Source organism: Trichosurus vulpecula, chromosome 3 (assembly GCF_011100635.1).
Source record: "Trichosurus vulpecula isolate mTriVul1 chromosome 3, mTriVul1.pri, whole genome shotgun sequence".
Taxonomy (NCBI): Eukaryota; Metazoa; Chordata; class Mammalia; order Diprotodontia; family Phalangeridae; genus Trichosurus; species Trichosurus vulpecula.
Genome location: NC_050575.1, coordinates 280,188,811 through 280,332,989, shown reverse-complemented (window position 1 = coordinate 280,332,989; position 144,179 = coordinate 280,188,811). Strand labels below are relative to the sequence as shown.

The window sequence follows — 144,179 nt, the reverse complement described above, 5'->3', positions numbered from 1 at the left end:
AAGAACATGTCCAATTCAGTAATGCCTAGCATTGAGCAGGAGACCTGCAAAACACCACCCAGTGGATATTTTTACTCTGTTCAATTAATGTTTAAAAAACAGATATACAGCTTGTTATGATGTCACCATGATTCCAAACAGAAATTTCCTTCTGAATAAATTGATAACACCATGTCAGGTCAAAAAGAAGCAAAGAGATGTTAACTCTAGAAGAAATCAGCAGTCTTCCAGTGCAAGATGTGAATAGCCCCTCCTTACACGTGTTCTTATCATACATGTTCTTTAATACGTGCCTTCCTCACGTGTCATCCTTAAACATGTCCACTCTTACTGATAGTATACACACTATGGGAAAGTTACAGAGGAAAAGTCCTATGACTACTTTTTAAAAGAAAAAAACTAAGCTAATTTATTAAATGTCTTTGCTTTGAATTAATTTTTTCTTTTGGCTGACTAGTAAAAGCAAAGACATTCTAGAAGTTTGTTAGCTATGTTGTTGTTGGAGTTTTTTTCCTAACTTCAGACACACAGAATGTATTGAACCTAGGGTTTTCTGAGACAATAACATCCTACATGCCACAGCAAAAAAGAAACACTGAAGTATGACCCCAAAGCTTCTAACCTTGATTGTCACATAGCTAGGAAGTGTCAATACTGGGATTTGAATCCAGGTCTCTGACTCTCAGTGCAGTGCTCTTTCAACAATACCATGCTGTCTCTGAATTATACAGCTCAGCACCACTGAATACAATTGTTTTAAAGGTGACATTACTTAGTGCTCTTGGCAATGACTTAAAAAAGAAAACCCAACCACTGTTTTATATTTTGGGGTTTCATGTTTTCATAGATTCAAAAAATAAACCAATGCCCAAGATCTTCTCCTTATTCTGTTATCATCAACAATAAAACTTTCACTGCAAAAAGCAATGTAACCTGGGGAGAACAAATTTGAGCACAGTAAGTTTATGCAGAAGATGGTAAGTGACTTCATGCTCAACACATAAAATAATAGAGTCAGAGCTAGAAAAGACCCTAAGAGGTCTTAGTTGAGGAAAATGAGGTTTCCTCAAAGGTTAAGTGACTGACCCAAGGTAAAACAAGTGGTAAACATAAGAGTCAAGATCGAAATCAAGCACTTGTTCATGGTGCCACCCTGCTTCTCCTTTGATGTACAATACCATTACACACAGACAGTAATGCACAACTGCGTGAGAATGGTGGCAGGGCCCCTCAGAATTGTCTGTGTACGTATCATAAAGCTTAGATCTGAAAGGCATCTTAGAGATGATGTAACCATCTCCCTCATCTCACAGATGAGGAGACTGAGGCCCAGAGTAGATTAGGGGCCATATAATTAGTAAGTAATAAAACAAAGATTTGAATCCTGGGCTTATGACTCCAAATGCAGTGTTCATTGAAGCACATCAAAAAAAATTTACTAGTTCATACTGGGATGGAACCCATTATCTGAGCGTTGTCAGCATCACACTCTAACTGAGCTATCCAGCCCTGTGCGTCTTGTTTCTGTGCCTGTATAAAAGAAGGGTTGGTAGTGAATATATATTTTCAAAACTGTTCTCCCCCCCACCAAGACTTGAAATTCTTTAATTTCACTGCAAAGAAAAGAAATTGCAGGTCTACAGCCTGCAGAGGCTACTTGTTTCAGATAAATATTTCTTGATTTGACCAAAGATTGGCTCCATATAAAAAGAAAATCAAGGAGAAAGGTGAAAGAAAAGTTTTCTTGCTTTGATAATAATGAGAACATATGGTTTTCCCTTTCAGAATAAGAAGAGAGTTCTAGAATGAAATATATACATATATATACACGATGGGAAAGAGATGTATATATGCATACATACATCCATATATGATGTGATATATCAATTTACAGGTATTTATTGATAACCTATGGATTAAGCACTGATAGATCTTACAGGGCAAATATAAGTGATAGTCCCTGCCTTCAAGGAGTTTGTGTTATAATTGGAGAGATAAGACTAATGCATGAAACAAAAATACTGTCTAATTTGTTGAAATCTTAGAGGTCATCTAGTTAAATCATCTCATTTTACAAATGGAGAAAGTGAGGGACAAGGTAGTTAAATGACTTACCCAAGGTCACTCAAATAGTTAGTGGCAGAGCCAGAGCTAAAATCCAAGTCTCCTGACTTGGCCTGGTGCTCTTTTTACTACATGGCACTGAATTCTCCCAAACAGTATACAATCTAAAATATGATTAAATGATAAATTGCATATGTATGCTTAGTAGGAGCTCAGCATAGAGGGAAAGGGTTGAATTTGGTTTGGAAAGGCTTCATAAAGAGGGTAGGACTTGAACTGGGCCATGAATGTTGGGTAACACTTAGTATTGGAGAGAATAGGAGAACAAAACACTGAGAAGAACATTTTCACCATAGGCATAGAGGTGGAAATGGATAGGTTGTGTTCCTGGAACAGTAAAGTGGTAAAATACTGGCTTGATTACAGAAGAGGTTATATGCTGGAAGTAGGTCAGACTTGTAAATGAAAATTTGCCAGTCATCTGTACGGAGATGATAGTTGAAGTCAATCAAATGAGTTCACGCTGTGAGAAAACTTAAAGCAGGAATTCACAACTTTTTGTGAGGAGAGCAGAGTGGAGTGTGGGAGGGAGCTCCACTAATAGTTGAACCCTTTTCCCCACCAAGATTTTTGACAGACTTAATAGAGGTAGGTAAACTTGGAGATCTATCCAGCAAGGGATTAGTCTACCAATTGCAAAGAAAAGCTGAATACTAAGCCTTGGGGAATCTCCATATTTAAGACACAAGTGAAGGAAGAGAAAGCAGAAAAGTAGAGGGAAAATGAGGATAGTGCACAGGTTATAAAAGGAAGGCAAGGTGACAAAAAGGTTGGGCTTATTCTCTTATAGTGTGTGTGTGTGTGTGTGTGTGTGTGTGTGTGTTTGCACATGCACACACGTGCATTATAAGACCACTAATCTAGAAATCTACAGCTGGAAGGGACCATTGAAGCCATCTAATCTACCCTCTTCATTTAACAGATAAGGAAATTGAGGCCCTGGAGATTAAGTGACTTGACCATGGTCATATAGGTAGTAAGTGTCAGGGGCAGAATATGCATTTATGTCAGAGATTATCTTTCTTAAGCCTGAATTCAAACAAATCAAGCAAAATAATAAAGATATAACTATCATCTTAGACACCACTCTTGTCAAATGGAACGGGGAAGATATCGGCAATTTAGAAAAATGGTTTTGCCTTTTAAAGTCATGACTATCATAGTTACTATCACTATTAGTTTAAAAATAATAGCATAAAATGTTATATTAGAATCAAAATAATACTTTGCAGCATTATTTCTAGACTGTCTGATCTCCATTGCATTAACCATATAGAACTGTTCTTTTTAGTCACATTTAACTTACTCATTTCAGTTTCAATTATGATTACACAAGATGAAAATAGATTATATTTTCCTGTGTTTATCTAAGACTATGGCAAAGCAATGACAATATTAAGCCAATTAACAAAATTATGGGGAGAAATTACTAATAATTATTATTTGAATAAGTTTATATGTTTGAATATTATCAGTAGTATTCAATAATATTCAGTGTCCTTAAGGATTTTTTCAAGAAATCTAGTTCCATTATTTTATCCCTCTAATCTGGCATCAATTAAATCCATTAAATCCAACAACCATTTATTAAACACCTATTATTTTGTGTAGGGCACTATGGATTTGCTAAAATTAACAAGACCTAATTCTTGCCCTCCAGAGTTTACCAACTAGTAGAAAATATGCACACTAAAAAATTATTATTAAAAAAAATAAGATGGAGGGTGGAGCCAAGACAGCAACTGGAAAGCAGGGACTTGTGTGAGCTCCCCCCAAGTCCCTCCAAAAACCTATAAAATACAGCTGTGAACAAATTCTAGAACTGCAGAACCCACAAAATAGCGGAGGGAAGCAGGGCTCCAGCCCGGGACAGCCTGGATGGAAGCTGGGTAAGGTCTATCGCACACGGAGCTGGGAGCGGAGCGGAGGCCAGCGTGGGCAGCAGCAGGATGAACCAGACTGTGAGCTGGGGAGAATAGGCCCTAGCACCCTGAATCAGTGAGCTGTGGCAGTTACCAGACTTCTCAACCTACAAACACCAAAGATAACAGAGAAGGTTTGTGGAAAAAGCTTCAGGGAGTGAAAGAAGTTCACAGTTTGGCCACTGCCCCAGTGGCAGCCGGGGTGGTGAAGCTACAGAACTACAGCTGCAGTTGCTTCTGGCCCCAGGCCCCCCAGAGTGAGAGTGCAGAGCCTGCTTAAGATATGAGTCAGGTCCAGGTTGGCAGTTCTTGGGGGAGGAGAAGTGCTGGTGTGGCAGAGCTGGCTGTGTAGAAATACCTCTGAAAACAACAGTGCATCCCCTTGACTTTGGAACAAAGTACTCTCTACTCTACAAGCAGTATGACCCCAACAAAAAACTCAAGGGTCAAGTAGTTGGCTAGGAACATAGCCAGGCAGCAAAAACAGACTCAGACTCAGACTTTGGAATCTTTCTTTGGTGACAAGGAAGACAAAAACACACAGCCAGAAGAAGTCAACAAACTCAAAGAGCCTACAACAAAAGCCTCCAAGAAAAACATGAACTGGTCTCAGGCCATGGAAGAGCTCAAAAAGGATCTGGAAAAGCAAGCTAGAGAAGTAGAGGAAAAATTGGGAAGGGAAATGAGAATGATGTGAGAAAACCATGAAAAACAAGTCAATGACTTGCTAAAGGAGACCCAAAAAAATACTGAAGAACAACACCTTGAAAAATAGACTAACTCAAATGGCAAAAGAGCTCCAAAAAGCTAATTAGGAGAAGAATGCCTTGAAAGGCAGAATTAGCCAAATGGAAAAGGAGCTCCAAAAGACCACTGAAGAAAATACTACCTTAAAAATTAGATTGGAGCAAGTGGAAGCTAGTGACTTGATGAGAAATCAAGATATTATAGAACAGAACCAAAGGAATGAAAAAGTGGAAGACAATGTGAAATATCTCATTGGAAAAACCACTGACCTGGAAAATAGATCCAGGAGAGAGAATTTAAAAATTATTGGACTACCTGAAAACCTGATCAAAAAAAGAGCCTAGATATCATCTTTCAAGACATTATCAAGGAGAACTGCCCTGATATTCTAGAGCCACAGGGCAAAATAGAAATTGAAAGAGTCCACAGATTGCCTCCTCAAATAGATGCCAAAAAGAAAACTCCTAGGAATATTGTCACCAAATTCCAGATCTCCCAGATCAAGCTGAAAATACTGCAAGCAGCCAGAAAGAAACAATTTGAGTATTGTGGAAACACAATCAGAATAATCCAAGATATGGCAGCTTCTACATTAAGGGATCAAAGGGCTTGGAATATGATATCCTGGAGGTCAATGGAGCTAGGATTAAAACCAAGAATCACCTACCCAGCAAAACAGAGTATCATGCTCCAAGGCAAAATATGGATTTTCAATAAAATAGAGGACTTTCAAGCTTTCTCAGTGAAAAGACCAGAGCTGAATAGAAAATTTGATTTTCAAAAACACAAGAATCAAGAGAAGCATGAAAAGGTAAAACAAGAAAGAGAAGTCACAAGGGACTTACTAAAGTTCAACTGTTTTGTTTACATTCCTACATGGAAAGATGATGTGTATGATTCATGAGGCCTCAGTATTAGGGTAGCTGAAGGGAATATGTGTGTGTGTGTGTGTGTGTGTATGTATATATATATAGACAGAGGGCACAGGGTGAGTTAAATATGAAGGGATGATATCTAAAAAAATAAAATCAAACTAAGGGATGAGGGAGGAATATATTGAGAGAGGGAGAAAGGGAGAGATAGAATGGGGTAAATTATCTCACATAAAAGTGGCAAGAAAAAGTGGTTCTGTAGGAAGGGAAGTGGGGGCAGGTGAGGGGGAATGAGTGAATCTTGCTCTCATCAGATTTGACCTGAGGAGGGGATAACATACACACTCAATTGGGTTTCTTACCCCACAGAATAAAAGGAGGAAGAAGCTAAAAAAGGGGGGACAATAGAAGGGAGGGCAGATAGGGGGAGGAGGTAAACAGAAACAAACACTTTCGAAAAGGGACAGGGTCAAGGGAGAAAATTCAATAAAGGGGGATCGGTTAGGAAGGAGCAAAATATAGTTAGTCTTTCACAACATGAATATTGTGGAAGGGTTTTACATAATGATACACATGTGGCCTATGTTGAATTGCTTGCCTTCCTAAGGAGGATGGGTGGGGAGGGAAGAGGGGAGAGAATTTGGAACTCAAAGTTTTAAAAACAGATGTTCAAAAAAAAAGGTTTTTGCATGCAACTAGGAAATAAGATACACAGGCAATGGGGCATAGAAAGTTATCTTGCCCTACAAGAAAGTAAGGGAAAAAGGATGGGCAGGGAGTGGGGTGACAGAAGGGAGGACTGACTGGGGAATGGGGCAACCAGAATATATGCCATCTTGGAGTGGGGGGGAGGGTAGAAATGGGGAGATAATTTGTGATTCAAACTCTTTTGAGAATCAATGCTGAAAACTAAATATATCAAATAAATTAAATTTAAAATGGGAAAAAATAAGATAAATGCTACAGGAGAAATACCAGTGAAGTATTACGGGAGCACAGAGAGAAAGAATACTTTCAACTCTAAGAATCAAGAAAGGTTTCATGGAGGTGGCATCAGCCATGGATGAATGAGTAGAACATCAACAGGCAAAGATAAAGGGGAGAGATATACTAGGTAGAAGAGATAAAAGTACATTCTAACCACAGCCTCCTAACCTCGTACCCCTCCCACCCTTTCACTCACACTAAACATAGCCTTCATGAGTAGGTATTGCATAAGGATCATAACATATCTTGACCAATCCCTATGTAACCATAGGTACATTTATGTAAGATTCTTCTCGTTGATGAAGAAAGTGAATTACTAGAGACACTTTAGAAAGGCTGACATGTAGAGGAAAGCTGGTCCCCCAACATGTCCCTGATTTTGAACTTGCTTCTCTGAAGTTCAGAGAATTTCATCTTGGATGAGATCTGTCTGTTGAGCTGCTATATCTCATTCACTGTAGGACAATTCAGTCACTTTGTGCATTGGCTGGCATATTCTGATCTGTATAACTTTTCTGACTTATGTTTGTTATTTACTTGGACAAATGAGTTTACTTCCAGCTCTTAGTACAGTCCCTGGAACATAGCAGGTGCTTAATAAAAGTTTATTTATTGATCACTATTCGATATTTGTAATGGTCTTTTTTGGGAACTAGAATTTGGTAGGAAAGTTTGGATAAAAAGTGGACTTCTTCCTTTTTAAAGGATGGTGACTAGGGAAACAGCTTTTGCCTAAATATCATTTCCCCTAGACTAAGAGTATTTGAAGGGAAGACAAATATAATTCTTGTCCAGTACCTCTTCTCTGAGCAGAGTAGAATGGTCAACTTAGTGGCTCCAATTCCGACCAGGCAGGAATGAAAATCTCCCCCAGAGAGGTAAGCAATATTCTAGAAATATCTATTCATACCTCCTCACAAGCCACATTTAGACAACTCATATGAATATATGTAACACACATGGGCAAACACACACACCCTACACTTATTTGTTCAGTCCATATTCCTTTCTATTACTTCATTCGCTTCTATTCTCAGGCTTTTAAACCCACAGTTTGTCACTTTTATGATTCACTGCCAATTACTCTACCAGAGAACCATCTGCCCCTCACTCTTCCAACACCCCTAACCTATGTATCTTTAGCTCTAAATAACTCCCACCATTTATCCAATCTTGATCCATGGTTATTTACTGTCAATGGCAAAAAAAAAATCAGAGTTAATTTCACACTACAAGTTGATTATATATCATAGCCAGTACCTCGATGTCGTTGACAATTCTATCCTACCCTTATCAATTCAATAATCCATAGCAACTTTTAGAAATATTTTCTTCTTTATTCTTGTCACCAGTCATATGACCACACTCAAATTTATAGCAAATGACCTAGCCTTCCAAGATTAAGGCCATCCAACATGAACTCCTTCAAGATTTAAAGATTCCTTTAAATCTTTCAACATAATTATTACCTCTCTTCTCCTTCTCCTCTCCTTCCCTCTGGTCATAGAAAACTATAAAAGAATATATGTACTATTCACTGAGAATAATCCCTCTCCCTGTGCCCTTGATCCTTCGCTCTGACCAGCTCCAGGAGTTGTCCCCTTCTTTCTTGTGCAGATTAAATCTTTTCATCACCACTGGCTTCTTTCCATTTGCCTACAAACATAAACAAGTCTCCCCAATCCTAAAATAACTTCTCCTTGACTTTTCTCTCCTATTCAGCTACTGTATGAGCTCATTTCCACTCCATTATTAATCTTTTTTTAAAATTGCTGTCTATACCTGATTATTCCACATTCCACATTTTTTTTTTGAAATTGATTTTTTAACCTAAATGTGAGAGTTTAGGTTTATCCCTATTAAAATTAATTAGATTTGGCCTATTGAGATATTTTTGGATCCTGTTTCTACCATCCAATGTGTTAGTTAATCCACCTAGTTTTGTGTTATCTGAAAATTTGACAAATGTGCTGCCTATTACTCCTTCCTTTCACCAGTTCAGATGATAGTGAGGTTGAAGTATTAGCTGATCCCCCTCCATCCTTCCTCATTAATTATATAGATGCCTACTTGCATATCTTGATTATCTGTGATAAATTTCCCTAACCTCCCTTTCCCTTCTCTCCTCTCCCATGTATTCCTCTTTCTCTCTCTTCATATTCTTCTCTTAAAATCATCAAGACATAATAAAATAACTTCCAGGCCTTGTCAATTAAACTCCCTCTATGACCCCTGATGATGATATATCATCTCCTTATATTGGAATGGAAGCAGTTTATCCTTGTTTAATCCCTTGTCATTGTTCACCCATTTTGCTTTATTGCTTCCAGGAATTCTAGTTGAGTTTATTTCCAAGCAGTGTTTTTATTTTTTATTTTTCCCTGAGGCTTTGATTGTAGATGTTTTGGAGTCATTCTCTTCTTCTGGGTTTGTGTCAAGCTTCATGGATCTTTATGGGTGAGATTTTTTTGTTCACTCGTTCTTCCAACTTCTTTCCTGCCTTCAGACTTGATGTTAAGGTTGAGTGAGGTAATGTTTCTAGAAGGAAGGTCTGGGCTTGTCCTGTTGCTGCTCTAATGGGGTGCTGCTATTTCAGGATCTCAGGGACAGGCTGGGGACCTGCAAACTTTCAGTGCTCTTAAAGAGGACTGATCCAAGGCAAAATCTGGATTGTCCTGGTCTGAGCTCTGCAAATTCCTTACGTGGGTTTCAATCTGAGCCATAGTAGAATGCTGCTAGACTCAGATGGACAGATCTGTTAGTTCAGAGTGAAAGAATTGTAGGCTCCCTTTTGCTCTGGGATTCTTGCCCTGGTTATTCTTTTGCAGGTTAGATGCTGGAACTGAGACTCTGTTCTGCTCCTGGGGTCTGAACCAAACCAGTGCTTCTTTCTTCTGAACTTCCTTTCTCTGTACACCACCCAGGGCCTTCCTACCCAGGAACACTTTCCCCAAAGGACAGATCCCCTTCTCAGTTTGCTCTGGGTCTATATGACTCAGATTTGGATAGTGGGCAACAAAACTGCCAGTTGTACCTGTCCCCAACATAGTGCCCTGCCATATGTCTGGGGGTATTCTGGCATGGGTCAGGTACCTCCTCTTGTCCTGGTGCACAACCTCATCTTGATGACTAAAGTGCTTCCTGGCATATTCCTGGCTCCACCTTGTCCCAACAGTCTGCAGATCTTGGTCTCTCTCCCTATGCCAACCTGGACTAGACAAATGACTCACTGTCACTTTTCCTGGATATTTCCATCAAGATTAAGTCAGGTGCATTGTCTAGGTCTGTTTGGAGTTTTGTGGAGAGGAGCTCTGCTGAACTGTTTCCTGCTACTCTGCCTTCTTAGTGCTGCCTCTCATTGCTAAAAATATTACACAACAAAGGTCCCAGGGCAGATTCCCAGGACACTGCCTTAAATAGACTTCCAAATTTGACATTGAGTACTAATGACATTTCTTTGGGTCAACCAAATATTCACCCAGTTCCAGATCCATCTAACCTGTCATCTAACTCGTATCTTTCCATGTTGTTCACAGAAATTTATTACAAAACTTTGTCAAATGCTTTTGCTGCAATCTAGGTATACTATGTATACAGCATTCCACTATTCCACCAATCTAGTTGATCTTTAGTTTGTGATGGTCTATTCTTGGTAAAACCATGCTGAACTAAATGACTTCATAGTCATCACTTCCCTTTCTAAATGCACACAAACCATCCTATCAAGAATATGTTCTAGATTTTTTCCCAGGTGACAGAATTAAGGTCCTCTGTCTTCTTTGCTAAATTCTCTTCCAGATCACACCCTCCAACCAGAGGTGTCCCTCGGGGTTCTGACCGGGGTTTTCTCTTTTCTCTAAATACTACAGCATTTGGTGATCTCATAAGTATTTATGGATTGAATTACCATTTTTATGCTGATGATTCTCAAATCTGTCTTTACTGCTCCAATCTCTCTGCCAGTCTCCAATCTTACTTCTCCAACTGCTTTTCAGACATCTTGAACTCAATACAAACAATTCTGCTTTTAGTAAATTTGCATTATGCAAATTCGACTTTACCTAAAGAATTCTGAAAGAAATCTGCATTCCAAAAAAACACCTATGTTAACTTCACTGTAAAAATATGGTGCTCTCTCTCTCTCTGCTTCTGTCCCTCAGCTCCTATATCAGTGGCCTCCCAAACCTCTCTGCCCCCCCCAGACACACACACACACACACACACACACACACACACCCCAAAACCCTCCAAGTGAAAGAAGAATGGGATGGCTGAGAGACTGCTGCAGCTGGTGGGGGCTTGGTTTGAAACCTCTGGAGTCCAGAGAGGAGACCTTTGCAATTCTCTGCCCACCTCTGGTGTGTCCAACCCCTACATGTCTTTCATCTTTCTTCCTTTGGGTCCCCACCCCTGAGTGTCACCCATCCTTTCCTGTGTCCATGTCCAGCCCCCACATGTCTTCTTCCTCTCAGTTCTGGCCAGGCCTCTATGTAACTGATCCTGACTCCTCTTCCTCTTCCTGCTCTTCTTTTTCTGTTACACCCCCCCTCACTCCCCATTCTCCCCACCTTGAACCAATTGCCAGTCCACTGGCAAATTACCATTATGTAAAAATCACTTTACCAGAGGTAAATGGAAGGGTCCATTATGTAAAGCAAGAACTGTCTGTGTGTCCAAAGCAGAATTCATTATTTCTCCCTACCTTTCCCTATTTCTGTAAAGGGCAACTTTATCCTCCCAATACCCTAGGCTCATAACCTAGGAGTCATTCTGCATTCCTCACTACCTCTCACCTCTTCGCCCTCCCCTCCAGCCATCCAAGCTGTTGCCAAGACCTGTCGATTTCACCTTTGCAACATTTCTGAAATATGCCCGTTTCTCTTTTATGACACTGTCACTTCTCTGGTACAAGCCCTCATCACCTCACATCTTGATTATTACAATAGCCTGCTGGTGGGTCTGCCTGCCTCCAGTCTTTCCTTACTCCAGTCCAGTCTCCATTCAGCCACTAAAGTAATTTTCCTAAAATGCCAGTCTGAACATGAAACACGCGCACATACACACATACCCCACAACTCACCAGTCAATAAACTCCAGTGGCTTCCCATTGCCTACAGGAGCAAATATAAAATGCTATGTTAGGCATTCAAAGTCCTTTATAACCTAGCCCTCTCCTACCTTTCCAGTCTTTTTAACCAGCTTACTCCCTGAGAAGTATTCTTTGATCCAATGATGCTGGCCTCCTGATTGTTCCATGTACAGGACATTTCATCTCTGAGCTCTGGGTATTTTCTCTGGCTGTCCCTCATGCCTAGAATACACTCTCTCTTCTGCCCGACTGCTGACCTCCTTAGCTTCTTTTAAATCTCAACTAAAATGCCACCTTCTACAGAAAGCCTTCCCAATTCTGCCCCCCCCCTTAATTCCACTGCTTTCCCTCTTTCAATTATTTCCTGTTATGCTGTATATAGATTGCTTTGCATGTATTTCTGCCAGTTGTCTCCTCCAGTGGATTGTAAACTCTTTGAGGGTAGGGACTGTCTTTTGCCTCTTTGCTTGGCAAATAATAGTTATTGGTGTGTATTGAATTGAATGAATGAATAATTTGCAGGCTTGACTCTTTCCTTTTTTAAAATTGGGGACATTATTCCTTCAATCTGGCAGGGCCTCTCTCATTTTCCATAATCTTTCAAAGACCATCCAGGAATCAGACTTCAAGAAAGCATGTAGTGCATGTTTGCTTCATTCTTTTCCAATCTAGTGACTATACCTCTATAGCCAATCAAAGAAAACAGAAGCAAAATAATAGTTGAGTACTGTTGCCTTTTCTATAGTGCCCTGTATGGGATTGGTCTGGAAAATTCCCTGGTCAACTGGTTAAGTTTATATGGTAGTAAATTTTTGTCTGAAACTTTCTCATCATCTGGGGATGAATCGGTTGACTAAGACTGTTGTGGCACTGAGTCATCCCTTTGTGTGGTCCTGTGAAAAGATATTCAGTTGAATATTCAACCTTTCTCTCTCTTTGGAGAACAGATTTGTGAGCAGTAAAACTAAATAAGGCCCAGGGGAGAAGGAATTACTCCTCTTATTTGTGAGCCTTGCCCCCACCTCCACTCCCACCACTGATAATAGATGCCTGGAGTCAGAAACAGGAAGGAATTGCCAGTGAGTGCTCCGATCCACATAGTCTGAGAGAAGAGATTATCTAGACTCCTAGTTCTAGAATATAACCTTATGGAAAGAGAATACCTGGGCATTTCCAGCCTTGAGGTTGCCTCTCTAACAACTCCTAATTCAAGAGTTCCCAGACTCAGCCTTGTAGAAAGAGATGGGGAGCTTGTGGGCAGTACCAGCCTCTTGGGACAGAGAAAATTATGCAGGTGCCCCCTGGTACTGAAAGGGCAGCAAGGAACAGCGTTGGAAAACAAAAACCTAAACTTTGCTTTCTGTTACTACCTGTAATAGTTATTTAGATAACTCAGGTGCAATAGAAAAGGATTTGTTGCTTCTTGCAGGCCCCATCTCTCTTCTGAAGTCTATAACCTCAGAATAGGACTATAAAGCTATCTCTAGGGTAAAAGTGGTACTCATTAGAACTTGGAGGATACACGTCTAGCAACCCCAAGTTTGTTTTTCTTCTGAAAGGAATCCAAGACCTCAGGATCTAACACAAGTTTAGATGCCTGGATACCTATATTTTGGGGTTGTCCCTCTAGCAAAGCGAATTAATTTCCCTTGTAAGATGAATTCAAACTGCATGGAATCTTGGAGGAAGGGTGAGACTCACCAGAGAGGAAGGATGACAGGTGAACAGCCTGAGTGCTCAGATTACCATGCTAGAGATGTTGGGATAAAGTAAGGAAGGCCACTAGAACATCAGGAGGACTCTGTAAAGCAAGCTCATACTAGAGCATGGATAAGAGTTACATGAAAAAGGCAGGTATGAATGGATTGCAATCTGAAATATCGGAGAAAACTCAAATTTGTGCTCAATGGATCACACATCCATTTGAGTAAAGTTTGAGATCTGATACCAATAAGCCCCCTTGTTTTATTTATTATTATTATTTATTGTTTTATAATTTCCCTTGAGATCTTTGATCATTTGTTCTTTCAGTTGAATTTTGTTATTATTTCTTCTAGCTCTAAGAAGTAAGTGTTCTGGACCTGGCCTAACTCAAGACAGTCCGGTAATACAGTCTTAAAATTAAAATTAAATTAGGTACTTTTGGACCATGAAATGCAATGAAAACAACTTTCCTTGTGACAAGATAAAAAGGATACAATTCAAATAAACCACTCTGCTCTCAGTATGCAAACAACTGTGTATAAATAATATATATTTAGGATAACTTGGAGATATTCATAGAGGGAAGGCACTAACATTAAGAAGAAAAAGGAAAGGCTTCTTGTAGAAGGTAGGATTTTAGCTGAGACTTGAAGGCAGGAAGTAGAGATGAGGAGAGAGAGAAAGAGGGATAGTAGAAAGAAAAGGTGAGAGGCGGGAGAGAGACAGAGACAGAGACAGAGAGAGACAGAGAAGGGGAAAAGGGAGAGATATAGAATTCCAGTCATAGGGGATGTCCAGAGAAAATGCAGATTCTGGAGATGAGTCTTATTTGAAGATGCTTCTTCAAAGTGGAGGAGAGTAAGGTGTAAGAAGAGGCCAGGTTATGAAGGTCTTTCAAAGCCAGAGGATTTGATATTTGATCCTAGAAGTAATCAAACAAGTCCCAAGGATGGGCTTCTTTTTCCTTAAAGGGAAACCATTCTCAACTATTAGGAAAAAAGTGGTGCTCTATCATAGCAATGCTTTGATAATTTGATTAGTATGGCCCTTGATATATAAATTAATTTAGGTAATGCTGTCATTTTTTTTAAAAGGCTGCTCAAAGTTTATTAGTTTCTGTTGAGTACAAAGTGAACAAGTTATTGAGGTTGCTGAAAAGCACATAGGTGATTCAGATAGTAAAAAAAAAACATAATAACAGTGTGGCTTCTTTTGCTTGTTTTTTGGTGTTTTGCTTTTGTTTTCCTTTAAAAAAAAAAAACCACACACACAACACAACTACTTCTACACTTAAGCAGCCTATCTATTCTAAGGGAATAGGTGGGAGAGGGAAGGGGGGGAGGGGAGGGGGAAATGGGCTCTGATGCCTAGCACACTTCAGAAGCGAGGGAGCAGCAAGGAGGGTGCTGCTGCTCATGCAGAAGGCCCAGTGTTGGTCTTGCTGGGCTCGCTGACATGCCGCTTCCTCATGGCCTCCTGAGCCAGGTCACAGGTGATCGTGCCATGAGCAACCTGGAAAGTTCCTGAGTGCTCTGGGGATTCCAATACAGTTGTCATGAACGGATGACTCGACTTCCCGAAGAAGAAGCTTGCCCACCAGTGGCCTGGGTCTGATTTGGGAAGACCAGGATGGTGGGGGATCACTTCCCCAGAGTACTCAGCACTTCCACAGGAGCTGTTGCTGGAAGTGGAACCCAGACGCCTTCGGTAGTAGTCATGGGTTGCTACAAGTGAACCGCTGGACGGGATTGCTGCCATGTTGCTTGTTCTTCTTATGATGATGTAAACCTTAGTGGCGGCTCCCGAGCAGCCCCTGTCAGGCAGTGGGCTGCGGCGGACGATCACGGGTGACCTGGCTCGGGGGAAGGGGGCGCTAGGCCACAGAGCCCATTTGTAAAAGGAGATTACGGGAGGATACTCCACGGCAACGAAAATGCGAGGGTTCTTTGGGTTTTCAATGCTGTCATTTTTATTACATTGGCATAGCTCAAACATGAGCAATTAATGTCTTTGCAGTTGTTCAAATGTCTATTTTGTAAAAGAGTGTTTTGTAGTTGTAGTTATAGAATTCTTATGTGTGTTGGTAGCTAGATTCTATGATATTTTCTACATTTTGCGGTAATTTTTCTAACTCTTCCTGTTTTTAATACATAGACTGCAATTTTATGTGAGTTCACTATATATCTTGCTAATTTATTAAGTTATTGTTTCAATCAATCTTAGTTCACCCTCTTGTCTTCTCTAAATAAACCATCATATAATTTGCAAAAGTGGTCATTTGATGTTCTTCTTTACCTATGCTTATTCTCTCAATTTCTCTTTCGTCTTAATGCTATAGCTAGAATTTGCAGAAACATATCAAATAACAGCTGTGATAATGGGCCTGATAGCCTTGATCTTATTCAAAAGGCTTCTACCATTTCTCCATTATAGATAATTTTTGCTCCTGGCTTCATAGAGATACTATTTACCATATTAAGGAAAGGTCCGTTTATTCAACATTTTGAATTTTTAAAAAAATTTAATGGATATATTTTTTTCAAAAGTATTTTCTGCACTTACATAGTAGTGTTATTTTTATTTTTCCTATTAATATAGTCTCTTATGTTTATAGTTTTCCTAATATTGAAACAATCATGCACTCCTATAATAAATCCAAAATGATCACATTGTATAATCTTTTAATATACTAATGTAGCCTCTTTGCTAACATTTATATGTGTGTGTATAATACACATGTATGTGTATATATATTTATATATAATATATAAATACAAATATACTCATATAAAAATGCCAGTTGACACTTTTATGCACTAACACATGACCGATTTTTGTAAAAGTGTCACGCACCTCTAGGAAATATGTGCTTTTTGAAAGATGCAATACCTGTACTCTATACAAGTTTAGGCCTCTCTGTGCTGGATCTTGGATCCCTGCTTGCCCTGATCACAACTTCTCCCTGCATTGGTTTCCTAGGCATTTGCTTCAGAAGAACATCAAAACACCTAGAAATTTTCTCTAAGTTCATTCTGGTGGAATCATTGCCCCCCATGAAGCACCAGGAGAGGGTAAGGGTAATAGGAGTTGAAAAGTCTAAGAAGGCTTTCCTTTCCTTGCGACATATGTCCACAGAAGACAGACAATCCTTTCCATTGTCAGGTTGACAGATCAGCAGGGAATCTCTAACAATCACAACTCATCTCTTCTGTAATACCTAACTCACAGGGTTATTGTGAAGTTCAAATGAGATAATGTGCATAAAGCATTTTATGAACCATAACAAGCACTCCATAAACATCAGCTATCATTATTGAAGGACTTTATGTCTTTAATTTTATGTCACTAGCTTACTCCGCTGCCTTTTATTGGCAATTAGCAGATTCCTGCTAAGCCCTAATGCAAAGAAAAGCTGCCTTCAGCTGTCTTCTGTGCTAGGATCTTAATTAGAAGAACAATTAATATTAAAGTTTAATCTAACAAAATCTAATTTTCCACCTTTTTTTCTCTTCTTCTCACTGGTGGTGTTTAGGTATTCTCTCATACTTGCTTGGCTAAAATGTTCTTTGCCTCCCAAGCCCTCTGCACTATTATCTCCCCAAGCCTTTTGTTTCCTACTCCTGGAATGACTGACCTCTCTTCACCTGTTTAAGTCTTAGCCATTCTTTAAAGTCTGTCAAATACTGTTTCCTCCATGAAACATTCCCTGATCCCCTGATTAGTAATGACCTTCCTCCTTAGAACATTTTCATGTAACATTGCACATTATAATGTTCTCTGTTGGTGTCTTATTATCTACAACGCTGCAACCTTCTTGAGGGCAGGAACTTTTTTATTTAAAATTCACCTAGCACAGTGGTTTGTATCCAACAGATACTAATAAATGCTATTGTATCACATTACATTGTATTATGCCAGGGAAGAGGTAGAGATAGCCTCTCACCTCTCCCCCTCCTCTCCACACACATACACACATATATACATACATCTACCCATATCCCCAGAGTCTATAAGTTTATTATTTTTTTTAAATTTCAGAATGCCACTGACTAAATATATAGCTGCCAGCCAATTCAACCAAAAAGGTAGAATCAATTATTCAATTTCTCTTTCAAATTATCCAAGGTAAATATACTTCTGATATGTTGTATTCTCTAAGCATCTTGCTAAGATGTCTGATTTTAATATTTGAAACATAATTTTTTCTTGAAAATGATGGAAAAATGAAACAGAATGGTTTGTGTGTTGTTTAAAATGAAGAATCTTGAAGTAGGATGGTTAATCCATATAGAATTTTGCAAAAGTCTAATGAAAGGTTTTATGATATTTTAGGCCCTCCTAAAAAACTTACTTTTAGCACTACAGGTAAGGGAATAATAGAACCTTTGATATGAAAGGAACCTTAGCCATTATCTTACTTCAATCTCTGTTGGGTAAGTGAGTTGGACAAGGTCACACATCTAATTAGTGGTAAAATTAGTACTGGAACCCATGATTTTTGATATCTCATTTAGTATTCTTTCAGTTGTATCATACTTTGTATCTTGTTTTTTCTTTCTTCTGAGTGAATTTCATTTTGAGAAGAAAAGGGAGAGTTTTTTGAAAAGTTCAATGGAACTTACCAACCAATTTATATTTTTAAGATATTCACAGATATGTAAGAAAAGCTTCAGTAATGCTAAAGTCCAGAACAAAGTGAAGCTGGTAAAGAAAGCTAAGGACATGAAAAAGGGATTTTTTAAAAACTATACTGGAATAAAGAGCAGGATCAAAGACGAGTTAGGACAACTGCTCAGGACAGAAGGGAAGAAGAAAACTAAACACAGAGAGAAAGAAGGTAAAGCTGCTCAATTTTCGTTTTATTTCTGTTTTCTCTGTCAGGGAGAATGATATTTGATCTAGAAAGGAAAGAATCAAAATGGTAAAGAGGAATTAATACCAAAGATAAATAAGGAAATACCAAGAGGAGAGGACCTAGCAAGCCTTGATGAATCTAAGTCACATGGCCCACATGAATCATCTTTGTGTACTAGAAGATATAATTCTTAAGCCAATAACACAAATTTTTGAAAAATCATAGAGCTAGGCATAGAGGCACACACCTACAATCACTATTATCGGGGAAAATAAGGCTGAAAGAAGTTCAGCTCTTGAGATCGAGAGTTCTGAGTTTCAGGGGGCCAGGACAATCAGTTATTTACTCCAGCTTACTTAAAGTCCAGATCAGCTAAAGGCTGCACAGTGTAGTGGATAGAATGCTGGCCTTCAGCCAAGAAGCAGGGGCTTCAAATCTTCCCTCCAATACTTACTATTTTTGTGATCACGGACAAATTCTGTTATTCTTAAGGCTCTGCATGATGGAATTAATAGTACTAGAAAACTAAACTTTTATAAGGTTTTTACTATACGAAAATGCATGACAAATTGTAATTCTGGAACAAGGAACCTATCTTCTACCATAGCAGTAGGAATAGGGGTTCTTCCTCCCTTTCCCATAAAATAGCACTGGCTGTAAGAGTAGAAATGATACTGGTTTCTACAGCCAAGGCTCACTAGCAAGCAGTAGACTGAAGATTTGGCTAAAGGATACAAAGGAGTATAGTGGGAAGGTGGCTTTACCCAGCAATAATGTTACAGTAGAGAAAGGAACTCAAGGGAAGGGGAAGTTCCAGTTGTGGAATTAGTAATTTGCATATAGGTTAACCATATGTCAGGAGCTCCTAAGTCTGTCTACAGTTGTTTTTCATTTAAAACCATCTAAAGTTATTCAATTTTGTAGATAGTAGAGTATAAGAGTATACTACAAATTCTACTAGACTAACAATGAAATTTAGGGTCCCTTCTATCTCTTAAAATTCTATGATATGATTGCCTGTGAATCTTTTATTCAGTGTGAGTTATTCTCATCTAACCAATAAAACCAATAAAGCTCCCATTTTTGCTTGCCAACTTCACTCCCTAGTATCAGCTTCCCAGGTCACTTGATCTGGATCTCCCATCTCTCTCCATCTCCTCCCCTGGCTCAGGGAAGGACAGGGGTTACTCCTGGCTAGGCTCTAGCCTCAAAGAGCAGATTTCCCCAATACCTTCCGAGCTAGGGAGCTGGAGACTAGGGGAATCAAAGTGAAGCAGTGAAAGGGAGAGGAGCCCACTTAGCCCTCTCTGCCTATCCCCAGTGAATCAATCAAGTAGGCTAACTGGGTCCAGACTTAGCTCCTACTGCAAGGATTTCTTGAAGTCAGTGGGTAGACCAGTAGGCTCTCATGGAAAAATAGATTTAAATTTCTTTCTTGTCATGACATAATTAAATAAATCTTTTTATCTGAACCATCTACTCCTGTGCCCTTATGTCTACAGTCTTAACATTAACTGCCTATATTCCTGTCACTACTGATACAGTCTCCACATTACCAAACAAATTAACTTCTACAGAGAAGTGGTTGTCTCTGTAACAATCAAGACATTTCTGGACTTTCTGTTAACCTAAGCTATGGTTTATTATTTTTAGGAAAATCAGGATCAGGCCCAAAGAAAAGTTCACTATTAGCTCAAGCACAATCTGGCCAATAGAAGGTCCCTGGGAGAGGGAGGGAGGAAGAAGGGAAGCAAAGAGGACATTTCATGATGAAGGAATTATTGTATCATTATTGCAGATTTTTAGTTTTAATTCTTAGATTTGGATTTGTACTGACACACAATGTATGCTATTCTCACTTTGTACTCTAGGAAAGCAAGTTGTTTTTTTTTTCATATTCGATTCCTAATTGTGTAACACATTCTGTTTCCCTGGGTATTATTTTTACTTAGTTTTATTTTTGGTATCTCTTTGGAAGACTGAGAAAGCCACAAGTACTACAGCTTCCAACATGAAAATGCAAAACTAAGAGAGATACATAAGAAAGAAATTACATAAGAAATTTGTGGATAATTTGTGAATGTGTAATTTGACTTTGGTAGGCATGAGGAAGTGTTGAATTTTCATATTTATATATTGTATAGAGAAATGCAACTACATGTAGCAGTATGTTCTCTAATTTGTACATTATTTATTCCTCCTTTACAAAGGGAGATACAGTAGATAACCTGATACATACTTCAAAGATCCATGACTAGATCTCTTTATACCACATTTTTTCCCCTTCTGAATGGGGCCCTTAAACAACACTTGTAAGTACTATACCTGCATTTTATGTGAAAATGATTACAGAGAACCTTGGAAACCCCAGGTTTCTTTTCAACTCGCTGATATCTTTAAAAAGCATTTCCTAAATCACCATTTCCAATACCCTTTTAATCTCTGTAAATTGTTGGTAAGAGTTGACTCAAGGCAGAATGTCATCAATTGCAATCACAACTGTAATTCAAATAGTCATATTTTCACCATCATCGATTACTTGAACAAAAAAAGAGCTGTTGCTTTTAGGACCACATATTGTGAAAGAAATTATCAAATATTCTGGAATGGGTTAGGTAAAAAGAAAATTTTATACCTATTATAGTTATATTTGCATGATTTATCTCTTTAAAGGCTTCAACTTCTTTACAGTAATCAGAACACAGACATATAAAAATATATGGATATACATTACCTTATAAGCTTTTCCATTACACAGAGATTGGAACTATTGTGGCAGCTTTTAAACCTAATATACATAAGCATTTCATAAATATGTGCTGACTAACTTCACTTCAAGACTATTTTTCTATGAAGAATAAGACAAATACTAAAAACAAGATTTGTAAATGAATTTAACTTCCCACTTATTCCTGTCTTTTCAGAGATTGTATAATTTGTACCTATAACTTTTTTTCCAGAAAGTAATATGCAATTAATTTATCAATTTATTAAATACATTTAAACCTTATTTTAGTAGAGGTATACTTATCAGATATTCTTTATTTCTTACAAGTTAGACAAAACATGAAATATTTCTATTATTAGACATAATTAGAATCCTATAAGGCACACCATAAAGGAAGTAATATTTTAAAATAACTGATTCTTATTTCACTTCTTTGTTTCTATAGTACACAGTATATATTTGTGAAGAATGAATTTTGGAGATTCACAAATTTTCAAACTAATGGTTCAGAAATTTGAATTTTAAATGTTGATATTTTAAATTCAAGTTTTTAAAAAGTTCATCGAATTTACATATGCAGAATTTTTTAGCAAAAAAAAATGCCTTTGAATTCCTTTGTTACAGTTTCAAGTGCTGGTATCAATCACACTCTCACCAATATCCTCACATAATTTGCTGCATCATGACAAAGTTAATTGCCTTCTATATTCAGCACTTCTTTCTCATGCCTTCAAATGTCACCAACTAGAGATTCCAAAGGTATGTATTTATTCAATTTGCTTCACAAGATTTATTTTTGCCAGGAATTAAACGTTTTCTACCTGATTGACAGATTGTCATGGTTCAAAGCTATTTTCCTATGTTATTGTTGCTTGGGAGGGGGGGAGGGAAATCACCTGTTATTTAATTACTAAATCAAGTTTGATTTGATAGGTATTTTTGATCATTGAGGTATTTTTTTTAAAAAAAGGTTTGAAATCTTTGTAGAGAAAATTATATGAATTACTAAATTGTTAAGGTGCAAGCACTATTGATGATTTGTAAAATGAATTGGAGCATATTGCTATAAGATATAAAATTAGACTTTCTTGTTCACACCTGTTTCAACTACTAACATAGTTGATAATATGGACCAATGAATTTAGACATTTACACACTTCTAAAATCTAATTTATATTACCATTAAACATTATGGAATATCTGTCTTCAGTATCAAATTAATTTTGTGTCACTGGAGGACAAAAATAACCTTGGTTGATAAATAATTGATTATGCCATTAATTACTTTGATTATAATAACAATATATAATTATAATAATTTTTAGAATTTATTATTTTGCTGGACCAATCTAAAAGTTAGCTCAGAATAATTTATGAAAGCCTAAAAATTAAAATTTCTCTTTCAGATAAGCAGATGAAACCAGTATTTATAACCCACATAGTTAGCAGAGGTATGATTATTAACCAGAACCTGGATAGTAATAATAAATCACTTAAGAAATCTTAATTATATAATCAAATGTTACAGAGCAGGTGCTGGAACATTTGTAATATCTGTCACTGGGAATTTAAAGGAATATTTTAATTTGAAATAGACTCCTTTCAGAATTTTAGGGAAATATGGGGGGGGGGGGGGTCTGGGTAATATTTTACTTAAAAAGAAGTTGGAGACTATGCATTTTCTAACCAGGAATGTGTAGGGCTAGGATAGAACTTTGGGAAATTATTCTGTTGCTCATTATGCTTGTTATCCTTTTTTCCTTAGTTTTCTAGACTTTTTGGTATTTTATTTTTACTTAAAATAATTTTTTTCTTAGAAAATGCCAATGTGAAAGTATTTTTTAAAAATCTCCATGAAAAATATCAAGTTTTATATTGTTCAAAGGAGTTTAAATGCATTCCAAAAAACTTTACTTTCCAAGTAGACAAACTGAATGAATAGACTTATTTTTCAGAAATAAAAATTATTGTTCAGCATTTCCTCCAAATCATCTTTCTTTATGGTGAAAGAGATTCTATTTTTTAGGTATGTAATTTTTGCTTTCTTGACCATGTTCAACATTCTGGAAGACTTAGGCAAGTTTCATATTTTCATTCCACTGGTAAAACTGATTGTTCTACCAGTTCTAGAAAAGCAGCGGGGGAGGGGTGGGGCAGAGGGGGACACAGAAATCTCAATGAATTTTGATATTCTGATAACTTCAAGGAGCAAGAAATTCTTTATTAAACTGCTTTCACAGTTTTGTATGAACATAATTATAATTTTAAAAGGCATCTCTGAGTTGACTTTAGAATTATTGTTGATTATTATATGATTTTGATCCAAGATAAGTGAGTTGCAGAAAGATATGGATAATAGATGTAAATAAGAGTATTTTAAAGATGTTTTTCTTGTTGTTTAGTTTTGATATGTTACAAGCTTGCAAAGAAAATATTTTTGCGAATAGGAAAAGTTTATCATATAAGTAGAAGTGATTAAACAAATATATATTAAGCACTTACTATATGCATAGGCCTGCACTGAACACTGGAGAAAATAGAAATAATATTTGGATAAAATAAGGTCTCCAAACTTATTGTAATTGTGGGAATAAGTCAACCAATAATAAGTTAGCTAGAGCAAATTCCCTAAAACATTTTTTAAAATTTCAACAAGACCACAAAGAAAGCAAAAAAAAAAATTCTTTTTGGAAATTAGTGGAGTAAGCAAAAATGTAAATCACTTCATCCAGTGCCTAAAACATAGTAGGCACTTAATGCTCATTTCTTTCTTTTTCTTTCTTTCTTCCTACCTATTGTATTTATGAAGCTTACTGCAAAATACTGGTTCACTAATTCTCTTTATTTCTCCCCTACTCCAAAAATGTTTCAGAAAGTATTCCTTTTTTATAGTTTCACAAAGTGAGAACTTGACAAGTTTCATCTTCATGAAAAATATCAAGTTTTTTATATATAGTCCAAAGGAGTTGAAATGCATTCGATTCTTGAATAGTTTGTGTCAGGGCAACTATACTTTAACAGACATTTCTGTTCTATTTGACAAATTTTGTTTGCAAAGATTACAAAGACACACTTTATGGAGGCACAAAGATCCACTTCCCACCAAAGGAAAAAATTGCAAGCTTTCCTAACCTCCAAAATGGTTATCAGATAACTACAAACCCTTTTAGCTTCCCTCAGGTCCCCTTCTCTAGGGATCTGTTTGACAACTGTTTAAACTGTTAAACAGCTGAATTTCCAATGCTATGAAAGGAAGTAAAAGTGGGCACCTGACCCAGGATTCTCATAGACAGTAAATTTCTTTCTAAAGATCTCTGTGTAATTCAGCCCTTAGTTTAGCTATCACAATGTGAATAGTCAATAAATATCACAATCTTGAGAAAAGCTTTAAATTTCAGAAGGACAAAGGAGCAGCCTAGAAAAGCATGGGAATACATGAAGCCTGCGAACCATTCTTTTTATGAAAATTTACAAAGGAAACCTGTCATAACCTGTTTATTATATTTTCAATCTTTATAATGCTTGAAGTTTGCAAATTGATAAAACCTAAATTAATGGATTCAAAGATGTTACTTAGGAAGTGCAATTGCTTCAATAAACATTTATTGGGCACCTAGTGAATGCATGGTCTATAATGTATGTAGACATAGTTCTTACAAGGCAAGTTTAATTAGAAGCCAAAAAGTTATAATTATCAACATAGTATCTATGTATATGTCCATATACAAATCCACCAGTTAAAATACCTCTATGTTTATGCCCTGTGCAATTACTTGTTTTTGGTACAATATTTTAGTTTTGATAAGTTAGTATTGATGAGTCCTACGGCATATCAAAGTCTAGCTCCAAGATTTATATAGCGTAAATCCTGAAATACTTTATTAAGCCCACAGTGAGCATGAAATACATAGGATATGGTTAGAAAACTCCTAAGAGTATTTGAATTCCTCGATCAACTAACATGCCCGCCTTCTTCCCACCCCTCAACTGTTCACCTCAAGGTAATTACGAAAGTATTTATCACTGTGAATGGGAGAAGTATTAGAGCACCAAGTTCATAGGCAGTTAGAGAGTGGACTGCTGCAAAGAGCTGGCGGGAAGATAAAGTGCAGTTCTGTTTAAAGATGGAAGCCTACTGCGTCTCAATCGACTTTCAGAGTATGGCAAGTATCGATCACCTAATTGATTACACTGCTGTAATTTCATTGTTATTGGTACATGGGTTAACAGTCATGTAGTCTTTGTTGCCGTTTCTTGATTCAGAAATGTGCTATGGCCCCTAAAGAAGGCAGTTCTCACAAGCCAGCAACTCCGTGTTAATTTCTGCTGAAAAACAAAATGCTGTAGATCTGGAATCAACTTTAAGGTAATAATGAGATTTTTATTACAAATCACTAATTCTGTGAGTAAAATTAAGGAGATACATGTTGCAGTTCTTCAAATTGCTAGAAGGTAAGATTTCCGAATCACTATATTTAACGTTTCCAACATGAAGATAAACATAAAGTTATATTTAGGGTTTTCGTCTCTGCCACATACATGATATGTGACTTTGGTCTGGAGAAAGGAAGATCATTTGCCCACAAGTGATTTTTAATACATAGCATTTTGTACAACAGCTTTAACTTTGTGTTCAAGGAAAGTCTGGAATGCAAGACTTTTCAAACTACTTTTTATTCAAACTGATATAATAGTTGGAATGAAAAACTTGAATCAGAGCAAAGACCTAAGGGAAACTGTAGTTCAGGAGAATCCCAGCAGAAGCTTAACAACTTCTTTGTGCTGTGATAATAAAGTAGACAAGGAGAGCGCAGCTAAAGGCGAAGACATATGCAGGTTTTCGAGTTCAGGAAGGACCTGTGAAATTAACAAAATGTTTAAACTGCAGTAATGTTTTTCTTACTGTGGAAATAACATCAAATCTTAGACATTTTTTTATTTTATCTTTTAATGGTTTTGTACACAAATTCCCAAACCTGCACTATTGTCAAGTTCCTCACATATCTGCTGGAGGGCGGGATTGTGCAAAAAAAAAAAAAAAAAAAACCTACGTTGGGCAAAAATCAAAGTAAAATCTTGTCAAGATGTGTCTTAAAGATAATCCAAGCGACTTCAAACTATAATTGCTAAAGGAAGAGGAAGCATTACATCATCCGGGTTTTCCCTATTAAGCTTAAACCATCAGTTTTCCCTTTTCACCTGTTCAAGGCAAAGTCATTTCTTGAAATAGAATTCATTTCTTCTCTCACCAACTCCCTCTCATTTCTTAAATTATTACTCTTTAAATCCATGCCTCCCCCCAACCTTTAGCATAACATTTTCAAGAACTATTTAGCCTTACTACCATTCTCCCAAATAAGGTATACACACATATCCAGTATTATTTTATGACACTTTTATCTTGTATCTTTTAGTCTTTCTTGTAGTGCCCACAACTCAGGAGTTGTTATTTACTATACAGTGCATAAAAATATAGATACTAAAATAAAATGAATTTATTTTTTGTTTGAATATAGTTTTGTATTTTCCAAAGAAGCAAAACATTTTTCCACTTTCTCTTGAGTACTGAAGGCTTTTTAAATTCCTGAATTTGTTGAACTTTTTGTAACCAAAAGTGTATGAATCTTCTCCTTATACTTTAGACTATGGGTCTGATGGTGTTTTAGGTAGTGAGAATGACTGATAATGAGGATTGTTTTACTTAAAATTTTGAAAAATATAAAAACCTTAAAGCACAGAATTCCAGACCTAATAAAGCAAACTGGAAACAGTTTAGTGAAAAAAAAATACGTTTGCTTGGCCTATGCCAATCACCATTCCCACAAGGTAAAAACAGAATGCTCACAAGGTCTGTTTTGTGAGTGTGTGTGCGTGTGTGTGTTTTCTCTCTCCTTTGGATTTTGGTACTTTGAGCTAATTTGGAAGTGCCCGTCTGGTTGCCCACAAAATGAGCTTAAGGATCTAAAGATGCATAAATTAGGTAGCCCTACAATGGCAGGGTACGGTCATTGTACCTATTCTTTTTCTGTGCTCTTGTGTGGGGGACCCAAGAGCCTCTTTTTTTTTAACACTTTAGATGATGGAAGAAGTGTGAGACTGGGGAGCAAGAGAGGATGGCATAAGCCCCCAAACCATCCAAACTTAACTACACAATTCCCCTCAATTAGCTCCGACTTTGCCACTGGCCAGTTCATTCAAGTCACTTCATGAAACCAAGAGGGTAAAGGGTGACTCGACGGAGATTTCTGGTGCTCTCGTAATGGGATAGATGGATGGGACCGACCCGGGCGGCGGCCTCAGCTGGGGGTGTGGGAGGGGTGGAAGAAAAGACTAGAGATGCCCGGGGATCTTTTAATGAGAAACGAAAACTGCCCCCCCTTTTTCTTTTTTTGCCTCCATTACGGGGAAAAAGGGGGGGGGGGATGTCAATGACCATTGTTTGCTCGTTTTGGATGTTGCTCCGCCCCCCATGTCTGTCGTAAACCTGGCGCCGGACTAAAATAAACCCGAGATAAGAGAGCTTTAGGGGGCTAGCCGCGCCGCCGCCTCTGGCTCCTCCTGCCAAGGCGATCCCTTCAGCGCAGGCAGAGGCAGAAAGGACCCGAGCGGGAGCAGGATCAGCATCCTCAGCCCCCGCGCCCGGGCAGCCGCGCACCGGCGGGCCGCCGCTCAGCCCGCCGCCTCTGCTGTGCGCCCGCAGCTCAGCCCTCTACAGCCCGCTCTGCCCTGTGGCCCGCCGGGGCGCCCGACAGCCGGCCCGCGGGGCGGGGAGCACCTTGCCAACAGCCTCTCACCGCCTTCCCCGACCCTCCCCCCATCCCCATCCCCATCCCCATCCCCATCCTCATCCCTATCCTTATCCCTTCCCCACCCCCGCCCACCCCCTCGGCTCGCACGAATACCCCCCACCCCCGCCAGCCCCGCGGCCGTCCCTCCTTCCTCCTCCTCTCTCCCCCTCCCTCCCTCCCTTCCTCTCCCCTCCCCCTCCCCCCCGCCCCCCGGGCCCCCTTTACCTGCCCGCCCGCTGAGCCATGTCGTTGAGCCCCAAGCACACGACGCCCTTCTCCGTGTCCGACATCCTAAGCCCCATCGAGGAGAGCTACAAGAAGTTCGGCGGCGCCATGGACGGCGCGCCGCCCAACCTGGGCTCCCCCCTGGGGGCGGCGGCCGCGGCTGCAGCGGCTTACCGGCAGCAGCCCGCTGGCTCCTCGTCGCAGGCGGCCGCGGCCGCGGCCGCCGCCGCCGCCGCCGCGGCCGGGATGCAGCCGCCTCCTCCCCACGCCATGGCGGGCCACAACGCTGCAGCGGCAGCGGCGGCGGCGGCGGCCGCGGCCGCGGCGGCCGCCACCTACCACATGCCTCCCAGCGTCTCCCAGTTCCCCCACGGTGCCATGGGCGGCTACTGCAACGGGGGGATCGGCAATATGGGAGACATCCCCGCCTACCCGGACGGCATGAGGGGCAGTGCGGCGGCCGCTGCCGCCACCGGCTGGTACGGGGCCAATCCGGACCCCCGCTACTCCACAAGTGAGATGGGCGCAAGTTCGGGCGGGGGCGGGGGAGGGGGGAAAGACCGCTACTGTTGGAGAGTTTGGGGTTGAGGAGGTGAAGGGAGGGGGTTGGAATGGAGTGGGCAGCGTTTTCCCGCCAGATTCCTGGCCAGCCGATGGAAGTGAGGCTGGTGGCTCGAGGGCGCCTCGCGGGGTGCTTGGACCGCCAGAACGTGCCACCCCTTTCCCTCCCCGTCCCACCCCCGGCAGTATCAAGGCCAGTGCCCGGGTTCCCACCTCCTGGGAGCCACCGAGGGGTTGAGCCGTCTTTCTGGTCGCGCTTCCTGCTGGGGCGGATCCCCGCTGGGTCAGAACACTTCACGAGGTGTGAAGAGAGAGGCCTGGCCTTGGAGCTGAGCATAGATCCCTCCCTGCCCTCTCCAGGCCAGTGTCCCCGGGGTACTGTTAGGTTTCCCGGGGGGGGGAGGGAGAGGCGGGGAGGCGGGGTGGGCGCACGCCGCAGCCGGCGGACAGGAGGGCGCTCGGCCGTCGCCCCTCGACGTGAGCTCACAGCTCGCCTCCCTCACGCTCCCAGTCTCCAGGTTCATGGGGCCGTCCACCGGCATGAACATGACGGGCATGGGGACGCTGACGGGGATCGCTGAGGCCGCCAAGTCCATGGCCCCGCTCCACGCGGCTCCAAGAAGGAAAAGGCGAGTGCTCTTCTCGCAGGCGCAAGTCTACGAGCTGGAGAGAAGGTTCAAACAGCAGAAGTACCTGTCAGCCCCGGAACGAGAGCACCTGGCCAGCATGATTCACCTCACGCCGACACAAGTGAAGATCTGGTTCCAAAATCACCGGTACAAAATGAAAAGACAGGCGAAGGACAAAGTCACGCAGCAGCTGCAGCAAGAGAACAGCTTGTGCCAGCAGCAGTCACCGCGGCGAGTGGCGGTGCCCGTGCTGGTGAAGGACGGGAAGCCGTGCCAGAACACTTCCAACACCCCGACGCCCAGCCAGCCCGGGCAGCAGCCGCCGCCGCCCAGCGGGGCTAATGGCGTGCTCCCCACGTCCAACAGCGCTGTCCATCAGCACCAGAACCCACAAGTTAACTCCTTAACCCAGGCGCCCGACCTGGAAGAGATGTCCCCCAGCCCGCCTTCTCTTCACAACCAAGTCACCAACCTAGCCCAGATGGACGCGACCACTGTCGATTATAACAGTGGCATGGTCAACCCGAACCTGCTCTATGGCAGGACATGGTAATAGGGTGGATTTGCCTTGGGTTGTGTTTCTACATGGTTCATCAACAGGATTCACCTGTTGATCTGCTTGCCTGCCCACCTTTTCTTGGAGTGTGTTCCTACTTATCTCCCTTCTCAACCACCTCCTTTTTTTTTTCTCCTAAGATTGAAGTGAACAAACTCGTGAAACAGTTGAAAACAAAGCAGCTACAATCTTTTTGAACTTCCTTGGACAAATAAATGTATATGCTGAAAAACGATCAAACAAAAAATCCTGTCAGACCTTGCTTCTGAAAACAAAAACAAAAACAAATAAAACCCCTCAAAAACAAAGGTATAAAAGGGACCAAATAATCAGTGTAATATCATACCATAATGATCTCTGAGTTAGTTTATTTCTTCTTATCGTGAATTACCGTTACAAAATTGAGGTGATTAATCACATTTGATTGACTGGATTGTCTGCTGCAATGCTAACAAGACATCAGAATTTTAGTTTAGTTTGAAATCGTGTTGGTTGGTGTATATATCTATAAAATCAATTGAGCTTTAACAATAAACCTTTTGAAGTGCAACTTATCAGAAAAATTAATTTTATAAGGGTCCCCCTTAAGTGCAACTTCATTATTATTTGATTTAAAATAAATTGAATTGTAACTCAGGGTGGACAAAGCATGTAGCAATGATATCTGAGAGGACTCATCGTCAACTGGGTAGTAGGAGGAAAAATTCAACAATTAGGTCATCAAAACAGTTTCTACCAGTTAAAGATCTTTTGCCAAATAACTTTTAGATTTTAATGTTTTGCTATTTATTCATTGCTATTATTTAGTGAGTTCCCATATATGTATTTCCCATATGTTCCTATTTTATTATGGGGTAAAATCCTATTAAATAAATTCTCGAAACTACCTTTATTATATGATATCTAATCAGTTAAAAATCAGACAAGGTTTTTTAAAAAAGAAAAGAACCTACATTTCAGTTAATATACTGTTCCTTGAAGTATCTGGTATTGTAGATTTCAATACCTTGATATCATCTATTATTTCTAAATTTTGCTAGTCATGTAAAAATGATATAAAATTGATAAGAGCTAAGTCAAGACTAAAGAGAAAAAGTGAGGATAAACAAGATATGTTATCAAAGTTATTCTAGTAGCATTTTTACAACCACATTAATTGGAAGAAGTTGCTCAAAAATTTTGCTCCTTTTGTAATGTACAATCACTGTATTTACCCTTTAACATACCAGTTCCTATTTCTTTTTTTCCCTTAAATATCTTGGAAACAACAACAACAACAAAACCTTGAGTACTTTTCTCCAAAAAGTCAAGTAGTTACTTCTGTTTGACTAAGTTTTGTAGGGTGATGTATTTTGTTTTTGTTTTTGTTTTTTTTCCACACTATTTGCATGATGTTTGCTACAAAGCTCAATTTACACAATGATTTAAAGTCATTTCTGGAGTAAACATATTCAAAGAAAGTCGAAGAAAGTGTGTTATTTAATACTGAAAAATAAAATGAGTATCACTAACAAGGTGTGATCTATAAATTACACAAACTACTAAGGATGTCCTTGAGGTTTTTTTTTTAATTGGAGATTTCAAGATGATATTTTGGGGCTCAGAGTTTGGTTGACAGTTCTTTTGTTGATGTGCTCTTGATCCCAGAAAACAGAATTTCTTTGGAAATCGGGTTAAGAAGATAAATTCTTCCTTTCTCAAAGTTGCAAAACCATGTTCTTTATAAGAAAAGTTTCAAAAAAAATTTTAGTCCATTTGAGAGGAAAGACTTCTCACAGAATAGTTGAGATCAACCACAGAAGACAGCAGGACTAAACAATATTTCCTAGTACATTAGCCGATGAGCTTCAAATTTTTTTAATGAAATTTTATGCATTACAAGGAAGGATTTGGGGACAAAAAAAATGTGAATCAAGGCCCTTGTAGAACACTTACAATTTTGTTTAGTGAGTGTAAATAGGATTAGCTAAGGAAATGTGTTCCAAAAGATCATAACTACTTCTAATTACTCTGTATTCTGTATTCAGATGTGCTTTTGTGTGTGTAACACAGTTTCTTGCAATTGTGTCAGAATTTTGAATATGTATCTCTAGATTTGACCACACTATAAAAATTATGTTGTGAAGATAACTTTTTGGGTGGTTCAGTATTTTAAAAACCCATTGATTTGTGTACCAACGTAGTCTAACTGTCTAACTAACCTATTTAAAGAAAAAATGTATCCACTTGGGCATTTTTTCTTCTCAATTTATTTGGTAGTTTCTTGGAAATGCAACTCATGCAGAAATAATGAAAAAAAAAAGAAATCCATCTAAGAGGTAATCTTTAAGCTTTTACTTAAAATTGAAAGAAATTTCTAGGGACCTTTCTCAAAATGTATTTAGGAAAATTGTTTTTTCTCCCTTTTATATAAGGCAAGTAATAAAACACTCAAAAATTGCTACCCCTTAAAATTCTACACAGAGTTGAGCAGTTGGTATCTCAGAATATTTTGGGGGATTGAGACATTAAAACAGATTTTTTTTTTTACTATAGAGCATTACTTTCTGATTTAATCAAACCTAGAACTTTTTGGTTCAATTTGCACTTTGCAGATCTTTATATAAGAATACAAATGTGCAAAGTAGGTGAAACCCATTAACTGAAGAGGAGGATAAGTATCTTCACATCCAACAAGCAGGAATAACCAAAGAGTCCAAGTGAAACAAAGCCACCTCAAAGTTTAGCAGTGGTAGAAGCTAAAAATTGCATCAGAATCCCTAAGTCTGCAGACAGGCCAAGTCCCATCTTTTCTAGATATTTCTTAAAATCTAATTTATTTTTCCAATTAAGGAATGGAAACCCAAACGAGGAATCAGTGTCACAAAGAAGAAACTGCTGGGATTGCAGGTACACTTCTGAAATCAGATCTGCAATGTAAATTAAAATAGTGTGTGTGTGTGTGTGTGTGTGTGTGTGTGTGTGTTTTAAATGAAGTGTGGTCCATTTCGTGTATGGGATCTTGGGGATAAGCTGGCTCTCCTTTTTTTCCTTCCACTTTTGATCTAAAAGATTATGGTCAGAAAATAAATAAATCAAATGTCTATTTACACAGATGCCTCAATCAATTAACCACCCATTTTCACTGGCAAGTTTTGATTGAATAAAAAGAACTAAGTTCAGAGAATAATTTTTATATGTACCATCAATTGCCCAATTCATGATGACATTTTCAGAGAATATTTGTGAAGTAAATTATTCCTAGATAAGATGCATGCAATTTGATTTACAGTATGAATTCCCAAATAGAAGACAGAAATGGTGGTGGCTATTTTGTTGATTCAATGTATGGCATAGTAGTCTTATGCTTGTTTTTTTTCCTATTTCTTACAAAGAACAGTAAAGCATGCTGATGCAGTTTTAACTTTTTGAGTGTGGTTACTGGAATGCCTCATACTTTTCACTTCAAAACTGAGTGGGAAGGGAAGGAAGGGCAAAGAGAGAGGGACAAAAAAAGAGAATGTAAATGAACCCCCTGCTTTGGCTGAATTGGTGAGATTCGGAGAGACTGAAGATAGGCAGATTGAGAAATTCATGTCAGGCAGGTATTCAGTAAAAGATGGAATGTAGGAAGTACTGAGACACATTCATTTCTAGATCAGTTCCTGGTGTGTTACTGTTTATTAAAGTCTAGAGAGAGTAGATGAGTCAGAAAGGGTTATTAAATCTAAGTTCTACCCTGCCCCCATCAGTAAAATGTTGCATTTGTTTTTCAACCTTTTTAGATCCTAAGAAATCTACTTAAAATTTTTTTAATTGACTTCTAATAAACTGCCTTTTGTCCACTAGAATGGTCTGGATTTGAATTATGTCTCTGTATGCATATATTTTACCGGTACATGTGTATATCTTCATATCGATAGATTAATAAGTAACAATCTTAAAAGACAAAGTATCTAGTATCTAGTAATTATTCCTGGCTGCATAATTGTCTGACAGGGTACAAGAATACAAAGTAAATTGTAATAGGAATTGGATTCCTAGTGGACTGTAACCTACAAAGAATAAACTATTCTTTTAATGTACTAACCTCTCGGTTCAGCCAATAAAAAGAAATTAAATCGATGACCTCAGCCATCATTTTTGCATGGACACAGGAAGAAGTTGCGATATTTAGCTAATGGCTGAGATAGTGAAAATAGAACCCAATAGGCATCTTCTGCCATTAAGGCTCTACAAAAATCAGAGGAAGAGACAACCTAATTTGAATCGTTGAAGATGCCCAGATCTCCAATTTACAAAGCCTAAATAGCCTAACAAGGAAATCTAAAAGTGGGGGAGGGGGTCACCGTATTTTAAGAGTGCCACGTGCCTGCATTCATACTAGTAAGATGGAATCAAGTAGGGCTGAGTAGTTACTTGTAAATAAAGATCAAATTATAATGTTTAAAATTATAACGTTTGCGTGCTTCAAGCAGCAGTTTCCACGGAAAGACTGTTTGCGAAGGTCGGAATCTTCAAACGGGTTATCATCCGCCTTTAACAAAACCTATGGGACAGAAGAGCGGTTTGGGGTTAAAGAACCGCCAAGTATTCTACTGAGGGGAAAAGGGTGCCCAGCCCTGGATGACTCTAGTTCACGTTTTAGACAACCACATCTGCTTTTGTGGAGGTTTCTTTCCTGTCTTAGAACCTTGATCCTTTCCTCCGGGGAGGACGGCAGTGTTTGTGACGTCACGACTGGGAGAAGCAAGGACTCTACTCACCTATGCCGCTCCAGACCTTGAAGTGAAAGAGGGACGACAGCTAAGCCAGCAATTGAGCCTGGTGCAAGAAACCATTTTCGCAGGCAAACATTTTCTAAGCGTGCTTAAGGTAAAATAGGTGAATGTGGGACCAGTTCTGCTGGAAAATGTCATTGATAATGAGCATTTTTTTTCCTATGAAGATATGTACCTTTTCAATGGAAGTAGGGGACAGGACATTTTAAAGTGATTTTCTATCGTCTGACTCGAACTGGTGCTATATAACTACATCAGACAATGCACCCAGTCAGAAGTGTCTAGCCTTCTCCTAACAACCGGGGCACTTCACGTAGAGTCCGCTTTACATAAGATAGCAGAACAAGGGACATACATTGATCGTGTCGTAAACAAACCAGGGGCTTAAACTGAAGAACGTGTAACAATGATTTCATGTTACATTTCCTCTCCTAGGTTTCCCACAGAGGCCCTAACGCTGCGGGTGCCACGATAAGCAAGAAAGAAGAACGCGAAGGAGCTGCGCCCTAGAATGCAGCTCTTGGGCTGGGACGAGAAGAGATGGACCTAGGAAACAGTTAGCAAAACGCAAGTCTCTAAGACTCCCCTTTCCTGCTTTATCTCACACGGTCTAGACTCTAGACAAGGTGGGAAGCGATCAGTTATCCCTAGCCCTTCTAACACAGACACGAATAATTCTACACCATTGCTTTCCTTATACTTGAAGGCTTTCAAACCAAGTAGTCACTTGCTCCTTCTATCCCCTATCCGGCAAAGGAAGACCCTTTATTCTCAGTTCTTCGTAGCACTTCAAGAAAACTGTGTTTTGATGTCAAATCTCTACTTGACTTTTGCCTCCCCGGGGAACGCTTCCCAGCCCCCACTCCCAACTTGTGTTCTTCACAAAGCCAAGAAGCTGTGGGTGGGCCATTTTAAAGGCCACACCCACAAAGAATATGAAGCTTTCAGGCAAGAGCAGGGTAGGAAGCTACGGACCACTGTGCAATGAAGGAACCAAGTCCTTAAGCGTGGAATTGAGCACAACACAACACAATAGACGAAAAAAAAAGGTGGGGGTGGGGAGAGGTCTGAAATTCAATATTGCAAGCAACCGAAAAGCTTCTTTATTTGCAAAGCAGAGCACACATCTCCCTATCTTCATTCAAAATTAGGTTCTCTCACAGGCATTAAGAACACATTTTATTTAATGGAAATAAAAGAATGCACGTTGAATATTAGGCTTCCTTAACAACTGCTGCAACTACAACCTTAAGAATTGGAAACCAAGACATTTGTGTATGCCCGTTCTCCTCTTCCTCTCCACACCTCAATTAAACCAAGGCCACTCTCTTGAGAAGTTGGGGAAACCTTGAGAAGTTAGTTTGTAACAGCCTTTACCACACACCTTGTAATCAGATTATACAATAATTTCTCTTAACCAAAGGCCAAAGCAGCCTGCTCTGCTACTAAGCTATTAGAAAAAGCTTATTTTTCATGAGTAACAGCCCCCAAAGCCCTGGCCTAATGTACTCCCCCTACCACCTTCTGAAATTACAGCTAAAATATTTCAAGAACTAAGTGCTATCTACATGCATGCATATAAGTCCTCAAAGCTGAAAAGTGCATGTTTCCAGGAGTATTATTTACATTAAAATTTATAAACAAAATTGCCAGGTTTTCAAGAGATTTTCTATACAAATGACATTGATATGAACTATTAACATCTTGCTTTAATTTTACACCACTTTATTTGCAATATTTATTACACATTATATTTAAAACTACAAAACTCTTGTTTTCTATATAGAAATGGCAGGGAACAACTTCCCTGAAGGATTTATAAGACATATATTGAACCTCCATGAATGACTATTAGAAGGCTAAGAAAAAGAGGAAGAAAAAGCATCAAGGAAGAACATAAACATCTCCTTGAAGCAACAATAGTTTAGCTAAACATTTAATTTTTACAATTACTCAGAAACAATGCTGAGGGCTAGAGGACCTTAGAGATCATCTAGCCCAACCCCTACCCCACGCTCATTTTATAGATGAAGTAACCGAGGCTCACAGAAACTGACTTGCTCATAATCATCTAGGCAAACGGCAGAATCAATATTTTAATCCAGGTCCTCTCATTCCACATCCAAAACTATTTTCACCACACCACTCATTGAACAGGAACATGGTCCTTGTTGACTTTTTTATGGTATGGATTTTGAAGACTACATTTCCTCCTGAAAACCATTTGTTTTCAGGAAATGGTCTCCAAAACAATGATCAGGAATTTAAAACTGATTTAAAAATTCAATGCAGTTTCAGCTTCTATATAAGACATGCTATTACTTGGTTGGGCGGGTGAAATGAGATGAACCTTCCTAAATTGTTGTATTTTTGAGAGAAGAAAACGCTATGAAATCTCACACACAAAATTTAACATCTGAAAACGCTTAAGTAAAAAAGTGCACCGATAGAGCTATGTGCTTTCCTTCAGACACATGCTATTGCTTTTGCAGAATTTTAGATGGCAAGGGACTTTTGATGAAATACAACAAGAACACAAAAAAATTTAATGTTCAGCTTATCCGTGGCAGGACAATTCATATCCACTTTAATACGTACTATTATCTATCTCATTAGTGCATTAAGATACAAAGATGGTTACAATGTCAATAACTTGGGATGCAAAATTTCATCATGAAACATTCTGTTCTGCTCAGTTATCACTTGGAAGTAAAAAAAAAGACTAATTTCAAAATAAGCTTCCTTTCGAGGCTAAAGTGGTGTTTCTTTCCTTATTCACTAGGATTAACATCTGTGCCCTTGAAGATGGCTGAAGCAAAAATGCCCATACCAGAGGGTCCAGGAGAAATTATTTCTTGATATCTAAGACAAAGACTGGAGAAATGAGAAAAAGCTTCAAAAAGCTATAATTTATAATTTTTTTTAAATGTCTAGGATGAAATGTCCTATAGCAATGAAACAAATGAATCAAAGTGAAATATGCAACCTAAAAATGTAACCCACATTGCGCATAAAAAAGTGGCTATGTTTAAAGAACAAAGAATACCTAACTTTTATTGAAATTCCCATTATTTTCTTAAGGACTTGGAAAAAAACTATTACAAATTAAGAACAGGTAAGAGTTTCCCCCTCCCCTAAATTCTGACAATGTAGAAACTTTTACAGAAATATGAATTTCAAAAAGTACATAAAAAAGTTACTTATCACAATTTCAAAAATATAGGCAGTCTTAGGCTAATATTGTTGACATGTTAATGCACTATGGAATATGTATTTTTAAAAACCATTTCCTGGACTGATCCAAATTGAAAATAATTATGAAGTGCCAACCATATTAGCCTGAACCTTTAATAATGATTTTTTTTTATCTAATGATAGAACTGAACTGATCTCTGCAAGAGCTTCCTAAAAAGAAACATTTTGGCTTTGACTCTGCTATACACCTAAAAAGTAAAATGTTAAAATGGTGGGGGAAAGTAGAAAAGAACACAAGAGACCAGAGTTTTAAAAGTTGATTTTTTTTTTTTTTTTACTAAAGTGGTCCAGAAATTTTCAGACAGATACAATAATGAAGTGTCTTCAAAGGCATATTGAACAGTAGCTTGTCTTAAACATGTGTTTTCTAGCTGGTTGAAGATTCTACCTGAAGTGTTCAGACCTAATTTTTGTGCATTAATTAAAAATCAGTATGTATTTTGGATGAGCTAGTGTACACTGTTTTGAAATTCACAGTAATACAGTTTGATTCTTAACTACGATTAAAAAAAAACCAGTACTTTCCTATTCATCAAATGTCTCTCACAAGTAAAGTAGTAAATTCAAATCCACTGTATTATGCATTACACAATTGGAAAGCAACATAAAACACTGAAAATCAGATCTGTAAGAAATATACACGGTTAAAACAAATACATCAAGTATCGTAGTTCTTAAACTACTGTTTGATAAAGATGCGTCCTTTCCACAAACAGCATAAAATCGTAGAATGATGAAAGGATTTAAGAAAGCTTTACAAAAGCTTAATTCCAGTTGTATCTTCCTGAGGGAGGTGGCAAAGGGTAATTCCTTCCAGGGCCATATCCCTGTAAAAAAAAAACAAAAGGAAGAGTTTATTTTCTGGATTAACATCCTTAGAAATAAATTAACTTCTCTGATCTATTTTAAAAATTATGAGGCAGTATATTTGAAGATAAAGGGAGCAAAGAAAGAGCTAAGTAAGTCTTAACAGTATATACAGATGGTTTCTTAAAGGTAAATATTTTTATCCAAAAAGTTCTGTAGACTACTTGATAAAGACTGGAGCTGACAAAAATGAAATGATTGAAAACTGACTTTAAAATTTTAATTTAGTGTTGACTTATATAACAGCTGCTCTTCAGGGTCTTTAGGCTTCATTATCACTATAGACTAAAACAAATTAACAAAAAGCACTAAGTACAATCACCTATAGAGTTTACAAAGTCATACACACACACACACACACACACACACACTCACTCACTCACTCACTCACTCACTCACTCACTCACTCACTCTAACTCACTCACTCTTCAGTGATGTGCTTAAAGCACCTTTTGGTGGTTAACCAGGTCAACTATGAGGTTTAATAAATAAGCAACTGAAAACTATCTGAACTAAAGGGTCAGTTAATTCTAGAGGCTGTTTCTCCTAACATAACATGATTCAGTGGGATGTTCAAGAATCTTTTTCAGGTCACAAAGACCAATGCTACAGACTAATAAATTACTAGTGAAACAATTAAATTTAGACTTTTGGTGTGCCTGCAAATAATCATCCTTTCAAATTTCAGCACAACACAAAAGTGTCACTACTTCTATTAATACTCTAAAATAGAGATCTCAAAACCAGTTTCTGATGCTTTTTACTTCCACTCAAATCACTGAAGTGGTTTAATTTTAATAATATGAATATGACCCTTAAGTTCACAATGTAAGCTAAGGTCTTTGTTAGTTGGGTTCTGCAAGGAAGTAATAATACTGTATTTGTGAGCAATTTTCTGCCATGTAACTGATGACACAAATTCTCTAGAGTTCACAATGGAGGACTATACTAAGAAAATAGAAATTTATAAAATAAACCTATATTTTAAACTGACACTATAACTTGACCTGTGGTTTCAAATCACTTGTATGAAAAAAGAATTTTGTGAACACTATCAAAAATAGACTTACGGGTGGCAGGCAGTAGGTTTAGGATCTAGCAGAAAGACCACCATTGAACTATGAACTAAGACACCTGGGTTCTAGTTCCAGACTTGGCAATGTTAAGCCTCTGGCTGGGTCATTTAAGTTTTCTAAGCCTTTTGGTTTCTCCTCTAGAAAATATGGGAGTTAGACTAAAAGATCCTTAAAGTTTCTTCTGGTTGTAAGAATGTCATGATTCTAGAATACACAGGTCTCGTCTTTACGTATAATAGTATCCATTAGTATATCATTAATAGGACCCTAGGATGATAGTATTCAATGACAAAGTCTATAAACTGATTTTTAATAGGTCAAGGTAATAAATCCTTTAAATTGGTACAACTATTTAACCAGGATCATTCTACTAATTAATCATTCTAATTATGAGGAATTATGACACATGTTCTATGAGCTTAACAAAGGGAAATATTTATTAATGTTTTAACACCGAGGAAAAAACAAGAACATTTAGTTACTTGGAGACAAAAAAAAATGGTAGGCAATAAAAGGATATGTGGCAGCAAACTTAGGCTTGAAAAATGTCGGTTTAACATTTAAAAGTATTTAAAATAGGCCTGTGGGCTATACCAGGTAAGCTACTTAAATATTTCATATCATTATATATCCCAAACTCTTATCATGCCACATGAATTGAAACATTCTGATTCTCGTCCCTGGCAATCATTTCAACGTAAAGAATATATAAATGTTAGCCAGGATGTCAATTTGATTCGTGAAAAAGAACGTCTAATGTTTCAGAAACAGAATTATTTTAGTTAAAAAAGTATATAGCACATTAAAAAACTCCCATTTTCTTTTTGAATTGAAAAAAGTGTCACTTCAATGGACTGACAGATTTCAGTGTTTGATTCTCAGTGTTGCCACTAATTTCTAAAAATTAATTTAATGGACCCTCATTTGGAGTTTATATAGTTTCTCAAGTGTGCTGGTAACTGGACAACCCTTTAATTATACAGATACTAATATTATACTGTCAATAATAGTATATAATCTTCACCCAAGTTCAGTTGAGTGGTATTGAGTTAACATTTATAATCTCCATCTCTAAAGTACGTTTAAAGCATAAAGTAAGCATTACAGATTTTACCATGTAACCTAGTTTCAAGCTTCGTAAGAAGTCTAGCAGAGAATATTCCATTGTAAGTTACCTGTCTCCCTCCACGATCATCACGTCTTGGTGGATAACCGCCTGGGCCTCCTAGTAGTTGATATTGATTTTGCTGAAATGCTGCATTTTGGGATTGTAGCATACGGTTCCAAGGCAGTAGAGGTTCAGCTGCAGCTCTTTTGGGGTGGGGGTGGGAGAAGAGAAAATAATCCTAAGTGCAAAATCTTATATAAACTCCAGATTTTTTTCAGGTAACTCAATTTATTTCATATTTATGGCACAAAAATGTCAGGAACAACTTTCCATTATCATAAACAGGAACATTTATTCATTACATCCACTTCAGCCTGACATTTCAGTAAGTAGTATTAAAATAAAACAAAATCTCAGTTAAACTCAATTGAGTAAATTAAAAAGTCTGACTTTTCTAAAAGGTTTTTCAATGAATTTTTTTGTAAATCAGTTTTCAGAAACCTGAAATATAGATTTAGATCGAAAGATCAAATTAGCTATGTCTAAGACACTATGCAAAGAATAAACATGTGAAATACAGGAGAATGAGGCTTTATTTTCTAAAATGTCCAGACTCTTTCTTGGAGTCCATTCTTTCTAGTTAATTGCAGGTTGCAAATGAATTCTTACTGCTGAGTATTTTGAATCTAGGGTAGGGGCCTTGGCTGTTTTTTCCCATCCATTATTCTGCTCAATATGTCAGAAGGTCTGATCGGGAAGAAACCTTTTCAAGTTCTATTGATGCAGCTTTCAATTGACCATGGTGACCTAGCAACATAAGCACTAATTGGCATGGACTGACTGACATTTGGTGTACAGTTTATATGGGAACACAAATTCAACATCTATTATAACCCAGTTTGTCACCCTAGATTACTAGCAAAAAGAAATGTTTTAATTGCCTTCAAGTGTCTATTTTAACTTTATGGATATAAAGCAACAGGTATAATGTACCAAATCATGGCTTAATTAAAAATTTTCATGAAAAATGATATAGCAATGATATAGCCTCTAAAGGCAAGCAACATTTAATGTATAACTTCCTCCCTGATCCTTTGGATATTTTTCTCTCACTTAAAATTTCATTTTTTATAGAACATTTACTCCGAGGGATCAAAGTAAAAAGCAGGTATTTTTAAGAAAGCATACCTTATTAATATAAAGCACTGCCTGTATTGTACCTGCTACACAGGAATTGGGGTCAAAGCTACAATTCAATTCTTAATGGAGCATTTTCAGGGTCCAAGTATTAAGTATAATGCAATACACACAGATAGCTTCTGGCCAGATAAATATATCTCATTTTAACTATAAACAGATGAATGCTTCAATTTCACTTTCCATGTTTTGAAGAAGCTAGAGTTTGAGTCTGCTGGGTTAAAATACTCTTTTGACAACTACGTACTCAAGTCTGAATTCAGCTTCCCTCTCCTGTCCAAACCCTTCACTTTTTTACTTCGAGGAGTTTTGTTTTTTTAAATACCAAGGATAATGATTCTTATATGATGCCTGCAAAACAAGGACTGCTTTCTGGAGAACTTTGTGGAATAGCTAAGGTTATTTTTAGCTAGTAGTTTTAACCATAACTTAATTAACGAATGTATTGTTATAATTGTTCTAAAAATAAAGCAATTAAAAACAAGAAGCTCTGGATCCCAAGATGCAGAAAAAACACTCAAAGCTGCTTTCTAGTTTAGATATTTTCTAGTTCAATTTTTTTTCAAATAAACACAATGCAACAATTAGTTATTATCTGTTCTTATTTTAATAAACATATAAATAGCGCTGCATAAAAAAAAGCACAAGATCACTACTGTGTAACAAGATGAAGGATGTGTAAGATGTATTTCCTGGGAAAGGCTCACCTAATAAGACAATTCAGTTTTGAAAAATGTGTCAGCTATAGATTTTTTTATTATTAATTTCATTATGACAGCATTCATTTAAGTTCCAAGAAAACTTGATGGCTGAATTCTGGTTTTTATTTTGAACTCAAAATTTTAGTTTTTTTTTTTTTTTTTTAAAAACTCATTTTATCTTTGATTAACATGATTTTGTGGGATTTTTACATATGGAGATGACAAATCCTTAACCTAATAGTATGGCTAGGAATGCTATATGGTGATCTTTCACTGTCACTCAGGGATTTACTTTGTATAAATGATTATTGATATCGTACTATTCATTTGTAAACATTACTCCAGAAGGAGTCTTGATACTTATGAAGAATGTTTTCTTGTAAAGTAAATGAGCTTAAGGATTTCAGATAAGGCAGATTTTGAAATTAGTCTAAGTTAATATTTTTAAATCTAATATTCTGGCTACTTACATAAGAATTTAACAACAAAAATCTATCTTATTCCCAGCATCTAAATTATTCATCACCAATAGCTAGCAATGTAAAGTATATACTTCTGATATGGATAGTTTTAGTATTTATATTTCTTAAGTCAGGGGTCTTTAGAAAGCATTTTGTCACAAATTAAGTCTTCTTTTTCGAAACTACTTTAACACACAGGAAAGCAAAACAGAAACTGTAGTTCAGAGTTCATGTTTTCATTTTGCTTTTTCTACTTAGATTCTCAGGAAGTTTAGGTTTATGGAAAACTTAATGATCTCTTTATGTGTATTAATCAGAAGTGAACCTTTTGTCATATCAGAAATGAAACCTACAAACGGAAGTAGAAAAAAACAATGAAGGAGAATTTATAGTAAAGGCTCAATTCTACTGTAATATTTGCCCAGTTGCATGCAATTGAGTAATGAAAGCCTCCATTTGCAAGTAAACACAGAATAGGGCAGAGTTCAAGTTGCCATGGGAATCTTAGCATTAGATTTTCAGATTCTTAAAGCAATTAAAATCTTTGGCTTAGGATTAACACTGGATTTTAGAAAAATCACATTTTAAAAATGTGGAATAAAATGCAATATCAAAACAAGGAACTAAATTAGGAACAGGTACAAAGAAAGTACAGTTTGATGTGCACGTATTTCTTTTCTAGAGGCTTCCCAACCTAATACATTTACTTGCAAACCACAGTAATTCAATGATGCCTACATCAAACCACACACATACATACACATACACTCTCTAACTTTTGTTTGTCCAACAACTTTAAAATTTTTTTAAAAATAAAATTGAGATAATTCTAGGTTACTCAAGGATACAGCTTAAACTATTTAAGAGTAGCAAATTTCAACTTCTACTTTCAAAAATGTCACCATTTTTTGCTAATTCTGCAGTCAATTTTCATAGGAAGAGGGAGTTTCTAGAGTAACAGAATTCTATTACCCTCACAAATTATTTTTTTAGGTTAGAAAACCAAGTTCACTTTTAAAAAGCATATTACTGTTTACTAGATCTAAAGAAAAGATAAGAATAAAAGAGAAAAAAGGTGGAGAATTAAAATGGCAAAACTGGGAATCTGCAAAAGCTTTCCAGGAAGAAATTAAATTCTGATGAGATTATTTGAGTAAGGGAAAGAATATAGTTTATCCAATGAATAGAATAGTTACTCAAAGCCAGGAACTGCCTATTTACTTCCTTTGTAACTGCAACTAAAGTATAATAGTCATAGATAAAGTAGGTGCTTAATAAACGTGAGCTAAAAGAACAGTTTCATGGTAAAGACAGAACCGTAAGGAGAAAAGAGGAGAAAAAAGTATTTTTGAGGGGTAGATCATCTAGAAAGGCAACAGTGGAAAGGAAACATCAGGTCCAAATCAACCTTAATGGGTTCACAAAACTTTTACACAATATTTTAGTGCTACGCATGTCATTCACCATACTTAAAATGTAAATTATTTGGTGGTTCTAAATGGGGATATTGATAGAACAAATGAGATGGCAAGAAAATGTGGAACTGGTACATTTAGAAACAAAAGTGCTATTACACAAAAGAGGCAGAACAAATACTCAATTTTAAACATGGAGTGAATTGTGTAACTGACGTTGGCACTTGTAAGATTATCAATCATGGACATTAATAAAAATAATTTTTTAGAAATCCTGTCACTTTTCTAAAGTTGGTCATGGAAATTACAAAATCATGGTACTTCTGAGGAAATTCCTGGTCAAGTTTTGATCAAATGAGACAATAGTTTATATTTCTAAATCAAATGTTGAAATGTAAGTTATTTAATGAAATAAAATACTAGAATTCAGAATTATAAAGACCGTATCATGTGGTCAGAAAAAAAGATCTTTCCACAAGCCTGTACAGGACATTTCTTAGCCTTTATCGGTGCTGCCAAGCAAAACATAAACTATTCATTTTCAAGCAGTACTTTTCAAGGTATTCTGTAGATATTAATATAATTATTCATAACATTCATAGCTTGTCATTTGTAGTCTGACTTAAGGGCATACAACTTATCAATGAAGGAACACATGTAAAACATCCCTTATTACTAAACCATGTCACATTCTTTCTATTCCATGGTACTTATTAGACTGCAGATTCCATAATCCTCTTCTGAGTCCCTTCTGCATTTAATTCAGTTCAGTCTTAAGTAGTTAAAGAAACTGTTTTCAGTAGCAACTAATAACTACTGACCTACAGTGACACTGCCCTACAATAGGCTTGTCAGCCCTGAAAAAGTTGTACCAAAGAAGCTGATTAGGACTTCAAGAGGTTTGTAGCAAGAATCAATGGTTGGTCTGTGCTAATGCTGTGCTACCAGCACAGAAATGATAAAAGTGGAACACCATTAGTTATGCCTCATTAAGTTCCACAACCCTCCAAAAAAGAAATTTGTTTAGCCTGTCCAAAATCTAATGCAGTTTTAAGCTCTCTGTGTTGAATTTCATGGTACCTCAACAGCTTCAATAAAATAAAAAGAAAGTAAGAAAGCATTAACAGTTACATAAAATTTGAATTTCTGAAGCAAAGTGTTTTCTTTTCAAAAGACTTGAACCACACTTTCCTAAATTATAAATCCAAAGAAGTAGATCCTACATATTTTAAAATACATTTCAAACCACAAGAATCTTAAGTTTCTAGCTTCTCCCCCAAATTGGACATAAAATCTTTTTATATTAATATTACCTGTCAAATCTTGGTTGATGGAAAAGGGGAGTAGGGCCTCTCCATGAATCATGTGGTCTCATATCTATAAAATGGATGGAAAATTTAAAATGAAGATTTAAAAAGGGAACACAAACACAAGTCATTGCTAAAATGTATACTTTCAAATGATAGGGAAAAAACCCTAGGATATAGCAGGCACTGATAAAATCCAAATAAATACTTCAAGAATTGTAAAAAGTTACTCTTTACATTTGCATTTAATGTAACGGGCAAAATAAAATTATTTAAGCCTCCTGTTTTGGTCAAGGCTAGTTATTTCTGTTAATATGCAAAATAAGTGGAGAAAAAAAAGTTTAGTAATCTGAAATCCTCCCTTAGGCATGTGAAAGTGAAAAGAAAGCTGATTTACCTAGATATCATTGCATTAAGACCATAAAATCTCTCTTAAACACATGGCAGTAAAAAGCGAAGAAATTATAAAGACCACCCACTTTTCTATTGTTCTCTTGTAGTCAAACCCCAATGCTAATACAGAGATGTAGTAGCAACAACATTGCTTGAACAAGACACAATTAAATGACTGCTGTTCTTCTAAACAAATTGACCAGTAAACAGGATGAAAGAAACAACTAATCAATAGCTCCCTGGTCAGTTCACAGCACTCAGCAAATTGTGTATCAATCAAAAGCTTCAGTTTCAGTGACATCTTTGATGATCTTCAATGGCATTTAAGTGTGACCTAATTAAAACAGCTGGTTCCAGAAGTTGTCTAATGAGAGCATTGTGTTGATAGTTAACACCCTGCTAAAACTGGCAATATGCAACTGACAACAAGGCTTAACATAATGTATTCAGGCTCACATTTTAAGGAAAACAGAAGCTACAACTTAATATTTTCTCTTTCTCAAACCACATATGCAATATAGATATTAAGAAAACTAGAAATCTTTATCCCTTAAAAAAAAAGCCAAGGGATATCTCATCCTTTTTTGATATAGTGTTCTAGAAAGTAATGGAAAATGAAAAAAGACAACATGAGACAAAGGAGAGTGACAGCACAAGGCAGGTGCTTTTGCTTTCAAAGTATTCTCCCAGCTCACATTAATTTTCATCTTCAGCAGTTCTGCTACTTCTACCTTGGGCTTCTTTCCAATCAAAACACAACCTAAGCATGCCAGATTGTAAAGGGCTTTCTAAATGTGGACAAAATATACATCGTGGACCAGACTTGAGCAAAGCCAAATCTGAAGTTTTCATGTGTTAGATTTGGAACAGAAAGACAATGACTTTTTCTCCTTTCCTGTACCAAGTGAAGTAGAGCAAAATTTAATGCAATCACTAGATGTTTCTATTACTGAAACAAATCAGATTTTGGATTCCTGTCCTTTGTCATTTGTATTATTTAAAAATTAAATCCAAATTGGAACTTGAATAGTTAATAGGAGAGATTACCCCCTCTAACCTGAATTAAATATGGCATTCATTTAGTGACCAAAAGTAGAACATTAGTTCTCAAATAAAGGGAATTTCTTACCAGAAGAGAATAATGAAGAATAGTCAGTGTATTGTATGTATTAGAACACTTTTATTTGTGATGTTTTCCAATCTGCACAAATAAGCAGTGATACCCAAAATTTGAGTAGAAATCTAGAAAGTTAGTCACCACATATATGACAGGAAATAAGAATGAATGTGTGTGTGTGTGTGTGTGTGTATATCTCCACAATCTCTAAGCTTACATTTTTGAATCTCTAAAATTTCACAGGCAGCATCAGTAGAAAATGGTGATTAAATGATGCACAATTTTTAAAGCTTTTTAAAAAATAGCCACCATTTGACCAACATGGTTTCTCCCTATTGAAAACCTAAATAGGCATATTTATCTCAAGAAAATATATTATATTTAATGTTCTACCAATGGATCTGCAATGCATGTTCTAGTCTGGCCAAAAGTCTTCACTGAATAAACACCTGGGCCAATCTGTCAAGTCATAACTCTGTTCATAATAACATCTCTGGTATTAAGTATAAAGCTAAAGCTGTGATAGGTACCTAGACCAGGTGAATGGACTTTAGTGATGGAATATGTTACCATGAGAATTTTCCTTAAAAAGCTGAGATTGAAAAGGGAGGTCATTACACTTTTTTTGTACTCTAAAGTACCTAACTTAAGAAAAGAGTCTTATTAAAAATCTGTCAGTAAATTCATTAAATTGATACAGAACAAATTAAAATATTTTAAATTTATGCAGTACCCTTCTGCAAGATGCTAAGGAAATGAAAACTTTCCAACATATATTCATCTCATGACAGAAATGTTTATTAGTTTTGCTTCTTCTATGTCAGGATTTCTTAATGGTTTTTGTGTCATGGACCCCACCCCTCTGGCAGTCTTTTGAAGTCTATGGCAGACCCCTTCTCCTAATATTTTGAAATGCATAGTATTGGAAAAAAAAATTATATTGAAATTCTATTAAAGAATAATAACAAATTCAGGGACCTTAGGTTAAGAATCCCTGCTCTATGTAAATATTGTAAATACCAAAAGATTATTTACACAGAAATGCATTTTATTAAGTATTCTTATAAACAAAGATGATAGTAAGGAACGATTCACTGTTCCTAGAAGAACTGCTTATTTTGGAGTGCAAATATACATAATACAAATATTGACAAAAGACAAAAAGAAACATAGCTTGATGCCATTTTGACCCACATTATTAGTGTCTCTTCTACAGAAGTCACTGAACTCCTGTTGTCACCCTGGCAACATTCCCATTTACATTTAAGAATTCTGTGATTCTGGGGCAGCTAGGTGGCGCAGTGAGTAGAGCACCAGCCCTGGAGTCTGGAGGACCTGAGTTCAAATCCGGCCTCAGACACTTGACACATGTACTAGCTGTGTGACCTTGGGCAAGTCACTTAACCCCAACTGCCCTGCCAAAAAAAAAAAAAAAAGAATTCTGTGATTCATGTAGTCTTTTTGTATGTGTATGACAAAAAAAATAAATAAATAAAATGTTTATTTCTGGGGTATTTGTAAAAGCTTCCAGTGAGAGGCATAGTGGCCCAGGGAACTGAATGTTAGACTTGGAGATAATTTATGTTCAAATCTCACCTGAGATAATCACTAACCGTATGACTTGGGGAAGTTATGTAACCTTTCTTTCAGTCTCAATTTTGTCATTTGTAAAGATGAGAAGGGGGATGGAGGAGTTTGGACTAATATTACTTGTGTGCCAAGCACTGTTCTAAACACTGGGGACAAAAAGAGAGGAGAAGGGAGGGGAGCAGGAGGTCCTTGCTCTCAGGGATCTCACAATCTAATGGGAGACAACATGCAAATGACTATATACAGGTAAGATATATATGGGAGAAAACAGAGATAATCATGGAGGGATGGCAATGGCATTAAGATGGACGGGGCAAAGCTTCTTGTGCATAGGTGAATTTTAGCTAAGACTTGAAGAAAGCCAGAAGGCAGGAAGTGAAGATGAAGAAGGCATTCCAGGTATGGAGGAAAGCCAGTGAAAATGCTCAAAATCAGGAGACAAGAGTGTTGTATATGAGAACAGCAAGGAGGCTAGTAGCAAACTGGATTTCAGAGTAGATGAGAGTAGTAAGGTATAAGAAGATTAGAAAGGTAGGAAGGGGTTTGACTATGAAGGGCTTTGAATACCAGAGGATATTATATTTGATTATAGAGGTGATAGGGAAGCACTGAACAGGGAGGGGACATGGTCACACCTGTGCTTTACGAATATCAACTGGACAGCTGAGTAGAGAAAAGACTGGAGTGGGAAGAAACTTGAGGCAAAGAAATCAACCAGCAAATCATTTCTATATTTCTAGCAGGAGATGACGAGAACTGTACTACGGTAGTGGAAATGTCAGGAGAGAAACGGATATATACAAGAGAAGTTATGAAACCAAAATCAACAGGACTTGGCAACTGACTGAATATAGGGGATGGATGAGAAGATGAGCATGAGACATAGGTTGTGAGCTAGGGTGACTGGGAAGATGATGGGAGGATAATAGAGGAACTTAGGAAGAAAGGAAGCCTAAGAGGGAAAGACGAGTTCAGTTTTGGACATGTTACTTTTAAGATATCTACGGAACAGCTAGTTTGAGATGTCCAAAAGACAACTGGGGAAATGAGACTAAAAAGTCTTCAAAGAGATCAAGAAATAAGATATGACTAGTTAAGTGTATCTTGGAGTCATCAATATAGAGATAAATGATAACTGAATTCATGGTAGCCAATGAGATCACCAAGCAAAATAGTAGAGAGACAGAGGAGGACCAAAGAGAGAACCTTGGGAAAATCCAAGGTTAGTGGGTACAACCTGAATGAAGATCCAGAAAAGGAGACTGAAGTGTGGTCACACAAGTAGATGAGAACTCAGAGAAATCAGTGTCCCTTCTTGTTCAAAATTTGCAATCATAAGATATAGAATTTGGAATCTAGTCAATTTTTAAAGGCACATTTTAATGTAAAGAAAACCTTTCCACAATATACTGTATGAAATTAAAGTAAAAATTTTTAAAGGATACAAAAGGCAGGAGAAAATGCCATCTCCTACAAATATAATAAAATTGCAGAATAACACCAAACATTGTATATTTATTCAAACGTCTAATTGAAGGTTTTTAAATGTAAAGTTTTATTAAGTATAGCCTTCTCCACCCAATGGAGCAAGGGTTCTTAACATTTTTGATGTCACGGACCCTTCACCATCTGTAAAATCTATGAACTTCTCAGAATTTTTTTAAATGCATAAGAAAATAAAATACATAGGGTTAAAAAGAAAAATAATTATACTGAAATGCAATTATGAAAACTTTTTTTAATGTTCAGATTAATAACCCTTGCTCTAGACTACCTAAACAATTTGCCTTGATAAGGTTTTGATCAGTTAGAAAAGTTGTGTTACTTTCTGTCCTCCATCCCCCAACCTAAACGTGCCCTTTTCTTTGGGCTAAAACCAAATATAAATATTTTCAAACACAAAAACTTTTTCAAATTCACCAGAAAACATATAAAGGTTGTACTTAAAACATTCTGCCTCAGAATTATTAAGCATCTTTTTCTAATCCAAAAGAAAAAAAAAGGATAAAAGAAAATGACATGGCTACCTTTAATCAAATCTCTTTATGCAGCTCTGAGGAACATATACAGTCCTTAAGTATTCATAAGCAGAAATATCCAGTCTTATGAGTAATGAAGTAGAATTTAAAACAAACTTATTACCATTCATTTGTATGGCTTTGACAGAAGATCAATTTGAGAGGGAGAAAAAAACATGGTGAGACAGTGAATTGCACTTCAGAAAGGTTCAGACCGGAGAGGAAAAACGACAGTTAATATTTTCCTTTGGTTTTTTAAAAGTTAGGCATTTCCTAGCGCTATAAGGCTATATTCACCAAGGCCTCTTCAATAGCTTCTCAAGTGACAATTTACCTAATCAGTGTAGCAATCAAAGAAAAGATTTCATGTTTACTGATTGCATTAATCAAAAATCACTTTTCAAATGCAGTTAATTGACAAGTTTACTGACTTAAAATTAAAGTCACAAATCAGATACTGGAGATTGCAAAAACCAAATATGCCATTCACAATGAATACTAGAGACTGTACTTGACTCCAACAAGTTATCAGCACAGGGACAATTATTCATCAGCTGAAAATTGGCACATCAAAGTCAAAACAGAGAACAAAAGTAAGAAACACCCAGAGCAGCACTTGAAAAAGAGGTGGCAGCTTGATTGACCGAACTGGCCTCCTTGAGCACAATTTTATATGATCATATTAAAAAAAACCCTACAGCTATGATATTAAAGGTATTTTAAAAAGACTAATAAATCAGTATACATTTGAAATTTCTTAAGAATTATCTATAGTGCTGACAGAAGTTCTTATTACAGTTTAAACTATATAACTAGAAGAACTGGAGTAAACAGTAAAACACTATCTTTTTTGCATAAAGCACATCACTAATTTCCACATTTAAAATATGTAATTACTTTCAAACTAACTGTATTTATAAAGGAAGCTGCTTTTTCTATATGATGTCAAAAGCTAGGATGCCATTAAAATTGCATGGCTATTGGATCACAACAAACATGAACACAACTTACCCCAAAGAGTAAATTACAAATTGGGGAGTGGTGGGGAATGGGAAGAAATGAAGATGGGGTGTTAAAAGAATAAAGTAGACTTAAAAAGAATTTGTCAATGTTAGGAGTTACTGTGCTTTTAAAAATAGAAGTGTCATATACACTAACTAATCTAACACTAGCAAAATTAAGTTAGGATAAGTGGAAAATAAATCACATAGGAACAAAAAACCAATTTTACCAGTAAGTCCTGCCTCTGCCCTTGATAGCAATCTTGAGCCTTTGAATTATAGAGAAGATGCATACCTTTACTGGTAGAGGGAATTTACTCATTAAGGAGTTTCGTTACATAAATGAAATCACCAGCCCAGGTCCAGTCCCTATCACCATGGTTAAGGTAAGAATTAACCATATGAATGTACAAAAAAGATTCAGATAGTAACATTTATTTTGAGGTCCTTGTAATTAAGGAAAGTTATCTAATACTGAGAAATCACAAATCATTGAAGTTCCTTTCCTTATAATTAAGCACGTCTGGCTTTATTTAACTGCAAACAATGCAATGTTACACAGTAAAATACATAAGCAACAAAGTGTTAGACTTAAATGTCCACTGTGTCCCAGTATTTTATCTTCGGCTGGGGAACAACAGAATGATTTGTGGGATGATACGGCTACTTTTCATAAAAAGACGTAATGTGGCACAGGAGAGAGGGTGTTAGACTTGAAGTCAGGAGACTCCTGAGTTCACATCCCAGTTCTTACACTTACTAGTTGCATCACCATGGACAACCTCTGAGTCTCTCTGCTCATCTGTAAAATAGGGATAATAATACCTATAGTACCTACCTCATGGGATTGTAGGGAGGCTCCAATGAGATAACAGTAAAGGAGTTAATATTTTATATAGTGCTTTATGCATTGTAAAGCATTTTACATATCTCATTCAAATTAATTTATGTAAAGTACTTTGTAACCCTTAAAGAGCCAAATAAATGTCAATTACTACTTTGCTAATCTCTAAAAATTAGAGGTCTCCCTAAATACCTCTAGTTTTCTTTATAACTATTACCAAATAAACAGCAATTAATGTATCTAAACAGTTCTTGAACCTACAGTATTTTCAATTTATACATAATCAGTATAGCAAAGAAAAGATTTTGCTTAATAATTGCATTAATTAAAAATCACTTTTCAAATGCAGTTAATTGACAAGTTTACTGACTTAAAATTAAAGTCACAAATCAGATACTGAAGATGGCAAAAACCAAATATGCCATTCACAATGAATATTGGAGACTGTACTTAATTCCAACAAGTTATCTGCACAGGGACAACTTTGGATTCTAACTTTAAAATGATATTTCTAAAACACTAGAGTTCTCTTGCTCTGGCATCTGTTGAGTAAGTCGATAGTTAACTTGTTCCACAGTTTAAATAACATACCTTCTCTGCCTTTGTCTACAGATTGAAGTACCAATGTTTAAATTGTATTCGGACAGTGCAGGTACCCAGGTTGTTCCTGAGATTTGGTGACCAGATGTACCAAAACCACAGGTTTGAATCAGAAGTAGGGTAATGCTTTCTGTTTATCACTGCATCAATAGTACAAACATAATGGGCTGCCTTGCAGGAAAAGCATACATTGATGACTCCTATAATTCCTTCCCTAAATCAGGGCTCAACATCCCCTAGTTGGAATCATTTCCCCCTAAATGCATGACTTTGCATTTGTTCATATTGGCTTACTTGCTATTTTTCAGCACCCCTACATAACCTGTTGAGAAGGAGAAGTCATAAAAAAGCTAGGTTAGTGAAATGTGAGGAAAAACTTCCTAAATCTTAAAACTATCCCAAAATTAACAAGGTACAGGAAAAGCTTGGACTACTGGCCTCTAAAGGTACTTTCAAACTCTGAAGTTATGATTATTAAAAGTTTTAAGCTAGCTAAAGGGAAATATGTAGTAGTTTTATATATGTATAGGTGCACATGTATGTATGTACAATATCCTTATACATGGCTCACTGAATGACCAATGGTAACCCCCAAGCCTCTGTGACTCATTGTTTAGCTTTCAATGGCTTAGAATGAGTAAATAGCCATTGTTTTCTGTTCTGGCTAGAAACCCTAAAGGTCTTCCCCTCCCAAACTGATAGCTTATGATGCTAAATTCGGCCATCCTTTTCTCAATTCTTACCTAGCCCTCCATCACTCAGACAAACTAAGACCTGGGAAAGACCTAATTTTAAAAGACCAAGGTCACCCACTGCACCCTGGGTCATGGACAATCTTCTAAACTTTTGTCTTGCCACTGCACTTTGATGACTCTGGAGGAGGCAGAGAGGCTGACAACTTTGCACAGCTCTGTCTCACTTAAATCCAATTCAAACACAAGTCAAAATATCACCCTCATGATGTCATTGGTCTTCTCTGAGAATGAAGGACTAAAACAACAACATTCTCAAAATGTATATCTATATGACAGTAAGAGAAAATTAGAAAAGACATTAGGAAAACCTTATAAACAAAAGCATAATTATTTTGAAACACTGCAAGGGAGGTAGACAGTTCTTGTTTTACCTTACCTTACTTTACCTCTACATAAGGTGATTTTTATGTAATGAGAATTTGCCTGCAGATATGGGGAAAAGTAGAGAGGGAGGGAGGGAAAGAGTGATAAGCCTGTGGAGGGAGGGGGCTGGCACAAGATTCAAGGACCCATGGGGGGGCCAGGGACAGAGAAGCAAAAGCAGGAGGGGGAACACACAGGGTCCTGAGCCAGTCATATGGGCACCTGCCTAGAACTGAGAGGAAAAATACTCTGGGGACAGACATGTGAGAGCTGGATATGGACACAAACAGGAAAGGATGGACAACACTCAGGGGCTGAAGACCGAGATGCAAGACCTGAGAGTAGATACACACACAGTTTGGCAGAGCAGGGCAAGTATTTCCTCTCTTGGCAACAGAGGTCTCAAGCCGAGCCCTGATCCAGGGTGGTGGCCTCTGGCCTCTCTGTGTGTCCATTCCTCTGCTTTCACTTGGTTGTTTTTAAACATTTTTTTTTATTTTTTTTGGAGGGAAGGGTGAGGGAGGGGAAGACCACAGAGTGTGAAGGTGAGGGGCAGGAGTAGAAAGAGAGCATAGTACTGTAAAGTTAACAGGTGTTTTGGGAATGCAGATTTCTTACATAATTCTTTACGTAAAGTCAAATTTGCTTAATGTGAATTTATGTAAAAGTGAGAACTGTCTGTATTAGATATCCCTTATAGTATGAAAAAGTAGAAAATACTTTTGAGATGCTATGCATGAAAAAAAATCTTTTTGGTGTCCTCAGTACCTTGGTGTCCTCAGTACCTCAGGCATATAATTTAGATGAATCAATTTTTAAAATAAAGAAAATGACAAAATGACCTCTAAGGTCTTGCCTAACTCTAAAATCCTTTGATTCCAATAATAAAAATTTTCAGTACAATTTAAGACACAACTATTCATGTTGCTACTAGTCAGGTGCAATCATCACACAACTTTAATTAGTTTTTTAATTCTCCTGTTGCACAATGTACTTCTCTATCCCCACATTTTAATTTATATTCCCATTGTTTTCCACACTTCATATAATTTTTTATCCTGTTACATGCCATCATCCCAAATTTCTTTTTAAAAAGAAAAAAACCCACCTTTCACTATCTTTGTTACAATAATATGATTCCAAGTCACTCTCTTAGCTTATTTAATGACCTTATTATCATCTGTTTCTAAATCTCCTTCTCTACCCTTCTTGTCCAATTTTGAGACTTCAAAATTCAGGCTGCCAATACACCCCTGACCACATTAATTCATTTATGTTCTCAACTATAACAAAGTCCATCTCCACCCCCACTTTAGCCACATGTTAGTCATCTAACAGAATCGAATTAATTTCTAAAAGACTCAACTTAAAAATTCTACCTCCTCAGACCTTCAATCTGTCTCAAAGTATTCCTCTCTCTCACATAAACACCAGCTCTTGATCTTCATTAGGATCTTTACCTTTACATTTTCCCAGTAAGTCTATTCTGACTTTGCTTCCCTACCCACTTTTGATCCCATCATCTGTCACTTTAATGGTTCATTAGCCACATTTACCTCCTATTATACCTTATTTGGTTAATCTTTAATTCTGAGTACATCTGACTATCCATTTGAAAAAATTCTGTTCCATGACTAAGAAGCAAAAATAAATTGTTCATGTCACCTCTCAATTTTTTCTACACAACCCTAATTTGGCAATGACTACTTATCAATGTTCACAATATTCTAAACCTATCCCTCAAAATCTCAGCAGCACCCCAAATACCACACAACTACGCACACTTACAGCCAGAAGACCTAGATTAATCCACTTAAAAGACTGAAACCATTAGATGGGAACTCCCTCAACTTTCCTTTTCTACTCCTCAAAACTTCATTTTAAGTGACTTTGCAAGGTGACATTGAACTACGTAAGGCTATCACTAAGGAAGGCCGGAATAGTGATATGCAAGTCAGTAGATTATAGAAAAAAAAAGGTGGGATAATAATCTTTTTCTTTTCCATAATTGTGGTGATACTACGTGTCTGCTGCTCATTCTTCACATGGCTACTGCTTTAGTTTCGGAGCTCACTATAGAACAATAATAGCTTTTTAATTGATCTTCTTACATTCAGTCACTTCCTTCTTTAATCTATACTCAACACAACTGCAAAGGTAATCATCTGAAACTACGGGTACGTTATTCCTCTGCTCAAGAAGTTCCAGCAGCTCCCTCTCATTTCTAGGATTAAAACATAAACTCATGTTTGACTTTTAAAGCCTTTTATCGTCTGGCTCTAGCCTCCCTCTCCAATCCTCCTACATAGGCTCATCTCTTACTGGACATTCTAGGTAAACAAACCTCCTTGCTGATCTCCCTACTGACATTCCATATTCTGCCTCTGTCCAGGGTAGGCCTGAAATACACTCACTCTGTTTCCCACCACCAGAGCGTCTTTCAAAGCTTAGCTCAAGTGCCATCCTTTACAGGAATCCTTTTCTGATTCTATTCTCCTCGCTAGTTCCCTGCCTCAGAAATTACTTTGTATGTTTTGTATTTAATTTCCTGCATATTTGTTTTTTCTCCCCAAAGGAACATAAGCACCTTGAAGGAAGGGACTGTTTTGTTCTTGTTTGTACTTGTACTTGTATTGTATTGTATTCTATTTATACTTCCTGGCACAGCTGGTACTCAAAAAATGTAGGTTAAATTGAAGTGAATTTTCACTATCATCCCCTAAAGTCTACTCTTTCTTTCTAGCATGAAGGGCCTTTCTTTCTTCCTTTCTTCTTCTAGAGATCTTCAATCTTTTCTTCTCCATTACCCTCTTCTCATCTGCCTAGAAGAAGGCTATGGGTCACATCTGTTCTTAAAAAACAAACAAAAAAATCTCCCTTCAAACATTCTACACTTTATACCATTTCCTTCTTCCTCTTCATAATGAAAAGGTAGTTTAACTTAAGTAGTTATGTTTAAGTAGTTAAGTGGCATTTATATAGTGCTTTATAGTCTGCAAAGAATTTTACTTATCTCACTTGATCCTCACAACTCTGTGAGATAGGTGCTATTATTACCCCCATTTTATAGATGAGGAAACTATTAGCAACTATATTAATGATTGCTCCAAATCACTAATACTTTAATAAGAGAAATGCCTCACCCCTCAGAAAATTGGCAAAGAGTTCAAAAGATTGAAATAACTAATGTTAAAGGAGTCCTGGGAAGACAAGCATGCTAATACTCTGTTGGTGGAGCTATAAAATGAGCACGCATTCTGGAAAACAAGTTAGAAATAGCTAAAAAAAAAAAATTAACAAATCAACCATACGTTTTGACCTACCACTTTTATAATCCACAGAATTATGCTGGGTCCTCTCTGTGGTAAGATAGGTTCCTGAGTGATTTCGTATTATCTCTCTCAAAGAATCATAGGTTTCTTTATTTCTATCCTGCTATATGTCATTAGGTGAAAAAGCAGAAATACTCGGAGTTGTTATTTTCTAAGGTTTTGAAAAATAACTGTCACTAGACCTAGTCCAGGTCCTAAAATCCAAACTCATAATATTGCCCTAAATAAAAGCCCTTACACTTTCCTTCCTGCTGTGCCATGTGCTACTAAGTCAAATTAAATTTAAAATTATTTCCTGAAAAAGGAATATACATGGTATAGTTCTTCAAAATGAAAGGTATTTTCTAAATACTTTTCTCCATTCATCATGGTAGTCTCACCATTATTTTCATCTGCCTAAAATATTCTTAAACAAGTTTTATAAATACGCTGTTACCTTTTGAAGTTTGAGGATTCTTCCATGTTGAGATCCACCACACCATTTTTAGAGAAACATTTTTACAAGAAAAAAAATTTCAGTATGTGATTGAGCCCTTACTACTAGACCACAAGATATTCGAAGAATCCAATAGCAAGCTTCAGATTTGTAAAAGGTTGATAAGAGGGCCAAGAGGACCCCCTTTTAATGGGATTCCTTTCCCATCACATATTTTTGCTGTTGCAAAACAAGCGTAAAATATTTAAAATTCATCACACACACAGCCTCTTGGGAGTGCTTTTCTGAAGTACTGGTGAACCAGCATAAGGATTTTTAGAAACAGTGAAAAACCAGGGAACCCATGAAAGTGAACACAAGAATATTAAGAGGCCTAGGAAAAACACATGGGATCAAAGTTCAGTAAGGCTGTCAGGAATGGGGAAAAACAGAAATTTCTATTGTAGTGTATATGACATTTCTTAAAATGGCATTTTGATGAATATATCACAATGTGAAATCCAAAGAATAGTACAAATGAACTTCTTAATTCTTTATAGTAGCACCAACAATTTCTGCATATGAAAGCAATATAGTGCATTAAAAAGCTACAAGTGATTGAAAAACAGAACCAAAAAAAATTTAGTAGGACTATGGTTACCAATAGATGTCATGTACCAACTATATTATTTTCTATTGATAACAGGGAGAAAATTAAAACAACATCCTTGTGCTACCTCTAAAAATGCAAAAGCAGATTTTTATATTAAAAGCAAGAAGAAAAGCAAATTGAGTATAAACTTAATTAACAGTAACTATTATATATATAATAGTAAGTGCTAAAATTATTAAGACTACAAATACCAAGAATGGTAGCTGCAGAATAGGCCCTTAAAAATTTATGTCTAATATTAATAAATTTTGTTGGTACCAATTTGTCACCACTAAAGTAAAATTATCTTTGTAAAGAAAATTTGAAAAATCTTCCATTTAAAAATAAAATTGTAGAAGAAAAGTAATAACTTACTTGACATAAGCTTTGGAATCTGTGCTTGTCCTCTTACCACTGGCCTGTATAAATTTCCCTGGTAATTTCCAGGTGGTGCAGCATTGCTGTAAGGTCCACCTCCTGGACCTCTTGGCATGACGTGACTATAACGAGCAAAAAAATAATTTGAAATTAGCAAAATTTTCTTTTAAACATAAACGGTGACTGTGTCCAAATCACTTAACCTCTACAGACTTTAGTTTCCTCATCCATAAGAAGAGAGGAATGAGGCCAAGATGATCCCCAAGGTCATTTCTATTCTAAGTCTATGATCCTATGTTCTGATTATGAGTCTTATTGATTATTCTTCTACAATGTCTCTCACATCCATCCCCTTTTCTCCAACTCACACAACCAACAATAGCCCTCATCACCTTTCTCCTTGTCTATCAAAATAGCTTCCTAATTGGTCTCCCTGCCTCAAGTACCTCCCCCTCTCCAATCCATTTTCCACACAGTTGCCAGAGTGATCACACTAAAGTATAGATCTAATTATGTCACTCCCCTACTCAATAAACTCCAGTAGCTCCCTATCTATCTCAAGGGTCAAATACAAGCTCTTAAGAAATTACTCCAACCTAGCTTTCTAGCCTTATACAATATACCACTCCCCTTCATGTATTTTATCATCCAGCCAAAACGGCCTTTTTGAGGGTTGGTTGTTGTCCTTCATGCTGAAAAGAAGACTAAAATGATATCAACTATGTTGGGGTCAAAGGACAGAGTGTCCAACTGCGGCTGATCAGACCAAGGTCAGGCATAAATACTCCATATGAACATTTGGGGTGGAGATGTCTCTAAATTTGTGCATCTCATGTTTCTTTTGAGCTAATGCAACTCTGCTTTGCTTACACAGCACAATGCCATTTTTTTATTGTAGGCACACCATGCTGGGCAGTCCTGTGCCAGTGACTCCCATGTCTCACAACTGATTCCAAAGTTCTTCAGAGAGACCTTGAGAGTGACCCTGCATACTTCTTCTGATCTCTGAGTGAGCATTTGCCCTGTGTGAGCTCTCCGTAAACTAGTCTTTTAGGCAAACTTACATTTGGCATTTGAATGACTTGGCCAGCCCATTGAAGTTCAGTCCTCTGCAGTAGAGTTTGAATGCTTAGCAGTTAAGCTCAAAAAAGGACCTCGGTGTCTTGTACCTTACCTTGCCAGGTAATCTTCAGAATCTTCCTACCTATTAGTTTCCTAGCATGGTACTAATATACTGTCCAGATTTTACAGGTATGCAAAAATGAGGTCAGCACAATGGCTCTGCAGACTAGGGCTTCTTAAACATTTTTCACACATAACTCCTTTTCGTGTTTCAGCAGCATTCGTTGGCATTGTATGGCATGATGGCATGTGCAGAGCAAAATATGAATGCTGTGTGTTAAGAACCAAGGCAGCAGTGAAACTACACAATGCATCATGGGCAAGTGTTGCCAGAAAAACCTGATTCATTACACATTAGATTTTTAATTAATTTCTGGTCATTGCACATTTAGAAAACTTTTACTGTTGCCGAATTTTTTGCAAACCCATATGTAGCAGAGACCCAAAGTTTAAGAAGTGCTGCTATAGACCTTTAGTTTGGTAGGCAGCTTAATACCTCTTTGCTCCCACACCTTCCTTCAGAGCCTCCGAAACAGAGCTAGCTCTGTTAATGTGTGAGTCAATCTCATCATCTATGTGTATTTTCCTGGAAAGTATACTACCCAAGGTAAAAGAACACATCCCCAGCATTCAAAACTTCTCCATTTGCTGTAACTGAGAGTTCCATGTATGGTACAGTGCTGGGTGGCAAAGAACTTCTAGTTTCTTGGTGTTAATTGTCAGGCCAATTCAAAATTAGCACAAGTGGCAAAGAACTGACCCATACTCTGTTGCATCACATCCTCAAAGGCTGCACTGAGTGCACACTCATCTGTGAACAAAGTTATGCACCAATTCTTCCTTCACTTTAGTCTTGGCTTGTAGACTTTTCAAGGTGAATAATTTACCATCCGTTCAGCAGCTGACCTGGCTGCTATGTTTGTCCTCATTGAAGGCGTCTGACAACACTGCTGAAAACATCATGCTAAAAAGCAAGGGAGCAAGCACCCAGCCCTGCTTCACTCCATTGATGATGCTGGAGAAAGTGCAAGAGGACCATCCATGATTCAGAACCCATGCAAACATGCCATCATGGAACTAGTATATAATACCAATGAACTTCTCTGGGCAACCAAATTTTTACATGATCTTCCACAAGTCCTCATGACTGACAATATTATTGTTTGCAGACCTCTGTTAGGCACCTGGCATTTCTCCTGAAGTTGTTGGGCAGGAAATGCCATATTGACTATTCCTTGGCCCTTTCTGAAGTCACACTGGCTTTCAGATAGATGACCATCTTCCAGGTGAAGAATGAGCTTATTAGGGAGGACTCTGGCAAGAATTCTGCCGGCAATAACTAAGAGAGACATCCCCCCACCCCACCCCTACCCATTGTTAACTGTCACAGGACACTCATTTCCTTTTCTAAAGCTTTCTTGCTAATTCTTACATGACATTCCATCTCTTTTCCCTTTGTAAAGGCTGCCCCTTAACCCCATCCCCATGGCTGGAATGCTCTCTCTCCTTACCTCTGCCTACTGGAAAATTAGTTTCTTTCAAATCTCTGCTGAAGTGCCACCTTGTACATGAGGCCTTTCTTGGGATTACCCAACTGCTTCCTCTGGGCTCCCAACTTATCCTGTGTATTTAATTTGTACATATTTACATATATATGTTACCAAGCCCAATGTAAGCTCCTTGAAGACAGGAACTGTTATCTTTTGTCTTTGTATCCCGAGGGCCCAGCAGAGTGCCTAGCACATAATCTGTACTTAATCATTACTTTTTTAAAAACACTTTTATTTTTTGGAGGGAGGAAGGCAGGGCAATTGGGGTTAAGTGACTTGCCCAAGGTCACACAGCTAGTAAGTTTGTCAAGTGTCTAAGGCCGCATTTGAACTCAGGTCCTCCTGACTCCAGGACCAGTGCTCTACTCACTTCGCCACCTAGCTGCCCCACTTAATCATTACTTAATGGTTGATGAATTAAACACCTCTTAGTCACTTTCCTCTGTTCCCTTCCACTGGACTAATGAAGTCCATGAAGAATCCTCCTGGGACTGGGACTTCTCAGCTATTTATCTCCTGCATATAATGTATCGTTTTACACATAGAAGAGAGATGAAATGAATTAAAGTTACAAAATACTGCTGGAGTCTTTCAAAAGAATTTGCTTCTCTTTTATTCTAATCATAAAAAAACACAGCAAGATATTATAGTTTAACTCATTTTTTCAAAAGGTTAAGAAAAACCAGGCCAGATAAGCAAATTTTAAAATGTTTCACAGAAAAAACAATCAAAGAAACTGAAGAAATGAACATATTAATTTATAGTCTATTAAAGACTTAGATTGCATTCTGTCAATTTTCAAGGTTATTCTTAAAATGATTTGACTGCTGAGTACATTTAAGAATGACTGCTAAGATTATTTATGACTTTATGGTAAAAAAAACACTTTGGGGGAGAAAAGTATATAAGGAAATGAGTAGTGTATCACTTACCCTAGTGTTCTAAATGCTGACTGGTCCAAGTGAACTGGCCTTCGGTCTCTGTTAAAGCCAAGTTGTGGTCTCCATTGCCGTCCATTGCTGGATTTTTCCCAATCACCAGGTTTGAGTACAGTTGCAGGCTTTCTGAATATTTGAAAATTCAACATCTTAGTTATATACAAATGCACTACCATTATGAAATAACGTAGTTAGTTTTGAAAAAAAAGTAAACTTAGTTACCTGGCTCCTGGTAACACTGTAGCTTTAAAAATGTAATCTTCAGCAAACTGTGGGTCTTTAAAATTAATACTGAAAAAGAGCAAACAAATCCTTTAATAGAAAAGCTGAATTAAGTACAACTTGAATTACTCAAACTCTCAAATGGCTATTTAAATGTGAATAACTGAATTCCACAGATATCTAAATTTTCAGCTAATTATTTCTCCCTTTGGTTGACTGTTTTAGATACTCTCCTTTTCAAACTGATACCAGTCAACAGCATCTATTTAGTGTCTCCTGTGTCAAAAGCACTGTACAGGAAAACTACAGAGCAATACAAGAAGCTTTAAAGATGTTTATAATCTAAAATTTAAATTTTAAAACATTAAAAATCTTTAAATCTGCTCATATATACTAAGGATCTCCCCTTAGCATGTAATAAGGGTCAAATCCCATTACAACAAAATTCTACAAATTACTGGAATTCCCAAAGAAAAAGTTGCTTCTAAAAAGTCATTCCCAGGATGTGATCTTAGAGACTTATTTTATAGTCCATTTTACTGTAATGAGATTTGATCTGTACGTCTATTTTAAGAGAACAAAATTCAGCCTGTGTGATAATGGGCAGGTGTCACATACAAAGTGGGCATTTATTTATAACCTCTTGATTATTAGAGAATTTACTATTTAGAACCATTCAGGTTAAAAACGATCAAAAGTTGTTAGATATAAAAACAAGTAGTTTATGTACAATAATGAAGAGAGAAGTTGCCTACTTTGAAGAAGTATATTCTCATTTTAATATCTAAGTAACACTACTGGTAGCTTTTGTGGAATAAAGGATGAAAACTAATTGCAGAATATGACAAAAGTGAATGTTCATTCAGAAAAAAATCTAGTCTAAGCTCATTTAGTTTCCTTTATTCTCCTCCTTTTCTCTAGCTCTGTTGGGCACTGTACTTTATCTACATCAAAAAGGAAACCAGAAGCTGAATTAGTCAGTTTTAAAAATTCTATTCTTATTTGCTGTAATGACAGAAGGAGCAGAAATGTGAGTAATCCCAAATGGATAAGTATGTGTATGTCTTCTGAATGTATTTTTGCATTTTTTGCATTAACTATGCATATATCTGATGTTTTAAGAAACAACTATTTTAAAATTTGTATTGATACTTTTTGTTTTTATATCACCTTTCTTTCCCTCTCTCCTCTACCAAGTAAGCCATCTCTTATAACAAAGAATAAAAAAGAAGAAAAAGGCCAATTCACCAAACTCAATCAATCAGAGTCTGACAACATATGCAGTATTCCATACCTATAGTCCCCATCTCTGCAAAGAAAGGAGGATGGTATATTTTCTCTGGGGTCAAACTTTCATTATGGTCATAATGACACAGCATTTTACTTTAAAATGGACTTTAAATCAAATTTAGTAAATACCATGAAACTCAGGTTCAAGAAGTGTCATACAGTTTTGAAATTCTGTTTCTCCTCTGGATTTACCACTTTAAAACTTTCTCTATCACACCCATTTATGGTGGGAAAGGAGGTATGGTTTTAAAAAGGTGTTTTTAAATAGAAGTAATTGAAAACCAAGTTAGGAGCCAACAAAATGCAAAAAAAGTTCCAAAGACAATTATAAATGAGGGTTGATGGAAGAGTATGTTTAACCTTTATAACAGATAATTGAAATAATATTTAATTTATTCATGCAATACTCCCAAAATCTGAGACAATGGGAAAATGTATCACAGACTCTCTACTTCTTCCTCTTAGATTTGTTTTCTCCCATTATAAGTTAGGTAAAAGAATAAAATACATCTAAATAGTTGTATTTAAATAATTCTATTATTTAACAAATGTCTTGCTATTCTCCACTGATTAAATAAATATTCTACTCTTCCAGAAAAACTAAAGAATTTATTTACCCTTAAAGTCATAGCACCATGGGATCATAGATATAGAGCTGGAAGGGAGTTCAGAGGCCATGTCCAAAACCTTCATATTACAGATGAAGACACTGAGGCTCAAGGAGCAAGTCATTGTAGATCAGTTTCTGAAACAATGATGCAATAATGGGGGAGGGGGAAAAGGAGGGGAACGGGATGGGACACAGGCTTCCCTATTAAATTCCACTGTTTCTTAGAGGATTCCTGATGTTAATATAGCAATTTCTAAAATTTTATATCGAGATGATAAATTATTTTTCTAAATTAAAAAAAGACATAAAACACAAACTAATTTTGCTATTCAAAGCTTTAAGTTGTTGGTACATGACAAAAGTTCATTACTGTTGATTTTCTTTTAAACCAACTTGTTTTATATTACCTCAACTTTTTCATCATATCATGACTTAAGAATTTTTCTATGTATGATATCTGAAGGAATAAAATTTGCAGAAATCCAAACCTAAACATCCTCTTCATAATTTTCCATTTTGCAAGGTAAAAATGACTCGGTTTTTAAATTAACAGCAGACATTTTTTGCCCCAAAGTCTTTTTTATTCCTAACAGCAATATTCCTTTTTCCTAGATCCTGAGGAAGAGCATTTTGGAGCTGTATGCAATATGGGGCAGTGCAAAGAGCACTGGATCTGATGTCACAGGGCCTGAATTTCAAGGCCACATTACTATGCTCTACCACTTCTTGCTCTACCACCACTGGCAGCCTCTGTGATTGTGGACAAGCCACTTCACTTTGCTGAGCTATTAAAAAATTAAAAAGATGAAGGGACTGGACTAGTTTCCCCACGAGGTCCCTTTTGGTTCTAAATCTAATTTGGCTATGAAATTTGAGGTTTACACACACACCCTTCAATAAAACAGTATCACATTGCCTGAAATAATATTGTACTTAACATTTAACTCTTAATATAGTCTCATCCAAATTACAATTTGAATAAAATTCTCCTAGTAGAAGATAAGGTGCTCCTGAAATTAAAAATACAATGATTTTATACAAATAAATACAAGTTTCACCACCATTAACATAAAATACACTTTCTGCTTCTAATGGCCAAGATTTCCCACTCAGATTTTATTTAAGTGCTTTTAGATGAGTAACTGGCATTTCCATTTGCAGGAAGGCACAACATGAACTTAGACACTATAAAATATCTAATACCAACAGATCTGCAGCATTTACAACGTTGTATAATGAATTCTTGACATGTAACCTACTACTCCAATTACAAGATTACGTCACTAGTACTGTAAAGTCTACTATGTTATGAAGATGCTGAAGATAAGGATGCCAAATTGATTTTTCATTTGTACTACAAGTAGTACTTTATATAGTATCCCTAAGAATGAAATGCTCTGACACATTTTTTTGAAGCCTCAAAAGAAAATAAAAATAGAGTGAACAATTTTCTAACTCAATTCACTTTAAGAATTATCCTTTGAAATGTCTTTTAAAGTACGGTTCTGGGGCTGCTAGTATACATCAGAGAGAAAAGAGAAAACTCCAGTTAGCAAGTTATATCTTTACTATGCCTTTATGCCTACACCATTCATAAAAATTTTAAAAATATGAATTCTATCCTCTCATATTGAAAAGTTTATGATGAATATATTTTTCATTTTAAGGCAGTTTCTAGGACTTATGGGCTTCTCCTCCCATTCTGTCAAAAGCAGGCGTTCAGTTTAATATTCCCTAAAGCATTATAGCACCTAAAAAACCTTTCTAAATGTTTTGAACCATCAAGTCTTTATCTATCATATGTACTTGGATTTAAGTGTTTACCATATACTTCCTACAAGTTTTTTTTTTATTTTAAACTCCCCACTTACCAACAAATAGTATTATAGCTATGATTATCAAGCTTATCTATAAACTTCCATTTAAAAGCATCTTTATTCGCATACTCTCTAAAAATAAAAAGGTTGACACTTCTAATCCTCTAGACTGAACCAAATAGTTAAATATATAAAGTATAAGAAACACTTTCCAAGAAACTAACTTATAGTTGCTGAAACATTTTTTAATTTGTAACACTAGGTGTTAAACAAGGTTCTTGTTTAACGTTCTATCTATGTAAGGGTTTGGGGAAGGGGGAAAATTTAGAAAATTCAGAAGAACTGGTTTCTTTCTCTACTAAAGGATCTCACAACCTCAATGAGTAGTCAAAATTGATATACATTAAGTATGTGGGTCACAGGTAAATGCCTTCTCTAAGAGTTCTTTTGTGAATACATGTGACATCTTCAGCAATATCCTCTGAACACTATAAATACAGATTATATGTTACAAGTTGTGAAAAATCTCTTCAAACAAAATCACAGGGAGAATAAAAAATAAAAAGACCATGATTATATGATTATATGACTATATGATTACATGACTATATGATTACAACTACTTTAGAGAAACAGATACCTAAATAGTCAGGGAAATTAATAGTTTATGGGTGCTAATATAATTAAACTAGCAATACTCCCTAAATTAATTTACCTAGTCAGCACCATACCAAGGGACTAGTTTAGAGAACTACACAAAATATTTTTGAAAATTTATCCAGAGATTAAAGAATGTCAAGGGAAATAATGAAAAAAGTAAAAAATAAAGTGGGGAAGGGACACGTATAACAGTATGAGATACCAAACAATACTTAAAGAGTCATCATTAAAACTATTTGGAACTGGTTATAAAACAGAAAGATCTATCATATTACATACACTACATTCAGAAATAAACAAACACAGCAGTATAGTGTTTGATGACCCTAAAGATTCCAACAACTAGGATTAGGGTTTTCTATTTCACAAAAAAATTGATGAGAAAACTGAAAATCAGACACAAATCTGGTATAAACTAACATCACACCAAATACCAAGATGAGCTCCAAACAGATATCTGAGTTAGATATAAAGAGTGACATTGTAACAAACAAGAGGAGCAAAGTGATAGGTAAGATATATAAAACTAAATTTTAAAGTTTTTTTTTAAACAAATAAAACCAATGTAGTTAAAATAAAAAGGGAAATAGTGAAATAGGTAAACGTGAAAAAAAAATCTTTGCTGTAAGTTTCTCTGATAAAAGTCATATCCAAAATAAATAAGGAACTGATTCAAATTTATAAGAATAACAACCATTCCCTAACAGATAAGTGGTCAAAGGATATGAACAGGCAATCAATCCTCAAAGGAAGAAATCCAAGCCACAACTTCCATGAGAAAAATATTCCAAATAACTAAAAATTAGATAAATGAAAATTAAAGCAATTCTGTGGTTCTACTATCACACTCATCTTCTTTTTGACTAAGATGATGAAAAAAGCAAATGACCAATTTTGGAGGGGCTGTGAGAAAAGAGTCACACTAAAGAACCTTTGGTAGAGCTGTGAAGTGAACCTGCTGTCCTGGAAATCAACCAAAGTTACTCAACAATTCATAACTTTTATGCACTGATATTAAAACTAGGCCTGTCCCACGTGCAGATCAAGAAAGAGGAAAAGGATCCTTATGTACAAAAACACTTAAAGCAGGTTGGGTTTATTTGTTTTTTTGTAGTGGCAAGTAACTGGAAACTAAAAGTATGTCCACCAATTGAGGAATGGTTAAACAAATTGTAGTATGTAAAAATAATGGAACAACAATTTGTTGTAAGAAATAACAAAAGCGCTAATTTCAGAGAAACCTGGGAAGACTTATATGAACTAAGGCAAAGCAAACTAAGCAGAACAAGGAGAACAATTTCTCTTTAACAGCATTAAAGAAAATAACCTTGAAACATTTAGGAATACTGCATTTCTTTTTTTTTTTTAAATTTAGTTTTTTCCCAATTACATGTAAAAACAATTTTTAACTTTGTTTTTTTTTTTTTAAATTTCTTTCCCTCCCTCCCTTTCCTTCTTCCTGAGATGGCAATTTTATATAGGTTATATATGTGCAGTCATGCAAAACATATTTCCATAACAGTCATGTTGTGAAAGAAAACACAGACCACAAGGGAAAAAAAAGCACAAAAAATGTAAAAAGTAAAAAAAAAGTACGTTTTGATGTGCATTCAGTCTCTATCAGTTCTTTCTCTAGAGGTGGATACTATTTTTCATTGTAAGTCCTTAGAAATTGTCTCGGATCTTTGGAAATACTGAATTTCTTAAAATGAAGTGACCAACCCTGATTCCATAGGATTAATGAAATATGCTACCCACTTCGTTAGAGAGGTATGAGGGATTCAAGATGAAGAATAAAACATATGGGAATTTGTTTTGCGTAATTATTAAGCATCCTCTGTGAAGGACTTATGGGAAGCCATGGACAAAAATAAAATGACGCAGTATGAGGCAGGGATATATTCTAGTGATCAGTGAATACTCGTAACATGATCACAGATTCAAGTATTGAAAGATAGCCCTTGCTGATGTCTGGCTTATTAAGCATAGAATTATGAACACATTTTAAATACTTCTTAAAATCATAGACTCAGTTATGGAAGAGATTTCTTAAGTCATCTATTCTAACTCAAACCTGAGTGTAAAATCCCTCCTACAATAACTCCAAGAAGATGATAATTAAATTTCCACAGAAGATGAGATACAGTTATGGCAAATCACTAATTCTCCAGGCAACCAACTCTACTGCCATTCAACTTTTAATGACTTTAAATTGCTTTAAAACTGTTGTTAAAAAAATGGTAATTCTGCTGTGTCTTTCCCTTCCTGTAAACTTTCACATGGAAGAGAAAACATGGAAAGAAAATTGCAGCAAATTTCAAATATTTGAAGAGCTACCATACAGAAGGATTAGGCTTATTCTACTTGGCTTCAGAAGGCATAATTAAGAGCAATCAATGCTACTGCAGTGATAACAGATTTAGGATTGAAGTAAGCAATGACTTCCTAAGAATCAGAGCTATCACAAAGAATGGGCTGCCTCAGAATGTATTTAATTTCTTTTCACTAGAGGTCTTCAAGCAAAGAAGGCAATAAAGGTCAGTTACATTGTAGAAGATCTTGTTCAGGTATAGAGTTGGGCCAGTTGTCCTCAAGTCCCTTCAAACTCTGAGTCTCTAATAATTTAGTTTCTCTAACTCTAGAAAAACAATTCTATAACATACAGTCACAGTCCTCTCCTGCCCTTTCTAACATAAGGAGACTGAAAGCTTCCAAAGAAATCAAGAAAGTCAAATTAGGAAAAAAAAAACTCTAGCTTTAATTTTTAGAATAGTTGTAAGTCAACAACTCTTTGAGGGTAGTTACTTGATTTTTTTCTTTCCCAAAAGCAAAGGCTTTATGAGAGTTGTTTTCTTTACTAGAATCCTGGTAAAGGTTCACAGTTATATTAGAGATGAACTGAAATTTGTAGAAGAAACTTTGGCAAAATTCCCTTCAGATAATGTAGGAGTCAGAAAGCCTGAGTTTGAATCTCAGCTCTACTACTTATGCTTAGAGTTACTTAATTGCATGGTACTTCAATCTTCTCATCCAAATGTAAAAATGATAATCTATAAAGTCACTTCCCAGCTTCATTTCTCACAAAAGGTTCTAAGAATGGCTGATATCTTCACAAGGCAAATCCAAAGATGAGAAGGAAATTCTACTTTGCTTTTACCCATAATACCAAAGTTAACTACCAAAGTTTGGATCACTTACCTGATTGCAGAGTTCTGTGTCAAATCTCGCAACACTGGAACAGGAGAATATACAATTCTAAAGGAGAAAAAAAGATTTAAAATATTATGACCTGTTCCACATGAGTAAACTGAAGCTGTTGAGGCGTGAAGAAGACCATGATAAGCAATGGTTGACAAAGAGAAGATAGAGTGACTTAAATCTCATGTTGCTTCTGTTTTCTAATGTTACAGAATATTATTATGCTGTAAGATATAAATATGACAAATACAGAAAAGCATGGCAAGTTATAAACTGATGTGAAAATGAAGTACGCAGAGTCAAGAAAACTATATTACACAATGTCAACAGCATAAATAGAAAGATGAGCTCAAAACAAGTGAAAATGAATGTTGCAAACTTAGAAATCAGCTTGGCCCCAAAGAAGAGAGATATGAAGACACTTACACCGGGAGGGTGAGGGTAGGGGGGAGTCTACTGATATGGATTATAAACGTCTTTTTTTTTAATGTATTGACCAGTTTTTGCTGACTTCTTGTTCTTTTGCTCTTATAAAATTCTTTGTTATAAGGGGATGATTCTCTGGGACAAGCAGGAGTAAAAGCAAATGGAGAAATTTAAATGATATAAAAAAAATATACATACACACACATATATAAAAATGTATTTTACAAAAATTCAGCATGGCTTCATTGAAAACAGGACATACCAAACTAAACACTTCTATTTTTACCTGGTTACTAGGCTGGAATGAAGTATAAACTTAAGAAAGATTTCAGCAAAACACTGATAGTCTTTCATGCTATTCTTACAGAAAAGGAAAGGTTAAAGGCTAGACAACAATACAATTAGATGGATTCAGAATTGGTTAAAAGGCTAGATCCAGGGAGAAGTCATTAATGGTTCTGCGTCAATTTGGGAAGTGTATATGTGATGTGCCCCAAGAATATGAACTTGGGCTAGTACTATGCAATATTTTTATCACTGACTTAATAAAGGCATACTTATGATATCTGAAGCCATAACAAAGCTGTGTGGGACAGCTAACATACTGAGTAACAGTAACAGTTAACAAACCGAATAACAGGATCCAAATGGATCCTGACGGACTAGAACAGAACCTGCGGCCTTTTGATTGAGTCCAAGTTTCACCGAACAAAACCTTTTATTAATGGGATTTGTTCTGTGGAGTTTGGATTCAGCAAGAGGGCCACATTTGTGGACCTACAGGGCCACATGTAGCCTGGAGGCTGTGGGTTCCCCATCCCTGGGCTGGAACATTGGGTGGAATCTAATAAGATGAACTTTAAGAATGATGAATGTGAAGTGCCATATTTGAATTGCAAAAATCAGCTTCATTAGTACAAGAAGTTGAGACATGGCCAGAGGAGTTCAAGATAAGCCTGAAGATCTGGAGATTTAATAGGAAGTTCAGTGAATCAACAATCTTAGGTTTCATGAAAAGCAACAGCTTCCAGAATAAGTAAGCAACAGGTCCAATGTAATACCAAGAAACCAAATCTGGAGTAAAATGCTCAGTTCTGGGTGACAAATTTTAGCAAGTTGGTCAGTAAGCATTTATTAAGTGCTTACTATATGCCAGGCCCTGTGCTAAGCAGCGGGGATACAAAGAAGAGTGTTCCCTTTCTTCAAGGAGGTCATAGTCTAATGAGGGAGACAACATGCAAACCCCTCTATCCATATAAGACGTGTGAGCATAACAGGGTGGTACCTCAGAGGGAAGGCAACAGCACTGCTAGAGACTGCAGAGGGTGAAGTTTGCACTGATTCTTAAAAAGGGCAGGGAAGCTTGGAGACAAAGGCAGAGGTGAGGGAGAGAGCCCTGCAGGCACACAGGGGGAGTCATGGACAACATGTGAAGGTAAGAGATTGAAAGGCAAGAGACTGACAGTTGTGCTCAAGGAACAGTAAGAATGCCAATGATTCTGTGTTGAGATTGGGCCAGGTGGTAAAGAACTAATAAAGCCAAAAAGAGGGTCTTCTACTTGACAACGGTTGCAATAAAGACCTTGATTAATTGGTGAGTGTCTACTGGAGGGCAACCAGGACAGTGAAAACTTTTGAGTTCACACCCTATTAGGATCAGTTTAAGGAATTGAGGATACTGACTCAGGAAAAGAAAAGACTTAAGAGAGGAGAGAATAGATATCTTTGAAGATCTGAAGAGCTGTCATATAGGAGCCTAGCTCCTGCTTAGTCCCAAAGGGCAGAAATAGGACCAATAGGAAGTAGTTCCAAGGAAGGTTGACGGTTGATAAGGAAAATTTTCCTAATAGTCATCACAAAGCAAAATGGGATGCAGAAGGAGATGGTTTCCGAGTAAAGGCTGAATAACTATTTCTTTAATATGACATAGAGAATATTTTTGTTCAGGCGTAAGCTAGATTAAATAGCCACTTTTTATCATTTCTACACCTAAAAGCTATGCTGCAAATGAGAGAGGTTTACAGAAAATAACTTATGAGATGAAATATTAACTAGACAGACTCAACTAAAACATCATTCTTGAACTAAAGAAAATGTTTATGATTATGATTATTATTACAGTATGCCTTCTGAATTTGATACTTTAAGACCTTGTCACCAAAACATGAATCTCATTTAAAGGAAGAACTAGAATTACTGTGTCCAAAGGGGAAAGGAGCATGGGAAATGAATTTATAAAAACTTGGTATCTTGACCAATAGCCTGTAACCTGATTTTTGGATATAAACTGAATACACTATTTTTAAATATAACAAATCTGTAATTATTTTTAAAATTATCTTTCGTAACTTTAAGAAAAATGTGGAAATAGATACCACAAAACTCCAAAGTATAGAATTAAGTTATGCTTAAATATGTCATTTGACCTCTTTGGACCTGAGTTTGCATATCTATAAAATGATGAAGGTGGCACTATATGATCACTAAGGTTTGTTCCAGTCTTAAACCTATGATGCAAATATCTAAATCCAAATACTCACTGATCTGGAAGAATGGCTTCTTCATGTAAAGTAAGTTTTCCTTGGATCCCATGACAAAGTTCAGGTGGCAAATCTACTGCCTGTGAAGAAATGTATGATCAATTTAACAGGAAAAAAAATTAATTCTAATGTTAGAACAAATAAGATACCGGCATTAATTACCTCTGTGGAGCCTGTTTTGTACAGTTCTGAAAGGAAGTCACTAAGTGGATGGTGTTTTCCCACAAACATTACATCACCACCAAGACTATTTCTTCTAGCTGGGAAAAAGAGAGGAAAAAGGATAGAGAAAACAGAAAGAAGGAAAGAACAGCTAAGTCAAACCATTTTTAAAAACAAAAAATAAAAGCAGCTGCATTTTCAGAAATCAGGAATTTCAACAATCAAAATTAATCCTTTGTTTATATGGAAAATTTTATATGGTCGGTATCAAAGATCTCTGAATGTTAAGAAAGAATTTAGTGGTTTTCTAGAAGTTATTTAAATAAAGGTGAGCAGTGGCTTTTTTTTAGTTTAAAAAACTATGAAGTTAAAGAACTACAGAAGAAATTTCATAACACATAATAGACAAAGATTTTTTAAAGATTTTTTTTCTTACTGCATTTTTAAAAATTCACATAAAATTCATCTTCTGAGAAAACCTAGACTTTTGCAGTTTCTAATTTGTATGGCTTAACAAACATCAGTGCTGTCAAAATATTTGTGACAATGTATTAAGTTTCATCTTAGTACTGTTCTCTGTTGCCACATCTTGTTGATTTTACTTTCATGACATCTCTACTATGTGCCCCCTTCTCTCCTTTGACACAACCATTGTTTTGGTACGGGCCCTCTGTAGTTATCTCCCTACCTCAATTCTCTTCCCACTCCATTCCTTCCTTCACTCAGCTACTAAACTGATCTTCCTAAAGCACAATCTGGCATCTCATACTTCTGGTCAATAAACCCCCAGTGCTCCTATCACCTCCAGAATCAAATATAAAATCTCACTCACTCATTCACCCTATAACACTGGTCTCCTGGTTGTTCATTTTCACTGGCCGTCCCCCATGCCTGGAATACTCTTTCTCCTCATCTCCAGCTGCTGGGTTCCCTGACTTCCTTCAAATTCCAGCTAAAATCTTACCCTTTATTGGAAGGTAATTCCAATTCCCCTTAACAATAGTGTATTTTTTGCAGTTGTGTCCAACTCTTCATGTGTTTTGGGGTTTTCTTAGCAAAAGACATTGGAGTGATTTGCCATTTCCCTTTCCAGCTCATTTTACAGATGAAGAAACTGAGGGGAACAGGGTTAAGTGACTTGCCCTGAGGTATACAGCTAGTAAGTACCTGAAGCCAGATTTGAATTCAGGAAGATGAGTATTCCTGACTCCATACCTGACACTCTTTATCTACTGAGCTGCCTAGCTTCCCTATTCATGCACTACCACTGTTACTATCTCTCGTTTATCCCATCTATAACTTGTTTACACCTAGTTGTTTGCATGCTGTCTCCTCCATTAGACCATAAGCTCCTTGAAGGCAAGCACTGTCTTTTGCCTTTCTTTGTACTCCCAGTATTTAGCACAGTGCCTATAGGGCTTAGGGGGCAATAAATGCTTACTGACTGAGCGTCTTCCTTTTAAGAAAGACTATTTTTCAACCATTTTTTCTTTTGTCAGATAGGGTGGGACAGTGGAGAAATCAATATTCATACAAATAATTTGATTATGTCCATTTCTCATAAGAATTTAATTCTGAGATTTTCTTCTGGACATTATATGTGAGTTCACGTAAAGTACAAAAATGCTGACTACTGTTAGTTCATTAATTTAGCAACATCAAAGTTGATATTTTTAAAAAAGAGAATTGAGTCAGTCTTTTTTATTACTAGCATAACTAACATTAATAGAAATACAATCTTACAAAAAAATACAAGACTGAAATGTTAAGTACATGATTGTATATTAAGCACTTAATATTTTAAAATATAATTCTCACTTTCATCAGGTGTAAGATCAGGATAAACTTCTTCCAGAGCAGCTCTGAGACGACGTTCATCAACAAATGGCAATAGGGCAACACCTAGTTTTTAAAAATGAGAATCAGCTAAATGTTGTCACCACTGACTTAAATCAGCATTTCTAATAAAAGTGTCCTGCTAGTACAGAAAAACAAATGTGTGAAGTAAAGACCAAGAAAGAGTTGAGATTCAAAAATGACTGACCATTGTTAACGTAAATTTTTCAAACTAGAAGGTTAAGTATTCATGGCTAGAATGCTGAAAAAATCAAAATGGCAGAAAAGTCATAGTTTAAGACGTCTATAAATTATAACTTCAAATGATTTAATTACTCACTTTTTCTACATCACCTGTCACAATTTCCCCTTCAAAAAATAATGAGGACATCAATAGCATTTAAATTGCATTTAAAGTTTCTGCTGCTATGGAATAATGGAACAGTTGATGATCACACATTTGAGAATGCCATCTATTAAAAAAGACACGTTAGTTCTTTAAAAATGATGGCCAGAAATTCTTATTGAAAACATATCAACCTAAGTTTGACATGTACAGACAAATAGATATGTATATATGTGATATATACAATTAGCTGACAATACAGTAGATTTTTAGAAATTAATAGCACTTGGGACACTCTGTACTCTAAACCTATATGACTTATGGGTGGGAATCTTTTATCAGTTAATATAAATATAAAAACAATAACATCCTTGAGATTGTTGTTAATGAAATAAACAAGTTTTTCCTTTAAAGTTAAAAAAAATCCATCAGGAAATCAAGTCAAACTCCATATTGTCTCATGTAGGAAGAACATTAAAGTATCAAATAAAAACATTCTCCATTAACTAATGAAGTGTAAAATTAGATACCTACTTCCTTCAAATAAGAAAATATAATATGTTTGCTGAGTCTGGCTATGGTGCTTACATTTAAGTAATGTAGACTGAGGTTCTGGTCACAATCTCAATGTTGGACCTCATTTGTAAAATGGATGGTGTCTAAAAGTGGTTTGTCTGAAAAAGATATGGGAGTCTTAGAAGACTGCAAGCTTAATGATCCAAGAAGTGTGATCTTTAGCTACATTAAAACAGGCATAGCTTCTAGGAATAACAAGATAACTGTCCCTCTGTAGTCTCAAACTACATACATCTAGAGTACTGCATTTAGTGCTGGGAAGTTTAGGGAGCACACTGAGAAGTCGGGGAGTATCCAGGACAACTAGGTTCGTGAAAGACCTGGAGTCTATGACATATAAGCCTCAGTTTAAGGAACTGGAAAAGAGTTAAGTTTCCAATTAACCTGGAAAAGAGAAGGCTTAAGAGGAAAATGATAACTGCTTTCAAGTGTCAGAAGCGCTCTCTTGTGGAAGAGTAATTACACCTGGTTCTGTCTAGCACCAGAAGGCTGATCCAAAAACAATGGGTACAAGCTGCAAAGAAACAAATTTAGGCTTAGACATCATGAAAAAATTTCCTAACAATCAGAGCTATCCTTTCTTGTGAGTGAGACACTTCCAAATTAAAATTAAATGAATAATTCAAGAAAATAAAAATGTAATATTAAATGCTAAGTTTCAAGGAATGGCAATTTTGAAACCTTTACTATCTTCACCTACTTTTTTGCTCTTCTTCTATGTAGCTGATTTCACTTTTTGACTTCTGTCTCAATGACTACATTTTTCAGCGTTGCCCCTCCCCCTCAAAGTTTTCAAATAGTTACTCAAAGGATGCTGAGAATAGGCCTTAACAAAATTTACTCTGAAGATGCGAATTTGTTTCTTGAGAAGATAGTATTTCTTAATAGCAAGTCAAAGAGCAAAAGAATAAATTCCTACATAATGTCTAGAATTATTTGAAAATGTATTTCAAGGATAGTAATATTAAAAGAGAAATGTAGGGAACAATGAGACCAAGTTTATTTAACCATATAGTTTGAATATATAAATCAAAAAAAAAATTTTAAGCCAGCACTGAGTAGTAACACTGGGAATACAGAATTATTTTCTTTTACATATTAACTTCTGATACAATGTGTTACCAATAGCTAAAAATCTCCACTAAAGAAAATCTTCCTCACAACATAAAGAAATTCAACAGTTAAGTCCTATTAAGCAAGAAACTTGAAGAATTAGCAGCATTAAAGTCACAAAACACGCAATGCAAAGGACATGCCACACAAAATACGTAATGCTGGGGAAGTATAAAATATCATGGAAATGCTAAGAAACTACGTATTTGTCATCTTCCACCATTCAGAATGGTGATTCTTTCAAAGAACACTGAACTTTATCTCAAGTATACCTTATAGACATTATCTCACTAAAAAATATTTAACAAACTCACATACTTTGAAGATAATAATGGCTACAACCTAACAGTGGAGTACTTAACTCAAGTAAATATAGCAAATTTACCTCATGTAAGAAACTTTATAAAAATCATAGCTTGAAATAACTCAAGAGATCAATCCTCAAACAAAATCACAATGCCACCAAAAATAATTGCTGATATTAGTAATTTCCTCTTAGGATTTTTAACAATGTCATCAAAACTAAGGAATAAGTGCTTCCATTTCAGCATTTAAATACGACACTGTCAATCGCTATTACAATAACTCAATGATAACTAAAAGAACAGAGTGTTTTAAAGTTCTATAAGCTTTATGTCTTTAACTTTAACTACAGGGCTTCAACTTGAGTCAAGAGTAGTAACAAAGATACGATTTTATCCGTTCAACATTTGTCTACTTAACATGCTTTTGATAACCCAAGGATCCAATTTAATTTGTTGTCGAAATTAAGCATCAAAAAAAAGTACTCTCATATCCTTACTAACTCCTCCTTGCCAAGTTCTTTGGCTAATGCATGAACTAATTTAGTTAGAAATCAGAATACCACATAACTTCTGATATCCGCTTATCTCTCAAAGCATGAAACAGATAAAATTGTGTGCATGTATAAAATTTTACTTTCCTTCTCACTACTGGTTTTTATACCTTATTTTCATCACCGATTCAAACTTAATTTCACATAATCATAAGGGATTCCAAAAACCCACCCTAAATAAAACAAGAAAGTTATAAAGTAAACTTTACATTTTTCCCACCTCATGTTTTTTTCATCCATGCCTTTTAATTTTCCTACTTCTCTTTCTGATGTTTTACTTGCTCATTAGCACCAAGAATGATGGTGGGAGGAAAGAAAATGTACTAGATGTCAATCAATTTTTACTACTTCCTTGCTTTACCAATAAAATGAATGACTGAGAAAAATGTTAAAATTATTCATTAAATTCAAGTTTTATGAATAACATGAGATAGTTGTCCAAGTACAAATACATATTTGGTTATCTCATTTAATTGTTAATTAAATTTGAAAAAATGAGTGTGTCCTCAAATTGATCCTGATTATGTAGTGACATTTTTGCTAGATACTAAGGCAAGTCAAAAGGAAAAAAGGAAAAGATAGAAAGAAAAGACATTAAAGAATAAATAAAACTGGCATTCAAAATTATATAAAAGTATCCAAAATAAGCAAATCCCCAAAAGAACCCGTGTGTTTGTGTTCTTTTTTTTTTTAAAGCACTGCTCACTGACTGAACAGAGTAAGATCTGTTAACTGAATGCAAAGAAGATAAAAGACATAATTACATAATTACATATGAAGGCTGATAAGTAAAAATAATAGAAGAAAAAATTAGTATTAACCATTGTCAATCTAGATTAAGTGCAAAATCCCAGTTCATTCTTCAATATGAATTTTTATTTTTTAAACATTCACTTGAAGATATTTTCCTTAAGTATAACACACAAAGCAAATATGTCTAATTAAAATGTCATTATGGTTTTGTTCATTTATATAAGGGTATGTGCATATATACACACAAATATATACATACATACCCAAATATAAGCATTTAGGTTCTCTAAAGCTGAGATCAGTAAGAAACTTATTACCTTGCCAAGCATATTTCTTCCCATTCAAATCAATAGCAAAATCTTCAGGATAGAAGTCAATTATACTAGATTCCTGCATTAGAAGATGAAAATAAAATGTTAAAAGCAATTATGAAAGTCTGTTATGTCTTCGTCTTAAAAATATTTATCTTTCATTCAGATTATGGTTTTTATAGCTTTTTAAAATGAACACTCTTTATAGAGATAACCTAATTCTACTACTAATGAATTTGATTTTTTGTAATTGTATTTTAAAGATTGAGGAACTGACACAGATGCCAGAATTTTAAAATTTAAAATTATGGACTTAGTTCATTAAATACTAGTCTGCTCCTACATCACATTTTATCACACCAATGAACACATTAAGGAAATGAACAGTTCGGCGGGTTATTTCATGATTATTCTTCTTAGACCTTGAAGCCTTCATGGACAGAGAAAGCAGATTTTAAAAAAAGTTTAGAGTGTCAATAGACAGGACAAATTTTTTTAAAATTTCTGAATAACAATGAAATTAGGTATGCTAAAGTTAAATTTCAAAAGTAGTTCTATTTCTCTAATAGTATTTAAACTAGAAAATAAAAGCTGTAGTGACTCAAGATTAATAAAAATTTTTAAATAGTAGTCCTCCATACATATACACATTTTCTTAAGAAAAAAATGTCTTACAGGGTCACTCATAAGCTTCCGCCATGAGGGAGGTAGAAAGTTACCACTTGCAGCTGGAAACACCCCCATAAGTTGCTCCAGTGGTTTAAACTGAAAAAAAGACAAATGATTAAGAAAATGTAAAATTTTTTTTCAAGTTGGCAAGAAAGTTCCCACAAAGCTACAATTCTAAACAATCAATCTTACCGGTCTTGTGCCCTTTTCAAAATCAGAGGGCATATCTGCAATACCTTCGAAGTCTGAAGCAAATGGCGCATAATGAAAAGGATAATACCACTTCCAGGAAGCACAGCCCTAAAGGTATTAAATATTGTGTTAATTATGGACACAATGAATATAATGAAAATTATGATTGCTTTAAGAAGTAATATTTTTAGCATACAACTACCAAAATAGATATAATTCATATACACAGGTCAGCCATACACTTTTAGGAAGTTGGTCTTTATTACAATTGTATTACTGAACTCCTTGATTCCTAAACAGATGCAAAATTTGGGTTTAGAAAAAAACTATAAAAGCATTTTTAAAAACAATAGAGCCTATTATCGAATACATATCTGGGATCTAGGCTGCTTTAGGAAACAAAACTAATACACTTAAAAGGTTGCCTCCAAGCCATGATGCTTTTAAAATACAGGTCTTTACAGATGACAATTCAACATACCATCCACTTAAGACAAATCTACATATTTGAGAGCACAGTGGGTAAAGAATCTACCTTCCACCCTCAAATACATTATCTTGAATGATAACTTTGCGGAAGGAAAACTGATTTTTCCTTATGTGACAAAATAAAGAGGCCATTCCTTAACACATTAACTTTCAACTTTCCGTAACTGATGGCCCCGGTAAACAAATTTCAAACAAAATAAAGGAGGTGTCAAGTATACAATACTCTCCCAATAGAGACAAAATGATTCCTACTACCACTATAAAATAATAATCACATCTCCTAAACTAATGAAAAACTAAACAGTATTTATAAAAATGAGGAAGCTTTAAAATGTTTAAGTGCTTTGATACTAAAAAGAAGTAACAATATTATCAATAGGAATAAATCCTACAAACATTAATACTAATTGCACCACACAATTCTATTGCTTAGTAGTTAAATTTCATCCACTCCCAGGTCACACAAAACTCCCTCTGCTCTCAGAGCACGAAATTAGTTATTAACGACCAGTGCTACCACCTCCAATATGTCTAACTAATCTCTTACCAATCTGACATCTCAATTATCAAAAGATTTAAACCAGACACAGATTACTTTAATTATAATGCACTTCATGTAACATCACTGCATTACATAGAGAAGATTGACATAATTCAATTCCTTTCTAATTCTTACTAGTATATTGCATGCTTTGTTCTTTGTAAAGTCATTTAGTCACTTTCAATTAATTAATTTAGTTATTGCATCATTCTAATTTTTATTCCAAGTTAAAGAACACTGACCTTTAATAATCTCTTAAGTCAATCATCCTGTGTGATAAAGTGAAATCCTTTAACCCAACAGAGAATGTATGTGTGTGTGTGTGTGTGTGTGTGTGCGCGCGCGCGTGTAGTTTATATACTGTTCTCGCAGGAATTCAGAAAGCTTTACAAAAATATTATTCAGGGCAGTGGATTCAATTCAGGAATAGGAAGCTTAAAGAAAAGCCCACAGGTTTTGCTTTAAGATACATTTCAGTAAATAGAATATATAAAAATTATCTTCTTAAAATCAGTAGTTAAGAGATTTGGAAAAAAAAAATCTCAGTACCTGGTAATAATATCGAAGAACCCAACATAGCCCTTCAACATAAGACTGCACAACTTTACGACGGAATTTCTCATCAGCCGCATCAACATCAAATTTGTTCTTATAATACCGTTGCTTCCAACCAGATTCCCATAACCTAAAACCCAAGCAGTTAATTTATGCTCAATTATGATGCTAATTATGAAAACTGTCTAAATATCCTAAAACAAAGAAATTTAACATAAGAGTAGATACACTTAGTATATAAGCTGCAATGCCAAAATAGATAACTGCATATTTCTTTAAAAATCCCAATTGTCCACAGTATTTGACCATCCTACAAGTGACTACAAAAATAATAATGCAACCTTTTATTTCATTCAAACCATTATAATACTGGTTTTAAGACCCATAAAAAGCACCGTGTAAGCCAAGTTCCTTGGCTTTTTAATCAAAATTTGCTTTTGGCATAAAAAACTAGTACACAAAGCTCAATCTGTTACAAAAGAATGCCAAGACAATCTTGATTAATAATATAGTAGACTGGAAAAAGGAACAGATAACCCAACATAATTAATCATATGAAAATAATTTATGATTGGTTTTGGAATATACTAAAAAGTAAATTCACTCTATCATAGGCCCCACCCCAATACCAGCTGAGTGCTATTGTAGGTATGAAAAGGAGGATGAGGAGGCCTCAGGTTATTGCAGTTAATTCCTCAAAGCTGATAATGCACTGAAGTACAATCGACAATTCATTGTATACTTATTTAAATCACTGCACCAAATCAGGAAGCCAGTGTGTCTTCCAAGGTACCCATAGGGCTAATTCTTGAGGTATTTTTCTTAACTCAATTTTCCTAATCAATTTTGGAAATTAATATAAAAATTAGATTCTCATAAATACCACTTTTATCTTACACTTAGAAAGTGTACCCTCCCCCCCCCAAAAATCCAACTATTACAAAAATCAACAACTTGCATGTTGTTCTAATATCTACATTTAAAAATATTTGTGTGAATGTGTACTAACTACACATTTTTACATATTTAAGGACAAATGGCCAATATTTATCTTCTCTGAGTGAAAACAGACTATCAACGTTACCACTGCTGCTAAGGATCAAAAAAAAAAATCTTAAAACACTGGCAGAAATTTAGGAATATTTTCTACCCAGTACTAAAAATAATCTTAATTTTAAAGCTAAAAACATATAATAAGCTATTATTGATGCTTACTGGTTGACCTGCTATAAATGAGAGAATCCGTAAGAAACTGCTATACTTATGAAGAGAAGTGGTAACATCCTGATACGTCAGGTAGGGTGATAAACAAATGCTCAATGATGGTTCTAATTATAGAATACTGAGTCTGCTACTATCAAATGACAGAATTTTCAAACAAGTTTCTAATCACCAAAAAACTCAACTTTCATGGTTGATTAAAAACCAAAGGCAATCTGTTGGACTTTACTCTTTGTTAGGTTTTACATATTTTCTTTCTGAAAAATATAAATTTTTAGCCTTTTATCTTTGAATTTTCAAAGTTTTGTTTTATTTTTGAAAGCAATGCTGACTATCAAAACCTCAAATTCAAGACACTGTTGATCAAAATACACTCTTAAAAATTAAGTACATACCAAGGAAATAACTTCACATTAAAGCAAAGTTCATGCTTATAAATCAATTTATGAATTAAAATTCAAAAGTTATTTTAATTTATGCAATTGTACACTTCTGAGTATTCATGATTTTGTACCTTTTTTGAAAGGAGTTATTCTACTGAGATAATCAAAATCAGCTATATTATGTATCTAAGGATAACTGAACTTTATGGGTTAAACAGCTTAAAAAATTCAATCTCAAAACAGTGACATTCAGATCACATAATCAAATCTAAACACTGAACGTCTAGCCAATCTAGTGCCTGGTCTCAAAGGGAGAAGTGGCTTGGAGGACGAAAACCTGCACGCATACTAATCTAGATACTTAGGTTTAACAGCTATAGCTTACACATCTCACTGGAATTTACGGAATATTCTAACCCTCCACATTAATTACTGGTGGATAAAAAGATCACAGAAAAGCATCGGAAGGCACTGCTGCTCTAAGCTAAATGGCATTAATTAGACTGCATCTATTTCAGCAATTTGCTAACAAAGTGCTACAAAAAAAATGGCTTCACCTGACGTTATCCTCTGGCTCAGGTTCACTGTCACTATCTTCTGCTTTTCGCTTAATTCCTCCTCCTGGAGATGGGGAGCCATCAGAAGTGAAACTAGTATTGGGAGATGTTAAAGGACTCTGGGGACAAAAGTTATTATAGTACAAATAAAAGGTTTGAATACTCACTTTAAATACAAGCCTTACAAACATGCAGGGTATTGCTACTTTTATTATATAATTAACTTCATAAAAGTCTTCTAAACACCTAGTAGACAGTTTGGGCCAATAAAGTAGAGGATACAACATCCCATCTCACACACAAAAAATCCAAAGTTGCAATTATAACAGTCCCTAAATTCATTATTATTTAAAGTATCCCAAATTGAGGTCAATCAGGACAAAAACACAATTGAGAAGGAAACAAGTCTTGGAATATTACTTTCCTTTAACACAAAGCTAACTAAACGAAAAATACCTTGACGTAATTGCAAGAATTTGAGTAAGAGGATATAGATTACAAAAAAGAAAATTTTAAATTTATTTCTCCACAGAAAAAACCAATTAAGAACAGAATTCAATAAAACTCAATCTTTGAAAGAAGAAAATAATAGCAATGCACTACAATAAAATCAGAGTACAAACATAATACAAGGGGTAAAAATTTCAATTTCATGAAAATATTAGTTATAACTAACACAATTTACATGTTAATAATTTTTAATCCAAAATGTCCTAGGTACTTAGAATATACACTGGGCATTTGTGTACCTTTGTTAAATAAAAATTTCCAAAGTACAAAATACAGGAAGAAAATAACAAATACAAGTATCAACATTTTTCTTGTTTCATATTTTATAATACCCAGAAAATTTTAGGGCTACAAAGAACTTTTGAAATCTAATCCAAACCTCTCCTTCTACAAAGTAGTCCCACAGAGGCGAAGTGATTTGCTTAATATCACAAAGGTAATAAGTAGCAGAGGGACAATCTGAACCCAGGGGCTCTGATTCCAATTTAGTGTGCTTTCTGTTATGACACTGCTGCCTCTAGGTTATTTGATATGATCTAATTTATTGAAAATATTCTTAGTACCTATCCAGTCACTTAATAAATTGCATTCAAGATCCTAGCCTTAAGATCCCCCCCTAAGGAACATGGTTTCATTAAGCAAATAATTCTATTAAACAAGACCAAGGGTGGGGGAGTGGCTCGCCTTTCCAGATTTATTGCTGTTACTTTGTTTAAGTTCCAACTAAACTGCTCTACAAGTCATTACCAGAATTCAGCAGTACATCTCTTTGTGTGAGATTGCCTCTTATTCCTGCAACGTATTCCCTTATAATCTCTAGTTCTCTTCAAGACTCAAATTGGGTGGTAGTCACCTTCTATATAAAAGCTTTGCTGATCCACCTCAAGTTATTAGTGCTTTCTCCCTCTTTAAATGACCTTCCATTTATTTGTGTGTCAAAGACCCAGGAAAAGCATGGAAACATCCCTTCTCTGATGCTGCTTTACTAGCAGTTGTCTTTCTCATCCTCATTTTTTTTCAATCTTTTTGAGCAAGGGTTGGCAGAATGGCAAACTATGGGCAGAGGGCCAAATTTGTTTTTGTTTTATACAGTCCATGAGCTAACAATGATTTTTACTTTTTCAGAAAAAAATGTGAAATTTACATTTTTCAATAAAAAAAAAAATTAGGAATCCTATTTTAAAGGAAAGAATGCTCTGTCTGAATCACCTCCAGATGTCTCAAAGTAGTATTTTTTTTTAACCTCTCTGTTACACTCTTCACAAGAATCAAAAGTTTATTCAAAGATTAAGTTCTAAAGCTCTAGAGGATAAGCCAGAAGAAGCAGATACAATACCAGAACAACAACTATAGGTACCTCAAGATAACACTATTCTGAATTTCATTTAACACAGATTGAATAATATCCCTTTATATCAAAAGTTCTCCATACTGGAGCTAGCCTTTGAAGAAATATTACAAGTACTAGTGAATAAACAACTAGAACAAGAAAGCTTGATATGCTAGGTTTTATTTTTTTAAAGCATTTGCCTTAAACATAATATGGCAAGCGTTAAGGAACTAGGCTCAAACCTTACATAACAAAAACTGGAAGTGTGGGAGAACCACTGTTCAAACATGTCTCCTCCTCATTCCCTTATCCAAGCAGTATTCTTGGATCTAGATCACAAATCACTAACTTACTGAAAGCTAATACAAAAAATGTTTGGTTTTTTTCACATTATGATATACCTTTTCCTAACTCTCACCCCCCTCACCACATTAATAAACTTTTTCCCAAAGAATACTTAAGAATTTTTCCCCACAAAAGTAAACTTTCAGAGGAAATTATTTCAAGTTATCCTATTATGTCTGTAGTGATGAATTTTTAAGAGACTTCTAGAAATAAGAAAAGACCCAGGAAAAGCATGGAAACCTCCCTTCTCTGATACTGTTGGAAGCTGACAACCTTACTTACTCCACTTCCCACATTCTTTTAAGAGGTGACAACCAGTAGCATACACTCCATTGTGGCTTGCTCAAATTCATTAGTACCACTTTGTAATATTTTTTGTAATACTCTTTAAAATGTGGGTATCTGAATCAGGATAGAATGAGACCAGACCTACAAATTCATCTTTATAGGGTGCTGGCTAAGAACTTCCTCTACACATCAGCAACTGTTCTGCAACTTAGAGCTTTAGAGAGTGGCCTAACACAAAGGTCAAATGATTTTCCCAGGCCCTAAACAGTCAGTGCATACAAGAGGTAGAACTTGAACTTCCTAACCTGAAGCGCTGACTCTTTATTCACTCTGTCCCACTACCTCTCACATATATAAGGTTAATACGAACGAAATATATATTAAAACTGGACAATTAACAGGAAAAAACTTGATTTTAAGTGGGAAAATTAAGAAAAATTTCTCCAATAATTAATAAGATCTGTATTATACCAACAATTTCAAGCAATTACTACTACATAGATTGATTATTTACTACACGCCTATGGGGCAAAGGAAGAATAGTTACTTACAGAGTTATTGTGCATTCTCATTTCATAGGCTGCTTGTCTTGGATTACTGGCTACTTGAGATCCGTGTGAATTTCTTGCACCCAAGGCTTGAGGGGTTAAAATTCCACTAGGAACAAAAGCTAGCTGATCCCTCTATCAAGAATAGAAATACACATATATGTTAAAATAAAAATCAAGATCAGTAAACTCATAGTAGAGGGAAACCGCACTCTAAGGCAAGGTATTAGCTTGCTTTAAAATATTTTGGTATCTAAATTTTAATATATTTGGCTTGTTTTGTAATCCTTTGTTTTAAAAACATTTTGCAGAGTCCATGTTTCAATAGATTGCCAAAGGACGTATAGCATAAAAATGGGTAATATCTCCGGCCTTCGAATTTGTTCTATGGCACTGATCTCTCTTGGTTTCTTCCTGGTTTTTTTGTTAGGGTACCTTTCAAATCTTACTCTCTAGATAAGAGTGTCCCACAAGGCTCTATCCTGAGCCCTCTTCTCTTCTTTTTCTATGGGACTCTTGGTGGTTTCCTTGGAACTGAGTAAGTTCAATTTTCCTTTCTATGCATATGAATCTAACATTACATATGTAGCTTTCATTTCTCCCCTAAACTTCAATACTGTAGAAGTTACAAACTGCTGTCTCCATGTGGATGTTGTATAAAGGTCTTAAATTCAGTGGTCTCAAAATGGTATTCTTTATATGTTTTGCTATAAAATAGCCCATTCTCCAAGTTTCCTTATTTTTATTCTGAGTTTCTTCATCTGTAAAATGAAATAATACCAGCAATACAACTCACAAGGCTCTTGTGATACTGAAATGAAATAATATACATAAAGAGCTTTGTAAACCTTGAAGATCTCTATGGTAGCACTACCATTATCGACACATCATAGCTATCTCTGAAGTCTTTCTATTTCCTCACATAAAACTTATCAGCAGCAAGTCTCATCTAATCTGCTTCTCTTAACTCCACTTTATTAGACCACACTACTTATTCAAGTCCTCATCACCTCTCAATTGGGCACAATCTATCTGTTCAGTCCTAACTTCTCTCCTGACCTTTGGTCTCCTATCTCCAACTGCCTATTGGATATATTGAATTGAAATTGCTGTAGACATCTTAAACTCATTAAGTTCAAAACTGAACCCCATCGTCCCCAAATCCTCCCCTTTTACTTCCCTATTACTTTCAAGGGTACCACCATCCATCCAAATACCTAGGATTGCAATATAAGTGTCATCCTTGACTCTTTACACTGTCATCCCCCCACATCCATCAAGTGGCCAAGTTCTGTCATTTCCACATTTGTAAAAATCTCTTATACCAGCTATTCTCTCCTCTGACAACGCAACCATCCTGCTGCAGTTCCTCATCCCTTCATACCTGGACTACTGCAATACTGTGCTGGTTAGCCTCCCTCCCTCAAGTCTCTCTCCCACTCCAATCCACCCTCTGCTCAATTTATCTGACCATGATACTCTCTCATTCAATAATTCCAATGGTTCCCTGTCACCTAGAAGATCAATAATAAAATCCTCCATTTGGCTTTTAAAGGCCTCCTTAAGTTGGCCTCTTCCTATTTTTCCAGATTTCTTATACCTTACTCATATATGCCTCCTGGATTCCTTCAAGTCTCAACTTAAATTCCACCTTCCTTAAGAAGCCTTTCTAGTCTTCCTTAATCTTTGTGCCTTATCTCTGGGATTATCTCCAGTTTATTCTGTATAGATCTCATTTGTATATAGCAGTTTACATATAATCTCCTTCATTCAACTATAATATTCTTGAGGTCAGGGACTATTTTTTGTCTTTCTTCATATCCCCAGCACTTAGTACATAGCAAGCAATTAATAATGCTTGTATATTATGACTGTTATAATGGTCTCTCAGATGCCTTTTTTTGGTATTCCTGAGATTTGAGATGTTTTCCATTCCTTTGTTATCTTCCTCTCCTTTATAGTGTTTTGCATATAGAAGGAGCTTAATAAACCAATGCCTCACAATCATGTTGCCTCAAGCATACATCTTCTATTGGTTCATACATTGGTTCAATTTGGCTGTTTTCCATTCTTTACTCTCTTTAATACTATTTCTACCTCCCTTATAAAACTGTGACGTTATAGTCCAAGTGCAGTAGGTATCTCCACTGTGCTTGATGGTAAAGAGTTCATTATAAAATCTCTGCAGATATTTCCTATTTTTCTTGAGCTTATGGTTCTCCTTCCATTTTCATACTTAAATGTTCTTGGGATAAATTTTTTTCATCAGTGTAGGGAATTTCCTCTATTAATGCAGAGTACAACTGCTCTACAACTTACAATCTTGCTCCAGGGCCTTGAAAGGTTAAAAGAGTTGTCCATGGTCATATAGATAACATGTGTCAAACACAAGACATGAACCTAGGTCTTTCTGATTCCAAGACTTGACCTCTATCCACTATATTATGGTGCCTCTCAAGACATCCATACATGGAAAACAGGTACCATATTTCCCCATTTATAAGACGCACCCTTTCTGGAAAAATTTGGGGTCTAAAAACTGGGTGCGTCTTATACAGTTGTTGTAGATTTTTTTACTTGCCTTTCCCACTTTTTCCCGCTTGTTTTTACGCTCATTGTTGTAGATTTTTTTACTTGCATTTCCCGATTTTTCGCTCTTGTTGTCTTTGCGCTCATTGTTTCACATTTGTTACCGGTATATTAGGTTATGTTTTGCCACGTTCTGCCCAGAAATGGCTCAGAAAAGATTTTCATGCAGTGCTGAATTCAAGCTAAAAGTGATCCAGTTCACAAAAGTAAATGGAAATCGTGCTGCTGAATGTAAGTTTGATCCTCCTCTAACTGAGATAACAAACCAAGACTGACTACGGGAAGAAGAAACCCTACTGAAAACGCCATGACAGAAGAAGGCCATGAGAGGCAAGTCAGCAAAATGGCCTGATTTAGAGAGGGAATTGAAGATATGGATTGAAGAGCAAAGGGCAATCGAAATTCCTGTGTCCACAAAGATGGTTCAGCATGAGGCAAGAAGAATTGCTGAAGAAAAATAAGTTACTGATTGGTGCTTCAGGTTCATGAAATGGAATGGACTAAGCATGCATCACGCACCAGACTTGCCCAAAAGATGCCTGAAAGCTATGAGCAAATGAATAAAACTTGAGTTCAATAACTTTATGTAATACATTTTTTTTCAAATTTCGGGCCCCAAATTTAAGGTGCATCTTATACATGGGGAAATAAGGTAATAACGCAAGGAGTGTATAATTAAGATATAAAATGAGCTATTCAGACAACAATACAGTGTTCACCAGAAAAGTATAAGATCAATAAACACAGGAATAGTCTAAGTCACAGGGGCGGGGAACCCCCAGCCTCAAAATTGCAGGTTCCCCCCACCACTGAAAAAGAGAAGAGAGATAAGGATCTTGAAGGTCAAGTAGGATTTAGATAGAAGAGAAGGACATTCCAATAATGAACAGGATCCATTTAATAGTCAGGAAAGAGTCTTGACTAAAAATAAAGGATTCATGTTGGGGAATAGGAGAAAATGAGGGTAGATAAGTAAAGTGGGGAAATATCATAGAGGTTCTGAACAGTCAGAGATTAGACTTTACTCTGCACCCAAGGAGGCCCAATGGAGATTTTTAAGCAGAGAATTAATAGAGGATAAAGAGACATGGATGATATGAAGACCAGTAGGGTGTAAGCAATCTGCAAAAGAATAAAAGGCAACTCAGCTTATCACTATTTATTTCTTTAAGGGGGACCTGGTGTAGGCACACTCTTGGCCAAACACTGCTGCTGAGGCCTAGTGGAAAAAATACGAAAGTGATTCTAATTTTCTGCCAATACTATGCTTAAGGAATATTATAAGACTTACCTTCATTCTTTTTCTTTTTTCTTTTTGCCTTCTTTTAAAACTTTCCTAAAACAAAGCATAACATTTAAATTATTCTATTATTACCTAGTATAATTTAGGAATTTTAGAGAGAAATCTTAAATATTGAGACCTTGATAATGCCACCTAGCTATCACTGCTCTGGATGGTTTCTATAATTCTAAATTTAAGCTCAGGCATAACTTTTGTCCTACACCAACCTGAAGCAGATACAGAAAAATATGGCATAAATGATTATGAAGTTTATGGCTTCTGAGACAAGACATAAATCTTAAAAACTAAGATGATTATATGATTGTACATGTATAGCCTATATCAGATTGCATGCTGTCTTGGGAAGCAGGAAAGGAGGGAATTTAGAACTCAAAATCTTATAAAAGTGAATGTTGAAAATTAAAAACAAATAATAACTTTCGGAAAAATAAAAAATGTAAGATGATTAGCAACAGAAAATTAAAAAGGCATTTAGGACTTTCCTAATATTTCACAATACATCTGAGATAGCAGGCAATGAAAAGTAGGGAAATAAATGAAGCATTCATGACCAAATATTTTCCCTTCTATACCAAAAATGTAGTAGAACTAAAAGGAAAAAGAGAGGATCTCGCTACCCTGATCTGCCTAACCAATTTTACAAATCATGACTATAGCTCTTCTTTGTTTTATTGAAATATATATAACTCTAAAAAGTAAGATGTTAAGCTCTTTGTTAAGTTCAAAATATAACTAGTGCCCAATGCCACTTTGCCCCTCAAAGTGAAAATGCTCAAATACCTCAAATATTTAACGTTACTGATGCAATTAGCTACATTACATACAATATAAATAGGAGTATTTAAAAAGCTTATACATGTTAATTACTCTCATTTTACATGCATTGCAATGTACATAATGCTATTAAACACAATATTTGGTTAGGCACACATAGCAGCACCAAAAGGCAGACTAGCGGTTAACAATTTATAACAGTGTACATTTTTAAAATGATTGTTCCATAAGACATACAGTCCCCAGATGATGTTTGTCCTCTCATTTAATTTTTAAACATGAAAAATATTTCTTGATAGTACTAAAACTTATCTTCTGGCTATTTGGAAAGGAGATATTATAATGCAACCCTTCACTACCCTCCCCAGTTAGTTGCCAAACAGTAAATCTTAGAAAATGGAAAGGCAGTCTGTTATGAGTAACAAAGCAGTAGTTTGTGTTGTTATCAGGGCACCACTTTTTCTGTCCAAATTCAACCCAATCTAGAGGCAGCTGAGTGACGTGGCAAAGGCACATTCAACCTGGAGACAGGAAGACCTGAGTTCAAATTCAGTCTCAGAAACTTACTAGCTGTGTGACCTTTGGCAAGTCACTTAACCTGTATGCTTCAATTTCCTTTTAATAATCATTTGCCTTTTGGAGAAACCAGGTATTTTAAATTATCTTAAAAAAACTTTCTTTTTAAACAACACATCATCTACACAAACTGAAATCAAGTCTAACAAATTAGAGATGTGTTTAAACCAGGTTATCTAGGTCCTATTAGTGCTGCCATCTTTTATAGGTACTCTGTTCTTTCCCAATCGTTTTAAAGTAAGCTGCTACTTTAACACTTTAAGGACCATGAAGGATATCCTTTGTAAATACAGATGATACAGGTAACTCTCTATCCCCAAATCTCTTGCTAGGTGATTCTGCTTTGACTCTACTACACCATCATCACTGTAATGATAACTAGCATTTATGTATCACTTTAGAGTTTGCAAAGCACTTCACAAATATCATCTCATTTGATTCTTATAACAGCTCCAAGATCTAGGTGCTCTTATAAACATCTCCATTTTACAGATGAGGAAAGTGAAGCAGAGAGAGGTTATGTTTGAGATTTCAACTCAGGTTTTCCTGCCTCCAGGTTCAATAAAGGACATTCTCTATTCTCTACATCTAGGTGCTAGAACAATTCTCCACATAGCTCTGGTCTTGAATGCTGATTCTGCATACTATATTCATGTAATTATACAACTTTCCTTTATGAGGAAAAGTAACGAGAAAAAAAGAAAACCAAAAATAAGGGCGAGCTTCTGAAGCAGTCATGTGTCATGAATGTTAAGATAAACTCCATCACAACATCACATTCTAAAAATTTAGTCACTAATAATTTTTGATCCAATGTTACAGTACAGAAATGGATTCCAAAGTGTTATTATCATGACAAAATATATTCTATTGAGGACATAAGGCAATTTAGCTACTGCAAAAAACTATTTTACCTCATCATCCTTTCTCTTTTTAAAAATGCTATCTTCAACTTCACCAACAGCTAACATGATCATTTGTACTCTCTGTAGATTGACATAACCACTCTCTGTAAGGTACCCCTGAAAGTGACCAAAAAAAAAATGTAAAATTATCTACTTCAAAGAACAAATATGTATTTTTAGAAATTTTTCAATCTGGAACTTACCCCTGTTTTATGTACCACATTTTTGTATATATTAACTAAACGGTCAATTGCTCCTTCCCTATAATCAAGAAACATGCATTAAGACTATTTTACTCAATACATACAGAAAAATGTAAAATGTCATTCATGCAATGCCACTGAAATTTACATACCTAATCTCCAAAGATGGCAAATGTGGAAGGAAGTCATTTCCCACAAAGAAACACATGAAAACCCAGTCATCAATGCTCCTCTCAATATCAAAAGTAAATGGCAGGCTGGCCATAGTTAATTCTCTTTCTAAATACTACACGAAAAACACAACAGAAGGATAACAATTAAAGATAGTAAAAAACAAATCATTCAAATTACAATTCCAATGATTATTTCTGTATACCTCACGAAGAACATTTAGCCGGATGTAGATAAACTCTCCTTCTGAAGCAGGAAGACTTTCTTCAAACTGATCATGCTGTAAGAAATGAGTTGTTATTAATTCCAAACGTTTGCTTTTTTAGCAAACAGTACTTTATTTTTTGCATTTACATGTAAAGATAATTTTCAACATTCATTTTTTATAAAATTTCGAGTTCCAAATTTTTCTCCCTCCCTCCCCAACATGACAAGCAATCTGATACAGGTTATACATGTGCAATTCCAAACATGTTTACTTTAAACCTTGGCCATTGCCAAAAGAATATATTCTCAAAGTATATTCTCTAAAAATGATATTTTCTAAGTTAAAAGCTTTAAGTGAAAGAAAGTACTGATGTTTTAAAAACTTGTTCTTCTTTACAGCTGGTATTTTCCTAATTATGGCAGAATTCCCTTTCAATGAGTTTGGGCATCAAAACTCATTTTAGTTCAATAAACTAAAACTATTGTTTAGTGGTTCACTGTAGTTCGTTTAAAGCAGGATTCCTAAGCTTACTTAGCAAGACCTACATAGTTAACACATTCTTCTTTCCATATTTAGCTAGCATCCCTATCATAGGAATATTGCAGTCAGGCGAATCCTGCCAAAGCTCAGGGACTTGACTGTCAGCACAAATACCCCTGCCCCACAATTTCAAACCTTTAGTAAAAATAAAAGCCCTAAAAGCAGTTCCTTCAAACAGTCATTTTTAATTTGGGGATGGGGAGGGAGGAGAGAAGAAATATCAAGTAACTGCTATAGGACCATTTAGTAAAGTATTAGTAATCCTCATGTTTGTGCTCTTATATTTTACACCTTAGCCTCACCAGAATTGTAAAGTTATTAAGATACTAACACAGAAGTTTATCATTCAAAGACACTTCAGTAAGTGATCACAGAAAAAGTGCTCAAACAACTGTTTTCTAATTCAAAAAGAAAGAATTCTGAAGCCCTTACCTCTCCCTGTTTTTCCCTTGGCAAACCCTGGCAGTCTTTGACCTCATGCCCGAGCTGATTACAAAGACCACATGGTTTTGGCTTGTTGGGTTTGAATTCTTCCCTAATAATTGTAAAGTTTGGCTCATGTGTGGCAAGTCCAAGCATAATGAGATCAGCTATCAAATAAAAACACACAAAAAAACCAACAAAAATTAGAAACGATTAGGACTTTTGCATTATTTACAAATGACAATAAATCCCTGTCCCCCTAAGATAACAAGAAAATTAGGTTTTCAACAATAATTAACATTATTACACAATTTTACAGTAAGAAATGACATCAATAGTCACCTAGCCTAATCCATACCCAAAGTAATCACTACAAAAACTTAACCAATAAGTGGTCTTCTAGCCTCTGCTTGAAGAACTCCAATGAGGGGAAATTCACTGTCTCCTATGGTAGGTCATTCTACTTTGGACAGTACTAATTGTTAGGAAGTTTTTTTCCTGATACAAACTTAGATTTGCCATTCTTCAACTTCTATCCATTTTCAGTTCTGCCCTCTGGGTCAAACAGGACAAATCAAATCCTTCTTCCACATGAGAGTCCTACTAATATTAAAACTTAAGACCATCAAGACCTTCTTTAATCTCCTTTTACTTAGGTTCCACATCCCCAGTACCTTCAGCCAAGTTTGATACAACACTCAAAGCCCTTCACCATCTAGTTAACCTCCTGTGGATGGTCTAAAGTTTACCAATACCCCATTCTAAACTGTGAACAGAATGGAACAAAATCCCCCATTCTGGCCTGAACTCAGCAGCTTACAAGGAAAGATCACTTCCTTATCATGTAAGTCACACTTCTCTTATTGTAACTCAAGATCACATTAGGTCTTTTGGCTTCTACTCTACACTGCTGGCTAATATTGGCATTCCACTAACCACCCCCCCCCAAGCTTTTTCAGACAAACTTCTGTCTAACCATGCTTTCCCCAACTTGTCCTAAGCTTGCACTTTTCTACACTTCACAAAACATTCTGACAGTCTAAAGAAAGATGAATGTATTAACTACTAAGTACATCTTTCAAAAATACAACTGTAGTAGGCTTGAAAAATAAATTGTTACTTAGGATTACTTTAAAGTAAAGTTTCCTAAAAGGAAAAAAGAAAGATTGTAAAAATTAAAGTGTTTTGACAAGACATGTGAAGCCTACAAGTGTCACATGCATCAAGTTCACTTCCTGCCTTTAAAAAAAAAAAAAAGACTATCAGCTTTCAAAGATTCAATCAGGAAAAATCATGCAACAAGGAACTTACCATCTGCTCCACATAAGCAATGATGAGTATTTGGGTCATGGTTAGGTTGAGCTAGGCAAAAGCAAAAAATTTTTACATATTTATCCAAGTTCGTCTCAGTCAACATTTCAATAAAATAACTTTATAAAACATTTACAATTGTGTTTTACCTCTTTGTCTTCTAATATAATCCATGATTTTATGTTCCCCTTCACCAGGAGCACTAGCATCAGATAAAATAACCTGTAAAATAAAATGTACTTAAAACTTATACAATTAATCCATTCTCTTCTTTCCTTTGAAAAGAGAATAAATCTAAACTTATATTTTAGTCTGAATTGATCACTTCTAAGATAATTATAATCATTTAAGACCCTGTTACTAAAGGATGACCCTGAACTTTTCAGAATTGATGCCATTTTATTTCTTAAAAGACAAAACCTACCACATTTGACCTAAATAGACATCAATCAGTAAACAGTCTGACTCAGAATTAATTTATCAATTTGTTCTGTAGTCAAATTATTTTATATAAGGGGGCTTAATGACATTTCAAGTTACTCAAAGTATCTCCTCTCTCAACTTCACTCATGATTTTTTGGTTTCATGGCACCCCTTCACCAACCACCTTCTCACCCTGAAGTGCCTCCACCCCTGAATCCTTTCTGATTGGGGAGTTCCTCTCTAGAATCGTTATTTCATGATGGGCTCAGGCCATCCATGCTCAACTCTCTTTTGGCACTACTCTTGACTCTCTAGACTTTTCCACCTTCCCTCAAGTGGACATCCTACCTCCTTTTTAGCTCTCTTTATGTGTTGTCTTCTCCCATTAAGAAGTTAGGCACAATATTTTCTTTATTTTATTTGTATTTCCAGTACTTAGCACAGTACCTGGAATACAGTAAGCACTTAAGAGATGTTCTATACAGCTAGCTATCTGCCTTTCAAATAATGGTACTCACTTAAAAAAATGACCAGCTCGCAAAAATTCCCAGTCTATTTTTAACAATTCTAATGAGGAAGAAAAGTGGATTTGTCTGATAAGACTGATGTTGATACACGAACTCACTAACCAAGTAGGATTTTGAAAAGAAATGTACAATGTTCATACTGTAACATAAGATGAATACAAAAATTCAACATGCACCTGTAAAAGTATAAGGAATGCTGACATTCAGGATAAATTGAGGCTGGAAAAGAAAGCCAAGAAAAACAGAGAGGGATTTTAAAAGGTGTACTGGGAGAAAAACAAAATCAAAGGAGGAACATTTTGAGGTAGATGGGTCTCTAACAACTCACAAAGGTGAGGAGACAAAGTTGTTCAATTCTAATTTTGTTTCTGTTTGCTCTGCAAAAGAGAAATACTTTTACGCTGGGAACAAAAGAACAAAAATTGGTACCCGATATAAGAGGAGAGCATCCCTTAATATTCAAATCACCTGGCCCAGATGAACTATATCCTTGGATCCTGAAAGAACTGGATGCTATTGCTCAGTCAATGATATTTGAAAGAACATGGAAACAGGATCAGAGAAAGGCAACTGTCTCAATTTTCAAAAATGAGGGGGAGAAAAAAGAGGTTAGTGATTTTGACTTTGACTCCTAAAAAAACCTCTAGAATTGGTAATTAAGAAATGACTGCAGAAAAAGAGGTTATAAAGAGGCAGCATATCTTCAAGAACTTCCAGGGCTTGCTAGTCTGATTTTAGATTCTTCTTTGACAGGATTACTAAACTAGCAGATGAGGGAAATGCTATAGTTTACCTAGAGTTTAGCGAAGCTTTTGACAACATGTTTCATACTACCTCATGAAGAAAATGGAGAGATATGGATTAGATAATGATCCAATTAGATGGATATGGACCTGAATGGATGGCTAGACCACAAGAGTAATTGTTACTGGCTCAATGTCAAGCTGGTGGTTCTCCCTCCCACCCTAGTGGAGTGCCTCAAGGATCTGTGCTTGGCTCTTTGATGTTAACAGGTTTATCAATGACTTGGATAAAGACACATTCATTAAATTTAAACATGACACACATTTGGGAGGGACAGCTAGCATAGTGGGTAACAGTCATAAAACAAAGGACTTTGTATTGAGCTGAATTTATCAAGATGAAATTCAACAGGGACAAATGTGAAGTCTTATATTTGAGTACATAAATCAGCTTCACAAGTTTGGAATAGAGGAGGCATGATTAGATGCAATTAGATGGGCTGAAAATGTTGTAGGGGTTTTAGTGGACTATAAGCTCATTATCAATCAGGAGTATATTATGAGAACCAAAAATGTCAATATGGTCTTAGGCTGCATTATAGGGAGCAGCTCTTCCAAGAATAGGGAGATAATAATCTCACTGTACTCAGCTGTTGTCAGACCTCAGTTGGAGTCTTGTATTCATTTCTGGGTATCATAGTTAGAAAACAACCAGGATGGTGAAGGCCTTTCAGTCCATGTCAAAAGAGAATCAGTTGAAAGAATTAGGAATGTTCAGCCTAGAAATGAGAAGACGCTGGGGTATGAGGGGCAGAGAGAAAGTTGATATACCTCTCAAGCATCTGAAATGCTATCATGTGGAACACTTACATTTTTCTGCTTGGCCCCAAAGGACAGAACCATAAGTAACGGGTAGAAATTACAAAAAGGAAAATTTATGCTTGATTTGAGGAAAAATCGTCCTAACAATTAGAGCTATAGAGAAGTGGAATGGCTTGGCTTCAGAGTTTGCTCTCCTCAAAGGTCTTTATGGAGAGACTGCAAAACTACTTGCCAATGTTACAGTGAAGATTCCTTCTGTGTATAGCTAGGGCAAGGTGACTCCTAATGTCCGCTTCTACTTTCAAATTCTGTGATTCTGTATTATCAGAAGATAGGACATTTACTATACATTTCCTGCATTCATTTAAGTAAAGGATATGTACCTAAGTGCCAACTTTGTTAAGTTCTGGCAAGGAAAATCTCAGACTTCAAACCAAGAAATGACTGTAACATACTACAGCAACTCATTAAAACTATCTATTAAGCAAAGGAAGGGCTATAATTTGCAATAGTGCACAGGAAAGGTACTGTGGTATATTGGCTAGAGTGCCAGACTTGGAATTAGGAAGACTGCAGTTCAATTCCTACCTCTGCCACCAGCCACACGGCTATAAGCAATCATTTAGCCTATCTGAGCTAGTTTCTGTATCATAAAATAGGAATAATATCTGAAGTATCTACTTCGTAAGGTGTCTATGAGGCTTAAATGAGACAGTGGATGTAGAACACTTTGCAAAACACTTAAAAGTACTGCATAAAACTCATTATTAAGGAATATCCTTAACAATGAAATTATGGATTCTTAAAGTAAATATAAGTAAAACAGGGCACCCTTCCTAATCTACAATATGACAGAAAATATAAGTATATATAGTTATGTAGCCATAAATGCAAGTTCGTAAATATGTATTTTTACTAGTTTGGTATCAAATTGTCTACAAGTTATGACAAGTTAAGGCAATCAAAATATAGGCACCTACTTATGTCCAAATCTAATTAATCTCTATCTTATGGGCTTTTATTATGTCTCTAATTATAGGCAACTCTATTATCCTGATATTTTACTTTACTCTGCCCTTTAAGATAATTGTTTTAAATAAATGGGATTATTTAATGGCTCCAAGAAATGATGATACGATGTTGAAATACATCTCTAGAGAGAAATTTAAACTGTCACTCATTATAGAAATTCTGACCTTTCCAATAAAAAGCACTCTAACTTACCCATCCAAACACCCGTTTATAGCAACTACATATAAGCTTTATTTTTCTTCTGACATTATTTAAATGTTGGGGTAGAAGTGGGGAGAGAGAGAAATACATGTGTACATGCAAATTCTCTCTTTCTTCCTCCTCCTTTGTTCAATCCCGCCCCACCCCCAACACACACACACAGTCTTCTTCTCTCTGTTGAATCCCACCAAAGTCCAGACAAATACAATCACCCCAAACTTGATTCAAGTACCAAAATATGAAACTTACTGTCAAATTTTTCCACCCAGGGTCATTATTTAAACGATCAGCAATGTAATATCGAAGGCATTTAGCAAGATTGTCCATGAACTCAGTTCCCTAAAAGAAACAGAAGAAAATATGTTAACCTGTCATTTTAAAGTTAGCAATAGCTAGAAAAGTACACGACTACTTACTGGTGTAATACAATTGCTGTCAAATCTTTCTTTAATCTCTTCTGGAGGAAGAAAGCCACCTGGGAAAGAGAAATGTTTTGTTCCCACATTAAAAAATTGGTTTGAACAGCTGAATAATTAACAAAATATTAAAGACCAAAATGTGTAACACAAAGAAACTGAACCCCTTGATCTCAAGTCATTTACCATTTTAAAAAATCTCCACCAAAAATAGATTAATAGCTTTGACAAGACTACATTAAAATATGTAGTACACAAAAAATCCAAATATTTAATAACATCAATAAATCCTTCATGTTGAGCAAATAAAATTATGCATATTGCTTAAATGGCATGTACCTACATGCTATAAACATTAAATTCAGATAAATGTACTTTGCCAAGCAAATATGAAAAGCTGAGTTAATCACAAGTTAATAATTCTGTCTGAATTTATCATTTCTTTTTTTTTTTTGAGACAATAGGAGTTAAGTGACTTGCTCAGAGTCACACTGCTAGTAAGTGTCTGAGGCTGGATTTGGACTCAGATCCTCCTGACTTCAGGGCTGGTGCACTCTAACCACTATCATTTCGTTTTGCCCTTTTCTGACTGGTATTTTCTCTCTATACTAGTGATCAGCTTTCTCTTAAGGTATTACAAATGCTTAATTCATGTTATTTTTAAAAACAAATGTAACCATGTAACACAAAGACAACAAAGATATCAATAAAGTCAAGAGACAGTGTCACATATATACACACACACACACACACACACACACACACAGGCTAGATGGGAAACAATACTTTGGCAAAGTTAACATATAAATTTAACATAAAGAAAATTGAAACATAAGGTACAATCAAAAAAAAAAAAAACTACCCATTGGCATAGCTCTTGCTGTATAGTAGGAAGAACCCAAAACTAGAGTTCAAACTTATTTTAGAGGTTTCTAAGTTTACTGTTGTTACCGTATCCATTTCCTCTAAGCTACTGGCCTGAATTTCTAATTCATCAGGTAACAGAACCAACAAGAGCACACCCTTCCTTACACACACACTCTGTGTGTGTGTGTGTGTGTATTTATATACCTCACCCTCTATTTTAATGTGTGTGTTCACACACATGCATGCCCATCTACAGGTTTTTAGAAATAGGATAAATCATTGTAGCTGGTGACAATCCGCACAAAGAACAACTTGGAAGAGCGAAGAACTTAAAATATTCATTCCACACAGAGACAAACCCTTCTTTACACCACAAAGAGAGACTTAAGATTTGCCAAAGCTTCTCAAAAAACCAAAATAATATCACAATGTCAACAAGAATTCTGTTCCTAACTTAATAGTAAACTACAGTGAAAAATAAGGTAGAGATAATAAATGACATGAGAGATTTTCAACTGGCTTAAAAGAGGAAGCAATACAACTTGTTCCCAAAGGCCAAATGTGACTTTAAAGTGTTTCAAGTTTACCCTTTGATGAATTTTAAACTTAAGGAAAAACATTTACTTGCTAAGAATTAGTAAAATCTCTTATGAGTGAACAGCTAAAAGAAAAATGAAATTTAACAAAAAATTATTAACCTTTTGACAGTATTTCTTCCCTGACTCGCTGCTTCTCTATAGTTGCTTCCATTCCTTCCTTTGATGCTCTAAACCTCCTGGAACGCTGCTGGTTCATTTTAGCACGTGGAGCCTGAAAGGAATAAAATTATTGTTCAGTTGGTAACACTCACAGTTAGCATACTACTAAGGACCAGGAACTTATCTGAGTAATGGGGATTCAAAGTGAAACACAAAGAAGACACAAATATAAAGATGAAAGTAGTCTCTGTCTTCAAGGAGCTCTATTCTGTCACGGATATGTACATGTATAAGTATGTGAAAAAAATATAAAATAAATATATTAATACAAGATAATTTTATTAAGTTGGGAGGCATTATCAGCTGGGGAGATCAGGAAAGTCTGCATGTAGAATATGACAGATGCAGAGCTGAATGGAAAGTGCATTCCAGGCAGGGGGTAAAGGCACGGGGGGGAGGAGGGGGATGCAACGGGAACAGAAAGACAGCTTGGCTGGATCAAACAGTATATGAAGGGGAATAACATGTAATAAACCAGGAAAGGAAATTATAGTTGGGAGGCCCAAGTTGTGAAAGGTTTGTATTTGACTCTAGCTGTAGTACGAAGCCAAAGCACAGTTTCTTGAGTAAAGGAATAACATGGTCAGACCTGTGCTTTAAGAAAATCACTCTATCAGCTGTGTGGAGGATAGGTTACAAGAAGAAAGATTTCAAGCACAGAGACCACTAAGGTATCTAATGCAATAGTCTAGTGAAGAAGGGACAAGAATTTGAACTAGGGTGGTGGCTGTATCAGTAGAAAAGAAGAAAGACTTGAGAGATATACTGTAGCAAGACATTACAAGATTTGGCAACTGATAGGGTGTGTGGGGGGAGGAAGAGTAAATAATAAAGGATGATACCAGTGTTGTAAATGTGAATGATCTGAAACATGAGGCACTCAACAAAAATAATATAGTCAGAAAAAAGGAAAAAAGAGGGAAGAAAAAGAAGAAAAATATTTTAGTTTATAAACATTATATATGACATGGAGGGAGAAACATAAGACATACTCAGTAATTAAAATATTTGACAAATTTTCTATTAATAGAACATACCACCTGAAAGTATAAATCACAAACTCCATAGCTTAACTGAGAACCTAAAAAAAAATGAATTCAGGGAGGAGGATAATAGTTCTATGACTCAAAAGTGATTATCTACTATACAGTGCCTCTGAGGAACCACCTGAAAGCCAGTTTTGGAGTAAATAAGACCTGTGTTTAGGTCCTGTTCAATGAAGTCACAGGTCTGGGCCAAAACAAAAGAAAACACAAAAGGTCTGCAGCCAGACTCAGTGATACTTTCTTTTACAAGATAAAAGTACTATGAGAGTTTTGCAGGGGAAAAGACACAGAGATCACTTCTGGTTGTGGGATTATCAGAGAATGCTTAATGGAACTAGGCTTTGATGCTAAAGTAAAATTTCAATAGGCAGAGATTTTATTTTTGTTTGCTGGAAGGAGACTCTAAGCAGAAAGTAAATAGAGTCCAAGATGATTCTAGAAGGTACCTCTTCCCAAACCTCAAAAAAGTAAAACAAACATCTTCTGCAGGTTTAGATATAATTATTTGTACCCCGACTAACTATCTCTGTGGTAACTCCTAGCCACCCTAATTGGCTATATCCAGTTTTATAATCAGCATTTCACCCTTTCAAGAGGGAAGAATATTAGAAAAACGGAATGGAAAGCCATAAAGTTTTGAAGCAAAAGCATAGAAAAATATAAGTTGGCATATAAGCCTGAGTTCATCAAATTCAACTTTGAGATGCACAGTCCAGATTCTAGTGCTAGAGAATTCTAAGTGACAGGATATAAAGCACATTTTGGGGACCTTAGCTTCCTTATCTGTAAAACAAAAATACTTGCTTAGATAATTTCCAAAGTCCCTTCCAGCTGTAGAATTCTATGTTTCATAAATAAAGTAACCCAACACTGAGAAAAATCTCCATTTTCTTGAAGAACCAGAAGACTAATAAGATAGGAGAAACAGGTCTTTCCGTATCCAAGAAAAGTTCCCAGACTGCGATCCAAAAAGAGGTAGTCACAAACCAACTTACTCAGAATGTCTTCAACTTGATCTTATCATCTGTTTCAAGGATTTCTATTTCAGACTGACAAGCTTGTGCTTCGTGGAGATGTATCGTTATAATCCAGTATTTCTGGACCTGTATTAATGGTCAGGGCCCTGCTGCTACTCCCTATTTTCTGGAGTTCCTCCCTGACCATTCTCTTAATCCTGGGCTCCTTTTAGTATATGTAAGCCCAAAATTAGACAACAAAATAAATCCCCATATGATAAATAAATGTTAAATTATAATACTGTCTACTAACTGATACTGTCAATTGAGTTTAACAACAAAATGTGATGATGGCTTCATTTAGGTACTATAAATAATGGGTTAGGTAGTGAGAAAGGCACACCCTAGGAAGAACTCAAATCAATACGAAATGGACTACATAACAAAAGGTAAAATATTTCTTGTTCTCCATTTTGCCTTAACCAAGGCAAAAATGTAATTAGTAATTAAAATAGGTGAACTATATTTTTTTTTACTCTAGCCAAGTATCTTTACTGAGTAAACAGAACTTAGATGGTATTTGATAATTCTCATTGTCTGGACTCTCAAAGCCAAAATTATTCTAGACCTACGGAGCAATTAAGGAATGGCACTGAAGCCATACAATAAATGAAACTAACAAGGAAGCTACCAATTATACATAGGCCAACCTATGTATAATTTTTAATATTCTTATCTACATATCTTTTCAATCTTTTCTAACTTTAGTTAATTGGTATCATTATACAAAAACAGTAACTTATAGTGGCCTTGGTCTTTTAAGTACTCAAAGTCCTCATTATAAACAAAGAATCAAGACTACCTCCTTCCCCAACTGATGCTTTCTAGCTCTTAACCCATGGGTGAAGGTCAGTATTTAAGTCTGCTTTTAACCTAAACATTAGCAATATAACAGCGAATGAATGAAATTGTTTTAGAACTTACTACTCCATCTATTGCCATGTAGAGAAGTCGTCTTGGTCTTACTATATTGAAGAGTCTATCAATATATTCAAAAATTGCAACCATCATTTCATCTTCATTTTTTGGTGCTGGTCTGTAATTTAAAGCAAATGAAACAATATTCATATCATGCTTATATGTTGTAACATCTTATATCATATAGAAATAATCTTATACAGAGATGTCTTATAATGACAAAATAGATCATCTACATAACACTCTGCAAAAAGTGTGCATAAGAAGCAAGGTGAATTAGAGATCCTAAGAAAAGAAGCAAATTTTCATCTTAGGTATCACTGATATTTCATGACATCATAACATAAGACTCAAGACTGAAATATGGCTCTGGAAGATGACAACTTATGCAAAATGAAGAAATTTCAAAAGGAAGGGGATTTATAGCACTGTAGATTAAAACATGCTCATGCAAGGAAATCAAGGCACTAAAAGGAGTAGAGGGACAATAGTAGATAATATTTAGATGAAGATCGAGAGAAACAAAAGCATATGGTTTTATTAAGTACTATGATAAAGGGTTATGAGTCACACAAGCATATTATAGTCGACAAAAAGATGTAGTAGATTAGTTAAGGAAAAACAGGGAAGCTATGACAATGACAGAAATGAGAGGAGACTCTAGTTTTTAGACATCTGCTTAAATTTACTCCTTGCCAAAAGTAGAGTGGCTAATTATTTCTTGGCTTGTCTTAGCAATAGCTTTATTTTCTTCTCTCCCTAAACTCTCAGTAATCTCAACAACTCCCACAGGTTCAATTATCTCTATGCAAATGACTCAGATCTTTGTCTAACACCTCAAAACCCCAATTCTCAATTACCAACTGCCTACTGGGCATTTCCCACTTGTAGGTACTTAAATTCCACCCATCCAAAACAGAACTAATTGATTATCTTTCCTTCCAACCCCACTTCTCTTCCAAACTTCCCCATTTCTCTCAAGGCCAAGAACATGGTTCTAGTTACTCAGGTTCAAAAATCTCAATGACTTTTCACTCTCCCATGAACCTCCCCAAGCAACTAGTTATCATGTCTTGTTGATTCTGCTTTCACATCTCTCCTATTGGTCCCCCTCTCTCTATTCACAGAGTTACCACTCTCTAAATTGGTCTCCCATACCCTAATCTCTCCCTGTCTTTCATGCATTAGTCAAAGTGCTATTTCTAATATACAGGTTTGACCATTTATTCCCCTGATCAAAAAACTCCTGAGTCTACTTATTCGTACTAAAATAAAATACAAATTCCATTGTTTCTGACTAAAAATACTTTATATCTTACAGTGACACATTCTTTCAGATTTTTGTTGTTGTTTAGTCATTTCAGTCATGTCTGACTCTTTGTGACCCAATTTGGGGTTTTCTTGTCAAAGACACCGGAGTGGTTTGCCGTTTCCTTCTCCAGCTCTTTTAAATAAAAGATGAGGAACTGAGGCAAACAGGCTTAAGTGACTTGCCCAAAGTCACCCAGCTGGTAAGCATATGAAACCAGATTTGAACTCAGAAGATGTCTTCCTGACTACATACCTGTCACTCTAACCACTATACTACTTAGATGCCCCAGATTTAGTATATATTAATTTCCTTCACATAGAGTATGGTCCAGCCAAATTGGTCTTCTTATTGTCCCTTAAACAAAACATTCTATTTCCCACATTCCTGACTTGGCACAGGATCTCTCTCATGCCTGGAATGTATTCCCTCCTCACCTCAGTCTATCAGAATTCCAGTTCAAGTGCTGCCTCCTTTACAAGGACTATCTCAATTTCCCTGAAATTACCATTTACACTCTCTAATTGTTTTGTATTTACTGATAAGCGTTCGTGATGTTTCTCCTGACAAAATGTAAATTCTTTGGTCTTTGCATCCCTAGCATCTACCACATGGAAAGTATTAAATAAATGTTTACTGATGAGTTGTAAAAAGGTAGAGAAACCAAAAAAAGGAAACCAGAAGCTGGATTCTCCGAAAAATGGAGAAATTGATGTAAAAATGGAAATGATGAGCACCTACGGGGACCATGATCACAATCTATGATAAAAGAGAAAAAATCTCACAACACAGTCTAACATGCAACCTAAATTTTTGGAGAGCTAATTTCTGCGTTCAGAGAATGACTAGGCAAGATTCCTTAGCCTAAAATTCTGCAGGAGAAGTAATCTCAGAAGTAAATGAAACGCTGAACACTCAAAGAGAAACAATACTAATGAAGAGAAAAAGTTAAGTTGTCTAAAGAAGTGATGTCCACAAAGAATTAATCAACCAAGTTAAACTTGTACAAAACATGGAAGTAAAAACAAGTAATAGAGAATGAATACAGAAAGGTGGCATGACACCATAAGAGTCACATCAAGAGTGCCAAAGCTGAGAATGAACTTGCATGGGCACCGAAAAACAACGCCAATAGGGGCATATTTTAGTTATATTAAGATAAAAGGAATTAAAGAAGGCATGATACTCAGGGGAGGATAAGATGATAATGACAAAAAATAGAGTTACTCAACACTTAGCTTGAATCTGTTTTCTATCAAAGAGAATAATCTTTGGATTGGAAAATACATAAATGGCTAAGAAAGAAGTGAAAACCAAAACAAGTAGATGTAGAGTGAAAGTACCCTAGCAGTCCAAATAAGTTCAAACTACCAGGCCTATACAAACCAGGTCCCAGTATACAAAACAGAACAAACAAAAAAACCTCATAGAAACAAAAGAAAACAAACCTGGCCAATGTGACTAACGAAACACTACCAAGGCCTAGCTTTCAAAGAAGGTTCTAATGCAAACCAAAGGGAAATGAGATTAACTCTGAAAATTCTATAACATATTACTAAAAGAATAGTTTGTGAATATGTATAAAAGGAAGCAATGATCAAAAAAAGCCAAGAGGGCTTCATGGAAGCCAGGTGTCATTTAAATTTTTTGACCAGTTTATTGGACTGGTAGACCAAGGGACTATTAGACGTATGTACGCACATACATATATACATACAGCTTATCCATGATTTAGCAATTCATTTTATAAATATTTTCATAGTACTCATATAGACAAGATGAAAGCAAGGCAATAGTATGGCCACATGCACATGAAACTTGGTAAATGACTGCACCCAAAGAGTAGCCATTAAATGGTTCACTATCAGCTTAGAAGATGTCTAATGACTATACTCACCAGGAACCAGTACTTGACCTTAAGCTGATTATCACTCTTACAAATGATTTGAATACAGGTATAATTGTCATGCTTGTCAAATTTGCAGATAACAAAAAGCTAGGAGGAAAAGCTACAATACAAGATAACACAGTAAGGGTCCAAAAAATCTTAAGAGACTAGGAAAACTCGGCCTATTCAAATAAGATAAACATTTATTCCTGTCCATCTTCCAAGTCTTACACTTGAATAAAAAAAAAATCAATCTTACAACTATAAAATAAGGGAGACAGTCTATTTTGTAAAAGATTTGGAGGGTCAACTCTAAATTCAATGAGTCATAACTTGGCAGCCAAAAAAACATAATACATAAGCCTGCTCTCCAGGACTAGAGAGGTGAGAGTCTCATTATACTTTGTTCTAGTCAAAACCCATTTGGAACATTATGGTCGATTCAGCATGCTACATTTCATAAAGGATAAGCTGAAAATATGCAGAGGATGGAAGAAATAATGACAAAGGACTTCAAGATCTTCCCAGAGGACAGAGCTAGGAACGCTGGGTAGAAGTTGCAAAGAGGAAGATTTAGAGTTGTCTAAGAGAAAAAATTCCTGATGACTAGTATGATCCATAAGGGGAATGGGCTACCTCAAGAGATAATATGCTTCCCTTCACTGGAGATCTTTTAAGCAAAGCCTGAGGAACTACTGGCTGCTGTGTTGTAGAAAGGATTTTTATTAAAATACAGATTGATCTACATAGTCTCTGGGGTCCCCTTTCAACTCTCAAATTCCATAATTACTTACTTGTCTTCAGGATGTGTACAAGGATGGATGATTCCATTCATATCCAAATATAGATTATCAAACTCCACTTCATTTGGATTAGGTTTACTGGTATCAACTGGGATCTTGACGCCATTGCATTCTTTGGGCTATAAGAAAGTAATTTACAAGTTTTATTTACAACTCTAAAAAATTATTTAGATCCAAGGCTAAGCAGAGATTCATAATTTGTCTCTGGAAGCAACATGCCTGATGACAGGAAATAAAGCAACATAATAAGATTTTAATCACTAGACAGGAATGATTAAGTAAAGGAAAGCTGAATCAGTTTGTGTCCTATCAAAAAGAGATGCATTTTTACATTGTTTAGTACATATCCTTTGCAAATGAGATAGAGGCAGGTTTTATATGCGATATAATTTTAAAGGTTGACTTAACTGATGCAAAATGTAGTAAGGAGTACTAACAAAACAGTATACACAGTGACTTTGAACTAATCAACCAACAAGGATTTATAACCATCTACCATGTGGCAGGTACTAATAAGCAAGGCACTGGGGGACACAAAAATGAAAAATGACAAAGCCTCTGCTATCAAGGCACTTACATTCTATCATATGAGACAACACATACATGTAAGTACATACAAAATAAATAAAATATAGCCAAGGAAGAAGAGTACTTGCAGTTGAGGGGAATCAGAAAAAGATTAATGTAGAAGGTGCTGCTTAAGTCAAGTCTTCAAATAAGAATGGGATTCTATGGAGTAAAGGTGAGATTCCAGACATGAGGGGTGGTTAATTCAAAGGAACAGAGATTGGAAATGGAGAGGCATGACCAATTTGGCTAGACCAGACTCTAGGAAGAGTAGCATAACAGTATAAAGGATTTTAAAAGCTAGGCTAAAGTTTATATTTAAGCCTAGGGTCCAGGAGACATCATTTGCTGAGGAGAGAAATAATTATCAGATCTGTGCTTAGAAAAATCACTGGCAGTTGTGTAGATGATCGAATGGTGGAGGGTGTGGAGAGAGATCTAAGACAAAGAGACCAATTAGGAAGCTGCTGCAAAGTCTAGACAAGAGGTGATAGGTAAAACTGCAAAACTGAGAGACTAAGAAAAACAATGATGTCCTTAATAGAAATAAAGAATTTTAGTATAGAGGTGGGAGAAAAGATGAGTCCAGTTTTAGACACTGAGTTTGAGGTGTCTAAGAAACATCCAAGTCAGAAGGTCAAATAGGATGACACAGGGTTGAAGTTCAACACTAGGGCTAAATATAAAGATCTAGGAGTAATTAGCATAAAGATGAAAACTGAATGTACAGAAAGTGATGAGAGAAGATACAAGGAGAGAAAAGGGCCCAGGAAAAGTCTTGGTGTATACCCAAGGTTAAGCTATGATGTGGATGAATAAGCAAAAAAGACTGAGAAAACTGAAAGGGTGTAGAAGAGGGGGAAGTAATGTTAAGAAAACCTCCAACAGTGATGGAAATAGGCATTATTCCTCAATCAGTGTAAACTGTCAAAAACCAGATTTAACTTTTTAATTCATCTTTTTCTCAATTACATGTAAACCAAAAAATGTAACATTCATGTCTTAAAAATATTGAGTTCCATATTCTCTCCCATCCCTCTCTTTCCTTCCTCCTCCCTTAAATGGCAAGCAATTTTATACAGATTATACACATATATTCATTCAAAACATTTCCATACTAGCCATGCTTCAAAAGAAGACAAAGATTCCTCACCACCACGGGAAAAAAAGAAAAACCAGAACAATAAAGAAAGTTTAAAAAGTATGCTTCAATATGCGTTCAGACTCCGTCAGTTCTTTCTCTGGAAGTAGATAGCATTTTTTAATCTTTCAGAATTGTCTTTGATCACAGTATTGCTAAGAATATTTAAGTCGTCCACAGTTAATCACTATATAATATTGTTATTACTGTGTACAATGTTCTTCTGGCTCTGCTCATTTTACTTTGCATCAGTTCATGTAAGTCTTCTTGGGTTTTTCTGAAAGCATGCTGCTCGTTATTTCTTAAAGCATAATAGTATTCCATCACAACCACATACAACTTGTTCAGCCATTCCCCAATCAACGGGTATCCCCTCAATTTCCAATTCTTTACTCAACACAACAAAAGCTGCTACAAATATTTCTTGTACATAAAATTTTTTATTTAATATATTTAGTTTTCAGCATTAATTTTCACAAGAGTTTGAATTACAAGTTTTCTACCCATTTCTACCCACCCCCCCCACTCCAAGATGGCGTATATTCTGGTTGCCCCATTCCCCAGTCAGCCCTCCTTTCGGTCACCCCACTCCCCTCCCAACCCCTTGTCCCTTCCTTTCTTGTCGCGCAAGATAAATTTCTACACCCCATTGCCTGTGTATCTTATTTTCTAGTTGCATGCAAAAACTTTTTTTTTGTTGTTTTTGAACATCTGTTTTTTAAAACTTTGAGTTCCAAATTCTCTCCCCTCTTCCCTTTCCACCCACCCTCCCTAAAAAGTCAAGCAATTCCACATATGCCACACGCGTATCATTATGTAAAACCCTTCCACAATACTAATGTTATGAAAGACTAGCTATGTTTCACTCCTTCCTAACCTATCCCCCTTTATTGAATTTTCTCCCTTGACCCTGTCCCTTTTCGAAAGTGTTTGTTTTTGATTACCTCCTTCCCCATCTGCCCTCCCTTCTATCATCCCCCCTTTTTTATCATCTTCCTCCTTCTTTCCTGTGGGGTAAGATACCCAATTGAGTGTGTATGACATTCCCTCCTCAGGTCAAATCTGATGAGAGAAAGATTCACTCATTCCCCCTCACCTGCCTCCTCTTCTCTTCCTACAGAACTGCTTTTTCTTGCCACTTTTATGTGAGATAATTTACCCCATTCTATCTCTCACTTTCTCCCTCTCAATATATTCCTCTCTCATCCCTTAATTTGATTTTATTTCTTTTAGATATCATCCCTTCATATACGACTCACCATGTGCTCCCCCTCTCTCTCTCTCTATATATATATATATCTTTATACATATACACACACACATATACATACACACACACACACACACACACACACGTGCATATTCCCTTCAGCTACTCTCTGAAGTCTCATGAATCATACACATCATCTTTCCATGTAGGAATGTAAACAAAACAGTTCAACTTTAGTAAGTCCCTTGCAATTTCTTTTTCTTGATTACCTTTTCATGCTTCTCTTGATTCTTGTGTTTGAAAGTCAAATTTTCTATTCAGCTCTGGTCTTTTCACTGCGAAAGCTTGAAAGTCCTCTATTTTATTGAAAGCCCTCTATTTTATTGAAAGCCTATATTTTGCCTTGGAGCATGATACTCAGTTTGCTCAGTAGGTGATTCTTGGTTTTAATCCTAGCTCCACTGACCTCCAGAACATCGTATTCCAAGCCCTTTGATCTCTTGATGTAGAAGCTGCTAGATCTTGGATTATTCTGATTGTGTTTCCACAATACTCAAATTGTTTCTTTCTGGCTGCTTGCAGTATTTTCTCCTTGATCTGGGAGCTCTGGAATTTGGTGACAATATTCCTGGATTTCTTTTTGGGATCTTTCTGAGGAGGCAATCTATGGATTTTTTCAATTTCTATTTTGCCCTGTGGCTCTACAACATCAGGGCAGCTCTCCTTGATAATTTCTTGAAAGATGATATCTAGGCTCTTTTTTTGATCAGGTTTTCAGGTAGTCCAATAATTTTTAAATTATCTCTCCTGGATCTATTTTCCAGGTCAGTGGTTTTCCTAATGAGATATTTCACACTGCCTTCCACTTTTTCATTCCTTTGGTTCTGTTTTATACTATCTTGATTTCTCATAAAGTCACTAGCTTCAACTTGCTCCAATCTAATTTTTAAGGTATTTTCTTCAGTGGTCTTTTGGACCTCCTTTTCCATTTGGCTAATTCTGCCTTTCAAGGCATTCTTCTCCTCATTGGCTTATTGGAGCTCTTTTGCCATTTGAGTTAGTCTATTTTTTAAGGTGTTGTTTTCTTCACTATTTTTTTGGGTCTCCTTTAGCAAGTCATTGACTTGTTTTTCGTGGTTTCTCACATCCTTCTCATTTCTCTTCCCAATTTTTCCTCTACTTCTCTAACTTGCTTTTCCAAATCTTTTTTGAGCTCTTCCATGGCCTGAGACCAGTTCGTTTTTCTTGGAGGCTTTTGTTGTAGGCTCATTGACTTTGTTACCTTCTTCTGGCTGTGTGTTTTGGTCTTCTTTGTCACCAAAGAAAGATTCCAAAACCTGAGACTGAATCTGGGTGCGTTTTCGCTGCCTGGCCACGTTCCCAGCCATCTTACTTGACCCTTGAGTTTTTCGTCGGGGTATGACTGCTTGTAGAGTAGAGAGTACTTTGTTCCAAGCTTGAGGGGATGCGCTGTTGTTTTCAGAGCTATTACAGCCAGCTCTGCCACACCAGCACTCCTCCTTCCCCAAGAACCCCCAACCCGGACTGGACTCAGATCTTCAGCAGGCTCTGCACTCCAGCTCTGATCTGCCACTTAATTATTTCCACCAGGTGGGCCTGGGACCAGAAGCAACTGCAGCTGTAGTTCTGTAGCTGCCCCACCTCCACTGCCCCGGGTGCGGTGGCTGAACCACTCCTTCTTTCACTCTCTCCCCAGCAGCTTTTCCCACTAACCTTCTCTGTTGTCTTTGGGGTTTGTGGGTTGAGAAGTCTAGTAACTGCCACAGCTCACTGATTCAGGGCGCTAGGGCCTGCTCCACCCAACTCCTGGTCTGGTTGGTCCTGCCGCAGCCCGCACTGGGCTCTGCTCCGCTCCGGACCCAGCTCCGTGTGAGATAGACCTTACCCACAGACCATCCGGGCTGTCCAGGGCTGGAGCCCTGCTTCCCTCTGTTATTTTGTGGGTTCTGCAGTTCTAGAATTGTTTCAGAGCCATTTGTTTTATAGGTTTTTGGAGGGACTTGGTGGGGAGCTCACGCTAGTCCCTGCTTCCCAGCCGACATCTTGGCTCTGCCCCAGTCCTTTTCCTTTTCCTTTGATCTCTTTGGGATACAGACCTAATAGTGGTACTGCTGGGTCAAAAGGGTATGCAGTTTTATAGCCCTTTGACTTTCAAACCGCTCTCCAGAATGGCTAGATCAGTTCATAACTCAACCAAAAATGAATTTGTTGTTATTGTTGTTCAGCCTTTTCAGTCATGTCTGACTTCATGATTTTTTGTGGGATTTTCTTGGCAGATACTGGAATAGTTAGGTATTTCCCTTTCTAGCTCACTTTGCAGATAGGCAACTGATGGACACAAGGGTTATGTGACTTACCCAGGGCAACATAGCTAGTAAGTATCTGAGACCAAATTTGAATTCCTGGCACTCTATCCACTGCACCACTTACCTACCCAGTTATATACCTACTTTCTGCCAAGCTACTTTCCATTTTTCCTGGCAATTTTGTCAAATAATGAATTCTTGTCCCAAAATCTTAGATCTTTGAGTTTGTCAAATACTAGATTGGTATGGTCATTTACTGCTGTGCGTAGTGTACCTGATCTATTCGACCACTCTATTTCTTAGCCATTACCACATTGTTTTGATTTTTACCTCTTTGTAATACAATGTGAGATGTGGCACTGCTAAGCTACCTTCCTTTACCCTTTTATTCCACTTACTCCCTTGATGTTCTTGATCTTTTGTTTTTCCCAGAAGAATTATGTCAGTATTTTTTCTAGCTCTATAAAATAAATTTTTGGTAATCTAGTTGTTAAGGTGCTAAATATGTAAATTAATTTAGGTAGAATTGTCATAAGCAATTAATATTTTTCCAGTTGTTTAGATTTGACTTTATTTGTGTGAAAAGTGTTTTGTAATTGTGTTCATATAGTTCCTGGGTTTGTCTTGGGAGGGAGCCTTATTTCATACTGTCTGCACTTGTTTTAAATGGAAGTTCTCTACGTCTTGCTGCTGGACTTCGTTGGTGTAATACATAGAGATGCTCATGATTTATGTGGGTTTATTTTATATCCTGCAACTCCGCTGAAGTTTTCAACTTCGGAATCAACTAGCTTTTAGTTGACTCTCTAGGATTCTCTAAATATATGATCAAATCATCTGCAAAAAGTGATAGTTGTTTCCTCATTGCCTATTTTAATTCTTTCAATTTCTTTTTACTGTCTTATTGCTATAGCCAGCATTTCTAGGGAAATACTAGGTAACAGAGATGTTAATGAGCATCCTTATTTCACCCCAAATCTTACTGGAAAGGCTTCTAGCTTATCACCATTACAGATAATACTTGCTTGTTTTAGATAATGCTTAATGGTTTTATATAGATGCTATTTTTTAATAGGAATGAGTTATATTTTGTCAAAACCTTTTTTCTGCATTTATGAAGATAATCATATGATTTCTGTTGGTTTTGTTATTGATATGGTCAATTATATGCTGATAGTTCTCCTAATGCTGAACCAGCCCTGTATTCCTGATATAAATCCTACCTGGCCATAGTATATGATCTCTGTAATACATTGCTATAATCTCCTTGCTAGTATTTCATTTTTTTTGCATCAATAATCATTTGAGAAATTGGTCTATAGTTTTCTTTCTCTGTTCTTGTTCTTCCTGGTTTAGTTATCAGCATCATATCTGTGTTATAAAAGTTACTTGGGAGGACTCCTTTGCCTGTTTTCCCAAATAATTTATATAGTATTGGAATTAATTGTTCTTTAAATATTTGGCAGGATTTACTTATGAATCTATCTGGTCCTGGGGATTTTTTCCTAGAAAGCTTATTTATAGCTTGTTCAATTTCTTTTTCTAAGGTAAGGTTATTTAAGTATTCTATTTCCTATTCTGTCAATCTAGGAATTTTATTCTATTGTAAATACTCATCCATTTAATTTAGCCCAGGGCTGTCCCACCTTAGATTTTTATTGAAATAGACAATATATTTTGATTTGCCATTTTAATGAAAGCTCTGCAGTAGCTAGGCTTCATGCTCAATGATTTTCTTCCTTTCAATTTTATTATGCTCTCCTTTGATTTTCAGAATTTCCAACTGGGTCTTTTTTGGGGGATTTTTAATTTGTTCTTTTTCTAGGTTTTTTTTTTTTTAGTTATATGCCCTTTCTATATTTTATTAATGTTAGCATTTAGAAATAAAAATTTTCCTTTCAGTATTACTTGGCTGCATCCCATAAATTTTGTATGTTGTCTCATTATTGCCATTCTCTTTAATGAAACCGATTGTTTCTATGATTTGTTTTGATACACTCATTCTTTAGAATTAGATTATTTAGTTCTCAATTTTTAATGTTTCCATGGCCCTTTGCTGAATATAATTTTTATTGCATTATGGTCTGAAAAGGACACATTTAATATTTCTGCTTTTCTGCATTTGGGTGTGAGATTTTTATGCCCCAATATGTGGTTGATTTTTGTTGAAGGTTCCGTGTACAGCTGAGAATAAAGTATTTCTTTTCTATTCCCCTTCAATTTTCCCCAGAGGTCTATCATATCTTTTCTGAAGTTCTATTCACCTTCTTGATTTTTCTTATTTTATGGTTAGACTTATCTAGTTCCAACAGGGGAATGTTGAGGCCCCTCACTAGTATAGTCTATTTTCTCTAGTAACTTATTTAATTTTTCCTTTAAGAATTTAGATGCTATCCCATTTGGTACATTTGTTTAGTATTGGTATTATTTCACTATTGATGGTACCTTTTTAATAAATATAGTTTCCTTATCTTTTAATTATCTATTTTTTGCTTTTGCTTTATCTGAGATGATCATTGTTACTCTTGCTCTCTTTACGTCAGCTGAAGCATAACAGATTCTGCTACAGCTCCTTAATTTTATTCTATGTATGTGTGCAGCTAGGTGGCACAGTGGATAGAATACTGGGCCTGGAATCAGGAAGACTCATCTTCAGAGTTCAAACTCCGCCTCAGATAACTTATTAGCTGTACGACTTTGGGCAAGTCACTTAACCCTGTTAGCCTCAGTTCCCCACTGTGAAATGAGCTGGACAAAGAAATGGCAAATCACTCCAGTACCTTTGCCAAGAAAACTCCCCAAAATGGGGTCACAGAGTTAGATATGACTGAAATGACTGAACCACCACAACAGAAAGTGTCTATTTCAAGTGTGTTTCTTGTAAATAATATATTGTTGGATTCTGATTTTTAATCCATTCTGCTATCCACTTCCATTTTATGGGTGAGTTCATTCCATTCAGAGTTACAATTAACTGCGTATTTCCCTCCATCCTATTTTCCTATTTCTTCTCTTTCTTTTTACCTCAGCCCTTCTCAAGTCTGTTTTGCTTCTAACCACTACCTCCCTTAATCCACCCTCTCTTCAGTCAAGCCCCGCCCCCTTATCTCCCTTCTCTCTCCTATTTCCCCATATGGTAAAATAGATTTCTATACCCAAGTGATTATGTTATTTCCTCTTTGAGTCAATTCTAATGAGAGTAAAGTTCAAGTAATGACCATCACTCTAAGTCACCACCTTCTCCTCCATTGTAAAAGGTCTTCCTTCCTTCCTCCTTACATGAGATAATTTCCCCCATACTTCCTCACTCCTCCAATGCATCTCTTTTTCACTTTTCAATTTTTTTTTAAATCATCCCATCACATTCAACATATCCATGCCCTCTTGGTCCATGAACACTCCTTCTAACTGCCCTAATGATGACAGAAGTTAAGCATTTTCACCTTCTCATGTAGGAATATAAACAATTTAACCCTACTGAATCCCTTATGGTTTCTCTTTAACGTTTACTTTTGGGTTTTGCATTTGAAAGTCAAAATTTCTATTCAGCTCTGGTCCTTTCATCATCAATGCTTGAAAGTCCACTATTCTACTGAATGCTCATCTTTCCCCCCTAAAAAATTAAACTCAGCTTTGCTGGGTAGGTGATTCTTGGTTGTAATCCTAGCTCCTTTGTCCTTCAGACTATCATATTCCAAGTCCTTCAATCCTTTAATGTGGAAGTTGCTAAATCTCATGTGATCCTCACTGTGGCTCCCCAATATTTGAATCTTTTCTTGAATATTTTCTTCTTGACCTGGGAGCACTGGAATTTGGCTATCATATTCCTGAGAGTTTTCATTTTGGGAACTCTTACAGGAGGTGACTAGTGTATCTTCTCAATTTCTATTTTGTCCTCTGGTTCTAGAGTATCAAGTCAGTTTTCCTTGATAATATCTTGAAATATGATGTCTGGGCTCTTTTTGTGATCATGGCTTTCAGGTAGTGCAAAAATTCTTAAATTATCTCTCCTCAATCTATTTTCCAGGTCAGTTGTTTTTCCAATGAGATATTTCCTATTTTCTCATATTCTTTTCATTCTTTTGATTTTGTTTTATTGTTTCTTAGTGTCTCATGAAATCATTAGCTTCCTCTTGCCCAATTCTAATTTTTAAGGAACTCTTTCCTTCAGTGAGCTTTTGTATTTTTCTCCATTTGACCAGTTCTGCTTTTCAAGGAGTTCTTCTCTTCGGTGGATTTTTGTGCCTCTTCTACCATTTGGCCAATTCTGTTTTTTGAGGTGTTATTTTCTTCATTATTTTTTTGTGCCTTCTTTACCAAGCTGTTGACTTTCTTTTCATAACTTTCCAGCATCACTCAATTCTTTTCCCAATTTTTCCTCTACCTCTCTTACTTGATTTTTAAAATCCCTTTTTGAGCTCTTCCAGAAATTCTTATTGGGCCTAGAGCAATTCACATTTTTCTTTGAGACTTTGCTGTAACTGTAGCTGTTTTGACTTTCTTATCTTCTGAGTTTGTGTCTTGATCCTCCCTGTCACCACAGTAAGTTTCTATGGTCAGGTTCTTTTTTGTTTGCTTTTTTTCTAGCCTATGTATTGACTTTTAATTTTATGTTGAAGTTGGGCTCTGCTCCCAGTCAAGCCTTTCTTGCTACTATTTTTCAGAACTGGGGGTAAGAGGGAGGATGGGAGGAGTGAAGGTGGGGACACCAGTTTTATAGGTTATTAGTTCTTCCAAGATAGTGTGATAGTCACTGCTCTCCCAGCCTGTGTTCTGGTCTTTACCCAGGAAGGTACCTTGTTCCCCTGCAGCCACCAGCATTAGTACTCCTCCTGGTCCTGAGACTGTGATCAGATCCCCTGCTCTCCTGCAGCCACAATTGCTAGTGCTCTCCTCTTACTTGGAACTGAGATCAGGGTTCCTACTCCCCCATGAGTGACCACAAGCACTTCTCTCATCTCTGCAGCTACAAGTGCCATCATTTCTTCTGGCTCTGGGACCGTGACCCAGAGCTACATATGGGCAATATAAGAGGGTCCTGAACCCAGTGCCAATAAAGCATCCCCTGCAAGCTCCTTAGGTCATCCCCCTGCCCCCCACGGTCTATGGGTTGAGAGCTCCAGAAACTGCTGCAGGAACCAATGCAGCCACTTCCCAAGCCCGCTGCTGGCTTGCTAGGATGCGACATGCATGTCTACCCTGCGCTCCAGGCCCACCTGACCACCACCCCAGTGAGACAGACCTCTCCTGTCAACCTCCTAAGTTGCCTCAGGCTGGAAAATTGTCTCACTCAAACTTTTGTTGATCTTGCCACTCCAGAATTCAATTTGAGGCATCATTTTAAAGTTGTCTGCAGGGAAATTTGGGAGAATTTGGCTGAGCATTTCTCTACTATGCATCTCGCTTCCATCTCTTCACTGACATGTTAAAAACTACAGAAAAATCAAGAAGGATAAAGACTAAGACTAGTGGATTTGAAAACTAAGAGATTTTTGGCAACTTTAGAGAAAACAATTTCAATTAAACAATAATATCGCTTGATATTAATAACATTACTTAGGTAATGTGTAAGAGGATAGCAAATTGAGGCAGTGAGCTGAGATAGCTTCTCCTAAAAGTTTGCCTAAGTGATGGCTAACAGTGGTAGGATAATAGCTTGAAGGAATAATAAGGTTTGGTGATAGGGAATAAGGTTGAAGGATGGGGGAGCCTTGGGCATTTTGGAATGTGGAATGGAAAGAACCAGTGGGTAGGTAAAGACTAAAGAGCTAAAACTGGGAGGGATGAGTGAGGTTGCAATCTGCTTGAGATTATGGGAAGGGATGAATTTAAGGCACATGTTGGAGCTGGCCTTTGAAAGAAGGGCTACCTCATTATCAGAGAGACTGGAGTAAAGACAAAAGTATATGATGATGACTTTAAGAAATTGTGAGATTTTGAAACAGGAAGAAAAGGGAACTTATAGCAAATGGCCTCAATTTTCTCCAGATCCTTAGTTAAGTGAGTAAGGGAAAAGGAAGTGTGGACAGTATGAGGAAAGAAAAGTTAGAACAAACGATGAGGAATGAGATAGAAAATTTATTAGAAAGGACCTGAATAACTATTTTGTTGCATTGCGGGCAGACCCTAATGGTTTACAGTAACAAAAATTTGGGGTGGACCAGGCAGTTCATTTGCATGACTTCCTCTAAGCTCCATTCAATAGAACATCAGTAGAAGCAATCAAAGGGATGAGTGGTAACAATAAAGGACAAGGGATTTGACACTATGTATACAGAAAGAAAAAGTCGAACTTGAATGCTCTGAAATTATCATGACCAAGGACGACCCCAAAGAAGAAATGAGAATGCAACTCCATCTTTCTTCGTAAAGGTCTCAAAAGGACTATAGGTCGTATCCATCTCTTCAAGCACTGCTCTTCGCTCAATCTCCCCTCTCTATGCACATCCAGTAAGAAATACTGTAATATGTTCTGCTCACTTCTTTTACCTAAATGTTTCCTAAGCCCTGCTTTTTTGCCTCAAACTTATAGAGCCTAGGGTAAGCTAGAGATAAACAAAGTCTTAACGAGGGTAGAGAGTCAAGCCGCTTTTGGAATGTTAGGAAATTTCCTAATTAGGTGCTCTAAGCTATCATGATTTTATTAATAACTTTTCATCTGAGACAAATTAGAGAAGATAGGGAAGGTATTATCTTTCTTCTAGTCACTAACCTCTCTTCCCCACACATTTCTCTCTCTGGAGATTTAATCAGGGCAACATAATGGCTGTCAAGTCCAAATGGGTCCCTTTTCTCTCTGATAGTTTATATTAGACAAAAAGTTATTAATATAATCACAAAAGCTCAAAATCCCCAAATGGAAAAATCTGCAACATTCATACAGAGTCGTTTGACTCTCTGCCACTACAGCATGGATTATTGCATATAATACCAGGCTTAGCTGATGTACTAGTTACTTTTGCTGAACTGCTTTCCTCACTCCCCCTTTGTAGGGAGTTTTGTTTTAGGGAATGGCTCTCTGGGAGAGATATATTGGGATACAAATATAAATTGGGATATAAATATTGGGATAAAAATGCGAAAACAAAAATATCAATAAAAACGAAACTGTTTTAAATAAAAGGATTTGCTTGCAACATCAAAAAAATTGAATAATGATTTGGTTATTTGGTTATGTTCACTTGAAGCACACACCTGCAAAACCACTAGAAAGGAGAATAAACTAATTAAACATGGAATGAGAGATATTTCGATTAGAGTATAGGAATATATCAAAACTAAGAATTGTTCTATTTACAACAAAGCATGTATTCCGAATATTTTTAATACAAATTTGAGAAAAATAAGTACTTCAACATTTGAAAAAATTGAAAAAATTTTCAAATATAAATGTGAATCAAAAAAGTGGATATTTTTTATCTAAATCAATGTAAGAATCTTAAAACATAGTTACATAGGCAACTTTGTCTTTACCATTGGAAATTAGAAACCAGAAACTGTGATCTTTTTCAATCTGTGAGTATAAAGTTTTTAAATTTATGTTAGTCCCAAAAGAAGAAAAACATTCTACTCTGTCAGATGTCAAAGAAAGCTAAGGACAACAAAAATGGGTTTGTTTTGTTATAAAATGAGCAACTTCAACAGTTGAAGGATATAAAATTAAATATATGATGATTCATAGCTGTAGGCTTTCTCTACATTACCCTAGAAAGTTCTTCACCCTAAAGCTCACTCTACCCCTGAAGCCTCTCCTCTCCCCTTTGATTGGCTGGTTTCTCGTAGAATCTCCAAAAGGAAAAGGTTCAATTCAACCAAGTGTTCTTCATTCTCCAGGGTGCATTCCAGACTCTCTCAGACTTCTTAGATGCCCCTACCCTAGGTACCTTTATCTCTTATTCCTTCCTTCAGGTTCCTTTTATATGTTGTATTCTGCCATTAAAATGTAAACTCCTTCAAGGAGTTTCCATCTTTTTGCTTGCATTTGTATTCCCAGTTCTTAAAATGTTGCCTGCCTTTAATTTATTAAGAACTTAATAAATGTTTGTTGATTTAATTCCATTGGCATTCCTTCTACAAATTACATTCCTTCAATGGAATACACCCAATCTCCAAAAAACTTGATGGATGGTCTTAATAACAATAATAATAGCTAGCATTTATATAGTGCCTTAAGGTTTGCTAAGTGCTTTACAGTTTATCTCATTTGATCAACAGTCTAAGAATTACTATGGACAAGAAAACAAAAGCAAGCAAAAAACTACCACCCTGTAGCTCCTCTGGTGATGAACTTACACTCCTCACCTAGAACCTAGGGAAGGACAAAATGAATTATTCCTTCAATGATTTCTGATCAATCTCAGGCCTAAATGACTTCCATTAACTCCTTACTGGAACTTTCTTTACATATTTCTTCTCCCTTAGCTCTAAAATATAAATAGTTGATATTATAAAGGAATAATAATATGTTCATATTATGGCAAATTCAATACTATTTCTTCAGCAGTTTTCAGAACATGGACAAGAAAATTACCTCGATAAAGTAAATGGCTTAATATGCCCTATTTAAGCAAAGCTTCTTTCTTAAAAGATTACATGAATATGTCAAATATTATATAATTTGAAATTATAACCTCTACTCTGAAATGACATTTCAGTTTTAACTATAGAGAACAATAATACGCTCTCATTAATCACTGTTGAATTAATATACCTTAAATGTATCCTTATGGAATGTAATTTTTAAAAATTCACTCAAAAATATCACATATTTGTTAAATGTAATTTTAAAGTGTTCCTGTTAATATTTTTTTAAAAAATTAATATTCATCTAAACATCAACACTGAAACACATATAATCTTGTGGGAGATTTTGCTACTGGAATAACTATTTCAAGAGATTATCTAAGAACTTTAATCCAATTAAATACAACATACCTACTATAAATACTATGCTAAATAAGTATGGGGGCATAAAGCTAAAACATGACATTGCAATTGGATTTGATAATTAAGTGGTCATTGGAAATCTTGGATATAGTTTATTTGGTGAACTGACAAGTAGGGGTCTCCTAGGATAAAATACCATATACAGAATTAAACAATGCCTCTGTCACAAAAAAAGGGCTCAGTCTAGACACAAAGGTTCCCGAAGTGGGCAATATCACCCTGGGGGGGTGCTGGAATGATTGGGGGGGGGGGGCACCACGGCAGTAATTTGAAATTATGCAAATTTTTTAAAATGTTAAAGGATTAAAGAAAGCGGATGGGGGGGGGGAGGCGCTGAGTAATTTTTTTTAAGGTCAAAAAAGTTTGGGAACTTCTGGTGGGGCAATCCAGAAAGAAAACGAAATGTGAATTAGAGGCCAAATTTGTAGAAGGGTGATGTATTCTTTCTTCCATAAAGGATAGCACAGAAATGTATGAAAAACTTTGCAAAATAGTATAAAGAGAACTGGACTTGGAGTCAAAAGGACTCAAACTCAAATTCTAACTATTATTTATTGCTACGTGAAGGAAATAATCTTTGTGCCTCTGCTTCCTCATTTGTAAAATCAGAGGGCTGGAACAGAAGATTTCTTCTAACTACTATGATCTTATATTTTGTTGAGGAGAAGATCAAGGCAAGGTATTTGTTTAATTCTTCCTCCTCCCAAGAATAAAGGGGATGTAAAGTTGACTAGTTTTGAAGATGGTAAGACCAAAAGCTTTCCAAGGTCATAAAAATTCTGATTAGTTAACACTTTAATGTATCTGAGTAGTGCAGTAGATAGAGCTCTGGACTTGGATCAGGAACACCTGACTGACTTCAATCCTGCTTCAGACTCCTACTTGTAATACCCTAGGCAAATCACTTAAACACCCCAGCCTCAGTTTCTCTATCTGCAAAATGGGGATATAACAATAACACCTACCTCACAGCACTGTTGAGCATATATGTCCTTTTTTCATCATCTTACATCTGGACAATTACAGCCTTCCGTTTGGCACCCCTGCCCAAGTTTCTCCTCATTCCAATCTATTCTCTGCATACTCAAACTGCCAGTGATCTTAAGTGGAAAGTCACTCCTCAGAATTACTCTCCCAGCCTCCCCTACCCCACCCTCAACACCAATGAACACTGGTCTAAGGCTAACACTCGGCCTTTCCACTAGCTGTCCCTCATGCCTAGAATGTTTTCTCTCCTCACCACCATCACCTGACTTCCTTTAAGACTCAGCTCAAATCTGACCTTCAGCAGTAAGCAGGCTTTTTCTAGACCAACTATTACACAATTTTACTGAGTACTGACATCAAATCAGTTATAAAAGAGGGAACTCTAGGTTCACCTAAGATGCTATCAAAAATATTCTGCCCAAATCCAAACAAAAGAACCTCTACTCTCCAAATGTTGAAAATTGCAGATGACAGCCCTCCCTTTCCCTTCATCAAGCCCTAGAATATTACAAACCCTTCTAAGTGAAATGCATGGAAATTCCAAAGGAATTTGTCTAACCAACCACATGAAGGAGGGGGATATGGCAAGACAAAAGAGGGGAAAGTGGGGATTTTTAAAACACAGGCTACCAAGATTATGACATGAACCAAGAGCAATCAAATCAATAAGACTACCAATATCCATACAATGAGCAGGGGCCAGAATAGTATAAGAGGGGACTATGTTGGATCCTATTTGGGCAACTTTTCAGTAATACCAAACTAATGACTGCTTAATAATAATGATAGTAACTAACATTTGCATAGTGCTTTAAGGTTTGCAAAGCCCTTTACACATATCTCATTTGATCCTCAACAACCCTGGTAAGTGCTCTTACTACCCCCATTTTACAGATGAGGAAACTGAGGCACCAAGTGGCTAGGTGATCTTAGGGTCACACAGTTATTAAATCTCTGAGGCCACACTGAACTTGGGTCTTCTTGACCCCAGGTCCAATATATACCAAGGTAATCCTTTTACATGTCCCTAATAATTAACTCACCACAGTGGCTCTTTCAAATTTTTTATCACTCCTAAAACTTTCCCCCACTGTCTCAACTGAAAATCTTGCTTCATATTTCACTGAAAAAAATTGCAGGCATTTGTCCAGAGCCTTTTCTTCTCTTTCTCATTTCACATCACCTAGATGCCCTTTGCCAGCAATTCTTCCTTCACCACTATCTCCTATGAAGTTGTTGTTTGTCCTTTGTTCTGGAAGAGGGCCATGACATTTGGGAGGTGATGCCATGACATGCAAGTGAATTGGATTTAAGTGAGGGAGGGCTGTGCAAAGTCAACTGACTCACTTTGTCCTCCAGAGCCATCTGGGTCCAATGGTGAGATATAGATTAGGACAACTGGAGATGGCCCTGGATGCAGTGGGAGACCTTGGCCTGTCTAAGCCAAGGTCTTCACTATAAGTAAGGAATAATTTACCTGTCAAATCTATGGAAAACAGAAGAACTTATCATCAAGAAAGAGATAGAGAACATTATGAAATTCAAAATGGATAATTTTGATTACATTAAATTGAAGTTTTTTCACAAAGTCAATGCAACCAAGACTAGGAGGGAAGCAGAAAAATGGGAAAGAATTTTACAACCAGTGTCTCTGATAAAGGCCTCATTTCTAAAATATATAGAGAACTGAGTCAAATTTATAAGAATATAAGTCACTCCCCAATTGATAAATGGTCAAAGGATATGAAGAGGCAGTTTTCAGAGGAAGAAAATTAAGCCATCTCTTGTCATATGAAAATAATGCTATAAATCACTATTGATTAGAGAAATGCAAATCAAAACAACTCTTAGGTGCCACATCACACCTATCAGACTAGCTAACATAACCAAATAGGAAAATGATGAATGCTGGAGATGTGGGAAAACTGGAACACGAATGCATTGCTGGTGGAGTTGTGAACTGATCCAACCATTTTGGAGAGTAATTTGGAACTATGCCCAAAGGGCTATAAAAATGTGCATACCCTTTGACTCAGTAATACCACTTCTAGGTCTGTACCCCAAAGAGATCATAAAAATGGAAAAAGGACCCACATGTACAAAAATACTTATAGCAGCTCTTTTTGTGATGGCCAAGAACTGGAAATTGAGGGGATGCCCATCAATTGGGGAATGGCTGAACAAGCTGTGGTATATAAAAATGTAATGGAATAGTGTGCTATAAGAAATGATGAGCAGGAAACTTCAGAAAAACATGGAAAGATTTGTATGAACTGATGCTGACTGAAATGAGCAGAAACAAGAGAACACTGTACACAGTAACAACCACATTGTGGAATGACTGATAGACTTTGCTCTTCTCAGCAATGCAAGGATCTAAGACAACTCCAAAAGCTAAGGTCTTTAACAGTCTGTCTGAGGCACTGCCCTTTCATTTATTAAGGCTGGATAAGAAATGAGGCAGAGAGACCTCTTTTATCAAGTCAAAAAACAACAACAACAACAACAACAACCTGGGAGGGGAAGACCCTCAGAGTTTCTGGCCAAAACATAAAGAGCTACTATTTATATTCACTCTGAGCCATTCCAGGCCCAAACAATGACTGAGGCTTGTGCTAGGACCTATAGCTGGCTAATCAATACAGTTGGCCAGAGTGATTTGGGTTTAAGGCATGATCCTTAAGATAAAAAATCTAGCCCACAAACCAAGATATTTTGTGAGTTTTAATCAATCAAAATGACATTCTTTGGGCAGACGACCTGCAGGTAAGAGTATGATACCCTATGTGGACAGAGGAGAGGAGGGAAGTGAGGGAAGAAAGGGAAGGAATGAGCTGTGTTGCCTAACTGGCCAGTTTCAGTTGGGCCCACAGTGGGGGAAACTCCTTCCTTCCTTCTAAATCACTCTGGATTGGCCAACAATAGGTCCCAGGCCAGGTCCCACTTGGTCATTGTTTGGGCCTGGAATAGTGTATTAGTAATTAAGGTGGAACTTTTTTTTTACTGTTTTAGAATGCTAAATTAATTGTCTTTAAGTCTTACTAGGTGCAAAGCTCCAGGCACACACCCTTTTACTAACTAAGTGTAAAGCCCCAGGCTCCCACCCTTTTGCTGACTGGGTGTGAGTCCTTTGAGCCCTGAACAGAGTATAAAAGCTCAAAGGTTGGCTCTCAGTCACCAGAAAAGGGGTTCATGACTCTGGGCAAGCCTTGTTAAGAGCTCCGCGGCTTGTGTTGATGCTTTCCTGGTAACTATTAATTGTTATTTGGTCTGTTTATATTGTGTGTGTTTGTAATTCGTTTGTATTTGCCCTGAAGTTCAGGTTGCTGGCTTTTCCATCCTGAACTATGTTTGTTATATTTGTAAGTGTGATTACAATAAGACTGTTAACCCCTTAACGTTACTTTCCTTAGTAAAGCAGATCAAAGAACCTGTGCTGGAAGCTTTTGCTGCTGGTCTTGTTGGGTCTTACACCCCTACAGCAGCTGCTAGCCAAATTGTTACTACAAATGGCTCAGAGTGAATGTAAATAGCAACTGTTTCTGTTTTGGCCAGAAACTCTGAGGGTCCTCCCCTCCCACATTGTTGTTGGTTTAGGAGGGTAGGGAGGGCTGAGAGGGACTAGATAAAAGAAGGCATTCTCTGCCTCACTTCTTACCTAGCTTTAATCAATGAAAGGGCATTGCTTCAAACTGAGATCTGTTAAAGAACTTAGCTGAAAAAGGCCTAGGTTTCCCACTGCATACAGGGCCATCTCCAGCCATCCTGATCTCTATCTTGGCACTGGACACAGATGGCTTCTGGAGGAGAAAATTAGACTGGTAACTTTGCACAGCCCTCCCTCACTTAAATCCAATTCATGTCATGGCATCATCTCCAATGTCATGGTCCTCTCCCAGACTAAAGGACAAACAACAATATGAATAAGTAGCCCTTCTCCTTGCTAAAGTTAATCCCTCTACATGTTCATATAATCCCATTCCATCCCACCTTTTCCATCACAATGCCCCCCCTATCATATTTCCAATCTCTTACTCATCTTCCATCTCTATTACCTACCAACATGCCCATACCTTCCCCAAGGTCAGAAAAACCCACTTGATCCATCAATCCTCTCTGGCTATACCATTATCTCTTCTGACTTTTATGGCTAAGCTCCATCTATAATTGGTACCTCCACTTTCTTTCCTCTTGCTCCCTTAATTCTGCAGTTTGGTTTCTGACCTCATAATTTAACTGAAACTGCTCTCTCCAAAGTTATTAATGATCTTTTATTTGACAAATCTAATGATCTTTTTTCATTTCTCTTTTTCTTGAACTCTCTGAGTTTGACACTGTTCATCTCCCTTTTCTTGATAGTCTCTTCTCTCTAGGTTTTCATGACACTGCTCTCTTCTAGTTTTCCTCCTAGTTATCTGACCACTCCTCAGAATTCTTTGCTAGGTATCAATCCAGGTGATGCCTAGTAACAAGTGCGCCTATGGCTCAGTCCTAGGTCCTTTTCTCACCCTATAGTATTTCGCTTGGTGATTTCAACAGCTCCCATATATTCAAACATAATCTCTATACTAAGGATTCTCAAATCTACTTTTCTAGCCCTAACCTTTCTTCTGATCTCTAGTCTCAAATTTCCAACTGCCTATTGGACAACTCCAACTGGAATTTCCTGTAGTCTTAAATTCAACAGGTCCAAAACTGAACTCATTATCTTTGCCCCTAAACTCTTCCCTCTTCCAAACTTCTCCATTACTATTGAAGGTACCATCATCCTTTCAATTGCCTAGACGAAAAACCAAGGTCATCACTGATTCCTTAGTTTCTCTCACGCCTCATAGCCAATCTACTGCAAAGACCAGTTTATTTTACCTTCTACGATGTCACATATATACTCTCTTCTCTCCTTCAACAATGCTACCACTCTAGTCTAGCCTTCGTGAAAGGACTAATGAAATAGTCTACTCTATTAATTGATCTCCCTGCCACAAGTCTCTCCCCACTTCAATTCACCCTCTGCTGAGTTGTCAAAGCACAATTCCAACCATGTCACCCACCTACTCACTTTAGTGGCTTCCTATCACTTACAGGACCAAATACAAAATCCTGTGGCATTCAAAAGCCCTTCACAATCTGGTTCCCTCCCCTCTATTCCAGTAGATATTGTGATGTACTCTGAGATCTAGTGATACTGGCCTCCTAGTTGTTCCCAAACAAGGCACTCCATCTCCAAACTCTAGGCATTTTCACTGGCTGTCCCCTATATCTGAAACTCTCCCTCCTCCATCACTACCTCCTGGCTTCTCTGGTTTCATTCAGAGTCCTTGCTAAAATCTCATCTATGAGCTTTACCTACTCCCTTCAACACTAGTGACTCCCCTCTATTGATTCTCTCCTTTCGCCTTTTTTTGTATCCAAGGCACTTATTACAGTGCCTGACTTTATTTTATTGCCTGACTGACTCCCTCCAAAGTTAGTCTAAACTTATTTTCTGTCATTAGCTGATCACATTAGCCCCTCAAGCTGTGGACCTTGAAAAAATGAACCCTCCTCTTTTCCCATCTCTTCCTCTCAAAATAACAGTAACTAGCATTTATATTAGCATTTTAGGGGTTGCAAAGCACTTTACTTATTTCATTTGATTCTGGAAACATAGGCGAAAAAAGGGTGACAACCAGGATCACATAGCTAGTAAGTGCCTGAGATAGAACTCAAATTGAGGTCTTCCTGACTCCCAAGTCTGGCACCCCATGTACTACATCACCTAGCTGCAGCGTCATCTCCCACTCTACCCTCCTTTACCCCAGTATCTGACAACAGTATAGCTAAAGACAACCCCCTATAGACTTAATCCCATGCCCTCCCATCTTCTCCAGTAAATCTCAATCACCCCCCCACCCCCACCCCCACCCAGCTTCCCAGGTCTTCAATTCTCCCTTTTAACTAATTCCTTCTCTACTGCCTTCAAAGACACAAGTCCCATTCCCTCATGGGGGATGGGGCAGGGGTGGGGGAGGAGAACAGAAGAGAATAGGGGAACCTTAAATACCTTTTATGTATACACTCCTTTCTCTCCTCTGACAGAGCGACCACTCTGGTCCAGTCTTCATGCAAGGACTATCGAAATTGAATCTATCTAATATTTCTCCTCTCACCCCAAGCCAAACTCTCTCTTAGTAAGTTTTTGAGACTTGCTGCCTCCACTTGCTCTACTCTCACTCACTCTCAACCCTTTGCAATTCAGTTTCAAGCACCGCTCAAGTGAAGGTCCAAAGTTACTAGTAATCTCTTTAACTGCCAAATTTAATAGCCTTTTATCTCACACCAAAACCTTCTTGACTTGAAGGGGAAGGAGAAAAAAGGAAGAGGAAAAGGGGAAGGAAGGAAAAGGTATAAGCATTTATATAGCACCTACTATGTGCGGTACTGAGCTAAGCACTTTGCAAGTATTAACTCATTTGATCCTCACAACAACACTGGAAGGTAGGTGCTGTTATTATCTCCATTTTACAGTTCAGGAAATTTAGAAAAACAAAGGTTAAGTGACTTGCTCAGGGTCACACAAGTAGTAAGTGTGTACAGCTGGATTTGAACTCAAGTCTTCCTCTATCCACTGTGTCACCTAACTGCATTTGACACTGCTGACCACCCCCTACTCCTAGATACTCTCTCCTCTCTTTGTTTTTATGATACTCCTGTCTCTTAGTTTACTTCCTATCTGTCTAACCAGTCTTATTAGTTCTTTTGCTGGCTCATCAACAATATTAAATCCCCTAAATATTCACTTAGGTCTTCTCTTTTCTAGTAATACTCTCTCGGTAATGTCCGGATCCAGTGGGTTTAACTGTTAAGAATAGGCAGATGACTACCATCTATCTAGCTTCCAGCTCTCCCCTGCCATTCAGCCTCACATGAACCACTGTCTATTAGACATTTCAAACTGGATGTCCTGGAGATTCCATAAACTTACTATTATCTAAAACTAATTCAATCATCTTTCTCCCTCTATTTTTCCTTCTTCTAAATTTCCCCGTTTCTTGATGAGCAGAAGGATTTTAGAAAAATCTGGAAAGACTTATGTGAGCTGATGCTGAATGAAATGAGCAGAACCAGGAGAACACTGTACACAAGTAACAGCAACATTGTGCAATGATCAACTGTGATTAACTTAGCTCTTCTCAGCAATACAATGATACAAGACAGTTACAAAGGACTCACGACAGAAAATGCTATTTACAGCCAAAGAAAGAACAATTATGTCTGAATGCAGATGGAAGCATGCTATTTTCACTTTTGTTTTTTCTCTCATGGTTTTTCCCTTTTGTTCTGATTCTTCTTTCACAACATGACTAATGTGGAAATATGATTAACATGTCTGTATATGTATAACCTATATCAGACTGCTTGCTGAGTGCAGGAGATGGTAGGGGAGGGAGAAAAATCGAACTCAAAATCTTATAAAAGTGAATGTTTTAAACAATCTTTACATGTAATTGGAAAATAAATTAAGTGAGGGAAAGAAGAAAGAAAAAAGCCACACCCCTTTCATTTTAGTGACTTTTTAACCATTTCTTTCTAGCAATTTAGATGGCACCAAGTTTAGGAGTCTATTGTTCTATAATGATTTAAAATAAACTAACTTTTGGTCAAAAAAATTTTCCTGTTTCTGTGACAGGCACCACCAATCCTTACAGTTTCTCAGTTTTATAATCTCATCATTAACCTAGATTCTTCACTTTGCCCCACCCAAATTTCCAATCAAGCCAATAAACATTTATTAAATGCTTATTATGCTAGGCGCTTGAGATATAACCAAAGCAAAATCATGGCTCCAGCCCCTCAAGCTCACATACTAATTAATGGTAGAACAAAATGCAAACACTTTTGTATATACAAAATGTATATAGTGTAGATGGTAGGTAATCTCAGGTGGTGGGGGGGGCAGGGAGGTAGGGGAACACAACTTGACACTGGGAAAGGCTTCTTGCAAAAAGTGGCATCTGAACTCAGTCTTGAAGGAAGCCAGGGCCAGGAGGTACAGATGAAAAAGAAGAGCATTCTGGACAAGAGGGCAGTCCACAAGCCAAATCTATTTCTACCACCACAATATCTCTTGCACCAATCACTTTTCTCCACTCATACAGAAATATTTTAGTTTAGGCCTTCATCACCTCCCACCTCCTAGATTACTGCAATGGCTTTCTAATTGATCTCCCCTTCTCTCTCACCATTCCAAGACATCCTACTCCTCGTTGATGCCAAAGTAATTTTTCTTAAGCACAGATCTGATCATATGACTGTGCTACTCCAAAAGCTTCTTATTGACTCTAAGATAAAATACAAACCTGGTTTGTGTATAAACATTCTGGCCCCAATCTATCTTTTCAACCTCACTGGATACTAACTTTTCCCTCCTGTAGCTCCCCCAACTCCACTTCCCTCTTCCTCACCTGAGAAGCTTTCCTAATGTTTCACTGAAAAAATTAAGGTTATTAGCTGAGAGCTCCCTACTTCAGTTCACATTTCTCAGATGCTTTCTGCCACTCACCTCCTTCACTTCCGTCTCACATGAAGGTGCAACCCTTCTCTTTGCCAAAGTAAACCCCTCACAAGTGATCCCATTCCGTACCTTGTTCTCCAGAAGATTTTATCATACCCAATCTCTCCTTTATCATGTATCTCTGCCTGTCTACAGGCTGCTTTCCTACTGCCTATAAACATGTCCTCCAAACTCAAAAAATTCTCACTTGACCAGTCCATCACTACCAGCCTACCAGGCAACATTCTACATCTGTCCTCCTTTGCAGCTTAATTTATAACAGGTGCTTCCAACTTTCTTTTTGCTAACTGTCTTCTTAACTCTTCAGTATGGCTTCTGAAGTTATTATTCGACCAAAACTGCTCTCTTCAAAAATATCGACCATCTCTTAATCTCCAAATCTACTGGTCTTTCTTCAATTCTTATCCTTCCTGCCCTCTCTGCAAGTCTCTGACATCACCTTTCTCCTTGAGACATTCTTCTAAGCTTTGATGATACTCCTCCTGGTTCTCTTCTTACCCTTCTGATCACTTTTCTTAGTCTCCATGGCTAGATATTTATGAAGGTCACCCCTATTAACCTTGGGGATCACTCAACCCCCCTCTTCTGAGCCCTCTTCTCTTTTCCTTCTATACTTCTTCACTTGGTGATCTCATCAGCTTTCAAGGATTCAATTATCATCTTGATGCTGATAATGTGCCTGTTCTGTGGCCTTCCCAAACCATATTGATCAGATCAGCCATAGTAGGACACACTGTACCTTGACTCCCCTGACGTAGTAATGGCACTTTGGTCCTCTTCAAGGACAAAGGACAACAACCAACTATGCGGATGCTTCTTAGACCTATTAGTCCAGTCCTGATCTCTCTGTAGATCTCTAGTATCTCATCTCCAACTATTAGACATCTTGAACTGGATGTCTTAAACTCATCATGTCTAAAACTAAGCTAATAATCTTTCCCTCTCCTCCTCCCCAAACTTTCCTCTTCCTAATTTCCTTATTACTTTTGAAGATATCACCATCCTCACAAGTTATTCAGGCTTTTACCTTAGTAACATCTCTCACATGCTCCCCTTTTTCTCTTCTGACACTGCTACCCCAGGACCTCATGACCTCATACCTTGCAATAATCAGCTGCATAGTTTCCCAGACTCAAGTCTCTCAGTCTAACCAGTCCCCAGCAGTCAAAGTGATTTTCCCAAAGCCCAGGTCAAAGGACAGGTCACCTCTCCCCCACTTCAACTCAATGAACTCCAATGGCTCCCTATCACTTACAGGATCAAATATAAACTCCTCTGACCTTTCCAAGTCTTCTGAAACCTTCTCCACTCCATGTACTTATTCTGCAATCCAGTTATCCTGCCTCCCTGCTGTTCTTCATATATAAACATTCCATCTCCCAACTCTGGGCATTTTCACTGTCTCCTCCCTAAGCTTGAAATTCTCTTCCTCCTCATCTCTACAACCTAACTTCCCTTGCTTCCTTCCAATCTCTTTTAAAATACCACCTTCTACACTGTGTTCCTGAAGTCTGGACACGTAAGGCAAAAATGCAAATTTTCAAGAAATGAAATTTTCAACATTCTATTTAACTGGAATATTAACAAATAACATCTTCAATATGATTTCCATCATTTGTGATGCAAAGGTTGATGCGCTTTGCAAGATTCACGTGAACTCGATGCAATTAACTCCACATTTCCTATGTGTCCAGACTTTAGGAACACCCTGTATAAGAAGCCTTTCCCCATTCTCCTTAATCTAAATACCTTCCCTCTGAGACTACCTTTACTTTATTTTGTATATATCTTATTTGTTCAGTTGGCCTCCTAGTTGTTCAAACATGACACTCCATCTCCCATCTCCATGAAAAGGCACAGGCCTTTTCCCATGTCTGGGATGCAACCTCCCTCCTTATCTTTGCCTCAGAGATTCCTTCTTTTCCTTTAAGACGCAGTTCAAAGCAACATCTTTTTATTTATGAAGTCTTTTATTTGTTCCCACTCCCTTCCCCTCAATAAAAGTCAGTGCTCCCCATTCCACATTACCTTATATTAAACTACTCTATATTTTGACGCTTACCAACTTTACATTTACACTGTGTTTTTATATACACTTCTTGTAGGCTCATTTCAAGTAGGAGTTGTTTTATTCTTAGTACTTGCATCTCCAGTTCTTGGCATAGTGCTTTGCATATAATAGATACTTACGACTCGCTGATTTATTCACACTGAGCTTATAGGTCACTAATACACCTACATCTTTTCCATGTAAACTTTTATTTAGCCATATTTTCCTCTGTACTACCAAAACTCATTTTTGAAACTAAGTGTAAAATTTTACATTTATCTCTTTTATGTTTCTTCAAATTAGATTCAGCCAATGATTATCTGTCAAAAATGATATAAAAGCAATTTCTGCACCCAGGCTGAACTAAAAAAATCTCTAAATTTTCTTCCAACACTAATATTATGAATCTAAGGATATCTCTACCAATATGATTATGGAAGTAATCATGATGCTGTGAAAACCACCAAGTCAGAAGACTTGAGTTGAAACTTTTTACTATCTATATGAGTTACAGCAAGTCTATCACTTTATCTGTGTCTCAGTTTCTTCATATATAAAATAAGGATGATACTTGCATTACTTATTTACCTCACTATAAGGCAATATTTACTAGCTGCTTCATTTTATAGAATATCATGTACTCCACTTTTGTATCCGCCAGAGAAGCAAATGATAAATGTTTATATTTCTGAGCAGGACTATCATGATGAAAATACCATTTAAAACAGAAAACAGGGAACTTTGAAAGTTACGTATTTTTACAAGTGAATTCTAACAAACATTCAAAGATTAATTCTAATTTTACACAAAATGTTTGCAAATATAGGAAGAGAAATGATCCTTCCTAATCCTTTCTATGATAGAATCATGGCCTTGATACCTAAACCACAGAGTCAAAAGAGAGAAAGAAAACTATAGACAAGTGTCTCAAATAAATATTGATGTAAAAATTGCAAGCAATATAGTAGCAAAGAGATTCTGAGAACACATTACAAAGATTACAACAACCAACTTGAATTTATACCATGAATGTCAAACTGGTTCAATATTACAAAAACTATAAACTTAAGTGACCATATTAATAAAAAGAACAACAAAAATTATGCTATCTATAAATGCAGAAATAGATTTTGATGAAAAACAACACCCTCTTCCATGAAAAACACTGGAAAACTGGAAAAGAATAAATGGACCTATCCTTAACATGGTAAGCAGTATATCTCTAAAAGCAAGAGAACATTCTATCTAACAGAAACAATCTAGAATCCTTTCCAATAAGACCAGGGCAAAGCAAAGGTTTCCACTGGTACCACTCCTCTTTGATACGGTGCTAGAAATGCTAGCTATAGAAATAAGACAACAAAAGGAACTTGAGGGAAAAAAACATAGGCAGAAAAACAAAATTATCATTTCTACAGATGAGATGGGTACTTACAGAGCATTAAAATAAACTAAAAAATTAACCAAAACAACTTCATCAAAGTTACAGGATATTAAATCCATATAAGTAATCAAAATTTCTGTATATACCAACGACACCTAGCAGGAATAAAAATTGCATCTAAAATAATTACAGAATGTATAAAACACTTAGCAGTCTACCTCCCAAGGTACACACAGGAATTCTATAAATACAACTACAAAACACTCTTTGTGGAAATACAGACCTAAATAGGCAAAGAAATAGTAATTATTCATGGGTAATCAGTACAAATATAATAAAAATGACAATACAACCTAAATTTGCTAACTCAACCACTACAGGAATGCTTGATAGAGAAAGAAAAAAAGAATAACAAAATTCATCTGGAGGAATAAAAGATCAAGAATCTCAAGAAAAATAATGAAAAAAAAGTTGGAGGGAAGAAACTTTCCTTGAAATACCAGATCTCAAACTATGTACTACACAAAGCAGTAAGCATCAAAACAATTTTATACAAGTTTGAGAAAGGAACAGGGAGAGGGGGAGGGAGGGGGAGAAAGGGGAGGGGAAATGAGAGAGGGAGGGAGAGATATTAAAAACACAAACGGTTGGTTTTTCTTTTTTTTCCCCAGTGGGAGAGGATAGCAGAAGAAGAGAAAATAAATACTTGCTGAGAATAAAATGTAATTTTAAGCAGTTAAATGTTGAGTTTATTACATATTTTAAGAGAAAAATATTAGAGAAGATTTTCTGTTCTACTTTGTATTGGAAATCTTCATGTTACTTGGTCTTTGTTACATTCAGAATAAAAATAAACAAAATACTAAAACAGAAATAGCATTTAAAAGATCATCTGACTGGAAGAAATTCCAGTAGGAGGTATAAGATTGGTGAGGTGAGGTGGCATAATCTATCAAAAAAAAGAACAGTGGAATAAGAGCTTAGAATCACTTGGATTTTAGTTTGTCATCAGTAAAGAGTAACAATACCACCTAAATATTTCACAGGTATCATTATAAGGAACATATTAAATAACGGGTAAAAGTATTCTGGAAATTGTAAAGTTTTAGCTACATAAAAGTAATAATGAAGAAGAAAGAGGATAGCTGAATTGAGGCTAGTAAAATGAGAGGGTCTAACCTAAGTGGACAACATCAACCTCTTATATTACTAAAGCACTTTAAAAATTTTTAAGAGCTTCCTTTCCCCACAAAAATCTTGTGGGGCAGATAAGCCAAGTACTATGACCCCCATTTAACTAGTTAGGAAACTGAGGCTCTGAAAGGCAAAAGGAAAGTGAAAGACATTGTAGAGGAATCAGTAAGATCTGATATCCAATTAAAAGTGAGGAAGGAAGAAGGTTAACTTACAGTTGAGAGGGTGGAAAGGCAGGATAGTTGTACCCAGGCAGTCCTGAGGAAACAGGGAGGTGTCTCATCTTATAGAATGTAAGATCCTTGGGGGTAGGGATTTTCCATTTCTCAGTCTTCTATATCTCCCATATCCATAACAAAAAGCCTTCAGTGCAAAATTTGGGCAAGAGAAGGAAAGTAAGGATCCCAATATCAGCCATCCTCCCTCCACAGTTCAGCACAAGCCCCACTTCTTTCCAGAAAACAACCCCAATGATTCTAGGGATAATGATCTTTCCTTTTTCTAAGTTTCTAATCATTAAACTGGAACAATGGTGTGATAGAAGGGAAAAGGCAAAGAACTTGAATCAAGAAGATCTCGGTTAATTCTGCCTAAGGTACTAGCATTATGACTACAGATAAATCACTTAATAAAGTTCAAACAGTAATCTCACCTGTAAAATGGGGACTTAGTGTCATTCTCAAACAATTGTATCAAAAAAATTAATATAAGTTATTAATATTGTTCTTATAAAACGAAAGGTAGAATGGTATAATGGATACAGAGCAGGCCATTAAAACTGGAAGACATGGGTTCAAGTGCAGGCTCTATCATATTCTCGCAGCTTGTCCCTGGGTTATTTAACCCTGGTGCTGCAGGCAACTCTCAGTATGATTTTAAGTTGAAAAGAAGGTACCAACTTGTCCTAAAAGAGTTTCCTCATTCCTCACAGCTGTAGTCTCTGTCCCTAACGTATATAGTCTATGCCACATAATTTAACACAGGAGTATACTGGCATGTACTGTACTAAAAGCATTCATCTTGTAAATGCCCAATCGATGGTAAGCTCCTTGAGGAAGAATTGTCAGACTCTTTTAATCTCCCAAAGTGTTTAGCACAATGCTGAGCAAATTTAAGGGGAAAAAAATTTGGTGACAAGAGTTAAACATTTCCATTCCTAAGTCATACCAAACAATATAGTGCTATATAGACTGATTTCTCTGGAATAGCAAAAAAAAAAAAAAATTAGATAAGGAGTCCTCAGTCTTTCCCCTGTGCCAGTCCAAATCCTAAACCTCAAGTTTCATCTCCTTCATGAAGCCTTCTCCTGATTTACATTCCAGAGCACACTGCTTTTTCTGATGTACACCACCAATTCACCCACTTCCTCCAGTTACTCCTGGAACATAGTCACTATTACCCTAGTATTGCAGTCAATAACCTTTTTCAAATGAGAGTCACTAACACAGGCAAAGGCAGGGTTTGGAAAAGAATAAGAAAGAGAGAAAAAGTGAAGTAGGGGAACTGAAGAAAAAACACAAAAGAAATATGAAAAGTACAGAAGTACTAACCAGTGACCTATCCCAACCAAGTAGAAAGGGCTATGATCTAACAGCTGAGAGAGTGGGGTTCTTTTTACTAATGGTTCTGACATCAATATGGGTAACAGCTGCCATACAGCATAGCTTTAAAAAGTTACTCACCCTGCTCTCCAAAAATGTGTTCCATACATTCTTATTAATTACTGGAATTTGAATGAGTTGACCCTTTTGGGGGAGGGTGTCAACCCTGCTCTAAGTTCTAATTCTACTGCAAGGTTTCAAACCAATACTCATTCAACCATCAATCCCAACTGACAAAATTCAGTGAAGTGTACTTTGATGTACAGATCAATGTAGGCATAATAAACATGACAAATTCAGTGAATCATTATTGAAGTTATTTGAATACTCTGATTTTCTGACACATGAATATGTATCTGAAAGAACACCAAGAACAATGAAACAAGGGACATTCCTCTTTTAGAAACAATATTGGTAATCTTGGCAATACTACTAAAATATAATCTGAAGTCTGTCCTGGAAGTGAAAAAAATAAAATTGAGGTCCTATTAAAACTCAAAATGCAAAAAAAGCAATTTATTACGTCAATTTTATTCAAAGAGAAAGGTATTGCCATGTTTTTCCTGCCTTTAATTCAAAGAAAAGTTAAAAAATGAGGTCTAACAATATCACAGGCAAGCAAAAAAACATAATTCAAAATTACCTAAACCCGAAATATGAAAATGGGAGCAGCAAAAAGAGGCTGCTTAGCTCCCCCTACCCAAAAAGTTGAAGATTCCAACAATTCAACTAGGAGACTGCAAAATCTCAGGGAAATCATATTTTTCCCTCTTATTTTCCTTTAGAATTATGGAGGGGGCGGGGCGTGGGGATTAAGTCAATTTGCATGAAAACATCAAAGAAAAAGTTGCAGATACCTTTCCTGGTCGGTGGAGCTCTTAATTGGTACAGCCATTCTGGAAAGCAACTTGGAATCATGCCCCCAAAGTTACTAAACTGTGCATATCCTTTGACTAAGGGATGTCCAAAACCCAAAAAGACAAAAGAAAGAAAGAAAGAAAAGGACCCTTATGTTTAAAAAATAACAATTACAGTAGCTCTTTTTGTAGTGCAAACTTAGGTGCCCATCTTTCGGGTAATGGCCGAACACACTGTGGTATATGAACATCATTACAATTCACTAATAAATAATGAAAGCATTGGTTTCAAAGAAAACTAGGAAGACATGTATGAACTGATGCAGACTAGACTGAGCAGAACCCAGAAAACCATTTCTACAATAACTAGAACTGAAAGATAAACAACTCAAACAGTTAAAACTGATCAATGCAACAACCAACAGTGATTTGAGATGATAAAGACTGTTACCCACCTCCCAAAATAGAGGAATAGACTCAGGGTGTAGAATAATAAATTTATTTTTTAGGCATGGTATTGTTTTAATTTTGCATATTTGTTACAAAGCTATTTTTTTCCTTCGGAAGATGGGGTTAGATTTTTGGTAACTGAAAAAAAATGTTTTAACTCAAGATTAACACAAACCTTGTTACAACAAATAAGATGACAAACCCCCGATTAGGCGGGCCTGAAAAGTCCACAGCAAGGAAGATAAAAACCGGGCAGACACGGTGAGTGCGCGGGGAAGAAGGAGCAAAAGGCTCCCGGCTCGGACTCCCCCACGAAGTAACAACCTCACAACGGAAAGTGGCCGGAGGTGGAGGAGTTGGGGGTGCGGGGGTGGAGCTCAGCCCCGAGGCCGACCCAAGAGACAGAGCGGAGACAACTCACGCTGCCTCCCTCGAGTCCAGAACCCGACCACCCCTCTCCCGCAGGCCCTCTCCCTTCACCCACGGCAGAGCCACCCGCCCGTGGAACTTACTAGTGACGACCGCGTGTTTCAACGCGGGGAATCCCTAAGGGGGTGGGGACTCTTTAGCGGGCTACACCAAAGCGGAGGAGGTCTCCCGCACGCGGCCAGTTCAGGGCTCCGGGATGCCAGCGGGCCCCGACTCAGGCTCGACAACAGGCGGAACAGGGGCGGCAGGGAACGCAGGGCCTAGTCGTGCCCGGAGCCCCCTGCCTCTCCGCCGACGCCTCGGACGACCCGCCCCCCCCCTCCCATCTTCCACTTTACCTTCTCCTCCACGCAGTTCACGATGATGGACGGATACTTGCGGCTAAGCCAGCGAAAGAAAGCCGGGACTCCCATGGTGTCTGTCGGGCGCTTTTTGAGTAGGCAAGCCCGGTCCCGGGGAAAAAAAAAGCGTAACCAGAGAGACAGGAGGCGGCGGCAGCAGCGGCAGAGGGCAGGCACTTCCGCCCACCTTCAGGCCGAGCGGGAGGAAGTGACGCCACGCGGCCGCCGCGGCAGAGCACGGCGGGAAAAGAGCGCCGGAAGGTGGGGGGACGGGGGGAACGACCCGACTGAGGCGGGGCCTTCGCTGCTACGGGCAGCCCCAGAGAGAGTGGGTGCACGCTGCGGTACCCAGCGAAGGCGACTGCCGAGGGTCTGGGGGCCCAACCGCCATGGCGGAGGCCTAGCCCTGGCGGCCCGAGCTCCTGTTAGATGAGGCGGGGCCTATCTGGAGCGCCTCGACCCCGAGGGCCCCGCGCACAGCTGTTCCCCACCCCCGCTCATGATTGAGCGGCACAGGTGGGAGGGAGGCCCTGGGATGGTCACGGTCTTCGCTCGGGCCCCACACCGAGTAGCAGCTCCGATCTAGGGAACTTCTTTGTGGGACCTAGCCTCGCTTGTGGGCTCAGGAATTTGGTCTTTGGGGAGGGGCCACAAAAAGGACGTCTTTTGTCTGCCTTTCGCCTGATTGAGACCCACCCTGCCTACGCTTGTATTGCAGCCTCGGGAATCTTTTTCTGGGGATCGAACCCGCTTTGTGTACGTTGTTTCTCCTACGTACACCCGGCTCGGAGCCTTTGAACAATTACTAATAGGGATGTGTGTTCTTACTCGGACAATGAACTCGTTTAAAATGGAAAGTAAAACTCCCATTTTTGTTTGGTTTTGAATGGTGCACGTCAAAGGTAGCCCAGTAGATAGACCCTTTCAGTGCCGCTTCACTTAGGGAAATTCGCCGCCTAAGTTACTGCACGGGTTCTGAAGTGTGGTCGGGGGAACCTGGGTCCTTCCAGGCCATTTCAGGAGGTCGGCGAGGTCAAAACTATTTTCGTAATAATACTAAAGGGTTTTAAGCTAAATATCGAAAGCTATAACCCACGTGAACAAAAAGCTCTTTGGAGTCTCAATGATTTTTAAGAATGTAAAAGGGTCCTGAGACCAAAAAGTTTCAGAACCACTCAGTTACAGGATTTAGCGCTGGAAAGAAAGCATCTTAGAGAATAATTAGTTACGCTTACTTATAAAAAATGAGCAAACGTGCCCATAGAACATAAGTGATTTGCCTAAGGTCTTGTGGCTTTAATAGCAGAGCTGGGATTTAAATGCATGCCTAATAACTCCAAAAGTAGCGTTGAAGACATTTATTTCTGTACTCCCAGAAAACTGCTGTACCATTAATTTTCATCTTCAAGGGACAGAATTCCTTTCTAGGTTTCTAGATATTTATATTCATGTAGTATCTATGCGTGAGCCTGCAAAATTTAATGTTTTAAAATTTCTTTAGGCTTTTTAAATGACCAGTTCCTTTTGCATTTACTTTTATGGTAGGAAGATGTATTTTTAACTCATCACAAGTGTCTTTTTCATTTGTTAATTAAAAATGCATTCCACTGTTTCTGAAATTGAAATCCTTGTGGGTTTTTAAACATATGCTTACAAAAGCTAGGGAAGTTTAAACTTGGTATTAAATAGGCTATTAAAAGCCTAAGCTATTAGGGTTGGAATAAATTTTAAAATCATAGCAGCCACCTCCCTTTATTTTACAGATGAAGAAACAGGCTAATTAATATGGGGTTAAGGGAAAGTTGAGAGTCAAGAATAACGCCTAGGATAGTGGTGACTTTAATAGTAAAAGGGAAGTTAGGAAGAAGGGAGAGTTTAGGAGAAAAGATAATTGAATTTTGGACATGTTAAGTACATGTCTACAGTACATTCAGTTTGAGATATCCAATAGGCAGTTAGAGATGAAAGTCTGGAGGGTTGGATAAGTAGATCTCAGAAGCATCAGCATACATAATTGAATCCATGGGAATTGATGAGATTAACAATTGGATTATAATAAAGAGAGCCCAGAATACACCCTTGGGGGACACCTAGGATTAGCAGGTTGATGTAGATGAAGATCCAGCAAAGGAGATAGAAAAAGAGTGAACAGTCAAGTCGGAGGAGAACCAGGATAGAATATTGTCATGGAAACCTACAGAGAGGAGAATACCAAGGAAAAGAAGGTGATCTACAAGTTTTAAAGGCTGCAGAGAGGTCAAGGATGAGGATTATGAAAAGGAGAATACTAGACTACAAGTATACAGATAAATATGATACAAAATAGAATATAGTAGGCCAAGGACAGGTCCAAACTATTCCAGGACAGTTTGCAGTGAAATAAAGAACATTTAGGGAGGTTCAGAGGAGGTAGTATGGTAGAAGTACAACCTGAGCTTAACCTTGGAGGAGAAGAGGTTTTCTCCGTTCCAAGATGTGAAGGGAATACATTCTAGGGGTGGTAGATGCTCAGTAAAATTAAGAGACATTATAACAAGATTGAAAAACACAAGTCCAATTTGATGGGAAAGTAGAAATATGCAAAGGAGGAGTAAAGTGAAGCAAGCCAAGAAAGATAAGTTACTAACAGTACAGTACCCACAGTGACTACACCAGTGTACATGGAAAGAACAATAAAACTTAAATGAACCTTGTGAAATTGCCAGCTGTATGAAGGATGGATTTGAACAGAAGTGCTGTATGCTTGGAGTGTTTTGTGTATGTATAGTGTTTATAGAGATGGCATGTTATCTTAAATGTCAGCCTGTAGGTCCGAATAAGAACTTTGAATTAATTCTAAGGTATATATACTTGCATACCTTAGAATGTAAAATCAGAGATCTAAATAAGTACTGAACTTAACAAAAAAAACCCCTCTGCATCTTTGAGTAAAACAGATGTGTTGTCAAACTTTATTATCAGAAGAATAACCCCATTTTATTTTGTTAGGTCTACCATGAAAGTAAAGATATTAAACACTCAAG

General features: G+C 36.7%; 3 protein-coding genes across 3 annotated transcripts; 1 reads left to right on the top strand and 2 right to left on the bottom strand.

Annotated features, from left to right (window-relative positions):
• Positions 1–14,696: 14,696 nt before the first annotated feature.
• LOC118843568 (pancreatic progenitor cell differentiation and proliferation factor-like) lies at positions 14,697–15,349 on the bottom strand. The gene has a single exon (XM_036751261.1). It carries the CDS (start codon positions 15,201–15,203, stop codon positions 14,859–14,861), a length of 345 nt encoding a protein of 114 aa, XP_036607156.1. The 5' UTR covers positions 15,204–15,349; the 3' UTR covers positions 14,697–14,858.
• A 12,710-nt stretch (positions 15,350–28,059) lies between these two features.
• Positions 28,060–29,784, top strand: NKX2-4 (NK2 homeobox 4). The gene is made up of 3 exons (XM_036752945.1): positions 28,060–28,555; positions 29,114–29,568; positions 29,644–29,784. Exons 1-3 carry the CDS (start codon positions 28,060–28,062, stop codon positions 29,782–29,784), a joined length of 1,092 nt encoding a protein of 363 aa, XP_036608840.1.
• Positions 29,785–38,062: 8,278 nt separating this feature from the next.
• XRN2 (5'-3' exoribonuclease 2) lies at positions 38,063–141,369 on the bottom strand. Its single transcript, XM_036750531.1, has 30 exons — positions 141,154–141,369; positions 109,110–109,237; positions 105,125–105,236; positions 102,079–102,190; positions 100,514–100,572; positions 100,347–100,436; positions 96,499–96,571; positions 96,350–96,400; positions 95,048–95,205; positions 94,073–94,147; positions 93,849–93,982; positions 93,697–93,754; positions 93,503–93,610; positions 91,227–91,271; positions 87,350–87,481; positions 84,326–84,444; positions 82,159–82,294; positions 80,580–80,687; positions 80,394–80,483; positions 79,725–79,797; positions 75,746–75,829; positions 73,928–74,025; positions 73,766–73,845; positions 70,800–70,856; positions 63,225–63,293; positions 62,997–63,128; positions 59,390–59,514; positions 45,941–46,004; positions 40,921–41,056; positions 38,063–38,629 (listed from the first exon to the last, which is right to left on the bottom strand). Exons 1-30 carry the CDS (start codon positions 141,226–141,228, stop codon positions 38,567–38,569), a joined length of 2,844 nt encoding a protein of 947 aa, XP_036606426.1. The 5' UTR covers positions 141,229–141,369; the 3' UTR covers positions 38,063–38,566.
• Positions 141,370–144,179: the final 2,810 nt, after the last annotated feature.

Coding starts and splice junctions, on each gene's coding strand:
- LOC118843568 (XM_036751261.1), bottom strand. CDS start 15,203: ATGGCAGCAATCCCGTCCAGCGGTTCACTTGTAGCAACCCATGACTAC.
- NKX2-4 (XM_036752945.1), top strand. CDS start 28,060: ATGTCGTTGAGCCCCAAGCACACGACGCCCTTCTCCGTGTCCGACATC. Junction 28,556..29,113: donor GGACCCCCGCTACTCCACAA/GTGAGATGGGCG, acceptor TCACGCTCCCAG/TCTCCAGGTTCATGGGGCCG. Junction 29,569..29,643: donor AGCCGCCGCCGCCCAGCGGG/GCTAATGGCGTG, acceptor TCCTTAACCCAG/GCGCCCGACCTGGAAGAGAT.
- XRN2 (XM_036750531.1), bottom strand. CDS start 141,228: ATGGGAGTCCCGGCTTTCTTTCGCTGGCTTAGCCGCAAGTATCCGTCC. Junction 59,515..62,996: donor TCAGCATTTAGAACACTAGG/GTAAGTGATACA, acceptor TGCTCGTTATAG/TCACGTCATGCCAAGAGGTC. Junction 46,005..59,389: donor GATTCCAAAGCTTATGTCAA/GTAAGTTATTAC, acceptor TCCATTTTATAG/ATATGAGACCACATGATTCA.